Here is a 134,274-nt window from a genome sequence, read left to right as displayed (position 1 = left end):
CACAGGTCAGATTAACAATTTAGCAATTTAACAACTGCTACATGTCTCTTGTTCAAAAAATAGAGTTCAAAATTAAATATTAATTCAAGCCATGACAAATTAAATATAGATAATAGCAGTGCCCAAAACCTAGAAATCAAAAATAGAGAAATGCGGAAATGTTAAAACTTGGGAGAATTTGAGAATACAAATTTACAAGTTGAAGGTTTGCACTGTGCATCATAGGTTGGATTAGCAATAATGATTGTTGGCTTTTTCCTGTTCATAAAACAAAGTTATTTCAAGCGATGCCAAATTCCAAACATAAAAAAAACATAAAACCTTGAAATTAAGAGTAAAAGCAAAAAATTGTGCAATACATACTATGATTATTGAGATTTCTATGCCAGTTTTTGTAGGGTGCTCCACTCTTCGTCTGATGGAAGGTCGATATTCTTTAAACTATGGAAAGTCAACTACAACTTCGTCAACAATCTATATTTAGAAGAGTGACTTGACATCATTGTTTCACCCAATACTGCATTGAAAGTTGTAAATGGTTTGATGAATTCTAGAAAGCTCTGGACAGTTGTGTCCTTAGGAAGCAAGTCTAAATCAGACTTCATTTTTTCCTCCATGCTTTTTTTGTAAGCTTCTTTTCCAATGAATTTATTAAATGGGTTAATGGACTTCAACAAACCAAGTTTAATCAAAGTAGTTGTCTTTTCTTGCAGCTTCAATATCTTTTTGCCATTTTTATCCATAACTTTTGATGTTTCCCTTAGTTTCTAGCATTTTTTAAGGATAGATGATGTCTTAATTGTGGCATCAATGCGGTTGTTAATTCCCTTGGATGCCAAATAATTGTCACTGGTATTGTAGACTACTTGCAAAATCTATTTTTCCATATCCTCTTTTGAATAAGCATGTATGCTCTTCTCAATGTGCCCTTTGTTTTTGCAATAAATTAATCTCAGACTTTCATTCAATTCAAACCATTCACACAACTTGTCACTCCTCTGCATTATTTGCCCCCAAATATTTTCTTGTGTATACTTCGTTGTATTTTTCATATTATCTTTCAATCTATCCTCTGAAGTTTTAATTTTATTATTTGCATTGTGCAGGTCTTCTTTCATTTGTGCAATTTTTTTCTTTCTTCCTCTATTTCCTCTTCCAAATGTTTTTCTTTTTCCTTCTCATGATCCAATAGGTCCTATATTTTTTTATTTCAGCAGCAACAGACTCATAACTTTTGTAGAATTTTTGTAAACTGGCTCTTTCATCATCAAATTTTTTACTGTTTTTAGCCAGTTTTCCCCCAGTTCCTTCAATTCCACCTCCATCTTTTCCTACTTTGCAATTTCTATTGCAGAGCGCGAACTTTTAATCCTTTTCTGTAAATCTTTGCACTTGTTATCTACTGCTTTCCTCTTTGATTTTTCATTTGCCAGGTCTGCCTGTAACTTTTCTATTTGTTTCTCTAACTTATTTTTTTCTCTCTCCAACTTTAGCACTGAAGTGTAGACCAGTTCGTTAGTCTTTTTTAACACACTAATTTTGTCCACATTTTGTACTTTGGAAAAATCCATTTGGAGGGTGCTAACTTGAAATTCAAAGGGATCTATCTGACTATGTGGTGGATTTTTATCTTTATTTGGGGGCATAACAACCATTAACTCCATCATATCTTTGTGTGGGTCATATGTTGGAAATACCCCGTTCCTTGTAGGTTGTTCCTCTAAAACTTTAGTCAGGGCAAACCTCTGCAATGCTCTTTTTTTTTCTTTATTTGCATTTGTTGTGTGTTCAAATTTTTCATAGTAATCATGAAATTGAAAATATGGGCTTGCTGAAGTAATTGAAAATTTGAAAGGTGAAATAGAAGAGGCTCCAATTCCACTTATGCCCATGGTTTTAACTAATGCATTATGGGGAGTACCAATAACCATTCCTGATCATGTCCCACTGCTTCTTGCATGTGTAGTTTTTATAGTCTTTTAAGGGGTCTATTTTGAAGCTGCAAATGACAGTTATGTAGCGGCAGTGGCACTTTGATATAGGATTCTAAATAGTATGAGTATCTACCACTAGTGGCCTCTTGTGAGAGATATTTTGTTGTTACACTTGTCCAACACCAAGACAACTAGTATCAGTAGTAGTACCCATGCCAACCCCACCAATCGCAGTGGCACTTGACTAAACACTAATAGGAATACTATCCTTAGATTCCCCACCAGTGGCAATGACACTTGATTCACCACCAATAGGATTACCATGATCTGGTGGTGGTTGTGAATTTGAACCTCTAACAAATGCAAGTGGAGCTGGAGGGTAATGAGTAGTACCTTTCTGTGATGAATCTGACGAATCAAGTCCAATGACTGGTTTAATAGGAGCTTTTGATTTTGAATCTGATGGAAGTTGTACCTCAAGTGGAAACCAAATGCCTTCTCCTCTGGGACCTAGACCGCCACCTTCAAAACTCATTTTTTCCATAATGTTTGCCCCTTTGCTATATTTTTCTTTGATGGACTCATTGACTCCACCAAATTTTGCAGGAACTGTAGTAGTTGTTGGAATGGCCTCAACCTCATACTCATTTTCATCACCACTCATGTCATATGTTGTTGTGTGATGCTCCATATTCCACAATTTGCTAAACTCTTCATCCTTGTTGATGGACTCAAATTCTGCACTGGTCTTTGGTTCACCAAGATTCTTCCTCATAGTCCAAAAATCATTTATTTTGGTTTTTGTCCAAAATCTGTCTTTACATTCTTGCATAATTATTTTGGGAATAGATTTGTTAGATGTATTAGCAGATTTATGGTAGAAATTGTAGGACCTCCTATTTTGGATCCCCTGCTCTGTTGTCCTCTGCGTGTGCAATGCCATAATTTGTGATGACAATTCTTCAATTGAAATGTTATTGTCAGCGACAATTTTCTCCATCTCTTTTTTTACCTCATCCCAGGAGTCCATGTTTCTAATATTTTCTAGCAATGGTTTACTTTCATGTTGACATGACGCTGAAGAGTTCCCATTTTTCTTAAACCTTGCTTGAACTACACCGATTGGATCATATTGCCAGAGACCCTCATCACCAAAGCTAAAAACTGTCAAAAAATCATGTGCCACATTGAATGCTTTTCTCTCAAATGTGAACCCTCAACATGAGAAAGGCAAGGAAGGAAATATGCGCTTCTTTTGCTGACCATGAAAGTGCATATCCGTTCTCTCCAACTGTCATACGTATTCCAATGCAAATACCCTCTCTGTCACATGTATTGGAAGTATGTAGAGTTTTACTGTTGATCCGTAGAACCTTAACACAATGTATTCTTCCATGAAGAACCAGTTAGCCAATTGTATTTGACTTCCGAGTTGAATGCAATCTCTACAAGACACAGTCAATCTAGGCATTGGAGTGCTTGTAATTTCTTTATACATTGGTGCCAAAAATAAGTCTACAAAATGGTTATAGTTATTTCTGTTATCATGCATCCTTATCTTAGGTGTCCATTCATATATTGGACACTCTGTTCTGTTCCAAGTCTTCTCATCAATCTTATAGTTCACAATGTGAAGATTGTTGGTCTCGAATATTGCACGATAGTTGGATAGAAGGATATATAACAAGTAGGATGAGAACCTAAATGTCTTACATGAACCCTTTTTGATCATTAGTAATTGTTTTTGCATGGATTGAACAATGTGCTCAACAAAAGTATATCTTACTGGTTGACTTGCACAATGGGTATTAAAAATAATTTCAAGAAGGCTAGCACCCACTTCCCTATCATTTTCCAATCCTAGGCAAAATGTCAGCAAGGAAATAGTATCCTGAATCAATGGAACAAAAATGTTATAACCATAAGGAGGCTTATGATTTCGATCCAACGAAGTACCACACATTATTAGAGCTCTGATAAATGAATCTCTATGATTTGGATTGAGACTCTTATATTTATCTGCCAATGTTCCTAGGTCAATGTGGACATTTGAGTTTTGTGCTTCAAACCCTAGGTTCAACAAACGAGCAAATTCTCCCTTGGTTATGGATAGAATTTCCTCTTTTGTATTTTTATTGACAATTGCTTTTTTATCTTCATCATAATTTTCGGCACAGACCATGACAAATTCAGGGCAAGGGAATACTTCAGGTAACACCATGCTTCCCAATCTAGCATCCCACGATACAATTTTATTTGTTCTTTGTTTTAACATTGTGTTGAAAATAGTAAATTTTGCACTGTTTGGATCTCCCGCCTTATCAGACAATGCATATCTAATTTCTAGGATACACTTTTTACTATGGATAACAGGGTCATAAATATCATGGTATTCATCAGTGAAACCTGGTGTTTTAACCAATTCGGTTAGGTATATTTTTTTATTCACTTGGATTTTTGTTGAACTACTGCTTTCCGATTTCCCCATCGTTGTTACTATTAATAATTCAAATATAAGCTTGAAAATGCTAACCCTCAAATTGAACCACGAGATTCAAAAAAAAAAAAAAAAAGGGATGTAGGTGTTTTTGATTTAACTCGAAATTTCTATTTCACTAGATTAGCACATATAGACTCTGTTGCATTCCTCAATCTAGTAGCCGTTTTTGAATCTCCTTGGATTTACTGGTTTGTCCATGAAATGAAATATGATTATGAGTCACTTATTTTGAAAACACTGAAAAGTTCAAAAGTAATACCTAAAGGGCAAAATTTCTAGAATGTTGTTGTAATTTTATAAATTATTATTAATATCTATTCGTCGCTGAAGGACAAAACATTCATTGCTTCAGTCTAAATTCTAAGGACAATGGACACCTCACCAGACTCAAGTCACTTTTCTGGACTGTTTTTGAAGTCTTTTAATCCTTTTCAACTTCTGCCCAAAATAGAGCTTAATTATAGTTAATTAAATGTAAAATGTTCAATTCTGGGTCAAGATTCTCAAAAATGTGTTTACTTCCCACATTTGGGCCGAAATCCACCCTAAGCTATTGATCTGTGCTCATCCCATAGACGATGGTATATGTTGTCAGTTGTTGTGGGTCCCAAGACTTTTGCCATTTTTCGGCCAAGTCACCAGACTCGAGTCACTTTTCTAGACTGTTTTTGAAGTCCTTTTAATCCTTTTCAACTTCTACCCGAAATAGAGCTTTTTAGACTTAATTATAGTTAATTAAATTTAAAACGTTCAATTCCGGGCGAAGTTCTCACAAATGTGTTTACTTCCCACATTTGGGCCGAGATCCACCCTAAGTTGTTGATTTGTGCTCATCCAACGGACGATGTTATATGCTGTTAGTTGTCGTGGGTCCCAGGACTTTTGCCATTTTTCAGCCACGTCAACAGACACGAGTCACTTTTCAGGAATGGTTTTGAAGACTTTTTAATCCTTTACAACTTATGCTCGAAATAGAGCTTATTACAGTTAATTAAGTATACAATTACAAACTTAGAATTTAATTATAGTTAATTAAATGTTTATCATTTATGGAAGTCTTCCGTTAGAAGTTTGCAAAAAATGCTTATCGTTCCCACATTCGGCCCAAAATACACCTCACAACGTTGATCTGTGGTCATCCAACGGATGACAGTATCCTTTGTCAGTTGCCGTGGGTCCCATTATACATAGGATTTCTACCACCCAAACGCCACGTCACCTAACACTTCATCGTCCCATGGGCCATAACATTTATTTCCTGCCGGTGTTCAATGACACGTGTTTCCGGTGAAAGTTTGCAAAAAAATTTAGAGATCCCACATTCAGCCCAGAATACACCTTAAGTTGTTGATTCGTGCTCATACAACGAATGACAGTATGCGTTGTCAGTTGCCATTCGTCCCATTATCAATAGGATTTGAATATGAATTAAATGAAAATAATATATAATTTAAATATGTAATTTCAAAACTTGCATGATATTTATTTATTTTTATCGATGATTTTTGTATTGTATTGCTTGGAAATAAAACATTATAAATATGCAAGTATAGGTGGTATAGTAAAACCACTAGATTTCTGTCACCGTAAAAACACCCCAAGGGCCAAAACCACCATTCCCAACAAAAAATAAAACCCTACTGCATGCAAAACCCCCAAAATTCCAATTTGGCATACCAAAATTTGTAGCAAACATCCCCTCATACATACAAAGTTGGGGAGAAAACGGACATGGAACAAAAAGATACAAACAAACAATACTAAACACCACCGACCATAACAGGATTAACCCAGAAACAACCTGCACTCCGGGTCATCATAGAATTCTGAGAGTCGTTTCATTGCTGGGGTAGTCTTGGGTCTCGACCGCAACTCTCGACCCACCTCTGCACGTGCCACTTCATGAAGGACCGTTAAAACCTCATCACATTGCATCAACCTTGCGAACATTTTGAAGGCCTTCCACCTGTGCCAAGCAAGAGCTTTGCATCTTGCTTTCAAATCATCATCAACCCATCGAATGAGTGGTAGTGATGCCACCAAACTAGCCACCCCTACCTTAGAAATAATGTTTACCTTCGGGACCACACAAGCACACACACTATCCAGATTTAACAGGTAGTTTGAATCAATTACAACTCTTGGGGCATTTTTTACCTTGTCCACCTCATCCTCAAATTGGAAACCCCAAGCGAAAATCAATGAATATGCCTCCATGTTTGTGTTGTAGCGATGACCTACATGGACAATTTCCTCTCCCAACAATATTTTCACACTCTCGTACAACCGCTCATCCTTAAACAAGAACAAACCTTTCAACCTCCTGTCCGTAAATCATCTGAGAAATGGGACTAATTTCTTATCAGTATGGAAGGAGAAATTGGCTTCCATACTGCTTAAGAAACCCAATATAATGTTACAAGTGCAGACAATATGATACCAAGACTTCCAATCCACCCAGGCTTTAAACACCTCTCACTCAATTCTAATTTCTAACATCCAACGTCGGTGACCGTCAACATTAATCACAAACTCTACCATCATTCCTCTGCATGTACTAGTTCAACTGCATAATTCGTCCGCACAAGCCAACATTAAAGCCACCTAAAGGCTAAATGTTAACCATTGACTTTCAATGATGTGCGTACCATAAGGACTGCATATCTGTTGTCAGTTCCTGTGGGTCCCAATATACATAGGATTTCTACCACCCAAACGCCACATCACTTGACACTACATCGTCCCATGGGCCATAGCCTTTATTTCGTGTCGGTGTTCAATGACACGTATTTTCGGTGTTCAATGTACATGTACCTAGTTAGTTGGACTTCTTTTTTTATATTGAAATTATGTAGAAAAAATTACAAGTTGGACTTTTAATTCACTTCTTTTTCGCGAGATAAACATCTTTTTTTATATATTTATAATCAATGATGATCAATGTACAAATAATTAATGAAACAAACTCTTATTTTTTATATATATTAAATATAGAGGAAGAAACATTACATAAAAAAGATCACAATATTATATTTATTTTCATTGTTTAACAAAATATTGAAATAACGTAGCTCATAGACAAAAAAATCCGTATGAGCTAAGACATTGCGATCCTTATTGGATGCTATCACTTGCTGCCAATCCCTGACATTATGCTTTTTCAAATACTTCTTTGCCAAACACTTCAAATATCTTTTAGAAAAGGTTATCTCAAAAGTGACACTGAGTATGTTCTTTAACTTTAGAGAAGAAATTAGAATAGACTTGCAATTTTTTATGGTGAAAATTAAATCTTATACCAACACAAATTAATAATTATTTAAACTATTTCAAAACATAATGATTATGCTAAGTATCCTGCCATGGCATGATGACAACAACAAATAATAAAATGAAATAGAAAGCATTTTTATATCCATAAGAGGCAAACTGAAACAAACTGGAATTTGCAAAATTATCATTAACATATATGTTTCACAAAGTTACAATTTTTACATGTCGGAGTCCCTAAAAAACTTTAAAGCCAAAATGAGTGAGGTTACAAGGAAATAGCCAAAAAAATAAAACAACTAAGGGGTCGGGGCTAGGGCACAAGTAGTGGACACATTCATGGTTTACCCTAAGAATCTTGCCCTCCCTTTATGTAGAATTCTTCTGACATTATAAGCTGTGAGAATTATTCAAGCCAGATGTAGTCTAGAAAGTTATCTAGGAGAAACCATTTCTGGAGAAAGTCCCTACCAATCCGTGCCCATTTCCTATGATGCGTCAACTGCTCCGCATTCAGGGTTCAAAAGAAATGGTTGCCTAGCCACTATTTGGTTAGGGAGGAGAAGCTTGGTTAATTCATTCGCCCAAGGGATCCCCACCCCTACTTTTGCAAAGACGACAATAGTAACGTCGTCTCCAAGGAAGTCTTCTTTAAACAACTTCCTTAACAACAACAACATATCCACCTTGTCTCCTCCGAGGTCCAGAAGAGACACTAAGAACTGAGATGTAACACCCGTGTTAACACGGTACCTATTTTCAATTTGCAGAAATGCTTTGCCCAACACCATCCTCACAACCTCATTAGTGAACATCCCAACCTCCTTATAGACTGATTGGAGGGTTGGGTCTCTAATGGAGCCCAAAAAGGCCCTCTGGTTCTTCGCATAAATTCTTCTCAAGCGGATAGGAGTGTCCATCTTGAGAAATCAGAATACCAAATTATACAACTTGAGCCTATAGACCTAAACTAGAGGCAGAATTTAACTACCGTGAGCTCCGACGATTTATCTACCAAAGGCTAATTGAAGATGAAAGAAGTAGAGATCATCTATAAATAGTTGAAGCTCTTGATTGTAATAATTATTTCTCTAACCATATTGATTCCTTTATTTTATTTTTAAATCTTTCGTATATTTCTATAAATCTTTCCCATAATTGCACTAGTGTGAGAAATTGGAAACAACTATAAGGGCAAGTGCAAGGTAATGAGTCACAAATTCGCGGAAGTCCACGCATTGGAAAATGCGCTCTTATAAACGGGGGCCCGTTTTCAAAAAATGGGGGCCCGTTTGTGCTTCGGGCTCCCGAGCCGAAAGGTAATGGGGGCCCGTTTTGTTTAAAAACGGGCCCCCGTTTTGTTCTGAAACGGGGGCTCGCTTTTAAACAAAACGGGCCCCCGTTTTTTAGAAACGGGGGCCCGTTTTTACAAACGGGGGCCCGTTTCTAAAAACGGGCCCCCGTTTTGTTTAAAAGCGGGCCCCCGTTTCTAAATGGCATTTTTCCTTTTTTTCCACAATCCGCCCTTGTTTGAAAACGGGGGCCCGTTTTGTGGAAGTTGATTCCACAACCCGCCACTTGGCTCGAGATTAGGGCCGGGATAGGCCTGGGATGGCCACACCTGAGACATGGACCTGCAAATGCAAATCTCCATGAATGAAAGCACAAATATGAACTTCAGAAATAGTTTACGCACCTCTAATTATAGAATTTTTATACGAAATTAAAACCCATTTCAGATTATACTGTCTAGATTCTAAATATGTAAATTTATTTAAAAATTGATTATTTTAACTATTTTTCATTTAATTTATATTAAATCGGGTCCATAAATTTGAAATATTAACTAATTTTGTTAATTTAATAACTTTTTTATTTTAAAGAATTTTGGAAAAAAAATTATATGTCATCAATCTACACAAAATTCTTTTGTATTTAAAAAAAAAAAAAATCAAAAAATGTTAAGTTTACATCAAATTATGTGGGTCGTACACGTCAAATTTTTAAAAAGATAATTACGGCCATTAAAAAATTAATTAAAAAAAAAATATTAGAAAAAAAAAAACAAAAAAATATGCTCATCAATCTTCAGTGTGTTACAAACCATTTCCCAAAACGGTTTGAGAAAATAATTTTAATTGTGTCAAAAAGTGTGGGTCGTACACATGCATGGTATGGTCCTGAAACAGGCATTTTTAAAACATAGTTTTCAGAACTCCATTTAAAAAGTTATTTTTTATTATGTGGGTATTAAAATAAATTATATATTTGGAAACTACACTCAGAGGGCTATCTTTTATATTACTGACTTTTTCCAAGATTCAATCTCTAAGTGTTTCAAAATTTAAGCTCAAATGAGACAAAATCTGAAAATCAGGGAAAACACTTCCACTTTTTGGCCAAAAAGTGGACTCATCTTCTTGCACTGACCCATAAACTAATACCAAATACCATATTGAAAGTTGTGGGGTAGAGTGGATTGCAGTTAGTGACAAGACATATATTAAATGACCAACATTATCGACCGTGACATTTGATACGTGTCTATTGAATCCAATTCCATTATGAGCACTTTCTGGAGAACTACGTTCTCTTCAAAAATTCGGGCTGAAATAAAACTTCAGCCACTGATTTACGATCATTGAACGGTTTAAAATCATTGATGGATTTTAGGTATGTGTGACGTGTCAATGAGGTCGCGCTTATCGATACATCATGCAGAGTCCAGACTCAATGTGATGTGATGTGATGTGCCTTGTCTATTAATGGCAATGAATTCATGAAATCGCCAATAAAATATATATTTTTCCATAAATAACGAAATATTAGCCAAACAAATTAAATAGTTTTCAAACAGTGGATAAAAATCGCCAATACACTTAAATAATTTTTCCTTTAGAGTAAAATTTTTTGCCCATACACTTATATATTTGTTCCTTTAAACGAAAAACATTCGCCTCCTACAATATATATTTTCCCCACAGAACAAGGTATTATTCGCCAGAATTTTATGGAATTTTTCGTACCCTAGAAAAAAATCAGCAATACAAATTAATTTTTTTTCCTACTTTGAAAAAAATTTTCACCATCAATATGAACCCCCCCCGCCAAATAACGCCTGATTCGGCAAGGTTTTACACTTTTGCTCGAGGGGTGTTTTCTTAAAGTTATCCCTGATGTGTATATACATACATACACGTACATATGTATATATATGATGTTATGACGATATGATTATATGATGGTTATATGTCTATGCAATCATCTTGTGTGTGTGTGTGTGTGTGTACACATTTATATACATCTATATACACACTATACACATACACATACACATACACATACACATACACATACATACATATATGTGTGTGTGTGTGTACACACACACACACACAAACATATTTATATGGACATATACACATGTATGCACATATATATGTATATATACATATATGTATATATACACATGTATGCACATATATATGTATATATACACATATATGTATATACATGTATATATATACACATATATGTATATACATGTATATATATACACATATATGTATATACATGTATATATATACACATATATAATACACATATGTGTATATATGTATATACATGTATATATATACACATATGTGTATATATGTATATACATGTATATATATACACATATATAAATACACATATGTGTATATATATGTATATATATACTCATATATATGCACGTACATAATCATCACTCAATCTACATGTATAACCATCTATAAACATCAACAATGATATCTACATGATCAAAATAATATAACTATAATTAGGATGTACCACATGAATGCTAATACAAAAGAATAATCATACACATAGTCTAAATGTACCATATATAGTAATGATATCAAATCAAAATAAAGCAATGACAAATTTCAAAGATAAGAGGCATTATAGAAAGTACTCATGGAGCCCAACATTTCTTCTTTTGCATGATGTTTTGCATACTAGGGCCTTCCTATTACCATCCATTTGATATATCTTGACTTATCTAATATAAGATGTCTATTTTGTGGGTGACCAAAAATCCTTCTACATCTTTTTTGGTTTGGTATTCATTTACAAAATACGGAGCCATGGATCAATGATTTTTTTGGCTTTTAATGCCTAAACCCTTTGCTTAGCACAATGCCTTTTCTTGGTAATGGGGCCAAGTTTTTCATACACTTCTCTTAGCTATGACATGCTTCAATATTTGAAATTGTTTTTTGTATTTGATAAGATTTAGATTATGCTATTTTAACTCACTTTGTTGTGGATATTAACCTTGCTATTTACTATAAATCAAAGGTGATTTCTAATGTCCTCATGTAGATTCAATTCCAAGCTAGTAAAGTAGCACTAGAGGGCCAACATCTCCAAACCTTTCTTGATCATTTGAGGAATGCCACTTGAACTATCACAAGGGTTCTACCTTCTCCATTGCCCTACCTTAGATCCCCTTGCTATGACCTACGATGTAGTTGGTCCAAGTCATCTTAATGTTACCCTAATATATGTCAAAGAGCCTCCACTCCTTTGCTATAACCACAAAGTAGCATTCTAGTTTGAGCTTCTGACCACCTTTGTTGTTTGACCACCAGTGTGGCTCATTTCTACTTACGTATCACTGTCTTGCATCCTCTCAATAGCATGGGTGGGGGTCCCTTGTCATATCTTTGCTGAGGAATATATGTAACCAATTACAAGCAGATTCTAAGGATAGAGAAAATGTTGTTCTTACTAGTTGGGAACTCTTGGATGATGGTAGAGATCCACTAGACACAGGATGGGATAAAACATGATGGGCAAGACCTCCTTGCTCACCTGTTCCTTCTTCCTAGATCCAACATTAGAGCGACCCTTGTTTAATTCTATTGATTTCTTTTAATTTTATTAAATTCGTGACTTCAAATCTATTTCCTTAATAGAGTTATATTATTCCTCATTTTGCGACATTATTTCCTATTTAAGATAATACATTTTACTAATGTAATAATGTAATTGTAAGAAGTATTTCCATTCTACCTATATCTTTAAAAAATTATAATTAAATATTTCAACTAATATTTTTAATAAAAAAATATTAAAAATATTTATTGAAACCTCAACATTATCTTAACTCCTTCAACTATGCCTATTTGATTTATTTGTTGCTATGTTTTTTAGAAGGCATTTATTTGATGACGTGACTTAAACCGTGACAACTCAGCAAATAGATAAGAGTTCGTAAACATGGCAGGCTTTGTTGGATTTCGATATTGTTTCCAGCCACACGTTCATTCTTTGCCACCCTTATCTCATCTTCTCTCTTAATTCCTTAGACAAGATAATGTGGGTACTTTTTGCCCGCTCCAGACTATCTCATCTACCTACCAATACTGCACAAACTCAAGAACAATTCCTCTTATTACTGCGTTTCAAATCGTACAAGTAAGTTGAAGTTGATTTCAGAAGCCTCAATACTCACCACTACTAAACTCCATTAATAACAGGGCAGCTGTAACTAAGTCATTGAAAGTGTAGATATATTTATAGGATTTTTTATTAGTGTTCAGAGGTCTGTGTGGACTGTACGTGGTTGTTTTGAGCTGGGTTTGAGCTATTCATGTTTGTTTTGAGTTGGGTATGAATTGTTTATGATGATTCCAATAGCAAAAGATCATGGGTGCCTTGTGCACCTGTGGGGAGGATTCACTCATAGATATCATTATAGGGAACAGGGGATGGGTCTCTTGCCTCTAGGGGGATGTCATCACTTGCACAATTACCAGACTTCATTGTTTCTCCAGGCTAACAAAATGGTGGTTACAAAGGCAGTGAACCAGGCTCATTCTCCACTGGACTCTTCTTTATCTTTGCCTCTGCATATCCAACCACTTCCTCAGCTGGTTCTCTCCTCACCCATTTGCTATGGATGGAAAAATGCTAACAAAACTGGTGGAGGTAAAAATCTCCTTCAATCTCAATTTCAAGTATTACAAAAGTGTTTTTCTCTCAAGGAGAAGAAACCCTTAAATGCCAACACTGCAAGGGTTGAAAACAGCTCCATTGCTATTGAAGAACCCAACTCTGAAGAAAGAGGGAGGATGAAGGAGGAAAGTGAAACAGAACATGAAAGGAATGACAGGAACAGATTTATACACATTCATGAAGAGTTGACTGATTTTCAAATTTTTGAAGGAATGGACATGTCCTTAGCAGCATATAGAAGATGCTTGAAATATGCATCGGAAACAAACACCGCAAATGTAACAGGTGTCATAAGTATTCTTACCAATACAGGTTTGAGCAAGCCTGAGATTGGGTTTATTTTAAGCAAAATTCCCTCTGTGTTGAAAATTAAACCCATTGAGCTTTCTAAGATATTCAATGTGCTATCACAACTAGGCTATCCAAAGAAATCACTACCTGGTATTTGCCTCCAGTTTCCAGGATTCCTTGAATATGATGCTGATGAACTCAGCAAGGTTTTTGAGTTCTTGCAATCAGTTGGGATGACAAAGGAGGAACTTGTGAAAGTTTTGCACAATAAGCCACAGGTGTTTAGATACCCAGCGGAAAAGGTTAGTTTCAGTGTCAACTGCTTGCTTCAGGCTGGTGTCCCAAATGATTGCCTTTGTAAGATTCTATTGAGAGTGAGTAGGCTGTTCTCCCCTGTGATACAACATAACCTCAAGGCCCGTTTGGAATTTCTAGTGAGAATTGGCTTAAAACCCGACATCCTTGGAAAAGCCATTCTAAGGCGGCCCAATATTCTGGGTATCGACTCGGAGGCCAGTAGCAGTTCTTATACATACTTAAAGCAATATGTGACTGATGATGATATTGTAAAAATAGTATCACGGTATCCTGATGCACTGCTTATAAATCCAGTGAGAATGGGACAAATATTTGGATATCTTATTAAACGTGGTGTGAAGCCAAGGAACCTAGGAAAGGTCATAGCAAGGGGACCTTGCTTGTTGGCACACACAATAGCAACAATGGAGTCAAATATTGACTACCTAAGGAGTTTAGGAGCAAAAGACGATATTATTAGCAAAGCAATCACACGGGGTCCTCAGGTGATGCTCTTTTTAAACAAAAAAGTTCAGTATATGTTCATATATGTTTGATGATTGGACACATGAATCTAATACATTGCCCATACTGTTTATGTTTTTTACTCTAATCTGATGATTGTAGGTTAATCTTCTAAATGTTATTATTTGCAGGAGGTAATGAACTTGTTTTTGAAACCATATTTCTACATAGAGAGGAGTTTTTGCTCTGTTATTTCAATGTCTTCCTGACCTCTGGCTGTTTTTGAGACAGAGCAAAATCTAGAGCTATATTAGATAGGTATATTGTTAGAATATAATATTATTAGGGGTGATCATACTTTCATAACATTTAAATATTGTTTTAATATAATATTATAAAATTTTATATTTATTATATGTTTTATAAAATATACGAGATTTAAATAATTAATAATTTTATAAATTCATTATATTATTAATTATTCATATTTTGAATAAATGTGACTACTACCTTTTATATATTTTGCCACCCTTTCTTCTATATCTAAGGATCTTTCCTCTCATTAGAATTCATGGGGCATTATTTACCAGGAGAAAGTGAGGAAGTTCAATTATATTTTTTTAGAATAAATGAACTTTTTAAGATGAAAAGATTTTTCCATATATATTTATATTTTGTGATGTGTTGAATATATGCATTTCATATGATCCTAATTTCCAACACATATGTATAGCATTTGTCTTCATTTTCAGATGAAAAATGGAGCTTAGACATCCGAGTAAAACCTCTGAAATACTCTCGTATACAATACTATAAGCTGTCGAACCAAATACCTTCTGCCTGGGATCTCCTAATCCATTTAAATGGTTACAGTGTGGTTAACATCAAATACCATCATATAGTATGAGCCGCACCATAATAAGAGGAAGTATAGATTGTGTGTCCACAGGATACGATTCCAAACTCTAATCTTACTGTCCCGGAAATACATGTTGGATATCACGACAAGGAGCACCATAAGAAGGCACTATTAACAATCTGGTTCACAAAAAAAATTGTTCCTTTTCAAGTTAAGTGGACCTCCCGATTCAGGTTTGAGCAAAATTTTCCACATCTAAATTAGAAATTCTGGTAATATCCACCTAAGCAAGGATGAGATTTTGAACACTTATATTTATGTTTGTGTGCGTATAATCTGTTATTTGTATGCTGCGCAGTATTTTGTGTCCATTCATATTTCAATATGTCACATTTAGGTTTTGATTACGCAACTACTTAGTATTAGATTTCTTTCAGGTTGGAAAGGTTGCAACAGGAAATGAGATGATATTTTATTATAAAGACCTTAGCTTTTTATGTGCCATATCTTGATAGGAGTAGATACACTGCTTAGTATTTTGAGACAATTTATGTCCTCCTTACACTCTGTGGGTCCTGGTTAGATTTTATCATCTTGTTCCAGTCAAGTTCGTATTACCGTAGAAGGCATTTTCGTAAGTTCAAGAGAAACTGATGCAGGGGCATCCACGTGGAGGGACGCCAAGTGCAAATTTCAAATTTCGCTTGACTCAGGCGTTAGATTTTTAACTGTTTATGCTGGAAGACTGGAGTCCCGTAAAGACTCCAATTTTAGCAAATCTGTAATCGGTTCTGAATGTAACGTATGAGAGAGGGGTTGGCATTTAATGACTTTTTTTTGAGTGCCTCCTTTAGTCTGGGCGTAGCATTTTTGGTTTTGGTTTTTGGGGCAGGGTTTTCTGGAAGAAGAGAGGAAGAAATTCCATTTTTTTGGAAAGAGAGAAAGCTGGGAAATTGCCGTTTTTTTTTTCAAGGGTGGGAAATGATGCATTATTATTGCAGGTCTAAGGACAGCCATAGATCAGATTGAATGCTGCTATGAGAAGCCAATAGGTTAGTCTCTTGTTATATAAACTTGTTTCTTATTGCATTAACAAATTCTCTGGTTTTGTTGCATCAGTTTGGTGTTCAAACAAACTTATTTTTCTGATTTAGGAATCAGATTTGCGTAAGTGTTGAAGTGTGTTGCAGGTGTTTGTTAAAGGGTGTTGCAGGCTGTTACATCAGAAACTATATTTGATCAAGTGGGAATGGGTTCCAGTTGATTTAAAAATGGAAAAACGTGGAATTCCATTGCACTTTGGAGATCAAAACATATATTCTTATACTGGCCCAAAATGGGTGAAGACATTACAACATATGTCAAGGTGCGCATCCGGTGCAGCATCTCAAAAGCAGAAGTTGGAAAATACCAACTGTCGTATGTACTGGAAAAACCAGAGATGTCAATTTCCATGGATTTTTTTATGGAGTCCTGATTTACCTAGGAAAACACGACTATCTCACAGTGATAGGCTAAACGAAATAGCAGGATGTCATGACAAGCATCGACTAATTTTTCATTTTCTTCTGTCACTGAAAAAATTCTAGGAATAGAGCATAAAAACTCGATTGATCCAGTATGGTCCACAGACCATCTTGGAGAAAACTTGCCTCGACAATTTCAAATTCAACGTCAACAGATTCAACCATTTAAAATCCCTCATTCTAGACAGAAAAGAAAAGGAAGATACAGCATTACTTTATCATTTAAAGAGCCGATCTTGATGAATGTTACAGAGTGTAAATATGTAAAGCAAAGAACAAAATGTACGTTTGACTTATGTGGGGTTGGAAAAGTAGGGAAAATGCCTCAGGGCAATAAGTGACGTACTTAGAAGCTAATGCAAAAGAGTATCTTTCCAAGACTTGAAATAAGATGTTCTTGCCCAATCAAAGAGGCCTGGTTCATGGACAGAAACTACTTTTATAGTGAATGCTATGTCAGATTTCTTTGAGAATGTCTTAGCATATTGACAAATTCATAGTTTGAGGACTTGGCGAGTTTTGGTAAAGACTCGTGGGACTCGCAAGTCCTAAGGCTCGCTTAGTTGACTCGCCACGGACTTGCGAGCTGAGTCATGGAGAGTCTCGGCCAAAACTCGCCGAGTCTTGGCATGAGGCTTGCGCAAGTCCTAGACTCAGACTTGCGAGTCTTGACGCGAGACTCTTGCGTCTGGCTGGGACGCCCAACAATTTTAAAAATTGGGTTTTTTAATTTTTTTTTCACTTCTTTTTTTCACTTTCTTGTCCAAAACAGGTCTGCTGCAACTCAAACTTGTCCATTTTCAATCATCCCAAAATATAATAATTTTGGGGGCATAGCCCTCGGACCCCCACTTCCAACCCGTTGGAAAATGAAAGTTTGTTTCCCCACACCCCTTCTATCGTTGGGTTTTTCTCATATCTAACACCTTGTGCAGCTTATCATTGCTGCCCCTCCAATCCATTAGGGTCTCCACTCCCAATCCCCCACTAGTTATTGAGTATGAATTATGAAATTTCAAATATTAAGTGTTTAAAGATCATATCACATGTGTAATGTTTGAATTATGACAAATTGATAGTCAAATTAGGCTTTTATGTTTTCCAAATGCATTAATTTCTTTTTGCTTTTTGTAAAACTATGTTTTTTTTTGCCGAGTCTCAAGTCCAAATCCTTTTTTGGACTGCCGAGTCCACGCCGAGTTCAAGTCCTAAAACTATGGACAAACTAATTACCTTTAACCATGTTGAAGCTAAACTTATTGTCAATATTTTCATCAACATCCTTGCAATGGGTTTTGTACCCATTGTCAATCAAATAATCCCATAAGATGCTAGTTAGCTATTTTTTCCCAACAGGTAATCCAAAACCAGATGCAAATGTCCCAACAGGTAACCCAAAACCAGATGCAAATGTCCATTTCCTTGGAACCCAAAAAAGCATATTGATGGGTGAAGAAGCTTGTTGAAGCCTACAAGCTGGTGTATATGTACCTGCTTAATTACCCACTTTCTATTCAATGCTTGAATTATAAAATGGAACTATCTCAAAGGCATAAATAAAAGACATTCACTCAAACCAAATATCATTTAAAAAATAGTGCTTCGAGTACTTATGTATAATGTTAAAAAACTGTATTTTTGGGGGTGAGGATGATAAATAATTTATCCCAAAATCATTGCATTATCTTTAAATTAAAATGCCTAAAGCTACTAAAGAAATTTGAAAGGAAGAACTTTAAAGCATAAAAATTATTCTAAACAAAGCTTAAGTAAAAGTTAACTAAAAGAAACCTAATAATAGGATTAAAAAATCCTTAAGATGGAATGACTGGAGTGACATTTGGTAAAAACCAAATTGGAGTTTCATCAAAGAACTGTGGCGTATTGGAAGGAAAATGCTCAAAGGAATGATTAGGAGAGTAGTAAATCTAGATCTGAACTCGAGCAAAATGTGGTGGTACATCAATGTTGTGGAAAAGAAAGGAGGGAACCTATAGAGGGTTTCAAAAGGGGTAATCAACAATATGATGCTCCTCGGCTACCTATCTAGGAAAGATACAATGGTGGGCATAGATGCTTGCGGCTGGCTCTTGGAAGACAACCATCGTATACAAGCCCTTTTTGTGAAAGGATCTCCACAATCACACTCATTCAAGCTCCCACAAAAGTGACAAGACACATAGAAGCTATGTGGAAGCTGTTCGTGAAGATTGGGCATGACTTGAGCCTAGGGCACAAACTTTTGATCCTTGACCTCTTGATGGGAGAGATAGAAGAATGGATAGGCTTGATGATGTCCATGATGATGCTTTGGCAAGTTTTATCAATCTTGTCTCACCCAGAAAGTGAGATGAAAAGGTGGGGTATGAAGGGCATAGAATTGTCAGATCAAGCCCTCTATCCATGGAAAAGAATCTTTACAAGTTAGCTTTGGAACCTAAAGAAATCAAAAGTACAATCCCCCTTATTCTTTGGAGAGGCAATTGGTGGATTTGGAAAACAAAGCTATATAATCAGTAAATTCTCTGGCACCTAGCTTGCCATGGAAAGGATTGAAAAATGGATTCTTTCTTTGTGGGGATCCTTGGTTCGACTTAAGTTCTTGCCCAAGGGACTTTTTATTGTACAACGCTCGAATGAAGAGGAATGGAAAAGTATTTTTGGTAGGAGCGCATGGTTTATAGAAGGTTTTAAGATTTTTTTATCATGAAATGCTCTCCAAAAATTTTTCCCATGAGATTTTGTATTCCTAAGCGTCTAACCTTGTAACGTTGGGACCAGTCATCATCCCATTGCTTCAATTACATCTTGGCATGATCAGAATTGGTTTTCGATGCCTTGCTAGTGCTTTTCGCAACTTGGGTGGAGTATTCAAAATATACACTTAAGTTTCAAATGTTTACTGTTAAATTATTTACTTAAGTAATATTTTATTAAAGTTTCTTTATGTCCCCTCAAAAGTGGATGCCTTGGGAAAAATGAAAGTGCGACTTGCACATGAAATTCATTTTAATAATTCTAAAAGGCCTTTGGTGGGAAAAAGAATTATTTAATATTTTCAAATTGGTTTTTTCCCAACAAAGCTCTAAAAGGAGGTGAAGGGGTCTCAGTTGCATATGCTGAATATTTGAAATGATATGCTTTCAGATTGAACCTACGAGTTCTTCCATGATCTTTATCTTAGGTTTTTGGTAGCACCTTGGCCATATCTTCCAGCTTTAGGAGGATTTATGTTGGACAAAGGGTGTAATGAAGGGTTCTAAGTGTACATGTTGATGCTGCTCTAGTTTAACCCCTTGTTATCAGACATGTACCTGATTGCTCCTCATTTCTGACTTGTCAAGTTAAATTTATCATTCTGGGGTGAGTGATCAGGTGTGTTGAAGTGGTTACTCAGATTAGTCATTGTTTGAGGTGTTATGGTGAACATCTGTAGCGCTAGGTTTTGCTGTTCCAGAACATATCAGATTTCTTTGTCTGGTTCATGCCATTTTCAGCTACCTGTTGGTTATGATAGTTCAGTTTTGGGACTGTTTGTGTTGTTTATTTGGCTAAGGCATCATTCGCTGGGATTATGGAATGAGTTTGATGAAGTTTGTTGTAGATTTCCTGTCTATTTCATATTGGGGAGTGTGAAATATGTATTGGAAAGCTCACTGGAATGTTATTTCGCTATTCAGCCTTGTAGAAGTTGTTTAACATGCATTTACAGACCTGTTCACCATATCAGCAAGTAACCAAGTGTTGCAGACCTGCAATACTTATTAATGCATTACCCAAGTTCTAGGTGTTTGTGGAATTGAGTTGGTGAAGAAATTTCCGAGAATTGCTCGCTGCCTAGATCAGTTGTAGCACTTATCCCAGTGTTTTTCTTGACCTGTACCAGCATATGACTATCATTCTTTGAGGTATTTTATTGTTTTTTACAAACTGGGATGTTATTTCATAATGTGGGGATCTTTGGGATGTGATTTAGCAATTTACATTCCATATCAGCTTGTTCCAGGACTGTTATCTTGTATCAGCATTTTATGACAGCTATAAATCACTGTTGGCATGATTATGTTGATGCTTTCATATTGGCAAATTTTAAAAATTGAGGGTGGTTGCTACAGACCTAGTGTTGATTTACAATTTACTAGAGGAGCATTGTGATCCGTCCATCCTTGAACAAATTGGAGCTTCCATGAGAAATTTTTTGAAATGTGATGAAGAAATTTTTAAGTGGAGTCTAGAGTTTATGCAAGAATATGCATCGTAAGAAACCCTTCAAAGATCATTCCGAGGTAAATATTTTTAATTTCAGGCATGCCAATTTGGCATCAATCTATTGAAGTTGAGATTCGTCCTCCTTTTTGTAGATTCTGCAAGTCTAGAGATCAGTTTTTTACAAGATACAAAGCAAGCCTTTCAAAGGTGAAAGATTTCTGAAAACCCTTTGAGAATCCTCACTTTGCTTTGGTTCCCTCTTTGAAGCTTGACCCTTCATCCTTTGGGTTGATAGTGTCACTTTCTCATCTCCACCTATCATCTAAGGGTGATTTGGTTCCAAAACCCCCTTCCCTACCTTGGAATGAGAACGCTCCTTGAATTAGATCAAATGAGCAGGCCACTTTAAACTAAGATGTGGTAGAAGAAGAAAAGATTGAATGAGGGGAGGATAAGGATATGTTTATTTCCAATTCCATGTACAATATCTCACAACAAGAGATAAAAAGTAAAGGCTGATTGTGGCTTGGTAACAAGGCTTGGTAGGAATGTGGTGGAGAAAGTCACCCTAGAGGAGATAAAAGTTGGTTTCCAATCTATTCTTAGTGTTGGCAAGAAAAACCAAAGCAAGGGGGAAGGGCCCCTCACAAGTGCCATGAAAATCCTATCATGGAATATTAGGGCCTAAATGACCTGACCAAAGATAATCAAGTGTCAACTAGAATTGCAAAAACCAGACATTATACTTTTGCAAGACTTTAACTTTAGTATTGGAGAAATAGGAAAGCTTATGCTAAAATGGCATAAATTGAAGGGAATTTTCACCTCTGCCTCATGTTCTTTCCAGGTGTCTTGGAATCTTATCATATGACATCCATTAGTGTGATGCTAATCAGCCAAGGATCAAATTGGCAATTATGCTTTTCCTCACCTTCTTCCTCTAATCTTAACTTTTATCTTTTCAATATATGGGTTGAATCCTCAAAAAAAAATTCCTTGGGACATCATTAATGCTCTAGTTGCATTGAATAAGAAATTAGTAGTTTTGGGCAGGGATTTCAATGTGGTTTTAAATATCACTGATAAATAGTGTGGCTTGTGTAGAATTACTCAATCTTAACATGATTTCACCTCCTTTGTGCAACAAAATTCATTACTTGTTCTAGACATCAAGCCAAGAAATGAAACTTTTACTTGGAATAATTGGAGGGTTGCAGTTGGAAACATATTTGAAAGATTAGACCATTTCCTTGGCTCCCTTGAATGGATGAGTCAAAGAAATCGTTGGTTCCCAAAATACAAGCATAAGCTTCGCCTCACACTCATTTATTCAAAAGGAACACTCCCAGCAATCTAACCCAAAACCCAAACCGAAAGCAAAAGAGGGGTCCCCATTTGTGATTGGGCGATGTGTGAAATGGTCACAATGGATACCTCATGATCCATACCATTGTAGGGGGGATGAGGATGACAAGGAATTCATTTCTTTTGATGTGCACATAAGAATAGGTTTGAACTCACGACCCTAATGAGATATTGTAGTTGAAAGTATTGGGGATTAGGATTTGGGGATACTTCATACCTTGTACCACATTACGAGTTTTCTTCCATCGTCAACTTCGAAAAGTATATAGAAGAAAATGTATGAAGTCAAGGATCGAAGATTCCAAGGAAAAGGTACCTGGGGGATGGCCAAAATTGTGACTCCAAAAGGTAACTTAGTGTGAAGGATCAGGGAGTTGAGGTTTGGATGAAAGGTATCTTGCTAATAGGAATTTAAAAACTCTGATAAAGGCAAGGAAAAGAGTGGAGGTCAAAGGAAACATGGATGTCAAAGGGAGAGCTTTGAAGTTTTGATAGGGAAAAGGGACAAAGGCATGTAATGGATGAAAAGCATGCCAAGATGGGAAAGTTTGGTATCTTGATAGGGACAAAGGAACAAGGTAGAGTTTCTCGGAAAGGCATACCAGAAAGGGAAACTTTGACATAAGCAGAGTCCTTAGAAATTTTAACACCAAAATCTCCACACTTGGAACTTTCCAAGATTCTTTTTAACTGAACATGAGTAGGCACATGGGTGATCTGGAGAACAACACATATGGAAAGTTTTATTAGGGGAAACCCAATAGAAAACATCTCAAATTGGTTATCAATGATGGAGATAAGAAGGCCAAAATGCATAACAGGGGGTAGGATTCAAGCACAATTTGGACACAATCAAATTGGGTGTTGTTGTGACCTAATCACACATCACCCCATTCCAAATGGGGACCTCCTACATTTTTGGTCCACTTGGTCTTTTGGGTCTTTTAGCAGTTTCTTCAATCTCCCCAGGTTTGCAAGTGTTTTTGTAAATTTTTGGTCAAGTCTACAAGTGTTTTGAGTAAATTTGACTAAGTCTGGAGTTTGTTTTGTCTATTTTAGGGTTTTTAGTTTTACCCTTCAGATTTAGATTTGAGGTCAATAGCTTAGGGTTTTGGGAATCTGAATGAAGCAATGTATTTAGAAACCTTCATGGAAGTTACCAGTGAAATTTGAGCGAATTTTGGGCACTTAATATTTTTAGTAAGTTTCACTACATGTCGGGTTGGCCTAATTTTACATTTAAACAAACTTACTATTTTTAGTAAGTGTCACCCTGTCTTGGTTTGCCCTAATTTGATGTTTGGAATTACTTACTATTTTTAGTAAGTCTATTTTTGGCAAGCAGTTGGCAAGACACTGGTGGCAGAGCATTCCTGAAAATCCAAGTTCCAAATCCATAAAGTTGAAAAAGCATATAGTTGATAAAAAATATGGCTGTCTAGAATTCTTTCCTAAAGTGGCAAATAGCATAGAAATTTATTCTAAGGTGTGGAAAGTTTTCCTTCACCTGAGAAATCCCCCTCAATCCAAAAATGGCATTCAAGTCCAGGTGATGAGCTCAAAATCCAAGGCAAAGGGGAAAGTTCAAAACTTAACAAAAGTCCTTCACACTTTCCAAAAAGCACTCCAAGGCAAGGATGGGCGCTAAAATCAAGACATGGAGGAAATTTCCATCACCTAAGAGTGGCGCTCAAGGAGGGTAGTAGGGCGCAAATATCAAGAGAGGAATTTTCTAAATTTCCAAGATTCCTCCTTCCCATGTGAAATGCACTCAAGATGAGGTTGGAGCGCCAAAACCAATGCATGGAGGAATTTCGCTCCACACCAAAAATTCCATCTCCAACTAGAAAATGCACTCTAGGAGGAAGTAGGCGCCAAAATGAGGTCATGAGGAAAAATGCAAACTTCTAAAAATTCCTCTACTTCCAAGGAAATGCACTCAAGGTCAAGTCAGAGCGCCAAAAGCATGAAGAGGAGGATTTTCCTTCTTCCAAATTCCTTCACCATGGTCAAATTGCACCCAAGGATAGATAGGGGATGCCAAACACAAGTCAAGGAGAAATTTTCCAAATTTTCCAAACTCCTAGTCTATAAGCAAATTGCACCCAAGGATAGAAATAGAACGTCAAAATCATGACATGTACGATTATTTTTTCATCCTCACAAAAAATTCCTTCCTCTCCTGAGGAATGCGCTCAAGGTTGAATAATTGCAAGGTACAAGGAAAATTTGGCTAAGTGTTGAAAATTTTCTCTCTCCAGGACTTGGGACAAGACAAAATTTCTCAGACGTGGAAAAATGGTCACTTGATAAAAAATCTTCCTTCAGGACGAGGTGTGTGCAAGAACACATACATTTTCCTTTAGGACGAGGTGTGCACAAGAACACATAAATTTTCCTTTAGGACAAAAGTCTCTCTAGAAAGATTTTCTCTCTCCTAGAATTCCAAATGTACAAGATTCCTTCAAAAGTGGACAAAATTGTTAAAATTCTTCCAAAGTAGGAAAATCATTCAAAAATATCTTTATGCCCCCGAAATGGAAAGATTTTCGTAATAAATGAGTTGGCGACATGCGAAGGAAATATTCCATATTTATGACACAACTCGAAAGTTTATAGAAGTTTCCATTTTTGAACTCAAAATGATGGCGAGGTCCACTTACATGGTGAGTTGTTGAAGGAATCATGATGCATGATTGAAGAAAATCAATGCAACTGCCAATTTTAACCCCTTGCCAACTTAGCAGCTTAGTGGGAGACTCTATTTAAACGACAATTTGGAATTTATTTCTCACAACGGTTTTTGGAGAAATTGGAAGCTAGAGAGAAGTGAAGAAAAGTCAGAAGTGAAGTTTTATTATTTTCTAGAACTTCTCATTCTTGGAGGTTTTTATTCATTCCAATTTTGGAATTGTCAGCCTGGATTTCCTTCCTCAATGGATTTATAGAATTATTTTGTCACAAATTAAATGTTAATTATTTTTATTTTGTAGGAATGGTGGAATCTAGCAAGGCGACAAGTACCTCTCGACAAGCACAAATCAAGAACGACCATTGATGATTTCTCCGGAGTCAAAAATCATTTCAAAATGGAGAGAAGTCAGTGACACCGACTTGGGAACTTTCAAGCTGGGAGAGTTCGAAAAAAGAGTATATGGAACAGCTAGACGTCTTCCATTAGCCATTGCCAGTAAAATAGTCAAAGCTGTCGGCTTCCCTCCTACCATCCAATGCCGTAGTTGATTATAGAATGTATGAAGCATTACAACGCTGAAAGAAGGGTGATTTTGGCACCTGATGGCAATCTCTTGGCCAATAGTATATCTGAAGCAATTGGAGAAACTTTTGGGATTCCTGCATACCAGTCCATGACATACAAGACCAAGGGAAGAACAACATTCATTTATGATTCTAGCTTTGAGAGATGCACTAGAATAATCAATAAGGTGTGTATACAGAAGGCGAAGCCTCATATTTCAAAGTGACCCAAGCAGATCACTAGCATGGATTTCAAAGAAGAATACGCTGATCTTGTACTGATGATGAGCAGTGTCATGGGGTGTCCATAGGCCTTCATGCTTGAATCTTAGATGTTTTACTTCATTAGTGAAGTAATGGGAGGCAATAGGGTAATAGATTGAGCAAAAGTAATCAGCAACAACTTGGACGAGCAACTGAGAAATTTAAAGTAATCTCAATCTTTCTATATGAGCTCATATGTTATTTACTTATTGGCTAGAATGGGCAAGTTAACGGATTGCCAGGCAAAGGACCCATGGGATGCAGACCAGGATAGCTAAAAGTTCATGAGTGCTATCTACAATTGCACTTATATGATCATACTTTCAAAAAGGCAAGCAAAACTTTCACTATGCATATTACTAGATTGTTGCAAGGAGGACTTCATACAATGTTGTCGCAGGAAGCAAGGAAGCTAGTAAAAAAGTATGGAGTCGGGTACATTCAATTTCCGAAGTTCATGTTAGCACATAATTTTTCAAATTATTTATGCTAATACTATTTGCTTATGTTTTAAACAAGTATTTTTTATCATGAGAATAGTTATTGCTGAAATTTTATGTGCATGAGTAATCCTACAACATCAATTCCCATCCATCTGTGATCTATCTCTAGAGAGTCAACCATCAGCCAAGCAATTAGGGGGTGGCACTGAGTAAAGATAAGGTTTTCACTTTGACAAATTTAGCGAAAGAAGCAAGATCTATGTAATATCTTAGAGGTTGAGCTTGTGTAAGGTTTTGTTCAGTTTATATATAAGAAATCATAAACATGTGTATTTCATTAAGGGGAGCACATTTTATAAGCATATCAAACCATCGGTGTAGCTTACCCCGAAGAAAGCACCTTAGCAAAGCCAAAGGTCATCGGGAAGTGATTAATTATCGCAAGAAGGAGATAGGAGTTATCCCGATACCCGATAGACACATCGAGAGGATATACACCGACTTAGTAATTACTAAAGTATCATTAGTGTAGCTTTCACTATCGGAACATGCAAATTACTGTTTTGTCGATAGCCAATAAGGCTATTTGTAAAACTTACACCGATAGGAAGAGAGACATTAGTCATCGGCATAACTTAAAGAGATCGGGATGTATCATTTCAAGCTATCCCGATACCCAATAGAAATAATAAAGCAGGAGGTTCATCGCAGAAAAAATAACTATCGGCATAAGCTATTCAAGGTTATGCCGATACCCGATGGAGGCATCAGGAAGACACACGCCGATAAACAACAAAGTAACTTAAGGAATGAAACATTGCTAATGGCACCAAGGGAGTAATTCATCGGGAAAGCATATACCGATGAGCCGTTACAGATGCAATTCAAAACTGAAACCAAAGCAACCTGTATTTAATGCTTACAATTGAGTAGATTGATGGCTCACACGAGGCGAATTAAGAACCAAATGCAGACTATGTCTTAGTAAAAAACACCCAAGGTAAGAATTATTGCTTACAGTTCTTCACGCATCATGGAAGCTTCAAGTTCATCAGTTTGGGAAGCTTCAAGGAAGAAAGAGTTGCTAAAAAGAGGACAACCTGTGCCACAGATCCATGATGGGTCCCAATGGAAAAAGAAATGTGAAGAAGTACAATTGGAAAACAAAAGGTTAAAAAAGCAAATGCAGAGTGTGAGGGCTGATGCAGCCTCTGTTTTACTGACCAAAAGATTTGAAAAGTTGCAGGGTTTCCTTGAAGATTTTTGGGTTGTTTATCAGAAGAATATGGATAATGCAATATCCCACAACTGGATTTATAACAAACTAGGAACTCTAATGCATGATAAGACAATGGCCAATGCAGATGCTAAAGTTATTGAAGGAATACAAAGGTTGTTAAAAAGGCATGAAGACTTTGACACAAAATTGCAAAATGAATTTGATGAATGTAAGGAAATAGTACAACATGGTTTTCCAGAGATTGAAGATTAGAATGGACAGATTAAGGATAAGGATAACTGGATTGTGGAATGCCAAAGTCTTCTCAGTGCTTCCCTTAACATTGCCCGGTTTGATGGACTTGACATGACAAAGACAATCGAGCACATGGAAAACTTCGTCACTCTGGAGATTGTGGTCAGAGATATTATCTACGATGCAAATACCTACAAATTAGAGGGATACTTGAAGCACATTCAGAAGTGCGATCAGATGCTTGGAGACCAGCCATAGATATCAAAAGATGTGACTTTGTATTTTATAGTTTCTAGTTTGTTAGGGCAGTTTCTAGGTGGTTAGTGTCTAGGTAGTTTTTGTTAGTTTTAGTTTTAATGAAAGGGTATGCCCTTTCATTTTCAAAGTGAATCCCCATCTATATATAGAGGACCTTTTAGGAAAGACATATAGCAGAAGTTTTTTAGTTTTTATAGTTTTACATCAAGACAATCTTCTATGCATTTCTTATGAACTCGTTGTTTGGAAGTACCAAGTTGATGGAGGATATGCACTGAAATCAACTGGTTTAAGTATTTTATTTTCAATATAAAGATTCAAGTGTTTTTCATTCATGATGGTATTTATCTTTTCAATGGATTGATCAATTCCTTAGATAAATCTATTTACATAGATTGTTTCATTGTGCAATCTTATGTTGTTGTAAATAAGATTGATTTGTAGTTTGAATATCAGTTTGAAGGATTGGTTGGCAAACTTTGAATTGTCTTATTGGTCTTTCAAAGTAAAGTTAAATTCGGTAAGACTAACTGGATGTTACATTTTAATTGCAATTCATATGGAAGCCTTTGAGATGATGGTCTTGTTTCATTAACAAGTTATTAAAACTATCTCTAAGGTTAAACGTAGGATTTTTCATTTGAAATGATATGAAACCAGTAAGGAATCAAGGTATGGTCTTTTATTGATTTTATATATTTGAATCAAGTATTTGCAAAGCAAGTTTCATCAAGGAATCATATTTCTAATTCATACAATCACTACTTTATAAACATTCATTTACAAACGAACAGTCACAGTTTTCAGATAATAAAATTGGGTTCAAGAACAATTGCCATCTTGAAGTCACTAAATTTCTTAAATTCACTATAGAAAAGTATTTTAACCTGCAGATTTAGGTTTCAGGTATAGGTTCACCCGCCTTGGTTTAGCGAAGCCTGAAGTGCAGGGGAATTTGATCTGTTGATCATTCCTGTTTGTTGACCAGGACTGATTTGGAAGTCATTAAGAGAAGTGGCAAATCTCTTTGATTACTAGATCGCCTCTCAAGTTGGTAAGAATCTGTGAGGTTATGCAAGTGCCAGATCAAGTTGAAGAAGATGAGAATACTGTTCAGCCAAAGTATGAAAAGGAGAAGGATAGACCTATTCAGGTGCCAAATTGGTCAGAACCAGAAGTTGATGATTTAGATGTCTTAAGTAGGCTAGTTCTGAAATTCACTAGGCATTGGGTTGAACGACACATAGCAAAATTGAAAGCAAAGAATACTCGCCTAGCCTACAATCTGATAGGAGACTTGGAATCCCATAATGAGGCAATTGAAGGGTCATCAGGAGCCTAGGCCAGGGAAGAGGAAATTTTGCAAGAATGAGTAGAACGTGGGAAGGAGAAAAGTGTTCCTTTGAATTCACAGCCAAGGAAGAGGAAGGAAGCTCAGTAGGAAGAGCTGCAGCAGCAGAGGCCAAGGATAGAAGAAGCACATTCACCTGCTAGCTCTTCTAGCGTGCACGAAGTTGAAATGTTCTCAGAAGGAATTGCAAGAAACTAGCCACATGAGGATGATGTTGACATGGCGCAAGCACATGACATTCTTAGTGTTAGTGCCCTCCCATAGGCCTGTTCAACAGAGAAGTCAAAGACAATAACTTCCTTTGATCCCAGAACAATAGGATTAGGATTGTTTAATGGAAACAAATCTTGGAGACTTAGGAACTTTTGAGGAAGTTTCACAGGAACAGATGCAATTGGAAGTTAGGTAGTCACTCCAGATTGGTTGAGAGAAAGAATTGAGAAAGAAGTCGGAGCAAGAGATTGACTGTGCACAAGAACTTGAAGAATTGTTGAATGAGATAGATAAACTAGCAGAAAAGAAGGCAGCAAAGTTCTCCAAGATCACAAGGTATGAGTCAAGATCTAGGACATTACACCTAGCGGTGCCCAAAGTTGACAAAGACAAGAATGAGATTTCACCTGATGAATATAAGATCACATAGGTGAACTTAGGGCTAGCCTCCAAGGCATAGGTGGTGGAAGATTTTGATGAATCTTCCTTAGCACTGAAGGAGTAGATGAAAAAAATGGAAGAGAAGAATAAGAAGTTGAAGAGAGAGAACAAAACCTTGTGTGAATATGTGCAACACTTAAAGTGTCCATTTAGAGAGGAAGATTCGTCCTTTATTCCTCCCTCTTCTCTTCCCAAAGAATCTATTGATGGCATTGAAGAAATAAGGAGAAGAGCTCAATGTTCCAAAGAATGGGTGGAGGACTTCTTCACTTCAGTTGGTAAATTTATTGAAGACTTGGCCCGCTTTTTCTCCCAAATCCTAGCAATCTTGAACAAGCTTGAGACTTTGGACAATTCAAGGGAAGGTGCGCATATCTACCAGGACTTGACAATTTCGTGCTTGAAGGCACTAATGGGAATTCCCAGGAAGACTTTGATTGATGGGAAGGTCCTCTAGGAAAATTAAATATATGACTTCCCTGGGTGGTTTTATGCAGTTTGCATTGGGAAGGAATTCTTTGAAAGATTTAGTAAGGAGTCAGCATCACTGAAGGAATCAATCAGAAAGGTTTAGGAAGAAATTCTCAACTCAGTAGAGGCATTGTTTGCAAGAAAGTTGACTGATGAAGAGTTGACAGTTGACCATCTTGAGGATAGGTTGCACAAATTCTTCTTTGTAGAATCCTTCTTGAAGGAACATTTGGAAAATGTTTTCTTATTCTCCAACACAATGCATAGGACTCAAGGAGCGACATCAAGATGGGAGAAGTTTTTTTCCAAGTGTGAAGAGGACATTATATTGCTGGAATTCAAATTGGAGACTGTGCCAAGTGTCTCCATAGGAGAGTTGGAAACCGTCATGGCTAAATTTTTCGCATTCACCATCAATGAATGAGATAATGGTCATCCAATTTTGGATGAGAATCTATTGATTGCATGAGGGCATGTTGGCGCATTTGTTGCTAGTGGACATTTTGACCAAGTGGTGGTATATTCAATGCATGGAAGCTGCCATATTCAAGGAGATAGTGGCTCATTTAATGCATGATGGGCGATTTGAGAAGTGATGGGCATTTATTGCATTATGGATGCCCTTTTTGGGAGCAAGGAGAAATTAATGTGTAATGGGCGAGATTCCTCATTAATGGCTCTCCCCACTACTTGGCGTCATATTTGGGAATCTTTGGTCAAACCCTAATTAGGTTTTGCATGTTGAATCTTAGCCATTGATTGGATTGTATTCTAGGTCATCCATTTTCCTCTTGGAGGCCTATAAAAAGGGGTCACCCTTTCATTTGTAACAGGGGGAGATTTGTATGAAATTGTTGCTATAAGTTTATGAGAAAATAAAAGTGATACATTGGCTTTTGGTGTTCACTTCAGTTATTTTTAAACATGCCTGGTTTCATCTTTCTCACTTAGTTTAGATTTGCTTCAAGTACTTAGATGAATGAAATAGATTGCATTGCTTTATGGTGAGATCACTTGCTCATAACTTTTGTTGATAGATGATTTCTATCTGCAATGTTAGGTTGGACTAAGCTTTTACATGTGCGTTTTAACTTAGATTATTGGATGAACATTGTTCTCTGATGGTTTAAAATCCTACAAGCACAACCTTTGAAGATTGCACCCTTGTTATGTAGTTTTCTGAAAGTGGCGAAGTAAAGTGTGGTTGATCTGGCCTAAGTCTTTGCTATCTGTTGTGTTCTTAGATTTAGATTAGAATTTATCAACCCTTTCCTATTCACTTTCTGCATTATTCATCGACAAAAGCCCCAAAATGAGTTATATACTGCTAGATCATTCGCGAAAATCTCCTTGAAGTTTTAGAACTTGTTAAGTCTTCTTCAAGTGTGCGTAAGTCCCCATGGATTACCAACAACATCAACCAAACGAGTCTATATCCATCGTAAAGTCGCTAGTATGCAGTTGGAACCTTGGAATCAATGTATGATCTTCCTGCAATCTTAGCATACATGAGATTTTGATCAAGAGAGGATAGAGTGACCGTTGGGAACTTTATTTTGTGCTGGTGTGGTCACAAAACACCTGTCAACAGGTGCCGACATGTTACATGATTTTTTCAAGCCTTTTAGATCCAAACTCTTTTCTTGGAACATGATTCTTCTTGTTTATTGGCCATGGATTTCACTAAATTCAACCAAATTTGGCATGCTTTTAGAATGGAGATTTTGTTTAGTATTTGGAAAGATAGAAACTCAACTCTATTTTTAGGAGCTTTTATTAACTTAAAGTTTTCCTTGTATACTAAATCTATGATTTGTTCTAATGTTCTTTTGCAGACTTAGGTGCAAGCTAAAGTTCCATTGGAAGTTTCCCATTTGTGGAATCTTATTGGACCATTGGGCTAATGTGCCTTATATTGTTGCATGTGTCACCTTGCCCCTCTAGCAGGGGTTCTCCCCTCGAGGGTGTACTGGTGTAGACGTGGCTTTAGCCTTAATGATCATACTAGACATAATTCACATGGGTTTCATGACTCTCCTAGCATTGAGCACATTGATGGTCTCAATAGATGCGTGTTCCTTTTGCTACTTCTTAGCCTCATGATATGGGTAATTCTTATTGGCATGATAGTGGCAAGGTTCTCAACTAAGTTCGACTATTTCTCAAATGAGATTTGTTCCTTAACTGGAAGAAGAAAATGAAGAAGGTACCATTATAGGTTGGGAGCTAACCTAATGGCTAGGAATTCTTGGTGAAACCCTCTGTTCATGACCCACCTCTTACTCTTCTCGGTTCTATAGCTCTTGTAGCTTAGTGTCAATTGTACTTGTGTCTTTTTGTTTTTGTTTAAGGCTTTTCCTTGCTTGTACATTTGAGGTGCGATTCACTCACTTTTTTTTGTGAACTAGTGTAATATATCTTTTTAAAGTAATATGATACAACTATTCATCAAACTTGTTTTTCAACATAATATGACCAATAGGATTATTTTTAGGGTTAGATTAGAAATTCCATAAACCAAAGCTTCCTCCCTCACATGAGTTGTGGAATAAGGGAATGAAAATAGCAGTGTTTCATGAGCGTTGGGGATGGGGGGACGTGTTTCTGGGACGGGGGGACCAAGGGCCTAAGTTTGGGGACGACGGGGGACGGCGGCGGGGTGGTGGTGCTGATATAGTTATACATATACATATAGTACTTGAAAAACTAGTTTTGAAAAGATGTATGACAGTATTACAGTATAAGAATTACATTTCAAATGAGACTATAGGAAATTTGAAATACTAAATCTAAATACCAAGATTTTAGATTTCTAAGTTGTGTTGTTATATGGAGCCTAATCAGACTCGGAGGTTAGATTTTCCCTACTTCTATTGGCGCGGTTTCCCCCTATATTTTTCAACAGGGGTTTGGGGGTAGTGCCCCCAAGTTGGGGTCAAGGGGCAGCGCCCCTTGCAAGTTCCCCCTTGGCCAAAAATACTTTAATTATTTTCTAAAGGCGTCGTGTGTTATTTTTCCCCCTTAACCCCCCCAAAAGTCATTTTAAATTTTTTTTTAATTTTAAACATTGCATATACGTGGGGGTGACAGGAGATGTCTGGGCGTCTCCCCTTGCCTTGAGAGACGTCTGGACGTCTCTCGAAGGACGGGGAGATGCCCAAACATCTCCCAAGGAGACGTGGAGGTGTCTCCTTGTCTCTTTGGGAGACGCGGAGACGTCTCCCTGTCCCCGGTGATGCTTGGGTGGCGGTGGCGGGACGGTGGGGGACATCGCGTCCCCGTCCCCTCGTCCCGGAGACGTCCCTGTCTCGGAGACGTAGTGAAAAGGGGGGGGGGGGACGCGTCCCCGTGGAACACTGGAAAATAGGAATAGGAGAAATAAGTACTTCATTAGAGAAGCATATTAGTGATGACTCTAGTATTTGTTTCATGCTCATTTGTAACTTTTGAATTCAAATTGCAATATTTTGTTTGTGTTTATGGTAAACTCTTGCATAAGATAAACTTTGGCTATTTTTTAAAGGTGGTTATAAGTGATTCTCCTACACTTCTCACATGATATATGAGTCCATGTGCCCTTTCTAATATGGTTTTAAACCTTTTCTAACATGGTACTAGAACAAGTGTAATCCCCTTCTCAATCATAATCACTTTGTGAACAATTAGCCTATATTTCAAGTTTTCCCATAGGCTAATTGGTGGATAGATGAGAACTCCAACTTTCTTGGAGAGCACAAGGTTAATCAAGTAGTGGTTTTGTTCATGGAAATGAGTTCAAATAATCTTGGTGAGCTTCAGGATGCTTTCATATTGCAATTTCGTCCTTTTGGGAGCTATCCAAACTTCGTGGAGAAGCATGCTATTTTTAGACAGACACCAAGTTGCTTCAATTCTGTAGCGTCCTAAATTGTACTCCCTTACAATTTAGTCCACATTTTGAGCCCTCACCTTAGTGTTCATCTCCCAATGCTTAATTAAGACCTGATTATGCTTGCATCATGCAAAAATGGCCTTATTTTCACTTCATACACCACATGGCCCCCTTGTCCTGGCCCTAAAATGGGGTAGGACCAAGTCTTGGCGCTTTGGTCCCCATTAGGATCATAGCACCACGCTATGGTCCTCCTTATTTGGGCCCCATTTTAATCCCTCTCGCATTTCCAAATTTGGGTGGGAAACCCATCCCCGTGTCAGCCTATGTCGGAAAATTAACATATTTTTTGACGGGCAAGCATATAAGGGGTTTTTCCTCTCTCATTTTGATATACAACAATAAGGAGATAAGGATACAAGGGTGAAATTATGGTCATCGAGCATTCAAGCTTTGAAGCATTAATCATCAAGCATTTCTAGATGTCTTCAAGGCTGCATTCTTCATTCATCAATTGTGGAGCAACATTACATCATTCATATGCAAGCATGTGTGTGATTAGGGTTTTGTCATGTTAATGGCATTTCATATAACATATGTGATTACATTCAAGAAGAAAAGCATCATTATCAGCCATTGCAGATCTAAGGTATATCTTTCCATTATTTATTTCAGTATTTGCAATATTTCATTCAAGGTTGATTCCTCAACCGGGGTTTGACTTGGGCAAAACCCTATTCCCAACTTATTTCCCTTTCGTTCTGTGTGCAGGAAATAGGTACGGAGCTGTGATCTTCAGAATCGACATTATTTGCAGAGACAAATCAACCCCCTTTGGTGTGCGAAAAATTCGGAGGACCAGGGAGAATCTGGCTATGGTCCTGAGATTTTTGGAGCTTTTTTTGGGGATCAGGTCTAAATCTGCTTATATTTCTCAAATCCAGGTGGATGCCTCAATCCAAGGACTGTAACTTGTTGTTTCCATGTTTTTACCTTCATTTTTAGCACTCTACCCTAATTTCAGCAATTCAACTCGCTAAAGAGGGTAAACAAATCCACCCCTTTCATCCAATCAGTATTCTGTCCTTATCCTTGCTGGATTGTGACTGAATCTATTGGATCTCATCCCTCTTTTGAATGTAATGGTCCCTAAGTAAAATATTAGCGGTTTTCATTCTTCTTGTGGTGGAAACCCTAATATTTTTCACCATTACAAGTTCATCTTGTTATTTCCTTAGAGACTTTATGGTATGCTCAAAATTTCATATCTATTACATTTTGATGCTTTCTACAACTTGGGTAAACCAATGTTACCCCAAGTTGGGGAAATGGGTTTTCGGGATGTTTTTTTTCTCAGAACAGGGGATGGTAGGGAAATCTGAAATTTATATAACATTGTAACACAATAAACATTCATCATAGCAACATAATAACATTTATAAATTAGAATCTGGATTCTAATTCTAAAATCATTGTATATATATATGTGTGTGTGTGTGGAAATCTGAAATTTATATAACATTGTAACACAATAAACATTCATCATAGCAACATAATAACATTTATAAATTAGAATCTAATTCTAAAATCATTGAATTAGACACTTCATAGTCTTCTTTTTCCTTGCTCAAACCAAAATCAAAATGAAAATTAAAAAAACCCTTTCGCCATTCACACTTCATGTCTTCACCAATTCTCTATTTCTCCCTTTGTTGAACGCTGCCATGAAAGCTCTGCCAATGTTTTTTTCATTTTCTTTAAAATTGGATATGACTTTTATCGATATTATATGATATCGATGTAATATTATATCGATATCAATAATATGGTATCGATAGCCAAGTAAAAATAAAAAAATTCAATCGCTCAGTTTCTTTTGATATTAATAATTATTAAAAATAAAAAAAATTTAATCACTTTCTATCAGCGATTTTCATTAAAAAAAAACTTAATTGCTTTCGTTAATAATTTTTATAGAAAAAAATAACGAAAAATAATTTTTATAAAAAAAATTGTTTTTTAATTATGCCTACTGTCGGAAACAGCCATCTGTCCCCGGGACGGTCAGGGGACAACTTGGGCGTCCCTTGCTATCTCAGGGACGGTCAATGGTCCCCGAAAAAGAGGTTGTCTGTTTCCGAGTTTTTGGGAGGGTTTCTAAATTTTTTTCGAGGATGGGGGATGGCCTGGAAACGTTTCTGGCCATCCCCAAGTCCCCAAAATGGTTTCCATTTCCGAAACGTGTGCCTTTAGGCCGAAAACGCATTTCCAAGTAACATTGGGGTGAACAATTAAATTATTAAATAATTATATTTTAAGTTGGCCTAAGGAGGAGTTATTAGAAAGAAAACTAAGGTATAATTCTTTTGAAAGAGTTTTAAGTTGTTTCTACAAGGGAATGCCTAGGCACATGTGGGACTTTGTTCTCATAAGAGGTTTATTATTTAATTTGAAAAAAAAGGCTTTTGGAGGAAAATGAAAATTATTATTTTATTGCTCCTAGAATGTTATAAAAGGAGTTTGAGAGATCACTGTTGAGATTAGACATGATATGATATTTTCTTATGCATTTAAGAGAACATATGTTCATCTATTATTTTCTCAAGAACGAAAACCCTCTTAAAAATACTTGTTTTGCGGATGAAAACCCCATTGACTTGGTGGTCAGCACCTCCTTGGGGACTGGTGACATGGCTTAATTGCCTCCCGTGGGTCAGGTTAAATCTGGCGTTTGTATCGGGCGTTGATAGTTCGAGCTTTTGGCGCAACGGCAAACGATTCCAACTAAAGTTCAAAAACTCGGACTCGCCACAGACTCGGCAAACCAAAAATTTGGACTCGGATTCGGACTCGTGAAAGACTCGCGAAAGACTCTGCAAGGACTTGGCAAAAAAGAAAACCATAGTTTTACAAAAAAACATAAAGAAATTAATGCATTTAGAGAACATAGGAGCCATAATTGAAACATTACACATGTCATGATCTACAAACGCGCAATATTTGAAATTTGAAATACTAAATCTAAATACCCAGGTTTCTTCAATGCTAATTATGTTGTTATATGGAGCCTAATCAGACTCAAAGGTTAAATTTTCACTACTTCCATCAGCACAATTTCCCCCTATATTTTTCGACGGGGGTTTGGGGGCAACGCCCCTTGCGCGCTCCCTGTCACGATACAGGCAGGGTCGAGGGGCAGCGCCCCGCAAGGCCAAAAATACTTTTATTATTTTATATAGGCGTTGGGTGTTATTTCTCTATTGGCAAAAAAACCCTTCATGAGATATTTCACTCCCTCAATTACGCCAAATGAAGGCAAAAAAAAAAAAAAAAAACTCACTTTTAAAGGTTGCATGACGTTTTTTTTGGGTCGTGCGAGTCCATCTGAAAGACTCGCGAGTCCGTGCAAAATACTCGCGCGAGTCCTTGCCAAAGACTCGCGAGTCTTTCAGATGGACTCGCCTCGCGAGTCCTTGGCGAGTCGACTTGCGGCTCCCAAGGACTTGCGAGTTTGTGGCGAGTCCACGATTTTTTGAACTATGATTCCAACAATCGGTATCAGAGCCTTGGGTCACGGGTTCAAGTTTCCCTTCAGTGGGTGTTGAAGGCTCAGGCAGTGCTGAGGGGGAGATTGTTGACTTGGTGGTCAACACCTCCTTGGGGACTCGTGACTTGGCTTAACCCCCTCCCATGGGTCGGGTTAAATCTAGCATTTGTATCGGGTGTTGATAGTTTTAGCTTTTGGCGCAACAACAAACAATTGCAACAAAGCCCCCTAGCTGGTTATAGTGATTTCATCGAGGAGTAACATGTGAGCTGCAAGTGAAATTTTAGTTTTTGATGCTACAAGAATGGAGGTATTTGATGTCTTTTGATGAGTTTTTAGTTTACAAATCATTTGATGCTATTTGTGTGATTTTATTTGCATTTTTGGAGACAAATGGAAGTTTTGAAGCGAGCTGTACCATCCTTCTTGGAGGCCGTACCAGCAGGAGTCTTTGATATTGTTTGAAGTATTGCAAACAAACCCTCATCTTCCCTAGCCGTGCGGACCTGTTTTGTTTGGCCATGCTACTGGAAGTGAAGAGTGAAGTTTGGGAAGCCGTACCAATGCATTTGCTGGCCTTACAAGCTGAAAAAGGGCATGGAAATGGTGCATAAACAATGCCTCTTTGGAGTGTTTTTCGATCTGATTGGTGGCATCTAGACTCTTGGGTTAAGTCCAATTCACTTTAAGGTGAACTTGTATGATTTGCTAGAGGTTTCACAACTATAAATTCATTTTCAGACCTGCAACAGATCTGCGTTATTAATCTCTTTATGGTAACTAGTGTTTAGGTGTGATTTGGGTGTGGTTTGGAGTGTTTATTCCTTGGTTATGTCGATGTTGGGTGTGTCTCCTTCATTTCCAAAGTATTGCATCAACATTTAGTAGTATTGACGTTGTGTTTCAGTTTGCATCAGACATGCTTGATAGAATGCTAGTAGTTGCACAGTGATATCAGTTCTACACAAGCCTTGGTTCCATCTATCAGAGGTATATTTGTTTGGGTACTTGAGTGCATTGTTGATCCATGTTATTTTGTTCATTTTGGGTTGATTGCAATAGTTTACATTTGTGATTAGAATATTATATCAACATATATCAACAATTTATAATCCCTGATGATTTTGCAATACATATGATATAATCTTGTAGTACCTGTTGAAGTGGCTAAAATCGTATTGCTACAACTCCATCCGGCCAACGCAGGATAGAATTTACTCATTGAGTACCCTATCCTCTCTTGTGTAAAGAATCCCTAATGCTATTTTAGTTGATCAATGGGGACAACCTCAAGGTTCCAAATGTCAGTTCATGACTGTGGGATAGCTCATCGGTTGATGTGTTTTGTTGGGAGCACAAGGGGACTTACGTTTTGCAACAAGCTGGTCTGCATTTGATTCTCGAACTAGGAAATAAAAGCAAAGGAGAAGGGTTTAGGAGACCTAAAATTAACAAGATTGGTATGCGAGTAGACGGATTCAACATAACCAATCCTTGCTTGGCTAGAATAACTCACAACCTCACAAGAACGGTGCAATCTTCAAGGGGACTTAGAAGATTTTTAGACTGCAGGTGCATGCCTAAGCACCCAATTCTGGCGCAGCTCAAATGGACACCTGCAATTGAACTAAACACAATTTTTATGGCTCAGACTAACCATACACAGGGATACACAATCAACATATCCCCAATGGTATGAACCCGAATCCGTCAAATACCTGCACACCAAAAGGATCTATCTAAACCCGCTGAAGGAAACCATGCAAACAGAAGAAAACCAAGATGATAAACACCATACTTCAATGTTCATATATTGATTTTGGCTGTCATTACAACAATTTCTGCAGCAGTTCTACTCTATTCCTAACTACTAAAATCTAACTAGGATCTAACAACCTAACCCTTTACAAGAGAAAGGCCTCTGCCTTTTATAGATTTTACAATTTGAATCGATGGCCAGGATTGACTGCATCCAAGGTCCCTGATCTGCCTTCTAGAAGCCTGGCAGCTCTTGTTAAATCCTCAGTTATCCCCCCAACCATATTCTCAACTACCTACCACTATTTGGCATTAATCTGGTCAATCCGGTAGTTGAACATAACTGATTTGTGTCCCTTTGTTTTGAAATATCTTCAACGGGGCCCACAGGCAGTTGTTTACATTAAACAAGTTCTGTTTTTAAATTGATTTTTCTGGAATTTCTTCCAGCAGTGTATTTCCAAGAATGCACTTTTGTAGCACCCTGCGTGTTCTTTGTCTTTGGTCTAGCTGGTGGACTTCAACTCTGTGGTCCATGGTGCGCTTCCCTGTGCTTTGTTTTGCGCTCTGTGGTGCGGCCCTGCATTTCCTCTTTTGGCGTTGATCGCGATCAAGGCTTCACTTTGCGCCTTAGGTTGTCGTCAATCTGCAAACAGTGAATTCCACTTTAATAATCATTTTGAAAAATTAAATAAAATAATTTAACAATCATATCTTTTAAATGCTCTACATGAAATTCAGACCCCTTTGGTTAAAATGCACGACCTTTTCTTTCTTTGGGAATTCGGGCATTCAACTCTCTCTCGCGCGATTTTAACTCTTTTATGATTTTTGGCCTATTGAGCCTTAATGCGTGACTTTGTTCCTGTTTTGCCTTAAGCCTCCAAATTTCGGGCCAAATTGCCGAATTGCGATATTTTACTTGACTTAAGTTTTATGCCCTAAGTCCTCAAGTTTCGGGCTTATGAGCTAAAATGCACGACTTTCTTCTTTGTTTAAATGCCCCTTTAGAACTTCGGGCCATTTGGGCGAAATGGGCAATTTTATTCTTCTAAGTTATTATGCCCTCTTATGGCAATTTTGGGCTCTATAGACCACTTTGAAAGTTTGCGTTGCTTTCTAACTTTGGGTTGAATGCATGATATTTCTTTTGGAATTTTCAGCCTACATGCCGATTTTGAAAGTTTAAACTTCATTATTCTTTTTTGGCTTGAAAGACACTTTGGCGAACTTTTTCTCTATTGTGATTTGGGCCTTGTGTTTGAAATGCGTGACGTCAATGGCTTTAGTCACCATCTTTGGCTAAATGAAGTAGATTGCGCAAATATGAATCCTTTTCATTTTCGTCTTAAATAGCCTCAATGCGTGATTTGGAACTTTAGAGCATTTTCAGCCTTCAAGAAAGAAAGAAAAAAAGTGAACTTATCCCCCTTTTTACCTTTTCGGGCAAATAAGGTGAATTGCATGATTTTGCTTTTGGTTTTGAGCAAAAAGAATCAGGCTATCAAGCCCTTTTTTGCACGATTTTGACATTTTCGGCCAACGTAGAAGGTTTTGTGAGAAATATTTTAAATGGTGCCTTTAACTTGCAAACTTGACTCTTTAGCTTGCAATTCAAACTCTTAGACAAAACACATGACCTAGGGTTTATCTTTCATTCAAATGCCCCTCTCATGGTAATTTTGGGCTACCAAGCCTAAATGTGCGATTTCTCTCATCTTGGCACTTTCGGCCTATGGGAGGATTTTGCGAGCTTACTTTCCTTCTCTCCATCCTTCGGTCTATGAGGATACTGTGCGTGATTTGGTTTTTTCTTTTTGGCTTACAAGCCAATTTTGGGAGCTTTGGCTTGCAAAACGTCGAACCTTTGTTGGATGAATTTTGGGATTTACATGGCGCTTGGAAGGTCCTTCATTCTCTTACGGGCAGACCAAAGGAAAAATTGGGGGTCTTGTTGATGTGTTTTTCATGCACATGCAGACACAGAATAAAATACCATAAGTATCTTATCCTCTCTTGAACAAAGTTATTTGAATGTTGAAGATTTGCCTAAGGATCAATCGAAATAACTCCAAGGTTCTTATATGTAGGGTCTCTACGTGTGGATAAGCTTTGTTGGTGTGATGTGATTTTGCTGGATTCACAAGGGGACTTACATTTGATTGCCTGAATGCTTTGATAAGTTGGAACTTGAGTCCTATCTACTAGTTGGGAGATAAAAAAGAGCAAAAGATTGAGGGTTTAGGAAGTCTATTCTAAGACCTAGAATGCAAGAAGATAGATGAATGACTAGGTGGAGTCCTACTGGGCTAGGTCTCACCATCAAACTGAACAATTCGACACCAGCTCAGTGCAGTCTTCTAAGGGACGTTTTAGATATGCTCAAATCATTTCCATCAAATACTGATCACCATCCAAGTTAATGCATGAACAAGGGACGTATAACAATTTGAAATTAAGCTCTTTAATGCCAGTTGACCACACAGGGCGCACTTACAATCAGTAAGAGGCTAGTGGTATGGATTAGGCAGATTCCACACGAGTGCATTCAACAATTTCCTTCATTCAATCTAATCATCTACCATCTAATATGAAGATCCAACAAGAAACCATGCATATTGCAAGAAACAACACATTTCACCATAACTTCAATGAAAAATGAAGTTTATTTACAATTTTGGGCAACAATCTCTTGCCTTCTCCTACTCTACACTAATTGCTATTCTATTCACTATTTCTTTTCTACTAGCTATTCATCGCCTATCAACTATTGACTATTAACCTTTACAAATGAAGAGCTAGAGCTTTATATAGAGAGCTCATTACAATTCAATGGCTCAGATTGATTTACAATCAATGGCTAGGATTACAAGATGGAAACCCTAATTAGGGTTTGTTGCAACAAACTCTCTTAGCCAATGAGAAAATTACATTCAATGTTTGTGAACCAATAGGAAACCGGGGTAGGTACATCGGAGTTTGTGCCTTCATGTATAAGCATGATTCACTGAATCTGGACATGCTGATGTGGACCTTTCTGACTAGAGGAACAGTGACTGGGATGCCACCTTGTTTTGCATTTGTGATTGGTCAAGGAACGTTGAGCAATATCTCTTGATACCCAATGTGATGATGATGAGAAGAGGACTTTGATTAACTCTTTTGAAACTATTTGCCTCTTCGATCATGTTCAACGTACCCTTGCGATGACCTTGGTTAATCCTCCTTCGTCCTTGGTATACTTGATGAATGGTGTACCTTTCCTTGACTCCCTTGTGTTTGCCTATGAGATCCTCTTGAAGAGGTCTTCCTTTAACCTTAATGTTGAAATATTCTTCTTGAGGTCCTCGTTCCGATCTCCCTCCAACCTGGTCCTTCTGATCTCTTTCTTTTCCTGCTGCAAAACAAACAAATGAACATCAAACACATATGATATATAGCTTATACAATCTCTTAATTCGATATAATCTCTGATTTTATGCGATTTGCAGGTCTGATAGGTGCAGGTTTAGGGGAGATTGTCCTTTGCTTGAGCAAATTTGCTCTTGCTATGATGAATTCAGTCCTTCCTTTGTTGAATTTTGCTGCTGTTAGGATGTACTCCACCCCTTAAAGTGACTGATCTGCTTTAAAATTTCCCTTTTTTGAGACTAAACTTTGGATTATTTTGGTGCCAAATTGCTTACAATTTGATGAATTCGCTTTGTCTTGAGGGCAATGTACACGCCTTTAGCATGAATTCGCTCTTGTACCTTCAGAAGGTACATCGTTTCTCATTGATTCGCTCCTGTACCCTTGAGAGGTACACGAGCGATTTTCAATAATGCACATAATTTGAACACAAATTGATGAAAACTAACTCGTGTAGAATGATTTTTAGGAGGCTTATAATGTTTGAATGTTTGAATCATGTCCAAGAAAGTTTTCAAAACGTTTTCGTTTGCAAGGTACCCACTTCTAAGATAATTCGCTCCTGTCCCTTTGAGAGGTACATGAGCGAATGAGCCTTTTGGTCAATTCATGCCTTCATTTTGCTTAGAACTTTATCTCTCAATCCTCCTTTCATGAAAGTCATGTCACTCTGCCTTCAAAATTGCTCAAGGCCTTAGGCGAAGTACAAGGTCTCCTTAAGAAGTTCGCTCCTGTCCCTTTGGAAGGGTCATGAGCGAATTTGGCTTTTTAGCTCACTTCATGCTTCTTTTCTCATCATGACCATGTTAATTTGTCTTCAATTTTGCTCAGGATGAGATCCATTCAACGCCTTAGGTGAAAAATGAAGCCCTTTCAAGAATTTCGCTCCTGTACCTTTGGAAGGGTCAGGAGCGAATTAGGAACATGAGGCTTAGATGCTGATCAAAAACTCACTCTTCTCCTTTATCCACGTTGCTATGGTCTTGAGGCATACTAAGAAGTCACCTTTAAGGCTTGCTCAAAATGTTGGATCAAAAACATGTCTTAACTTTTTCGCTTGTGAACCTTAGAGAGGTACGGGACCTCTTAGTTAATTCGCTCTTGTCCCTGTGGAAGGGTCAGGAGCGAATTTGACAATATTGCTCAAACTTTTAACATTTCTTCATTCAACTTAATTTCAATGTTCTTCAAAGGCATGAATGAATCATCTCCCCTTCACTCAAGGTGTAGAATCATAAATTTGATCCAAATGAGGAGGGGAAGTCTAGTAAAATTCGCTCCTGTACCTTTGGAAGGGTCAGGAGCGAATTTGGCTCTTAAGCTCAAATTCTCAACTTTTCTTCCAAATTTCCAAGTCCAATCTTTTTTCAAATTCATCTTTAAGGGCAAGTTCAAGCTAATTTCCTTCCAATCCATGCCTTAGAGTGAGGATTTTGTCCAAAATAAGAGCCAAGAGGGAGCCTTGGAAGAATTCGCTCCTGTACCTTTGAAAGGGTTAGGAGTGAATTTGGTGTTCTCACTCAAATTCCTCATTGTTCATGATCAAAAGTTAATTTAAATTCATCTCCAAGTCATCACTTAAGTCAACTCCTCCTTGGATGAGGGTTCAAAACAAGATTTTGACTTGATTTAGAGCAATAGAGAGGCTCCTAAGGATTTCGCTCTTGTACCCTTGGAAGGGACATGAGCGAATTTGACTTTTCAATCCAATTGCCTTCATTTGCCTTCATCCTTTGTGAATGTACTCAATCTTTTCTTTATCTTATCGACTCAAACTCTAAAGGAGGTCCTTGATAACGCTTGTTCTCCCATCTTCATTCAAATCTTTGACTCTCTCTGACTCGATGGCATAGGTCTCATAGGCAAAGCCACACTAAGACTTACACCAAGGCCCCTGGCATAATGACTCCTTCATTCCCTAATCAAGACTTAACCTTGATACTAGTCCTAGGCCTGACCTAGAGGAAGCTTTCAAAAGAGACCTTGACCTAGGACACTCACCGACTTACTCAAAACACAAGGGGACCATCCTATCCTAATGAGCCTCCTGGAAACTCCTCAATGCAAGGATTAATAGCAAAGACACTACGCTATGAAAACCAACCGCAAAAAGCAAAAAGTAGGGGTCCCCATTTGCAATGGGGTGATGTGTGAATACCTCACAACAGGTCCCCTGTCAAGGATGGGGATGTGGTGCAATACGCACAACAATACCTTGAAATTTGAATAGTAGTTTTGTCAATGGTTTCATCTTTGCATCTTAATGTTTTCACTCCGCTGAATAAGCAAGAAGTGTCCGTGTTTGTTGCATTTTGTTGAATAAGCGAGAAGTGGCTGTGTTTGTTGCACTCTTTTGAATAAGTGAGAAGTGATTGTGCCTATTGTAATTGCACACTCCGTTCAATAAGTGTAGAAGTGCTTCTTTTCAGTTCACTCCATTGAAGAAGTGTAGACTTTGGCTAGCTATACCACTTGGTGTTCTTAGTTGATAATCTTATTTCACATTGCTGCATTAGATAATTGGATGTAGTCCTAGACTCTGTATGCTCTTATCTTGCCCATCTTGAGAACTAGGTGATCAGAAAGTGATAAGGACAATTGCATTGTAGCTTGATTTCAGTTGAAATTGGGTGGTTATTAACTTATTACACTGTAAGGTTTATTTTGTTGTGAAAAATCGGATCATATAGAATGAAGAGATCTATGCATGAAGCACCTTATTAATTTCTCCATCTCTTTTTTTTTTTAACACACCCTAATTTTTTCTTAAGATTCTTCAAGTTCTGTCAAAATTTCCTTGTAAGGAAAAAAATTGGTTTTGGGTTTCTGAAAATTCATTAGGGGCATCTTGTTTAAGGTTTTCACAAAAAATGAAAAAAACAATTGTGAGTTGAAATTTTTTCAGTTTTTTATATTTTTATTTTTTGCTAGTCTTGAGTATAATAGGGTAAGTTTTCAGCTTTAATATTTTTTCATGCTCCCTTACATCCATTTATAGTTAAAAAAAATTGCAAATAGCCCTCTTTTTGAAAAACATGCCTTTGCATCTTCGGCTGACCCAATCATGCTTAGGGCTTCAGACTAGACCATGGCCAACATTGATTGATCCATTTAGTTTGTGGCAAATACTGACTGGACCTGACGAGCAATTTTAGTGTCTGGCATTGGTCAACCAACCATTTTAGGACCATTGACCTGCCTTGTTTGACCAAAATGTCTTCTTTAGGCTACCGTCTTAGAAGATACGCAAAACTGATATAAATTGTTAATAGAGATTTAAAAAAATAAATTCAGCAATAAATTATTGAAATTTTCTGTTTTTGCTGGAGCTTAAGTTGAAGAATGTTTGTGTTGCCAACTGAACTGTAACTTCAACATGAGTATTTTCTAGCAACAAATATGCATTTCAATACACAATTTTGTGTCTGTTTATGAAGATATTTTAGATATTGTCAGATTTGAAATATGAGTTTGTGTCTATTTGTGAAAGGCCTATTGATATTGCCTATTCTGAAGTTTCCATCTATGCATTATGTCAATATTGTGGCAGATTATTCTTTGCTGTAACTATGAAAAGAATCTACATCCTAAATTTCGGTTCTTCTACAAAAAGGGATTCTCGAAACAACAGGTAGCACAAATGTTTCTAGTTTTCCCCTCTATGTTTGGTCAGAGCATTGAAAAATCCTTGCAGCCAAAATTCGATTTTCTTGCTAATGAAATGGCATACACTATTGATGAGGTTGCTGGATTCCCTCAGGTATGTGACACTTGTTTTTCTTTTCCAATTCTATTTCATGATTGCAGCTTTAGGTATTTTCAAGTGTCATGTTCATTCATGAAGTGCTCTTTCTTTTTCTGACCGAAAGTCCTTTATCATTATTGAAGATAGTTGACTACTTGAAACAATTCAATCTTTGTGTAGGTGACTTTAGAGAATTAGTTGAGTTTAATAATGAGTATCAACCAAACAGTTATACAGTATTTACTTAATGGAAATAATCTATTATATTGTTTATAAAGACTTTCTGTACTTTGCACATAACTACAGATATAGATAATATCTACCATTATATTTTTGTGAACTGTTATGCTCTGTCTTCCTATTTAATGGATGAATTGAAGTTAGCAGAAATGAGACACAGAAATTAAAACATTTATGTGACGAGAAATGGTGTTGTGGAGGTTGCAGATAAGAAAGATTTTTTGTGTACGCACACACACATGCATGTCTTTATTAAAAGTGGCCAAGTTTTTACCATGCAAGCATAATTAAAGATGTTAAATATATACAAAACAATGAACGGACATAGAAGAAACAGAATTTAAAATAACTAATTTTGATGACCCAAATTCAAATTGACAAATTCGCTCAATTCAAAAGGATGTTCTATAAGTCTGGATCCATGACAAGATTGTGGTGTAACATTTAGGCCTGACACATGTGGAAAAGGTGATGCATAGTCCCACCTGATTTTTCTTATCTTTTAATATCACTTGCAAAATCACCACCTGACCCAAAACTTTTTAGTTTTTTATTGTCAATGGAGAACATCATAATCTTCCCCAATTTTTTTTTCCTTAAACAGCAGTGGAGAAATCATAACTCATCCAAGATTATTTTCTTATTAAAGTGAAATTTTTCTCAAATTGTAAAATCTTTGAGCAATATTTTACATGTTTACTTCAACTAACAGATAAATAGGCTGACACTAATTCTATTTATATGTCTTTGAAGTATCTACACTATTTAAGAAACTGGTTTTTTTGATAGGTAAAAGATTTATTTAATTATTAAAATTAACAGCATCAAATGTACAACAAAATTCCATTGAAAGTATACAACAACACTGACCCAAAGGATCACTACCACCCACGGGCGGAAATCAAACACATAGCAGTACCACCCCTGATCCACAAGAACAAAACCAAGAAAGATGATTATGAAATATCCTGAACTAGGATATTGTTTCAAATCTCATTTGGGTTTTTTTATTTTTGCCATGTTTTGCTTCATTTCATTGCAAAGTAACAACATGCAAACATGCAAGAAAACTATATAGATTTCCAAGGAAATAAGCATGTTACAAAGACAAATCTATTGATAATGATTCTGATATAAAACATGCATGATCATTTGAAACATATAGAAGAAGATTGAATGACATGCAAGAAGAGAGACCTATGCAATGTGTAGCTATTGCTGAAGAGATGCGCCAATACCAACATGCAAGGAGGAATCAATATCAACCAAGCCTACAAATAATCGCTGCAATATGAAGAATGATTACTGTCCAAAATTGGAGAAGCTGCTACTACACAATTGCCCTAGCCAGAAAATCTCCTTCTAAACCTGATCAAAATGATGCTAATCTGCTCAATGATGAACCTTGAGTGAGCCCACCTCTCAAGTAGTGTTGAGTTTTTGTCTAAGTTACCAGGTTTGCCTGTTTGAAGGCCCTAACCCAAACTGGGTCTGCGTGGGCCCTGATTTGTGTTGGGTTCGTGACGGGTTCAGACTGGGGTGAACCTTGTCTGAACCTAGGCGAACCCAAGCGTGAACCGGGGTGAACCTGGACATGTAACTCGAAAAAATTCGTTAACTTGGACGTATATGAATCTATGATACATTGATATATATTATATGGCATGAGTATGTGACATAATGATAATATGATATTATTGAAATTCTGAACTATCAATTGGTATTTGGCATTGATCAATGATGTAGCAGCATACTATTAAATGTATTTAGATTTGTAATTACTAATTTTGTATATTTCTTTAAATTTTTGCATTAATATATATAAAGTACGGATGAACCCAACCCACGAACCCTAAAGGCAAAAGATACTTGCCTGAACCTATGAACCGGGTTCGCGTCCTCGAACTTGATCCTGAACCCAAACCGGTAACTTAGGTTTTCGTGCAACCTACGAATATCCAAGGGTTTCCGTCCTCAAATATGGCTGCTACTGTCAAACCAGCAACAATGGAGAGATTATCAAGTATCAAATCAACATATCATAATCCTTGGAGAAGGAAGGAAACCCCTTAAATAGATTTTCTAAACCACTTTTGGACCTCAAAATCACAATGTCTGATTTTTAATAAACTTTTCCCTCCTCCATGAAGTTTGTCCCACTTCTAGAAGGCTTAGTAAATGTTATAAATTCATTTCATAACTTTGCTTTCATGATAAAGTCACTTTATGACTTTATTTCATAACTTAAGTCACTTTATTTCTATAATTTAATTTTATAACCAAAAGTGACTTTTCCCTTAAAATATTACTTTATGGGCTCAAAATAATATTATTTTTTTCCCCATCAATAAATAATTGACAATGCCAGCCTCTCATCCCTTATATCTCTGAATTAGCCTACTGGAATGACAGAAGAATAGGCTAATCAACACCTGAATGATCACTGGGGAGAAGGGGACATTACAGTCCTCCCTTCCCGGAGATTGCTTGCCCTCAAGCAATCTGCATTGACATGCTGAAACCAAATACCAGGATTCCATATCAACATCATGAACACTACTCCCCCAATCCGCTGCGCTACTCTGATATAAACTAAAAAATCCTCGTAGAGACTCTCTCTAGACACCATGGAAGCATGTGAATCATGACAAACACTATGTGACAAACCGCTGTCCAAAAGAAACCGGCTGTTCCATTCACCCTTATACCAAGAGTGGGGTGAATGAACATCATCATATAGACTGCCAACGAAGGGATAAATGTCCCTCATCAAATCTCCATTAGAGAATATCACTCTAGACTGATGGGTCTCATGAAATCTGAAAGGTATCCATTATGTGTTCAAAATCAGACATGTATATCCTTTCCATATTGCTGGTGCAAAAGGCAACAGCACTACTGGAATGAAAAATCAGACCTAGAATCATCTTGGGAGTGCCTCCACTATCACCAACAAACAAGGATGCATTACCATTCGACCCCCTCAGGAAGAAGTCACATGTTCTCCTAGCTGCCTTAGCTATCATAAAACTGATCCATACCTGCACCTCCTTAGCTGTTATGTTTTTTGCCTCCAACCAACTCCATGGTGAAGTATTGTTGTGACCATTTCACACATCGCCCCATTGCAAATGGGGTCCCTGTTTTTTGCTTTCTAGGGTTTGTTTTCTAGGTCTTTTAGGGTTTTGTCTGTTAGCCTTTAGCTTTCGAGTGTCGCCAAGGGGATCACCTGGATAGCAGGTTCTGCTTGAGTTAGGTTAAGTTGGTGAGAAATGAAGTTTGAAATGTCATCCTGATCTTCAAATGCCCTGAAATTTGGCTAAGTCTGGAATGTCCTGATCCTGAAATTTGGCTAAGTCTGGAATGTCCTGATCCTGAAATTTTCTGAGCCAAATTTTTTCGTTTTTTCAATTGCAAGTTACAAACAAAATGCACCCGTTAAGGTTAGCTCTAAACCAAAACGATGCTGAAGCAACTCGAACTAGAATGTACACCAGGATCCCGATGTGGGCAAGGTGTGAGCATTGGTCAGAGGATCTGAAAGAAATGCTGATACAAAGAACTCTAACCAAGGATGCGCCGGCGAACGACGAGCATGTGGTCAGAGGATCCCTACCAACTAATAAACTGAAATAACTCGATGTCAAGAATGTGCTTTCCAAACCGAGATGGAATGGGAGCTACCATATGACGGAGATACTAAGAATTACAATGCAATTACAGAAAATAAGCGAGAATGCTGAAAGTAACTCAACACCCAGAATGTGCTTTCTGACCCGGAGTGGGAAAGGAGCTACCATAGGGCGGAGATGTAAGATATTACAAAGCAATTACGGAATGTAGCGATGAGCATTACAAAATGATAAAGCAAGATTATGAACTGCTGTCAGTACTATTGCCAGCTTACAATATGATAGATAATGCCTTGCTATTAATGTGAATCAAGAGATGAATAGAGCTGCAACAATATATATTGAGTTTCCTTCACTGAGTAAATAAGCTTAAATCAAAACTCTATTATTTAAGCCAACCTGACAATCTGATTTGTGACAGTCCTGTTTTTAGCATGCATGAACAGCAGCCCTGTAACTCACAGATTCATTCACAACTCACTCCAAACTCAACCAAATTCCACCAGACGAAATGCAATATGATCCTATGAAGATGGCGGCCAAGATAGGACACTGAAAGCTGATCAAAAGTCTCTATTTAATTTATGCACGAAAACCAAGACAAGCAAAAACGTACGGCCCAGCAAGAGGGGCGATTTTACTTTAAAAATCCCATGCTTCTCTAAAAAATCTGAAACTTAAGACAAAGGTGCGCCCTTCCCAGACAAAAGGATCTAAACAATACCCAGAACGATCTTTTTGGTATTTTTTGACTTATGAATGAAAAGACAACCTGCTGTAATGAAAATGCAATTTCCAGAATTTCTCTAATATGCATAAATCTGAACTAGAAAGCCATAAGCTGATTACAATGCACAAATCCCAATACAAACTCTCAAAACTACACTATCTCACCACTAGTCGCTATCTTTCAAGCGAGAAGCAATGCCAAGCTAGGAGGCGTACATTCCTCGAAGCAATCCCAAAGCCAATCCGGTAGCATAACATTCCTGTAGACAAAAAAGATATGAAAAGAGAACCAAAGGCTTCCTTTTATAATTTTCCGTTGACCTTCTCAAAACCCTAATCTTCCTTTTAGAGCCAAACCCTAATCCTCCAATAGATGGCGTCCCTTTCTTCAAAGCTTCAATTTTGACTTTTTAATTAAATTCATCACTTAAGTATTGGCGTCCAACTTAAGGCTTTAATTCAACCTTAATAATTATAAAATAATCTCAATGATGGCGCCACCCCTTAAAGACCCCTTTTTAAAACAACATTAAGTTAAGAGATTAGGCCAAGGGGGGAAATATAACATTAAAATATAATGTTATTTAAGTGAAATGAACTTATCTCTCCGAAACTGCATTCCCAAGGCCAAAATTGAATAAACCAATTGAGTCGACTGAAGAGGAAAGTCAACTGTGCCGAGACCAATAGGATCACTGCCAGAAATAGAAGTTACTAAAAATAGTAAATTCCAGAAAGTGCTCAGAATGCCAAGAGAAACATATCACTGCGAAGCCCACAGAAAACCCAGAAGGAATCCGTAGTTCAAACACCAATTCACGAGCAACTGCAACCTCCACGCAAGAAACCCTAATCAAACCGTCCGAGTAGCCTACGGGTCTCCAGAATAGGCCAACGGTCATCTGAGAAGATCATGCTCGAGAAGGGGACATTACACTGATCTTGAAATTTGACTAAGTCTGGAAAACTGATGAATCCTCCAAAAACTAGATTTTGCAATATAACTCCTGGAGGTTTGAAACCACTCTCAAACATCCTGAAAGTATATATGGAATATAACTTAAAGTATAAGCTTATACTTAAATGTTATATTCCATAAAATGATCCTGACAGAGAGTTCAATAAGTCAAATTTCGCTCCTGACCCTTCCAGAGGGTCCAGAGTGAAAATCAACCTAGGATTCATTTCTTGCCTTATTGGACCAAATTTTGATTTGCAAGACATTTTGAAGGGAAAAGTGGACATGTTTGGACTTTGGAATTGTTTGAAAACCTTGAAAAATGATGGATTCAAGCCTGGAAGAGGAATTTCGCTCCTGACCCTTCTAGAGGGTCTAGAGCGAAATTTATCATAAACTTCATTTGCCACCTTGTTTGAGCTTGAAACCTTGTTCCTAACTTGGAAAATGATCTAACCTTGCCTTGTGAAATGGTTTGAAACGAAAAATTTGAGCAGTTTAGCCTGGAATGAAGATTTCGCTCTTGACCCTTCTAGAGGGTCCAGAGCAAAAATCTTATTTGAGCTTATTTGTCACTAATTTTGGCTAACTTTTTATGTGCAGGGTCTCTGGGAATGAAGATTGGACGTCGTTTGATACATTTGAAGACTTGGAAGCATGAAAATTGATGAATTTTGGGCAACAAAGGCAAATTCGCTCCTGACCCTTGCTGAGGGCCTAGGGCGAAATTTTGAACTTTCCTTATTTTGCAGTGAAAAAAGATCAAGTTTTGAACATGAGTGAAATAAAGGCATCTCCCTTTACCCGCCTGAGAGAGTTTCAACTCGAAAAGATGAAGGACTTTGTTGAAAACCTAAAATTCGCTCCTGACCCTTGCTGAGGGTCCAGGGCGAAAATCTTGTGGGAGATGGTTTTTTCCTCAGTTTTGGTTGAATTGAAATGCCAAAGGTATGATGAATAGTGAGATGAACTTAATAGGTCCCCTAATTTGCTTGAAGATGAAGGAATTTTGCCCAGGAAAGGCAAATTCGCTCCTGACCCTTGTTGAGGGTCCAGGGCGAAATTCCTTTCAAGAGCATTTTTTTGAGTTTTCTTGGACATGAAATCCTATTCATAGCATAGTACAAGATGAAATCTTACTTGGCAAAGAGGTTTCAAGGTGAAAAGTGATACATTTCGGTCAAAATTGCAAAATTCGCTCCTGACCCTCTCAGGAGGTCCAAAGCGAAATTCTCAAAAATATCTTTTTCTTGCAAGGTCAAAATGATTTTTATGGTTGGAGTGGATGTGAAAAGGCATGTTTTACCCTTTGAAGATAATTTGGATGGCCAACAAGAAGCAACCAAGCCCAAAAGGGAAAAATCGCTCCTGACCCTTCCTGAGGGTCCAGAGCGAAAATTCTAAAACCTATTTTTTCCTCCAAAGTTTGAGCAAAGCGAAGCCTAGGCATGAGTTTGAAATGATGTTTGAATTGCCTTGAAGTGAAGAAGGATTGTTGAGAATGAAAGTTTTGAAGGCAATTATCAAAATCGCTCCTGACCCTTCCAGAGGGTCCAGAGCGAATTTCCAAGGTTCTCTCCTTTTTTTGTAGAATTAAGACAAAATATTGCTATATCTTCCTTGGATAGGAGAAGGACGCGATGTGTTATGCCTTAGAGGTGATTTGAAGTCAAAAGAATGAAGGAATATGCTTAAAATTCAAAAGTCGCTCCTGACCCTTGCAGAAGGCCCAGGGCGAAAATCACAAAAACTACCTATTTCTTTGAAGATTTTGCTAAGGCAAGGATGCACTAAGGTAAAGATGCCCTTTAAGATCATGATGAGTAGTGGTTTGCTTCAAAACTTGATGATTCTAGGCCAGGAGAAGAAAAGTCGCTCCTGACCCTTGCAGAAGGCCCAGGGCGAAAATTTGAAAAACCTCCACTTTGCCTTGTAGAAACAAAACAAGCTTGAATGAGTGGATGAGGAAGGACATTACCTAGCGATGAATGAAAGATTTGAGAGAAGTTGATGAAGGGGTAAGCCTAAGGAGAAAAGGTCGCTCCTGACCCTTGGAGAGGGTCCAGGGCGAAAAACACCAAAATCACACTTTTTCTCCTAAGTTGGATAGAACTAAGTCTGGAATTCAGTGAGAAGACCTATTTGAGATGCCTTGAAGAGATTTTGAACTTTGAAAAATGTCAATTTTGAGCCAAATTATGAAAGTCGCTCCTGACCCTTCCAGAGGGTCCAAGGCGAAATCCACATTTCCACCTAAATTCCTCATGCAGAATACCAAAATTTGAAATGCAAGACCTTAACTGGATATGAATTCACCCTCCAGGAGATTTTAGAGTCAAAGTATGAAATATTCAAGGCGAAATTTGGAAAATCGCTCCTGACCCTTGGAGAGGGTCTAGGGCGAAATCATTAGCAAGCTTCATTGAAACCTTGATAAAAAAATTGATATTCTCCAGTTTGCACTAAATCACCAAAATTGCTAAATTTGAGACATTTGGAAAATTATATTTAAATTCGCATTAATTTAAAAGCATTTTGCATTTAATAAATTAATTTTAAGCCTTGAAATAATCAAAATTTTACCTTGGAGGATTAAAATTAATTTTTTAAAATTTAAAATGAGCGCTCAAGGGAATTGTTTTGCCTTTATAGGCAAGTCAGCCACCCTTTTTTTAGAAATTTTATTAATTTTTTACCCCTTTTTTGCCAAGTCGGCCTTGAAGGGAGTAGGGTGAGCACTCTATAAAATGGAGGAGTGTTGCTTCACATTTCAAATCATTCATTCATTCCTTCTAAGTGCGAAATTGAAGGGCAAATTGAGGAGCGAAATCCAGCAGATTGGAGGCGAAATTTTGCTAAGTGTTGAAGGCTAAGTGGGGTGAAGCTCTTTTGGAGGCTAATGGAGGCATAATTCATCCAAAGGAAGACCATAATTCAACCCTTGTCCAGCAAAATCCGGTCTTCTTTCTTCATTTTCCAAGGTTTTATAGTTAAGCATTCAAGGGAAGGTATGAAGAATCAAATTGTTTGGAGTTCTTATTCAAGATTTGTTTTAATTTTCATAGGTCTAAGTCTTGAAAATCCAATTTTCATTCATAATTAATTTGGAAATTTAGAATTTCTGGATTTATCATGTCATTTTCAAATTAATGTTTTGAACTATTCCTTTGAAAGGTCTGGAATTCTATGCTTTAAGGTTTGATGCTTAAAGACTAACTTTAATCTTTTGTGTAGGTATCAAATGGCGACCCCGGAGTCGGAAGATCAACTACTTGGCAGACCCTCATCAAAGAAGATTGGGCAAGGACAAGGGTGACCTCCTCTCGTCTAGCATTGACAAGGATGGCCTTCTTCGATCGAGCATCATCAGGAATAACCTCTTCCAATCCAGCATTCCAAGGCGAGGTACATCATCATCCTGCACATCAAAGACAAAAGAAGTCCAAGCAAGGGTTCGTTGAAGAAGCAAATAGTTTCAGATGAATTAATTAAAGCTAGCTTCTCAACATCATCGGATTGGATATCTACCAAGTTACAAGTATCAGACAAGGTGGCATCCTAGTCATCACTCCTCCAGTCGGGTTGGTCCACCTCAGCATGTCCAGATTCAATGTAGCTGACTCATTAAAGGTGGCACAAAGTTCGATGTACCTACCCCAGCTATCCATTGGTCGAATATTCCAGAGAAGACATGTGTCCAATTAATACAATTATTTCATTGGTCAGAATTGAGTTTGTTGTAACAAACCCTAATTAGGGTTTTCATTGTAGAATCTTGGCCATTGATCTCAAATTGATCTTAGCCATTGAATTGTATTAAGGGCACTATATAAGCCCCGACTCGTCATTTGTAAAGGCTAATAGAAAATAGTTAGTCAGTAGTTAGAGGGAGAATAGTTAGAAATAGTGAATAGTCAGTTGATAGAATAGCAATTAAAGTAGAATAGAGAGAGAAGGCAAAGATTGTTGCCAAGATGTTGTTGCAATAGGCTTGTAAAACTTCATTGAAGAAATGGTGAAATCTATGGGTCGATTCAACAATTTGCATGGTCTTTATACTTCTCAATTTTGATTTCATGTTATTAGATGAGTGGAAGAAATGTGTTTGATTGATGGTGAAATTTGTATGTCCATACTACTAGCAGTTTGTTGATTGTAGACTTGCCTTGTGTAGTCAACTGGAATCATTCAACTTAAGCTTAACTTCAATTGTCGCTTCTTCATTGACATGCATCAGCTTGATGGTGTCTATGCTTGTAGTGATGATCTGAACATCATAAAGCTTTCCTTCGAAGATCGCACTAACCTTGTGGAGATGGTCCTGGGATGTCAAAACAAGACTTAGTTAGAATTTCACCAAAGATTATTCATTGCTCCTACATTCTTAGTGTCAGAATTAGATCCTTTCCTCGACCTCGTCCTTTTTCCTTTTTTTAAAATCTAAGCTAGTAAAATCTCGTGATTCCAGCAAATCAGATGTTTAGGTCATCAAGTGTAAGTCCCCTTGTGATTCTAGCAAAATCACATCATACCACAAAGAGCTTATCCACACGTAGAGATCCTACAGTAAAGAACCTTGAAGTCATCCCGATTGATCCTTTTCGTGACATCTTCAGCATTCAGAGACTTTATTCAAGAGAGGATAAGGTACCTTTAGGTATTTTATTCTGTGTTTGGTCGTGTACAAAATACACATCAACAAGTATCCATGACAAACCAAACATTATCAAATTGTAGGATCTTCTTGTTAGGCAATCTCTTTGTCTCTATAATCATCTCTCTAAGACAATATGCCTCATATGGTCTAAACAAGTATTCCTCCAATGTAATCATGTGTACAAAACAAGGAATATCAAACTTACTAAGGGCTGTCATTCCTTGCAAGTAGCTTAGATCTATGAGCTCCTTCTTATGCACATCATTGTTGATTGATCCAAAAGTTGTAGCACCTATCTCATGACTGAAATTTGCATCTTCATGTGAAAGTTGCCCCACAGGTGTGGCTGTCGTAGATAATTGTTTTTCTGATTCGTATTCAAAATCTGCTACCTCGTTGACCTTTTCTTCACAAAATTCCTCTTTTGAAGCGTTATGTCCCACCCAAGAGTCATGATGGTGTGATGCTGAAACATAGGTGGATTCCTTGAGTTCTTCGTGATGGGTTAAGTCTTTCCAATATGAGATAATGTTCTTTTCCACATATTCTTCCTCAATCATAGATTGATCATTCAAATCATACCATGCTAGAAGTCTTTGATCCTCAAAGCCTTCATATGTATTATGAACAATGTCTCTTTCAACATTGCTTAAATCTGAATCTGTACCCATGGCTACTATTTTGTCATCCTTATTAGTCACAATATCCATATTTGTAGATGCATGTTCAAGTAATGGATCATGCAAACTGAATGAACTGCTGTTATCACGCAAAACAAAATCATAATTAACCTCATACCTTTTAGCTGTGTCACCATGGCTGCCACAAGTCTCATGTGCCTCTCCTTCAAGTGAATTTTTTGAATAAGCATCATTGGAATGATCTATATGCTCATCATTAGTGACTTCAATGTGCTTATTATTGGTATGCCTCTTATCCATCTTCTCAGCTTCTTCCTCCAAAAGCAATTTCTCTAACAATAGTAACATATCCGATTGGTATTTTTGAAATGCTTGAAAAAAGTCATTCATACCATTCATAAGCTCGTCCATATGTCGATCAATTCTTTGTGGACTTGTGCTATCCCTTCTATCCTTCCTTGATGAACTTGTACCGCCTTTTTTCATTGTTGTAACCTTTTTTACACTGTTGTAGGTGACGTTGATTTCGGAAGGAAATTAGGTAGCAATCTTCCATCTATAATTCTACCCATTGTTGTGACCTTTTATAAACTTGTCGTATGTGGCTGAATCAACTGATTTCAAATTGAATTTGTACCCAAAAGTTGACAAGATACTATGCTGCATTACTCATTCCCAGTGACATGCAACAAAACTTATAAACATTCAACACTCAAAATCAACATGCAACTATCTAGGTAGTTGCCAAAGTAACATGCAACTATCTGGGTAGTCGCCAAAACTGACATGCAAGATTTGGGTAGTTTCCAAATTGACATGCAAGTTCACTAAAGTTCCAAACTGACATGCAATTATCTAGATATTCACCAAATTGACATGCAATAACATTTGACACATGCAATTGCTAAATCTGACATGCTGTGCTGAAACCTTAGCAGGATGGCAAGATCACCAACGCTAATACCACTGAAATATCCCAAACTAGGATATTGTTTCAAATCTGATTTGGGTTTTTTTATTTTTGCCATGTTTTGCTTCATTTCATTGCAAAGTAACAACATGCAAACATGCAAACTAAACATGCAAGGAAACTATATAGATTTCCAAGGAAATAAACATGTTACAAAGACAAATCTATTGATAATGATTTTGATATAAAACAAGCATGATCTTTTGAAACATATAGAAGAAGATTGAGTGACATGCAATAAGAGAGACCTATGCAATGTGAAGCTACTACTGTAGAGATGCGCCAATACCAACATGCAAGGAGGAATCAATATCAACCAAGCCTACAAATAATTGCTGCAATATGAAGAACGATTACCGTTCAAAATCGGAGAAGTTGCTACTACACAAGCGGCCTAGCCGGAAAATCTCCTTCTAAACCTGATTAAAATAATGCCAATTTGCTCAATGATGAACCCTGAGTGAGCCCACCTCTCAAGTAGTGCTAGGTTTCCGTCTTGTTGACGTGGCTAAAATTGCATTGCTACGACTCCATCCGGCCAATGCAGAATAGAATGTACTCGTTGAGTATCCTATCCTCTCTTGAGATAAGGAAATCCCTAATGCTATTTTTAATTGATCAATGGGGACGACCTCAAGGTTTAGATTGTCAGGTCTTGACTGCAGGATAGCTCAACGGTCGATGTGATTTGCTGGGACCACAAGGGGTCTTACGATTTTGCAACAAGATGGTCTGCTGCGATTCTCGAGCTGGGAAATAAAAGCAAAAGAGAAGGGTTCAGGAAGCTTAAGGACAAGGATGATAACAGTTGATGTAGTGGGTAGACAGATTTCGATAAACCAGTTCTTGTTTTGCTAGAGACACCCTCACAACTAGACAAAAACGGTGCAAGCTCCAAGGGATGAAGGATTTTCAGACCGGAGACACTCGTTTTAGGCACCCAATTCTGGTGCAGCCTAAGACGAACACCTGCAGTTGAACTAAGAACAACTTGGGTTCAGACTAACCATGCACGGTGACCTACAATCAACAGACCCCCAATGGTATGAACCAAAAATGCATCAAATACCCCTCCACACTTCACCATTAAAATCCCTGCACTCTAAAATTAACTAGCTGAAAGAAACCATGCAAACAGACTAAAACAAAGACAACAAACACCATATTTCAACGTTCATATATTTGCTTTAGTTGCCATTACAACAATTTCTGCAGCATCTCTATGCTATGCCTAAATCTAACCTATTCTAACTCTAAAATCTAACTATAAAATTCTAACCCTTTACAATGAGAGGCATCCTGCCTTTTATAGATTTTACATGTCGAACTGGAGGCTAGGATTGACTGCATCCAAGGGTTGCAATCTGCCTTCTAGAAGTCGACAACTTTAACCCATGCCCATTAAACTCTTAGTCATCCATCCAACAACTCCCGTCAACTGCCTACAACTGTTTGGATTCAATTTGGGTCTATCCGGTGGTTGGACATAACTGAGCTGTGTCCCATCTGTTTTAAAATATCTTGACTGGGACCCACAGGCAGTTTTACATTAAAACAATTTTAGTTCTTAAAACTGAATTCTTGGAATTAGATCCAGCTGTGTATTTCTCAGGAATGCATACTTTGCAGCATTCGGAGTGTCCCTTGGTCTTTGGTCCCGGTGGTGGACTTTAGCTTCTTGTTCAACGACACGCTTCCCAATGCTCGGTTTTGATCTCATGCTCTTGCAGCGCATTCTTGCATCTTCTTCTCTAGCTTTCAACGCCTGGCTTTGATCATCAATTTAGCTCCTCCTTGTTTGCCCTCTCGGGTGAATAACTTAAGACATAAAGAACATAACGCAGAATAATGCCGTAAATATCAGACAAAGTATATCAGATGCTCTATTCATAATAAGTGTGTTTTACAAGTTACATTTCGAAGTATAAAAGGGTACTGAGGGGGTGCGAGCGCCAACCGTCGCACCGCAACTTCCACCCCTCGGTTGCCAACTAACCAAAACAATTACACTTAACTAATATTATTCCCGTGTACAATAATACCGCCAACATCATCCCCCCAAAAAAGAAAAGTCGTCTCCAGGCGACTTACAAAAATGGAGATAATGCAACCTATACAATATATCTGAAAGACTAGGGAGGGGGCTGAGAAAGCGTCCTTGAAGCAGACGGGTGAGATGTCGGTGTCTGGGCCGCCAAGCGGGCGCGGAGCTCGTACACCTGCTGAGTGCGTGCAGCCACATCCCGTTCCGCCACCAGTACCTTCTCTAAAGCTGTCTTCACCGTGTGTGCGGCTTCCAGCAACTCCTTCTCTTTCGTATCCATTGCCTCCGTCGCGCAGACCAACCGAGTCTGCTCGGCTGCCAGATGAGTCTCTACCTCAGCCTTCGCTGCCCGGGTCTTAGCCGTCTCTGTGTGGGCCATCTCTAGCTGTGCCAACAACTGCGCCCTCTCGGCTGCCCAAGAGGCTTGCTGACTGGCCACCTCCTCCTCCAACGCTATGCGGGCAGCCTCCCTGGCTGCAGACTCCTGCTGTGTACGCCTCAATGTATAATAGGCATCCTGGTAGACCTGCTCGATCTTGTGGACAACTGCCGTCACCCGACTCTCCACAACGGGCTGACGTAGTCTCCAAGCCTGGAGCATCTCCTCCGTCTCTACAGTCGGCCACCCCTGAGACTCAAAGCAGGTAGCAAAGGCTGTCGGGCAGCCCACCCTCATAAACTGTAAGACCTGCTCTAGCTCCACCACCACCTGCTGCAATGCTTGCGTCTGGGCAGTGGCCACTACCCGCCTACCTCTCGTCACCATATCAGCCATGTCAGCGAGATAGGTCTCAACATCCTCCCCCGTCTGTGCCGAAGGCTGTGAAGTCCCTGGAGGAACGGTCAGTACTGTATCCTGCTGTGAAGGTGCCGCCTCCGCCACCGAAGGTGCACCACCTCCTGGTGCCTGCCCAACAGAGGCGACCTCCCCCGCCTCGTGCCCAACTGTGAGTCCATGTGCCTCCCCTGACGAGTCATCCAAGTTGACTACCTCTGCTCGAGTCTCTCGACACGGTGAGAATTCAACAGCTCCCTTCGGCTGTGCCAGTGTCATCTGAACCCTCTGTGTAAGCCAGCTTTGCATAGCCTCAAGGTCAGCACGCATCTCTGTGACCGGGGGATGGTTCGCTGTCGTTGGCTCCTCCAACAACGAAGCAGAAATAGTCACCACTGCGTCACTACCCACGACGTCCAGCCGCACGTGAGGCTCAGTATCCTCCACCTTCGTCGGCCCCTGCTCCTCCACGACCACTGCCCGATGCGGTGACTCCTCCGTCCCTGACTCTGCCATGTCCTCGGTAAGTGCTGCTGTGGTTGGGCCGGACGGTGCTCCCTGGTGCTCATGCTGGAGGGGACCCAGTGTAACAGGCGTATGGCTCTGCCCGAAGGCCGGAATATAGGTGCCGCCTACTCTAGATGCTGGCACAGGCGTGCCCATCGGTAACAGAGGTGGGGCAAACAGGACTTGTACAGGCTCCTCCGTTGCCTGACTGCTATCGTCCTCCTCATCTTCCGCCTTCGATTCCTCCTTCGTGCTGCTGGAATCCCTCCCGCTGTCGGGCTCCCCTAAAGCCAAGGCTCTATCTACCGCTCGTTTCCGCTTAGCGGAAGGGTGCCCACTGTCCAATGTATTGGAGGCTCCCCTGCTGTTAACGGTCCCTGCGGCTGTACCTCCAACTCGTCCTCCGGCACTGCTTCCCGCGTGGGCTCTAGGAATAACCCTATAGCGTAATGAGGCATGTAGAATGTGCGGTGCTGGAGCGTCAAAAACTCATACATACGCTCTGCCAGTAATGCAGCCCAGTCATACACGATGCCATTCATTAGCCCATTCATCAGCATAATTTGAGGGAGGGCAATGTCCGACGCCCTACCCGACCTTGTCAATCTGCTCTTGATGACATCCATAATGCATCTCCAGTGGCCCTCTGCAACAAAAGTCTTAAGGATTCCGCGACTCTTCGTGGCTTTAGCCACGCTGTCCAACTCCGCTGTTGTCAAGTTCCGGGAGACTAATTTAATCCACCGCTCCTTTTCCTCCCGTGTCATCTTTTTGGCCTTCAAGTCTATTTTCTTGCCTTGGCTGCTCGGAATGCCGAATACCCTCGTGAAATCGCCCGCTTTGAAGGATATAGTGACATCCCTCCGGAGGTATTCAAACGTGCTGGTGCATGTATGCCCGTCGAAGGTGTCCACCATGAAACGTAGGGCACCCTCGTACTCCCGGATAGGGAACACTGGCATCCGAATAGCCCACTCTACTTGTGCCTTACGGAGGTTTTGCTTTACCAGGTCATTATCGGGGGTGTCCTGCCACCATTTTCGGCATTCCAATCCATTCAGGCCTTCAAAAGTAACATTCTGTGGCGTCACTGTGTTTTTCGCACTTGCGGCAGCCTGTGGTGCTTTCTGTTTTTGTTTTTGCCGGCTGCTGGCATCCATGGTGCCGCCTGCAACACGTACTCCTGAAGCTAAAATCTTGATATTGCTACCCCTATCCCTCTGGCTGCTACTGGAAGAAGCGTGCAGCTGTTTCTTCCAACTCCTTTTCCCTGCTGAATCCATCGATCTCCTTGTAACTGATTTGTTTAGAAAAAATCTATACCTTCGTAACGGCCCTCTTTTTTGGCTACCGCCGTGCGGCTGCTTCTTCTCTTTCTCCCCTGTGCGTGGCTTGTGTGGTGTCTTTTGGCGTGGCTGCGTGGGGTTGTGCGGGCTTGGTCTGGCCGTGCGGTGCTTGGTGGTCGGCCCATGCGGTGCGCGGCGTCCTCTTCCTTTCCTTTCGCTTCGCATCGTGGCATGGTGGTCTTCGCTGTGCGGTGTTCGGCGTCTACCTCCTTTACCCTTCGCTTCGCGTGGTGGCGTGCTATTGTGCGGGGGTGTTTTATCCTTTGACGGCGATGTTTTATAGTCTTCCGCGGCTGCTTGGTGACCGCCTTCGGTGGCCCCCACCGCACGGTGTGACCACCGCACGGTGGTGTCACCGTCGGTGATTCCACCGCACGGTGGTGTCACTGTCGGTGGTGCCACCGCACGGTGGTGTCACCGTTGGTGTTTCCACTGTACGGTGGCCATTTCCCTTTTCTTTCTTTCTTTATTATTTATTTTTTTTTTTGTTTTTAATTTTATTTTTTATTTATTTATTTTTTCCTCCAATTTTTCAATTTTTAGCGGGCTGACTGACTGGAGGGTCCCGGTTCCCTCCGTCCGTGATAGGTCTTTAACTTCGACCCGTTGACTGCATCTGGTATCTCCTTCCCGTCCAGTGTCCACAATTTTATCGCCCCGTTTGTATTGACCTCACGTATCCGGAAGGGCCCTAACCATCGGACTTTGAATTTCCCGGGTTTAATTTCATTCCTCCCGTTGAATTTTAACACCAGCTGTTCGGGAGTAAACTTCATTCGCCAGAGGTGCTTGTCGTGCCACACCTTCCTTCTTTGCTGGGTTGTTTCTGTCGCCCACTGAGCCATCATCCTTCGTTCATCTAATTTGTTCAAAGCGTACAGCCTCTCCCTCAGGCTTTCCATGTCGCCAAGGCGATTATCGATGGTGATCCGTAGACTCGGCACCATGAATTCAACTGGCACTACGGCTTCTTGTCCATACATTAGCTGGAAGGGAGTCTGTCCAGTAGTTACCTCGTAAGTTGTTCGGTATGCCCAAAGTACTGATGGTAGACGCTCCTCCTAGTCATCCTTCTCCACTCCGCAAGACTTATATATCACCGACATTATTATTTTATTTGTGGCCTCCGCCTGGCCATTGGCACGTGGATAGTACGGGCTTGAAAATGAGTGAAAAATCTTGAAGTCTGATGTCAACCGCCGTATGACATGGTTCACGAAGTGGCCTCCCCGGTCACTGGTCAATTGAATGGGTATACCATATCGCGTAATGATTTGTTCATAAATAAATTTTGCTGTGCTTACTGTCGAATTATCCTGGAGAGCCCTTGCCTCCACCCACTTTGTCAAGTATTCTATCGCAACTATAATGTACTGGCATCGTCGTGTGCGGCTGGCCTTAAGAGGACCCACAAAGTCGAGTCCCCATCGTTCAAAGAGTTCTTGTGCATGCGACGGATTGAGGGGCATGAAGTCCCGCTTCAGAGGTTTGCCCGCCCGTTGGCAAGTGTCGCACCCCACGACCCAGTCCCTGGCATCGTGATGTACTGTTGGCCACCATAGTCCTGCGAGAAGCCCCTTTCGGGCTGTGGTGTCTGGGCCCATATGTCCACCTGCGGGCCCTTCATGTGCCTCCCTTAATACACTCGAGACTTCTTCCTCCATGACACAACGCCTTAATATCTGGTCCGGCCCCATCTTGTAGAGTAACCCGTTGATGAGCGAAAAAGTCCTGCTCCTTAATGCGAGCTTCCTTCGTTCCCCTGGAGGCATACCCTCCGGAAATCGCGACGTCGATAGGTACTCTCCAATCTTCTTGTACCACGAAGGGAGTACGGCTATATGGAACAAGTGTGCATCCACAAAATCGTCATTTACTCCCTCTGGAGGTTCCCTCGACTTAATCCGGGACAGCTGGTCGGCTATGACATGGCTTCGCCCTGGTTTTACCACAATTAAAAATGTGAACTCCTGTAGTAGCAATAGCCAACGACTTATCCTCCCCTGGATAATGGGCTTGTTTACTAAATACATGAGTGCTTGGTGGTCTATGTAAAATGTGAATGGTGTGGCCAGGAGGTAATGACGGAATTTCTGTACGACATAGACCATACCGAGTGCTTCACGTTCTGTGGTACTGTAGTTCTTTTTTGCCTTCGAGAGCAACCTGTTGGCAAAATAAACGGGGTGGTCCAGCCCGTGTCCTCCTACTTGGGCTAACGTAGCCCCGATGGCATAGTTTGAGGCATCCACGTGAACGTGGAATTCCTTGTCCCAATTCGGGTATGCCGGTATGGGCGCTCCCATCAACCTTGTCTTCAACTCTTCAAAGGCCTTGCTCTGTGGCTCTGGCCAAATGTATGGTTCCCCTTTCCTTGTCAACTTATCCAACGGGTGGGACACCGCAGCGAAGTTCTTGATGAACCTCCTGTAGTACCCCACATGACCAAGGAAGGACTTTACCCCCGTGACGTCCGTAGGAGGTTCCATTTCTACTATTACCCGAATCTTGTCGGGGTCCGTTTTCAATCCTTCTTTACACACAATGTGTCCCAGCAATCTCCCCTGTGGTACCATGAATCTACGTTTCTTCGGGTTGAGGGCCAACCGTGCCCTTCGACACCTCTCTAGGCACTCCTCGAGAGTTTTTAAGTGGCTGTCCTGTTCGCTGTAAATAGACCAATCATCCAGGAATGCTTTGAAGTTCCCCACCGACATCTTGTCGAAGATGTGCAAGATGATGCGCTGAAAGGTGGCAGGCGCATTGCATAGACCGAAGGGCATTCGGTTGTATGCTTACACACTGTCCTCCACCACGAAGGTTGTTTTCAGCTTATCTTCCTCCGTGATGGATATCTGGTTGTAACCAGAGAACCCATCCATGAAGGAATAGATTTCATGTCCAGCTACTTCCTCCAAGATGCTGTCGGTGAAGGGTATGGGAAACGGGTCTTTAATAGTGACAACGTTCAGGCATCGGAAGTCTACACAAATCCTGATCTGATTGGCCTCTTTCTTGAGGGAAATCACAATGGGAGACACCCATTCGCTTGTATGTACTCTGAAGATTATACCCGCTTCCAACATCCGCTCAATCTCGTCGTTCACCCGTACAGCATAATTTTTGTTCATTCGGTACGGCCGCTTGCTCACTGGCTGGGCTCTCGGTACCAATGTGATTCGGTGCACACATAACTCTGGGGGCACGCCCTTCAAGTCCTTGTATGTCCATGCAAAGACATCCTTGTATTCAAGGAAAATTTTGAAGGCTGCGACCTTCAACACTGGATTCCAGTCATCCCCGACAAGGATGATCTTGGGGTCACTTGTCTCCTCGAGATTCGTTTCCTTTAACTTGGCTTCCTGATACTTAATGGGCTCCCCTTCCAGGAATTGGTGTGCCGGCGTCTCATTCACTGCTGCCTCCCCTTCCTTATACTCGCCATATTCTGGGGGAAATATATCTGGTGCTTCTTCGATGCTCAATACGTTGCATGAGGGTGTAAATAGTTCATAATCTCCCATTTGCCAATGGAAGAGGCCATTCAAGGAGTCTCCATCGTCCCCTGAGCATGCCTCCAGTTCTAACACCCCTTCGTCACTAGGCTCCATGTGGCATCCATTTCCACCCTTCGCTAACTGGTCCCCCTCAGATTCCGAGTCGGAGGAGGAGGCTAACTCCTCACTCACCATCTGTGTACGGAGATCGATTACGTACCTCCTCCCGACGTTTTCCAAAGAAAGGGTATTCCGCTTCCAGTTATGGTTCGCTTTTGCTGTGATGAGCCACCCTCGCCCCAGGATGGCGTCATATCCTTTTTGCTTCAGTGGGATTACCACAAAATCCAGCACGAATGGCTGCGTGTCGACCATCACCTACTGGCCCATGAGGGTACCAAGGGGTTTAATCCCGTGCTGGTCTGCCCCTAGTAGGTTGAACGTAGGAGGCCACAACATAGGCTTTCCCAATTTTTTCCATGTCGCTTCTGGGAGTACATTTACTCCTGACCCTCCGTCCACAATAGTGTCGGTTAAGGTTGTCCCTAGTATACCCATTTCTACCACCGTCGGGTGGCGTCCGCTGTTGACTACCAACAACATGGGGTTGATAGCGGGGCTCACGACCTCCCTAAAACTGGGGTTGGTTGTGGGGCTCACGACCTCCCTCGTTTTTACTTGTGGGGGTACAGAGTTTAAAATAGCCGTTTTTAGCTGCGGCATAGTCTCCAGGAGGTCTTGAATTCTCATGGGTACCTGTACCGGCAATATTTGCCGTAAGATTTCCTCTTCTCCCTTCGTCTGTGGTGGACTTGCTGTCTGGTGACTGTTCTGTCCTTGTGTGGCCATTTCCTTTGTGATCTCGTCCCTGGCCTCCCGTACTCTCTCAGTCTCCGTGTGGGGATTTGGGTAGGCATTCTTTTTAGCCTGTGCCCTTGTGATTGCCAACACTTCTGCCTTTGTAGGTTCTATGTTTAGAAGGTTTACACCAGGCTTCGGGCAATTTGCGTCCTCATGGTCGCCTGGCCCGCACCATCAGTAGAGGTGTTGAGGGTTGGCTTCCTTCGTGCAATCGCGGGCGAAGTGTCCCCACTGATTGCAGGCCCTACATTGAATCATCGGCCGGCCCTTGGCATCGTACTGGATCCGGTTTTTGTTGTTGTTATTGTTATTATTTCTTCCAGCCGTTGCGTCTATTATCCCGGTATCCTCCAGATGATGCCGTTGTGTTAGTCTGCTGGCCCGTACCCGCTGGTGCAGATGTTGTGGCCTGCTCCGTGAACAACACCTGGTTCGTGCTTCGGGTTTTCATATTGTATGGGCACTCCTTGGTGGAGTGTCCCATCATTTGGCAAATCTCATAGAATGCCTTCTTCGGGCAAGTACCCTTTGTGTGTCCGTCACTCCTACAGTCTGTACACCACACTTCATTTTCTTCTGTCTTACTTGTACTCTCTTTCATGGCTTTGAATTCTCTCAGCATTCGTTCCATGTCCTTCTGGAGCGCGTGTACCTTTTTACTCGATTCACCACTGCTACTGCTCTCTCCGTTAGAATCTTCATCATCATCGGATGAATATTTATTACTTTTCTTCTTCCTTGATGTTTTGTATTCGCTTTCTAGATCCATCGCCCTGTTATAGGCGTCATCATATGACGTCGGGGGTACAATCTTCATTTTTTTCCGTAGGGAGGATTTCAATCCTTCCACAAATCATCATTTTTTTAAGCCCTCAGCCGGTTGGCTCTCCATTTTACCCAACAATTCCTTTAGTCTCCTGCTGTATGCCCGTATTGTCTCCTTAGTACCTTGCTTGGTACTGTATATTTCTGTTACAATTTCGTTGTCATCACGGAGCAACCGAAACTCCTCCGTGAATTCCTTCTGTAGGTTGGCCCATGTGGCCACTTTTTGCTTATCTACATCGGTGTACCAATCTATGGCGACTCCATGTAACGTGGCTGGGAACTGCTGTACCCAGTCATCCTGGTCTGTCACTCCATTGGCAGACCAAATGGTTTCACATGTATGGTAGTGCCGTAAGGGGTCTTCCTTGCCGTCCCCTATGAACTTTGGTAATTTTTGTTTGCTCGCCATCCCTGGTCGTCTTCCTGGAGGCGGTTGTGTCTGTGTCTGTGGCCTTGCGTTGCTTCCTTCGGTGGCGTTGGTGGTGTGTCCTGGAGGTACGGTGTTTTGCCTGTCGTGTGTGGCACCTACACCCGTACTGTTGCCCTCCCCTTCGCTCTGACACGCTCCTACTCCTGCTTCTCGTTGGTGATCTTCACTCCGTGGCGTAAGGGATAAGTTCCTAAACTGATCCCGAGTCTCCTCGACTAGATTTCGCCGTAACCTTGTTTCTTCTAGAAATTCTTCGTGGCTCCGTGTCCTACGATGATCTGGCGACGCGTAGAAATTTCTGTCGGCCTCTGCACCTTCCGTGACACCTCCTTGGTTCCCCTCGGGCCCCCCTTCGGCAGGTTGTCCTTCGGCAAGTTGCCTCAGCCTCCGTCTACGTTCTACTTGCTGCTCCAGAATCAAAGCCCTCTGCGCGGCCTCCCACTCGTTCGTTTCTAGTTTCTTATTTCTATCTTTATTCAATAGGTTTGGCATTAATTGTCGCACATTTCCATAACTCTCAATTCATAAATCAAAACATGTCTTTATTAATTCATCTGCTCAAGTACAACTCGTGTCAATGACATTTTTATTTGAAAATAAGAAGTTCACGGTTCAATTCCCTCTTGGCCTGGCGCCATCTCTTTCCATTTCCCGTTGGCTGTTCTCTTCGTAGCGTTGCAGGATTTGCTGTCGTCGCTCTTCCTGGGCAATCTCCTCCAGGCGGGCTTGTTGTGCCAACGATGCTTGTGCAAGCAACCGGGGGAGGTGGTTCATCAACCGGTTTACTATTGGGCTAACCTCCAGCGCTGTCCACACGACACTTGGTGGGATTTCTGCCTCCGTCGCTTCTCGTCGAACGTATGTCTGAATGGCTACCTGGAGCAAAATTGAAAATTCTCGTGTTGCCGTGTCTTCTCCTGTGTACAGTTCTGTTCGGGCGTCGTCGGCCTCCGGGTTTACTTCACCAATGAGTAGGCCCATTGTGTCTGTGCGCCATTCGTGTCTTCCGTTCCCGAGTTTGTCTAGGCAACGGCGCCAAATGTTTGCCCTCTCGGGTGAATAACTTAAGACATAAAGAACATAACGCAGAATAATGCCGTAAATATCAGACAAAGTATATCAGATGCTCTATTCATAATAAGTGTGTTTTACAAGTTACATTCCGAAGTATAAAAGGGTATCGAGGGGGTGCGAGCGCCAACCGTCGGACCGCAACTTCCACCTCTCGGTTGCCAACTAACCAAAACAATTACACTTAACTAATATTATTCCCATGTACAATAATACCGCCAACACTCCTGATGTCGTTTTCCTACGAACAATCAATTTCACCTTTAATAAATCAATTTGAAAAACTAATTAAATTAATTTGACAAATATTAAGTTTTCTAACGTCCGGCTTGAGAAGCTATTTGTGAGATGTATCTTTTGAATGTCTCTCACTTCTTACATGAAGTTCGATCTGTCTTCTTGACTCGTTCTTCTATTTAGACAAAATTCGAGCTTTTAGGCGTCAGTGCAAACTTTAAGTTAAACTCGGCAATTTTACCTAAAATGTGCGATTTGATGACTTCTTTTTCGTTTATTTTCGGCAAATTTGATAAGTTTGTGAGCTTTGGGAATTTTTGGCGCAAAAAGGAAATTCGCGATGTTTACCTTATAAGACATTTTCGGGCCTATGAGGAATTCTGAGAGGTTTGACCTTTGAAATCATATTCGGGCATTTTGGGTAAAATTCGCGATTTTGACTCATTCTTGAGTTTTTCGGGTCTATAATGGTTTCTACGCGATTATTGCTCTATAGCCAATTTTGTGAGAATGAGGTCCTTTGCAAGCTGATTGCGTGATGTTCTGTATGAAGCTTTTGGAGTCTTTTCGGCTCAGAAAGGAAATTCGCGAGTTTTAAGAGTCTTCTGTTATTTTCGGCATTGGGATATTGGGCGATTTGCTAACTTTGTTTCAAATTTCGGCCATGCCTATTGGAAATGCGTGACTTTTTGCCCTAGCTCTCCATTTTCGGCTCACTCGGCATTTTTGCGCAATTTTCGTTCTATAAGCTATTTGACTTGCGATTCTCACAGATTTTCGGCCTTTTGATTTTCGGCCTAGGAGCTTCTTTCGCGAGACTTTGTTTATTTTGGCACTTTCGGCTCATTAGTCGATTTGGCGAAATTCTCATTTTCTCCTCTTCTACGTGATTTTATTCCTTTACTTCATCCTGCGGCTAATGAACCAATATTGTGAACTTGATTTCTCGGCTCATGAAAGGTTTTCGGCTTGCAACCATGTTTGGCGCGATTTGAAATTTTCCTCTTCATGCCCGATTTTATTCCTTAAGTGGTTTTTCGGGTGTAGAGATAACTTTGTGCGATTTTGGAATACTTTAGAAGATTCTTGGTTTAGATCATACATTGCGCGATTTAATCTTTTTTCATGATTCTCGGCTTGGATCATTATTTGCGTGGACTTTGCTCCTACTTCATTTTCGGCTTCAAAGAGGATTTTGAGAGGTTGTGGTGATTCTATCATTCTCGGCCTAGAAGATGTATTTGTGCAATTTGACTTAGCATTAGCATTTTACTTGTGCTTTTTCAGCTTGTTGAACCAAAATGAGAGTTTAAGTGGTTTTCGGCCCGAATGGCCAAGATGCATGACTTCTCCTTTTAATGCTTTAAGACTACAAATTTTGGGCTCTGAGATGGTTTCGCGATTTTACCTTTGCTTCTGCGACCTTATTTGGACTTTCTCTCATTCATTGGGCAGACTCAGACCCAAAATGGGGGTCCTTGTCCAGGACGGGGATGGGTGTGCAATACGCACAACACGTCCAACCTACGAATATCCAAGGGTTTCCAATGCCCATCCTTAGATATGGCTGCTACTGCCAAACCAACAACAATGGAGAAATTATCAAGTATCAAATCAACATATCATAATCCTTGGAGAAGGAAGGAAACCCCTTAAATAGAATTTCTAAACCGCTTTTGGACCTCAAAATCACAATGTGTGATTTTTAATAAACTTTTCCCCCCTCCAAGAAGTTCGTCCCACTTCGAGAAGGCTTAGTAAATGTTATAAATTAATTTATAACTTTGCCTTCATGATAAAGTCACTTTATATTTTATTACCGTCTTAATAAAGTCACTTGATGACTTTATTTCATAACTTAAGTCACTTTATTTTTATAATTTAATTCTATAACCAAAAGTGACTTTTCCCTTATAATATTACTTTATGGGCTCAAAATAATATTATTTATTTCTCCATCAATAAATAATTGACAATGCCACCCTCTCATCCCTTATATCTCCAGATTAGCCCGCCGGAATGACAAAAGAATAGGCTAATCAATACCTGAATGATCACTGAGGAGAAGGGGACATTACAGATTACAAACACTAACTCATTCACCTTGACTCAAACAACTAGTTACAACAGAGAAGTACAAGTTGGGATACCTGACAAAAATGACGAGCTGCAAATGCCCACCTGGACCACTATGCAAATAAAACTTCCAAAAGAAAAATTATGCCATTTGCACTGAGGATGTATTGTCACCACCCTTTTCCCACAACTAGAAGAAGCCCCCACCACCTCTGACATCTTCAACCTCTTAGCACTCTTCAAACCCAAAGGACGTCCCTTCTTTTGCTTTGGTTCTTCCCGCCGCCCTTCCGCACTCCGTGAAGCTGCCTCCAATTCCTCACAGCAAGCACGATTTTCTATGGTGCGCATACAATTCTTAATTTCTCCCAGGCCAATTTGGGCTGCAGCATGGCTAACTTCCTTATCCTGGTCAACACCCCAAATGAAGAAGGGGTGCAGAGGGGGAGTAACTTCACCAACATGCAACCAATCTCTGCCTGGCGCAACAAAGCCTTCTCCTGGTAAGACTCCAATACATTAGGCATTGGCATTGCATATGAATTTTGATCTTTTCTATCATGAAATGGCTTGTTGTGATCTTGTTTCCTGCAACTATGGGATGAATAACAATGAGGTTAGTGGTTGTCTTCCCAACTAACCCCATCCTAGTTTGATCATACAAACATCTGGCATCAGAGGCACTTGGTTAGGCAGTAGTGGTGAATTTTTCATGCAGAAAAGAATCCAAATAGGAGGAATCCATCAACAGGGAACAATGTAGGCAGTAGACTACTTATGAAAGTAATATCGATTCAATTGGAAAAATCATGAAAGACTATAGAGGATTTGACGGAAGGTTGATTGATAGAAGAAATTCAACAAGGAATTGAAAATCAAGATGTTTCCAAGGAAAATTTTAGTTTGGTGATGAACTTGAGTTAGGTACTGGGTGAGAGGTGTAGATGCTTAGATTGTGAAATAAGAAAAATCCCTTTCCACAAAAAAGTGTCAAATCTGATGGAACCACAAAATGACGACTTGCTTAAAATCTACTTAAATTTATGCCACTTGAAGATCATCATGAATGGCACATTAGACAAAGTTGGTACACAGTTTTCTCCAAAAAGATCTACAAACTCACTAATATGGACTGTGAAAATCAATTTCTTTTAATCAACAATAGACAATGTTAGTATGTTTAGGATGTCACTTGTGTAACTTACCCAGAAAAAAGGCTACTGCTAGGTCTACCACCTTGAAAGAAATTTCTTGGAATTGTCATGCTAGTCTGACTAAACTGAAGAAGTCTTGTAAAAACATCTTTCCATGAAGAATTTAAGATTAAAGATAGTGATCAAGAGATTTATTCTGAACTGCACATAATTAGGCAAAGAAAAATTAACTGAATAGAGACTTTTCAATGTGATTGTTCAATCTAACCAGAATTTCAAAATCTTATTTGGTAAATGAAATTTTATGACATTGGTTTGTAGACGGTTCACCACAGAATCAAGGAAAATAAAGACTGACTTATCAAAAGAAAGAAATAAAATATATTAACATCCACAAGGGAAAAAAATAGGTCAATGGAACTTGGATACAACTGGAGATAATAACAAGAGGGCTAAATAAAGGCTCCAAAAAAGCTACAGACTAAAAGATAACTGAAAGATGACTAAAAATATAACAAATACAGAAAGACATCATAATAAACAAAAAATAGGGGTTAACTCAGAGTAAGGAAGACTTAATAGAAGGGGAATCCTGTGAGGCCTCCAAGATGACAATAAATGGTTCAGAAGAATAGAGTAGAGAATGCTGGAAAGCCAGAATGCTGGAAAGCCAGAATGGTCCAATTATCCAATAGAGAGGACTCGTGGTCAATGAAGATAGAGTAGAGAATGCTGGAAAGCCAGAATGGGTGAATTGGGTCTAGTTTGTAGACTAGATGAGGAGACAACATCCTTTCAAATAATCATGAATGTGTCGGTACAAGATCCAATGATGTTCCCTTAGATTGCTTTGTGCTAAGATGCTCTGGTTGGATGACCTAGGGTGGAATGAAGAGCCTTCCCAACGGAGCTCTCCAAATATCCAAGGCCAAAGAACCCCCACAATTCAAAGACGTTATTGGAGATGGTAAAGAAATTGGTGATGCAGACCTGAATATGAATATGAGATCCCAATAGGGATTTAGACATGGTAGGGTGTAGTGCCAAAGGTAAGAGAGGTAGGCTGTGTTGTGGTCTGAGTGTGTGTAGAAGTATGTTGTCTCACCGATTCTGTGTTTTGTTCTCAATTGTGTGAAGATCTATGGTACTTTGAGGGCACCAAATGACTCCAATACCGGCAATGGGCTGAAAGAATGAGATGATTAACTTTGTGGTTCTACGGGTCCTTTGTAAGGTCTTGTGTTAGGTGACAACCTCTCTCAAGAAAAATGCTCCGCACCATTGATCCTGATAGTAGAAGAAAGTAGATAGAGACTTTGTACAAACTATTGTATCTCCCATGTATCTTGCAGTAAAGAAAGACATAAAAACCTAAAGAAATAGCCTTAACCCTAAGTGTAAATGGGGCACACCGACACCTCACACCCCCAAAGAACTATAAATAATCTAGACTACCCTCAATTGAAATCACCATCATGTTTCAGCACTTTTCCATTTTTATTGAGTAAGAGGAACAGGGGGAATTCATCAATCAATCATTCATATCAGTCATCAAGCCTTTAAGTTCACAGTAAGACTTCACAAGTTCACACCCAAATATTTGTTTGAGTTTTGTTTTAGTTTTTTTATTTTCTTTCCAATATTCAAATAAACAAAATCTAAATGTCAAATATTTCATTGTAGTGTTGAAAAAAAGTCTAATTTGAGAGTTTAAGAATTCTTTTTTTTTGTTTTATTTCAAAATTACAAATTCAATGTTTATATATGCAAGATCTTAGTATAAGTTACTATATGCTGTTTGTGAGGCCTTTATTACGGCTGTTATAGGGGTTTGAAAAAAATAAAAATTATTTGCATAATGAATCAATCACTAACTAACTATTTTTAGTGTTTTATTATTTCGTTTTACAACTGTTATTTTTAGGTTTTAGAACTACTATTTTAGGGTTTGAAAATTCTAATTTTAAGATTTTAAATTTACATTTTTTCAAATGTCTAATCACACAATAATTAACTAAATAATAGTTGATTTTCAATGTTCATTTGACTTTTGTTATCCTTTGCTTCTATGTCTTGTGCGATCTAAAGATAATTAGACATAGTTAGAATGAATATTTGAAATCCTCATATAGTCAAATTAGGATTGTGTCTTGTTTATCCTTTACTTCTACATTTAATGTGACTTGAAGTAAGAAAAAAAGAAGTGAAATCCCTATTTGGTGAACTAGTTGAATAGAATTTCAATTTATCATTAATTATTGTTAGTTTCACTATTGAGCTAATCAATTATCACGTAACGAACTCAAGATTTAAAGAAAAAGGATTACAACATTTGTATATTCTTTGCTTCTTGTGACTCGAAGTAAGAAAATCAAAAGGAAAATCCTAATTTCTTGAGCCCTTGCATTATGTTTTTATGGCTACTTTAAACTATAAATTTCATATCTTGTAGTGTCACTATAAGTTATCAAAACATAAGTGATGATGAGGAGTTTGGGAATCCAAAACATGCAATTGAAACTATGAATATAGATGTGGGAGGGTAGGGAAGAAGTTTGATATATTGGGAGTGCTTCTTTTTTAAGTTTCCCTTCAAGTTGTTGGAGGATTTTGCCAAGGGTTCTTCAAATCAATTTTGTTTGAAAGGTATAATCAAACAAATCTAGCAATTCATAGAGAATTAGCCTATGGTAATGCCATTTTGTGGCCTTGAATTATAAGTAATGTTACTGGAGTTAATGGGCATCTTCTTCACATTGTAGGAAAAGGTGTTGGGCTGTGTAGTAAGTAGTTATTTAAATAGAGGGCAGAGATGTAGAGATTGTTTGGTAGTGGTGATGAGCATGTCACACCACTTGCTACTATGACAATAAGGGCTGTTAGCAATTACTGACAACCACAAGCTCCTTTTTTTGTCAAGTGCGTAAGAACCTAAGGAGAAATGTAGGGTTACAAGTTCTTCTTAAAATATGGTTTCAAATATGTTTAATGTGTCAGTGTTTTAATTTGTCTATTTTAAGACAACTTAAGCTGGAATAGAACGTAAGATAAAAGTTGAAACCTCTTTTTGAATTATAAGGGCAAACCCCTTGAGATGAAAAGTAACCTTAGACACTAAGCTATAGACAAAACATATAGTTGTTCACATTGTAAAATGCCCATTGGAGGTTTTGCAACAATGAAATAACTATCTACATGTCCTTTTGCCTTAGGTTTGAGCATAAGATTCACACAACTCTTGTTTTGCAAATGAGATTTTAAGATTTATGAATGGAAGCATCTACCTCCAAACATATGAACAACACCTTTATACTAGCTAAAGAAAAGACCAACAATTTAATGAACCCAATATTTGAAAAGGATTAACTACATGGACAAATAACAACTCACAATTCTAGGAATTGAATAGCTATGTTGCATGAAAATATACATCCTAGATAGACATATATCATCAATACAAATCGTGACACTATAATCTACTCTTATTTCAATTAATGAAATTACAAACACGATAATATAGATACCAAGGATAATAATATTTCAATAGCATAAGCATGACATCAACTATTATTCAAAATCTCTTGTGCTCAAAGCACTTATTTATAAGGTTGCAAAACACCCAATCTATGGGATCTAAGATATAATCAATTTATCTCCAAAATGAAAGTTTTAGTAAATTTCTCAAAGCTCTTGAAAAGAAGGAAAGACAAAATTATAAAGAAAGGATAAACAAAATCTTTCAAATCATATGGTCCCCATGTTCCGTATCGTCCCAATGTTTGATCTCCATTGTATGCCTGATACTTACCTTATATAGTTCAAACTAATGGATTTGTCACCATTGTATGTTGTAGGTCCATTTCTGCTTTCTCCTTGCCACACACCATATGCCTTGAACTTACTTTTTCTTCACTATGTGCCTTCCAATCATTGACCATCGTATTTCCTAACCAAATTGTTGTTTACTGGGGTAAAGTCATCTGATTGTGTTTCTTCTCAAGCCATTGTATTGTTACCCTACTCAGACCTCTTCTGTTGTTTGCTAAAACACACTCCTACTACCATACAATTTCATTATCATCAAGTTTGGAGTATTGAGGAGTGCTTCAAAAAGAAGCCTAAAGTACATCGTCTATAGTCAATTCTAGTTTCATGACATCAATAGACGTATAAATCTGACCACTTTCTTAAAATAGATATTTAATATTTATTTTAACCCCATTCCTCCTATTAATTAAATTCTATTTAATTAATTTCTTCATATTCATCTATTTGATTAAATAAATTACTCAATTTATTTAATTAAGTTCACCTAAACCTTTTCTAGCCTTTAATTAAATAAATCACTCTATATAATTAATTCCCCTTTCTCCTTTTTTAATTAAATTTACATTTAATCAAATTGATCCTTGCAAATATTTAAAATTCCTTAACTAAGAACTGATTACAATTAAATACAAGTCCAGGTCATACAGAAACATATTTTTCAACACAGCCAATGAGTTATTGGCATACCAAAGAATAACGTTAAACAGTATTATTATTCATCTGCGCAATCTCAGTTTTACTTCCAACTTGCTGGTAAACATGTCATCTATTAACAGAGAACAGGGCATTCATTATTCAAGAAGTGTATTTCGTAGTGCACCTGATAATTACGCGATATCTGTTGATGCCAATCTCGTGGGGTCTTCATATTTTCACCGAAGGCAATGTAGAAAGAGATGTCTACAGCAGCAATGATTCACCCGAACTGTATACCACCGGAAATCGATTTACACATACTGGCTTGTATTCGATATCCCTTGGCAAGCTACGCATTCATTATTCCTTCCTTTTCCGCTGTGCGGAACTACGAACTTCCGTTACGGCAGTAACGGACCTTGCTTTCCATCCCGATATCAGGTCATTGGGCTACGGTAGGTAATACATGTTGTCGCCGTGTTTAGGTTTCAATAGCACGGTATACGTGGTGAAAGTCGTTGCTAAACCATGCCCATATCGCACGCGACTTGCATGTAGGAATGCGCTCCCCGCAACACACAATAAGGATCCGCCGATAGTACTACACTCTGCGTATTCAACAATGATTCTTTTCCATACTTGAGGAACCAATAGGCCAGTTCAGTGACTGACGAAAGGCTAGTAAACTTCATGAGGTGCGATAACACACACATAGGAATTCAATTCTTTTCTTCCAGGCATGCCTCCCACCTTCCGACGCTATCCTTTTATTCACCAAAAGTTGGTTTTATTTCCCGTAATAGTTAAGTAGATAGTTACGGTATTAATAAAATGCTTTGATAATAGGGGCATGTAATATTAATTATTTATATTAATGAATGGGATATTAATATAAAATAATTAATATTTTTTTTGATGTCTAACCATATTTACTAGGGGACATTACAAAATAAATAAATCTAATTTATTTATTTAAATCCCCCACTTGTATTTATGCAAGTTGCATCTATTTTGTGGAAATAAAGCAATTTATTTTAATTAAAATCCTTTTTCCTCCACTTGCATTTTCCTACATCTACCACTTGCCTCCTAAAACCCTTCTAAATTCTTCTAATCAATTCCAATTTAGCCTAATTCATCTCTTAATTATTGTCACATTCCTAAGCAAAGAGAAGTCACTTCTCAAAACCTCCAAAGTCTTTGAAATGCATTAAAGGCTTTATGTCCTCAACAAGTTAACCCTCAAAGTCTTCCAAACCATTTAAGGCTCTTACATAACCATTAATGGTTAACTCAACCTTCTTGCATGATTAGAGACTTTATCTCTAACTCAACCCTCATCTAACCCAAGGGTCTCATCAACCATTCATGGCTTTAACCTTGGTTATCCCTTTAACCCTTGCACAAGAGTTTACCCCTTGGATAAAAGCTTTATCCAATGGATAACCCTAATCTAACCTTAACCCTTATCTCCTCGGGTAACCTTCATGTCTTCTCAAGCATTTAGTGCTTCTTTCATCTCCTCTCAAGCAACCTCTTGTTGACAATTGTCACCATTTCATTGGTGAGAATTGTGAACATGGATTGATTAACTTTCAATCCTGGCCCTTGTTAAGATTATTCAATCTTGACCATCCATTGCCCTATTTTCCCTATAAATAGAGGTCTCATTCTTCATTTTCACAATGAATAATATTTCATGCATCTACATTATAGTCTAATTAGTAAGCATTTTAGCCTCTCTTTGTTAAATCATCATAATAGCATTTAGAAGCATTTGTATATCATAGAATATCCATGCTAGACTAGTATATCATGTTATGATAAATTTGCTAATCCTTTATCATAGCATTATCTTTATGCTAGCTTAATCATCATAGATTCAATATCATACATCTTAGAATGCATTCATGCATATAAATCAAACATCACTCGTTCTTGGAGTTGTCATTCCTAAGTCACTTTGCTCAATGATTTGAGAGAAAAAACATTGACTTTAGGGATCCTGTGAGATAGAGAACAATGGGACACCCCTTGGGAAGTTGAACTATTTCAAATAGTTCCTATACTTGCACCAAGAGTCTCATTGGTGTGTGGGTCTTTTGAATCCGACTTTTTCGTTTTGTCGCCCAATTTCCCCGCATACAACATCAAAGGGAAAAATTTCAAATCAATTACAATAATTTTTTGAGCAATCCAGGTACAATCAAAATTAATTGTGAGTGGAGCACATATTTTTTTGATGCACCATAGTTTAGGAAAGTCAATATTCATTTATAATAGCTGGGAAAGGAAGAACGAAAGCTGCAAAAAGTATACCATATATAGCTTGATGTATAGACCAAATATTTTGACATCGACAAAAACGAAAGGGAAGGGAAGTCATTGGGAGCAACCAAACAAGGAAACCATAATAGTGGAATTACTCACATGAGAGAGTCTAACAATAACGAAATATTGATTGTGGTTGGCAAATAGTCTTGAAGATCATCATCCATTGAAGGATATATTGGGAGATGCACATGTAGATAAAATCATACAAATTCCTTATTTCAATTTTCGAGAATTTGAACAGTATTTAACAAGCATGGTTGCCAATTATGATAGAAAAGAACAAAAATCTGTCATGTATCATATGGACTCCACTGTCATTATTACATATACTCTAGAGGACTTTCATCGAGTATTGGTTATTCCATGCTTAGAAAGTTTAGTATCTAGACACTCCACAAATTAGAGTGCATACAACTGATCACAGAATCAGAGTGCATACAACTGATCACAGATCGTGATTGTGCCATCAAATCTGCAAAGAAGATCCTTAGTGCTTTCCAAGGAAAAGAGAGGAAAGTAGAAGAGCTTACTCATGAGCTTGAGTCAACAAAGGGCATGTTAGAAAATACTCAATTGGCTCTAATGGATGTAGAAGATCAGTTTGCTGATTTCAACCTTTTCAAGGAGAAAGAGAATGCACAAAGAGCTGAAGAAATCGAGCAAGTAATTGGTGAGCTTGATAGCCTTTGAGAAGAGTTTGATCTTGAGAACTTCACCAGAAAAACAAAAGTTGCATGTGCAGATTCGGATCAGCAAGATGGAAGTGAGCAAGAGAAAAGGGATGGCTTCCAGGTTCTTGATAACCCTCTCTTCGTGATGGATGATAAGACATGTGGTGAAGTGATTGAACATGAGACTGGGCATGGTTTCCAGTGTATGGATGATGTGGTGTCAGACCATGAGGATGTGTCACATTTTGTGAGTAGTAATCTTTCGAGGTTGCTTGATATTGAATGAATAAGTGGGGTTGAGGATGAAGACTCCACTTGGGAAGTGTTGAATCAAGATGATTTCAACATCTTTGGCATCAAGGTGTTGTCTAAACACAGTTTAGTATCCGTCCAAGGTTTTATTGCAGCAGCAAGAGTGAAGATTTCAGACTTGTTAATCATGAAGTAGGGGAGAAAGAAAGACCAGAACGAGGTGATTGCATGCTTGATAACCTATTCCTTGTGTTGAATAATAATAAGGCTCATACTAGTCCATTTTGGGAGTTGGATTTGAGGACAACATTTGTTCCATACTCCAATGTTGTTGAAGCTTTCATGGTTAGGCTTCAAGGGTTCACTAGAGGAGACATCAATTTTTTAAGTATGCACTTGGTACTTACTAGCACTTGGGGATGTGTTGAGTTTTCTTTTCAGTGTGTTGAAAATCACTTTCGGTTGGGTATCCAAGCTTGAGATCGTCAACATGGTCTGATGGAGCTTATTACATGTGAAAAGAAGGATCTTTGGAGGGATAAGGAACAAATTTTCACTCTTGATGGTGCTGCTTCCTTCTTTACCAGCCATTTGATGGTTCCTTTTGCTCATCAATTAGTGGATTGGGAAGATATTTTGAGCAAAGGATGGTTCTATGTTGAGTTGGAGTCACTAGAGAGGATATTTCCAGCCTTGGATGTAAGTAGATGTGTTGTTTTGGATGACAATTTCCTGTGTTGCAGCAGTTGTACATCTTCTTGGATGCTGATTTTCCTAAGATCAGATTTCAAGTCAATCATTTCAGACTTGGTGGGCTGCTGGTGTACTCTTTTTCAAACTTTACAGTCTCCTGGCAAGACGGGTTTATGGTCTCGGATGAGAGGTATGGCGAGTTGGGGCAATCGGTACCCATGTATGGGAAGTGTTCAAGTTCTAACTAGTGGTTATCCTTATGCCCTCTCGTCTACTTATGATTGGGACAACAAACCTTTGCTTTCTTTGGATTATCATTCTGAGGTGCTTGGAGTGGGAACTATAAGAGTTTTTTGAAGTCTCCATGGTTGTATCAGAATAACTCAATTGAGGCCTAGTAGATTCATGCGGAGTTATGGGGATGAGTTTGTTGAGCTCTTGCAAAGGATTGTTCTCCTCCTTGAAGGGAGATTTGGAGAAGTCACATTTACAGTCATGGCTTTACTTGACGCCTTTGGGAGATATGTCGAGGAGTTTGATTGTGAGTTGAGTAGACTTTATTTCATATTGCCCAGGCTTGTGATAGACAGTGGCATTGTTGATATTGATTACTCAGAGCTTTATGGGCATGAGATGCTTTATGATATTGATTTTAGTCCTTCAAGATTTTTCAGTTTGAGTATCATGGATGGTAACATTTTGGAGTTACAAGGGAGGTTAGTGCAGTTTTTGCGTGGTGTTTTCACTAATGTGATTAGAGTGACGTAACATCGATATGGTGGGTTCTTCCCAAGACGGACATGGGACCTTGGGATTGTACTTGCTTTGGTGTGGATCAATTTAAATTTTCTGGAGTTGTGGTGGCATTGCTTGAGGACAAGCAATTTTGGGAAGGGTGGACTGTAATGTCCCCTTCTCAGCAGTGATCAGTTCAGTTGGCCGTTAGCCTATCTCAGAGACCCGCAGGCTAGTCGAGAGCAGTAATTAGGGTTTTCTATTTTCTAGGAGGATGTTTTGGCAATTTTGGTGGCTTTCATGTTGGAGTTTTACAGTTTTGATTTTGGATTCCTTCTGGGTTTTCAAAAATCTTCGCAATGATGCTACATGTGTAGCAATCAGTGGAGTTTGGTATACTTACTATTTTTAGTAAGTGGGGGTGAGGACAACTTATTTTTATGGGTTTTTCTGGGTTTTCAGAGAGCTACGCGATGGTGTGACATGCAACTGAATCTGAAGACTTTTTTGGACTTACTATTTTTAGTAAGTTGCAATGGCTACTCAGAATGTGGCTAAAATGCATTTGGACACTATTTTTAGCAGTATGCTATTTTTAGTAAGTACTATTTTTGGTAGGTTTCAATGGTCCAGTTCAGAGGCTATTTCTGGCAGTGCATTTTTTCAGTACTTTTGGCCTTCCATTCAATATGGCAGTTATTTAGCATATGGGAAACAAGTATTTTTAATATATTTTAATGCCCCCCTTGGCCTAGGCATGTGACTTATGTATTTATGGTTATGACTTAGGGGGACCACTTGAGGTGATAAAGTATTATTTTAAGTCATAAGTTAATTTTGTAATGTATTTCACTCATTCATCTTGGATGCCACCTTATAAAGGTCGACTTGGGAAGAAAGGGGAAATGAAATGCAAATTTCAAATTAATGCAAAATGATCTTGCATTTGGGTTTGGCGTCCATTTGGGGGGAATGTGAATTTGAATTTGGAGGCACAAAGGTTATAAATAAGAGTGTTGGGCTCTTGTTTTGGCATCCATGAATATTTTATAACAAAGTGCTGCCGAATTTGTGCTAGACTTGTGCTTCAAAGTTGAGAGCTTCCTAGCCTTGTGTCAGTTTCGTGTTTGAGAGATAACACCTAGCCGATCGGAGAGACTATTTCTCATTTAGAGGGATAGATTGAGCTATTTGGAGATGGATTTCATTGATGCATTTTCAGTTTTCTGAGTTGGAGTGTTTTCATGTTGCTGGTTGGTTCATGGTTGTAGCAGTTAATCATTCATATCTCATTGCTTGTTTTTCTGATTGTTCTGGGTAATGGCTCGTTGGATTCCTATGTGCTATGCGCCCCTCCTTGCTGAGTTTCGTATTTTTTTGTGGAGAACCTGATTTTAAAGCAGATCACCCCTCTCTAGACAAGCCATATCAAGCTGTAGTGACATTGGGAAACGTGCAAAAAATATTTAAGGTTGTTCAACATAGTTAGTTGTTTGGTACTTGGTCGCCCCTTTCCTAACTCCCATTCGCCACTGATTTGGAGCCATTCAGAGGTGTTTTAATGGAGATATGGACTTCACAATGCTGCTGGTCTGATTTTTGGTGAGCTGATAGGCTATATCAAATTTGGTAAACTATTCATTTTGGCTTGTGTTTTTCGGTTTCATGTTTTGTAGCTTCTTGGAGTACCTTCTTTATCTATTGGAGATTGGAGCTTTATTGTACTGACAGTATCTTGTAGAGTTGCTCATTGTAAGGCTATATTCAGTTGTATTCAGTAGTACTGAAACAATCCATTTCATTTTGCACTTTACTTTCTTGTATTGCCCACTGCATAAGTGGAAGAGGCTCGCCTTGCCGCCTATCTCTATTTCATATTGTACTCCTGTCCTCCCACTGCATAAGTGGAAGAGGCTGGCTTTGCCGCCTATCTCAATTTCATATTGTACTCCTGTCCTCCTGCTAAACAAGCGATTGAGTGATAGTTTTGTTATTTCTAGTCCTCCTGCTGAAAAGTGGTTGAGTGATTGTCATTTGCTTAATTCAGTCCTCTCGCTGAACAAGTGGTTGAGTGATTGTTTTACTTTCAGAATTTCCTTTAGTGCAAGTTTTGATTATCCTAACCTTAATGGGTGTTTATTGTTGTGTTGAAAATTGAAAAAAAAAATTAAGGGGGATATTTCAAGGAGAGCTGACCCATTCATTTAGAGTTGAAGTTTACCTTCCATGTTTTGTTGATGAGTTGATTTCACTTGCATGACGACAACTTTGGCCTTGTGAGTGAGATTTTGTTCTAGGAAGTGGAGTAGTAGTTTTGGGACCCAACAAGATCTTTGTCAATACTCACTTTGAGGAAAGGGACATTAAACTTGCTAATGAAAAGGCCAAATCTCAACTCCTAGAAGTTGTTCAAATGGTCAAGCTTTCAAGGGAATGAGAACTCTTAGTAACTCATCAATTGAAGCAATGATTGGAAGAGGTTAACAAATTGTGTCATACTACTTCTCAACACTCAACTCCTTCCTCTTCCATGTTTAAACAACCAAGGACATCTTCTCACCCAACTCCTCAGTCCTAATCATGTTTTGTCTACTTCATATAGTCTGGGAAATGACTTTTCTTAAGGGGGATGATGTAGATAGTTAAAACAAATATTATTTTACTTTAGTGATATTGTACAATCGGTAAGTGTTGTTGTGACTCATCGGTTGATTATAGTAGTTTTAGGTAGTTGCTGGCAGTTGGGAATACCTTAGTAAACATTGACAAGTTTAAATACTTCTCTTGTAGTCAAGACAAGGGACTGCATTGTGCGAGAAGTTTCGATCCCAATTTTATATGAAGAGTATTGATAAATGAAAGACACTTGTTATACTCTCTCAATCAGTATGCTGTTCATTATATTCTCATGTAATCCAATCCTAAATGTACAATTCTGTTTACTTTACGTTCTTACTTGGACATGCATAGGAGAAGTAAAAAGTGACCTACATAGATAAGAAAACTTTTAAGCTAGTGGGAAAATTTTAGCCCCACACCCCATAGTCAACTGCTGAAAATTGAATGCTAAAAGGTGGCTATGTTTTTAGGATAAGATTTATCTTGAAGCACTTTTTTTACAGCTCATGGGTCCTATCATTCCATGATTTTAGATCCTTGAGCCCCTGCTTGGGACTGCATCTTAGGTTGTCTATGTTTTATCTAACCTGATCCAGCATAGGCTAAATTTAAGTATCCCGGGAATAAATAATTTATAAGGTGTGTAACTTAAATGAAGAGACATGCTGACGACAATAATTTGCGTTGGCAGCTTACAAGGGAGGAGCTTTCCTAGCAAACCTGAACAGGTATTATAATTGCATCCAATTTACCATGGAAGTTGAGAAAAATGCCCCACCTACACTTCATTGATGTACTTCTGAGTTTTCATAAGGAAGGAAGTTATTTTGCTAAGGAAAGTATATAGAAAAAAGAAACGCGCGGATGATAAATTCTTGGTGAGTCTTTTCCTCGTCAAGCATGGTTGCAAGATTTTCTCATAACCTTAGCCACAAGAGCCAAGAGGGTGGTCGATGCGATTAGTGTAAACCAAGATTTAGAACTTTTAAACAAGGTGTTTGTTTTGAATGGATACAAGAGTAAACATATCTAGAATAATGAATAAAGTAAAAGAAAGAAGGGTTTTTGCAGGTTCATTGAGAGGGGAAGAATTTCATGCCTTATCTGGGAGGGGTTTCTCAAAGATTGGAAAGAGTTCTCAGGAATTTTGCCTTTTCTGTGCAGAACTACCACGAGTAATCTTCCAAGGATAAGGTGGACCCAAGGCCTTGGAGTGGGATTCTCCTCATAGAATATAAGGTTTGTGATAAAGATTACATAGGAGAAATGATTAGGATTAATAGAGATGGAGTGGGAAGCCTAGGACAGACTCAAGGAGGATTTTCACTACTAATCAGCTTTGGCAGAGCAGTTGGAGAAAACCCAAGTACTGTATCTGTTTGGAAAATGTCAAGGTAATCTCCCATGATAAAAACTACACGAGAAAGAAAGTTTGTCACTAGAGATTACTTGTCTGTGCAACAAATTGAACAGGGACGAGGAATTTAATTTTGAGTGAAAAATGGTCCCCCCTGATTAACAGGCTCTCCATTTAGCTTCTATGGACAGTCAAATAATCAATTCACATCAATTAATTAATAATTATGAAAGATACCTATAGATTTTGGATCATTTTGATTTTGTGGGTTCATTTGATTTTCTAGAAATTCTGTCCGTATGTTTAACTTTAGCTCATAGGTATTTGCATAATTTGTATTGAGATAAGGATCTCCAATGGTTAAATTATCGATTTTGTCTACAAAGAGCCCATGGTTGTTCTCCTGCCCATATACATTGTATCTCCTAATGATGTGTTGTGTGTCATGACATGAAACGTTGAGGAATATTGTTTCTTTGCAATTTTCACAGGTCTCTCTGAAAGCTGCTTATTATTATTATTATAACCTAGTAGATGAAATCTTATGTCAATATAATCAAAATCCTGGGGAATTTATATTGAAACTAAATAATCATTAAAAAAATTAAAGCCTTCTGCAAAAATAAAAATACTTACAATCTATCCCACAGTTGACAGACCTCTTTGACCTGAAGGATGTTAGAAGTTATCCGATTGTTAAATACATATACATAAAATACAACTGCGCCCCTGTATCTACATCGTTTCATTTTGGAAAATGGCATATCCACACCCTCACTCACATACCCTTGAAAATGTATGAATTATATTCTTTACAGTAGCCAAGATCTCCTTGATATGATTCATTTTTTGGTGAAGTGAGAAAAATATTTTCTCTGGCAAGAGTGTGCTTTCTAATGATTACTTTGACTGATTGCAGTACATACATCAAGACGTTGTCATGTGTGTTACCTTGTTTGTGTGTTTAGAATTTAATTGCTATGAACCATCAAACAAGCAGGATTATCTAAATTTCAATTCTTAAAAAGGATGCTTGATTGCTAGACATGCTTAGTTTTGAGGTTTTGAATTTTATAGATAAAATCTTATTCATTAAATTTTCTGGAAAGAATTTGGTACTTGCTAGCTGCCTCTGATCTGCATTGTGACCATCTTTTTCAGTTCATAGTATGAACTTTAAAACATCATTTACAGGCTATATTAAATATGAAAATCTCAACTTGATATCTGTTTGACAGTGATGTCATTATAAGCGCAATTACTGGCTTGCAAACAGAAATGTAGTTTACATTTTACTTTTCCAACTATTTCTGGATTTAATATTATGTACAACTAAAATTAATTAATGTAATCGGTCTGAATATTGTTTCTAAATTAGTGATGAACCTATCTGTAATTTTGACCTTGAATTTGTAAGCCTCAAGTTTTTGCTTACTTCCACAAAGTTTTGTTGATGTGTGATATGGGGATTTTTAGGATGTGAAACTAAGGAACAAATTTGGGGATAATGGGGAGACAATATAGTACTTGAAAAATTAGTTATGAATTTTTTTATAACAAATAACAATTGAAACTGTAATTTACTAAACACAATGAGAGAAATGTTGAATATCAATATATTATTATATTCAAAATGTCAATATTATGATTACTTTGAAAATTGAAAAACAATTAGCCAATGTCTCTAATCATCATCCCCAAAGGTTGTGGCAAACTCCTTATAGCTGGAACTGCTAGTGCTAGTCCCATCTAGCTCAAGCTCCTCCAAACAAACACCAACCAACCTTGTCTCTGTTGTATCATCGTCAATCTATGTTAGCTCTTGTTTCACTACATTCCATTGTGCTGCCAGACTCTTCTTGGACATAAGTGTCTATGTACAACTACAAGTTTCTCCCCACTTCCAAAGTAAGTCTGTTCCTCTGAATAGGGTGGATGAAGCTGTATGTAGACTGGTTCCTCTTAGTAACAAAAGAATTAGAAACTTGGGACAAGTGAGTGGCTAGTGTAATTTTTAATGAATGAGGACCATGCATAGTCTAGCATAGTATTGGGTCCTCTTGTGCCATTGATGCAATAAGAAAAACTCCCACAGCTCTGCAACTCAGAAACTCAAGAACACATAACATTAAAACAGAGACTAGATTGCAACAATCAATATAAAAATATCTCCATTAATTCTGCAAACACACATGTATGTCTACATTGGCCTTCTATTGGCCTTCTATGAGCTGCTCTCCCTCTCTGCATAACATCTCATTTGTTTAATTTCAACCTAGCACAAATCTCAGCTGTCATTCCCCTGCAGTTGCACTTTTGCTTTCACTCTATTCTCAAGCCAAAAGCCCACACTCTAATGGTCCATGTCTACACACTCTTCTCTGCACTCACTTCAACTCCCTTACACCTCAAGATACTTCTCTCACTGGATGCGCAGCCCCACACGTTTTACTTCCATGGCCGATAAACCAACTTGGCCGGTGCCTTTCCTTAGGCCTTCTCCCTACTTTCCTACAGTCTCCCTCCTCTTATTTCTACTCTACACCCAAAGTTTTTTCTGTTGCTTTCTTCAATCTGTTTTCATCGCAGCTTTCTCTCTGTTTTTACAGCCACTACGCAGCCCACACTTCCCTCCGTTCCATTGGTGCATATCCTGCCATTATTTAATTGTTTAGCCTCTCTTCGTTTCTCTGGATGCCTCTGCATGTTCTATGCAGTCTTTCCAAAAATAAATTTTCTCCCAGCCGTTCCCCCTGCCTAGTTGCCCACTCTTCCTCTTTCCTTTATGAACCATTACTCATCACAGACCTCACAGGTTCTTTCTTTAGCCGTTTAATTTTCCATGTCAGAATTCTCCACCCATGCCTTGAAGGCAATCTCAATGCCTCCATCAATGTGTGCTATTATCTCCTTTGCAGCCCCACACACTTCGAGCCATTTTGGGGGTTTTCAATGAGACAGTCAAAGACATAACACCCACAATCAAACACCTAAAAGAGCAAAATTAGAAATTTCAAAATTGAAGTTCTCCTCTGGTGGATGCCCCTGCATCAGCCATGATCTCTCCATCCAACTTTGCCTCCGTTGGATAAGTGAGGAAAATTTGGTCCACTTAATACAAACAGTGGCGGCATCCTTAGCGTTGTACATTTTCAAAATTCCCTTGATGAATCCTATGTTTACCTCACTATCTACCATACAAGAAACTTTGCTAGGCCTTTGCATGTACCACATTGGGTTCAATGAATAGATAATATGGAAAAGGGAGTGTTGAGTTTTGACCACCTTTGTTGAATGATAGGCTGAATGTGTTCATTATAGAATTGCAAGGCAGGGTCTTTCACTTGTAGAATGACCTTCATTTGGCTAAGCATGCTCTCAATGCACTCATGCATCTCTCCAAGGTTTAAAGCATTAGAATCCCTACATTCGTTAGCCCAAAAAAGTGTTGCTCTTCCTCACTTTCTTCATCTTCTTCCCTTGCTTTGACTTATAATCTGGTTGTGGATTTCACTCTTGTGTCAAGACAATTAGTTGCAATGGCTCTTGCAACTTAGGTATCCTTTCTAGGAGAATGAAGTATGAGGCATATTAGAAATTTCTTCCTACAAAGGGTCTAGAATAGTGCACATGATGCATGGTGCTTGCAGATAAATATCTGCACATCTCTTGCATCAATAACTACTTGTTTGATCCAATCTATTTTCCCCATGTCCTTGAGTGCATTGTTCATGGATTGCACAACAAATAGTCCACCATATATGTTTGTAGTCTGCCTCAATCAGCTTCCACATTGCTTTGTATGCAAAGGTCACATCATGTGCCACATTAACAGGGCAAACATATCTGAGAATGTGAAATCGATACTCTGTATCCTTGCAGTGCACCGAAAAATCAACCCCACTAATGAAGTAAGGGTCCTTTATACATTTCACCATGATGTTGGTGAATGGTTGGTGGTCTGTCCACCCATCCATGACAATGCCACATTGACTTGTGACCCATGTAGCCTTCATTTTCTCCGTAAAGAATGTTAATTTGGGATGGTCCTCAGTTTTGTCTTCCTCGGTGGCACATATTGGCCTTGCTCTTATAATTTTAGGTATAGCCTCCTTATATTAAGGCGACTGAACAACGTGTAATGGAATACCATTGGTTGATCGATGTAGTTAATTGAAATCTTCCTTTTCCTCTTTTTCAATATAATGACAAAGTGTTGATGGTGATTTGCATGAGGCTGGGTCTGTCTGTTTGTAGTTTTTTTGAGGTTGTGGGGGTGGGTAGGGCCCATTAACATTTTAGGATTAGGTTTATTGAATTATATTTTAAAAAAAAATGTATTTATTAAATATACATTTTTTTTGGTTTGTGCAGGTCATAGGAATGTCCCAAAGTTTCTGAAATGTTCAAGGGACTTATTGAGTTTCCACATCATCTTGAGAACTTCCTGCTGTCCCCTCATTGTTTCCAATAGTGGGGGAAATCTTGGAAATTCTCTGTGTGTAAGGGGAGTATCCTCAAGATGTTTCCCCTTTGGTGGTGGTGGTTTTTTGTGAGGTGGGGTGAAGGGGATCTCTTATTCTCATTCCTGGAATGTTGCCGTTTCAGAGATAGCTTTTCTTGGTTTTAGGGGGGGGGGGGGCGCAGAATAGGTCCCTGTGGAATATTGAGTTTTTGTGTTACACCACAATTGTCTGGACTCTGGAGATGCCATTTACCTAGTAATTACAACTTCTCACAAATTTACAAATTCGTTTGCAAGGCATCTATTTAATTTGAAAAACTCTCTTTAAATTTCGTTTGTATTTATTTTACTAGAATTTCACCCTGCTTTATGATATGCATGCTGCTACACGTATCCCTATGCACATGTGCAAGTAATCTCTGAGGATGAATGAGAGTTCATTCAAAAATTCAGATTAAAAACAAGCACAATAATCAAGAAATTGTGCAGAAAAGTTTCTTCTCTAGGGAAATTTTAAATTTAAGTTTTCAAAGAATTCAAGTCAAACATTTGACATATCTGATAGCTGCAAAACAATTATAGTTATTGACAGTCCTTGTGGATAATTTATGGCATATCTTTATAGGCAATACTCAGAGGCTCTAACATTACTGCATATGTAGTATTAGGTGTACCTGCTGACATACTCTTATTTGTTTTCATTGCGACAGTACTTTGGTTTCAGTTTGGAGCACCGTATAAAGCCTCGTTACAGACAAATAGAAGAAACGGGAATATTTTCGAGTCTCTCTGGGATTTTTGGACCCACAGAGGAGGATTTTGAGTTAAAAATGTTGCGACTGCAAAAAAAAAGACGTCTACCATTCAGAAAAAATGAGGATTTCTGAAATTCCGTGTCTGTGTAATGACTTAAATGCTTGTAATTGGTATACAAACATTCATCTGAATGTGAAAATTAATGCGTTGAATCTTGTACAGATGAATTTGATGACTAAACAGGCATCTTGGAGAACACGGGCAAACTTCCAGAAAGGCACATGGCTGTTTCACTGAGTTCATTTTCTTTTCTCATTCTTTTGCAAGGCTTTTATTTTAAGCAGGAACATTATTGGGCAATTTCTGAGAATCCTTCTAGGATAATGTTGATACTTCAAACATCAATATATGTTCAGTACAAATGTGTTAAAATCTTTGTTTGTTCCCCAGAAGTTGATGATCTTCTGCCCAGCGCACTATGTTTTCTTCTCTAGAAATATAAAACACAGATTTACATTGCAAGTGATTTCATAAATTCATATCATTCCATAGTTTGAAAAGTGGTTTAGCACGTTGTTATCTACTATATTGTAGCTCTCTTCAATGAAAAATCGAAGATCATGTTTGATTACTTGCTCATTGTGTATGAAAATTTAAATTGATGTGGGCCAATTTCTATCTGCTCTCGTAGAAGCCCAGGTAAACAAAAAAGCTCTTTTGGTTGGAATAGTTTAACTACAAGAAATATTTGTACACAGAATTTTAAAATTTAGCACATTCTTTAAGGGGACTGTAGGTATGTTTGGTCATTTAGTTATATTGGTTTGTAATTTGAATATTGTTGAAAATATATTTGGACATCCAACCAAATTTAGTTGTCGTTTGATTAGTTTTTGCCTTTGTTAGCCATTTAATTCCCATTTTTAGGTGTCTATTTAGTTTAAATTTGTAGGAAAGAAATATACACGTTTGGTAATAAAATTGAATTTGTGTGCTTCTCATTTGGTCTCTTATATGAGCTGCTGTAAATTTCTTCCTTTTGCAAATTATTGTTTTCCCTTACTGCAAAATAATTTTATTGAATTAATTTAATATATGCATACGCTGCATTGCTAAGAAGTCGTACATAATGCAAATCAGGTGGCTTTGATTAATTGCAGGAAATACAGTTTCTGCTCTGTTCTATCATTTCTTTAAGGTGGTATTGGGCTATAGTAAAGATCATGCAGACTTAGCATTTATAAGTGCAGTAAGCTTTTTCAATTCAATTTAATTGAGAAAGGGGTATGGAATGTGGTAAAGGTTATATACTCGAAGTTCACAGGTCATCCAACAGCAATCAGTTCAGAGAATGCAGATATGTTGAAACGACATCAACCAATTTTCTAAGAGAACTTTTAGATGGAACTTATTACAGTGACCTCTCTTGGAGATATTTATGAGCATGAGCTGCAAGAAATGTTGAAGATGGACCCAAAGATTCTTCATCAAACCAAACTCTCAAGTCTCAAATCTGAAAGCATCAGCTTCTTTAAATCCCACAGGTTCTCATGCTCTCTTTTTGTCTTGTTTATGACGGTTTCAGCAGATGTAAAAACTGTCCGATAACTTTGCTGCCTAGTGACAAATTCAACAGTGATTGAAAATGATTGTGAATTTATCATTGTGAGTGTCCAACTCGCTTAGACCACCTCTATCATCGTTCTTATCTGACAACTTGTCTTCTACAACTTATTCAGGTGTCTTCTTGCAGAATAAGTCTTCTAGTGTCTAGTACAAGGAAGAACCTTCATGAGTACATCTTAGTGACTAAGTTAGCTGATACCACTAATTTGATCTATCCATTTCAGATCATTGAGGGTGTGTGCTTAGGTAGCTTTGCAATCTTGAGCAAACTGCAAACCGTTGGTTCCACCATAAAAAAAAGAGATGACAAGGTTCTTGCCAGCATTATCTGATGACTAGAAGTGCTGTTTTTCATGGTATAATTGGTTTTATACTGTTGTAGGTCTTTACTAGTTGATGTACAATCAGTTTTAGTGCATTCATTGTGGAGGAGCAATTGTTGGTTGGATATTACCTATAGTGGAAATGGCTATCTTTCCAACTAAAATGCAACCCATACGAAGGAGAACACTTCAAATTTTTTTTTTGAACTCTCCTTCATATGGGGTTGTGTTTCAATTGGCTGGATAGTCACTTGCTTAACTATAGAGGAGTGTTGGAAATATCATTGCATGCATATCCAAACAAATGTAATAATGATTACATATGTTCTTGTCTTTAGAGTTTATTCAATTCACAATTGTAAATGACCGTTTGGTATGCATTTGTGACAAAATAAAATGCCAAAGATCTAGTCTTAAGTCATATTATCTAGGAAAATTGAAATACGTGCTTCCCAATTGCCCACTTGTTACTTGAGCTTCTGTAAATTTCTCCTTTTTGAAAATGCTGTTTTTCTCTTACTGCAAAATAACCTTGTTTCTATAAATCTATTTGTTGTGAATGCTTTCTTTATATATATAATGTTGTAGTGAACATGAATAGTGCTTAAATAATATTTCAAGAGTAAAAACACTTCTGAATAACAACGAGATGTGAAACCTCCCCCTATAGGAATTCCCTTTTACAAAGCCATCTCTACGTGTGCTGATTGTATCTTCATCACACAAGAACTAGTCCTACTATAAACTGATTCACACAAATTGATGAACATATTTTTGTTTTGGCTGATCCTTATGGATCATGTCTCCCTCTTCAAAGACTTTTGGTCCTACAAAAGCTTGGTGGATTAGGAGACATAAGAACATCTCCAATACTTTCTCCTTGAAATAGTATTTTGCTTGCCTTTAGAGTGCTTTGTTTGAGGCCAACTACCAAGATTTTTGTGGCCCTATCTTAATCTCTTAAACTTTTTGCTACAATACTACATCATCACAACTCTCCTTGAAAATCGTCTTGGATAGTGTAGCAATTGCTCTTCATCTTCCTTATTGAAAAACGGATAGCTCATTAAGGTTCAACTTTTCATAATTTACCATTAAGGACAATTGCATGAATAGAGGTAAATCAATCATAAAATTAAATTCTCCTTCTTGCTCCAAGATGGCAATTAGCCCATACCTTATATGTTTGAGATTTTTAGTTTTCCCTTGAAACCTCTTATACCTTGTCCAACATAGTATTTGGTTTGAGACTTCTCCAATTGTTCTACACTTCAAGATTATCTTTTCTATCTACTCAACAAAATAGATGTTTATTTCTGTAATAACCCACTCCACTTAACCCAAAATTTCAATTGATTTTTTTTTTTTTCGATATAAAAATATTGATTTTTTATTCTTACTTATTCTTAATTGTGTTTGATTCAATCACATACTTAGGTACATCTATACAAATGGGATAGACATCCATCCAATCGGAATGGGCATCTAACCATACGGGTTAGGCATCTAATCATACGGGTTAGGCATCTGTCCATACGGGACAAGAGGTTTCATCTATCCAATTCGGGATAGGCATCTACCCAAACAGGGTAGGCATTTATTCATAAGAATAGGATATGCTCTGGCCAAATACTTTAGACTCATTGGGACCATCCGGGTCCTGAGCCACTCTCTAAAGACTACACTCCCTTGCTAGGAGTGCACCGAGGTCGCCGTCCTTAGGAGTGTAAAAATAATTACATAAACAAGCTTGAGTTCCGCCTCGGAATTTGGCCTAAGGCCTTGAGAAGTCGAGCGAATCCATGTGGGATTCCTTCTGAGTATGCATTGAATTAATTTTAACCTTTCAATTAGTATTTGCACCATTTGATTAAAATACCAATGAGCTTCGAGAACCAACTACTCACCCAAAACCAAATTCTAATACCCATCCCCGAACGCCTGAGTACAAGGGACAACTCCGTCCCTAGATTGCCTACATACCCGTTTCGACACGAGATCAAGGTGTAAAGTATGTAGTTCTGGTTTCTAACTATGGTTTAATGTAAACTGTTCGGTGGGTACGCAACCCTTAAACTGTTATCATCCTCTAAAAATCATCAAGATACATAAATTCCAAATCATCACACCACCAATCCCTAATGGGGTTTTCTAAGGTTTAACTAAGCGGATGTAAATTTGTTTTAAAAATTATCTTTTTAGATTATCGATCCAAGGGGGATTACCCGCCCCTTGGATTTTTTTAAAACTTTCATATGACCCTTATTTCTCCCCAGCGATTTATAGGGACGATGCCACAGACGACGTTGTTGCAGCTTTATTAGGCGTTAAGTGCAGAAGTTCAACACGATGACATTACTCGTGAGCGTGACCCAGAGGCACCATAGATACCAAACGTTGCTAAGATTTTTGGTTTCAACTTCTCTTGTATAGTTTTCTAACTAGGAATTTATCTTTGAATTTAAGTAAAGCAATATATTAGTATAGCTGTAAGAATGAGACTATTATATGCAAGGAACTATTTCTTGAAAATAAAGGTTAAGGTATTAATTCTACGTAATTGAAAGAAACATAAACAAATCATCTACTTTGGAGTAGTATTATCTTGAAAGAAACTATGATAATAATTAAAATTCCGAAATTTGAACTAATTTACATGAATGTATTAATTGCTTAGAACTATTCAATACTTGTAAAAGATAACTTATGAAAAATGATTTTGAATTACTTGAAAGATACTATTTTCTTGACAAAACAATTAAACTCTTAAATATAGATCCTATTACTTGAAGGACATTAAATTGCTTGAAAGAAAAACTAAATTATTAAATAGCAAAACTTGAAAATGAATTTAATACTTATATGTTTGAAAGGGGGAAAAAAACTTTTTAATAATAAACTTGAGAATAGCCACATTATCTATAAACCAACTAATTCTTCCATTTGAAGTAACCTAACTTATAATTTGAATCATAATACTTGAAAGGTACTAAATTGTTTGAAAGAACTGAAATGGAATAAATTGTTAAATAACAAGACTTTTGGAAATGAATCTATTAACAATGAGTTTGATAACCACATTACTTTTTAATTACCAAAGTTTGGAAATAAGATTAGAAGAGAGTCTAAATTATTTGCTAATTATCCAATATAAATAAAGCTTCTGAATAATTCTAATCAATCTTCTTCTAGTTGCTTTTGAACTAATGTAAAATCCCTTGCAAGATTATAATGAGATAACGAACTAGTCCTCCCACTTGAAGCAATGTTAACCTTATCCTTGGATATTTTCTACAAATAATAACTTTATCTATATCCTTTATTATGAAAGACAACAACGATACTAGATTTGAAAATTAATATTTGGATGACTCTTTGACAATATCTATGATTACATATTTTATGAAATTTGATAAATTATAATGACTCCCAAATCTTAAATATATAAACTTAGGTACATAATCCACACCATATAAATGTATATATTATTTTTTCTTTTACATATATTTTACTTCTAATATTTATTTATTTATTATATTTATAAAGTTATTATATTTATTTAAATGATATATTCCCTTGCCCACAAACTTTATTCTTTTTTTTTTTTAATTTCCTTTTTATATCTTTAATGAGGAAATAAAGTAATAATAATATTCAATTCTATATATCAATATATCAATTTCATAATCCCCACCCAATCATCATGATTTTTATTTTTTATTTATATTTTTAATGCAACACTACATTACTTTTTCTTTATAAAAAGGGGAAACATTATAAAAGAGGAAAGTTTAAAAGAAAAGATAATTTATTAATTAAAAAGACAACTTTATTCTAACATGCCATGTGAGAAAGGATGTTTTTTCCTAATCTTGAAATTTATTTTGAAATTATCTCCACTTCACTCCCCTTAATTTTATAAGATGAAAATAAATAAAGCCTTTCATCATTTAGTAAAAACGCATTAAAAAAATAAAAATAAAAATAAAAATAAAAAAAGAATGTCATTCATGTGACATACAAGGAAAGTCCAAGAAAATATTTAAAAAAGAAAAATAGTATTTCCTTAAAAGCCATAAAATTCCTTAAGGATTTCCTTTACTTCTCCCTTTATTTTTCTTGTGAGAATTAGACAGGGAGGCGGCAGCTAGGGTTCTACTGGTATTGATCACCATGATAGGAAGAATTTAGCTATGAAGAGGAAGCTATTACCACAAGAGGGGTGCAAGGGAAAAAAAGTATTGCTGTTTTCTTTTATTTGTTTTCGTTATGAGATTTTTTTTTTTAATTCCATTTACCTTAACATTGTCTCTCTGTTTTTTTTTTTTTTTAAATGCTCACTCAATGTAGATCTATAGCTTGCAAATCTAAAGATTGCACCTTTTAGAGGCCTAGGGAAGGGCAACAGAAAGGAGGAGGGATGGTGCCGCTACATGAATGACATCAATAGTAGGGTCCGAATGAAGGAAAAGAAAGAAAAATGAATTGGGTTTATTCCTGCATCTTCCTGTGGGTGATCAAAGAGGGGTGAGATCCGAATGACCTTGTTCCCAAAACCTATTTTATTTAATCAAACTATGCCTACCTATAGGGTAGTATGTAAATTTACTGAGCAAAATTCCTAAAAATAAAAGTATGCTTTATTTTTCAAGTAATATACAAATACCCACTTCATTCTTTCACCAATTACTGTGTTCATACTAGGAACATATATATATATATATGTGTGTGTGTGTGTGTGTGAGTGTGCGTGTGTGTTTATTTATCTAATGTCTGTACTACCAGATGATCAATGCACTTTAGCATCTATAATTACAGTTTTCATTATTGAATGTCACTATGAAATCTTATCCACTAAGATATAAGCATATGTATGTAGGGAACTACTAATGGAAATGTAACTTATTTTATCTTTTTTTAAAAAAAATTTCAGTGAACAACTTAAAAGACTTTTCTCTTCATTCAAATTCCTTTCTGATATAGAAAAGCAAGTGAAAAAGTTGCAGTTCAGAACATGGGATTTTCTCACATAGAATAAGTTCATAACTATTACATTAAGAAGCAATTTTTCAAACCCATCTCATTCTATATTTTCTATTAGCAATTGTCCATCTTACTATGGTCTTGCATCCCTCTTATGAGATACATAGCAGAATACTCTATATGTTTTTTTGTTTTTACCATAGTTACATAACATAGTATTTTTTGTTTGACAAAGATATAAACATAACTTTCTATTTCCTTCCATATACAGGAGACCTCTGCCTTACTTTGTTTTCAACATGGCTTTCTCACAACATTTCATAAGGGCTTCTATTGAACTATAGTTTTAATGTAAGCTTTAACATGTCACTTATATATATATATATATATATATATATATATATATATATATATATATATATATATATAATGACAATTAATATTTTATGTTTTTATTATTTTATTTTATTCTACTATATATATTTTATCAATCTATATTTTGTTTTGGAAACATAAAATAATTGGATTAAATCAAGGGATGAGTTTTCAATTGATATTCTCATTTCTATACATATTTTTTTTGGAAGGAACTCTACTAACTTATTAATTCAACATGAAGACAAAATATACATATTTATTTCATACGAGCATGTAGATTTACTCTATCAAAAGTTGGAACAAGGAAAGATACATGCATATGTTTTTTTCTCTATAGAAATCCGAGAACATGCAATGTATTTCCTTTATCAAAATCTGAAAACAATGAAGGAGAGAGATGAGAATGCAATATTACTTAACCCTCCCTCTTTCCAATTTAAGTAAAATATCAAAACCTACATAAAGTTATTTCAAATAATATGCTTGCAAATAAAAAGTAATCCCCCCCTTCTTTTTGTCATAACCCTCTTTTTGGACCTTGTTATGACTTCTTCTTGTTGTTGTTGTTGTTATTATTATTATTATTACTACTACTACTACTATTATTATATTAATTTTATGAGTAATGTTAGAAAGAAAAGATAAATTGAAATGAGGTTGAAATTTTTAAATAAAAAAGAATTTAAGTGGTGACACACACATGAGGTCATAATTTATTTGAAAATTGCTTATTTTCTCAATATCTTAATTGAGCAAATGGTGTAGGAGAAATAAGAAGATTCTAGAAAAGAAATTTAAAATTTAAAATATTAAAGAATAAATATTATATTTAGCAAATATACGAGGGAATTACAAAATTATTCTATGACAAGAATAATTCTATTCATGACATTTTTATGACAAAGGAGTTACAAAATGCATTTTTGAGGGAGAATTCAAATTTTAATTTTGAATGCATGGTCAAATGTAACCCCCATTATGACAACAATCATTTTTGCATGAAATTAATTTAGAAATTGTTTGTTTTCTCAATATGCCATTTAACACATGTTGTAGGAGAAAATGAGAAGGTTCTAGAAGAAGATTTCAAATTCAATTTTTGCATGTAACCCCCACTATAACAATTAATCATTTTGCATGAAATTATTTGGGAAAAGAATATGGAAATCAATTTTCTTTTGTAGTTAGAAAATGACTCTCTTTTCTATATATTGAGTTCTAAATTTTCGAAAAAGGGGATTCCATTGTTTTTGTGATAAAATAGTCTTTGAAATTCTTATAAGTTTAACTTCAATATCATGTTACTGGTAGGAGAAATTTCATAAAAGTATTGCAGGATCTTTAGAGGTTTTGGAGAAGATCATTACTAGGCTACAAGACAAGGATTGAAGGAGAATAGCAGGGAAAACAAGGAGCGAAATCAACAACAAGGGTTTTTCATTCATCTTGCAGAAATCAGGTTCCCCTCTTCCTTGCATGTTTTTTTTATCAAAAAAAAAAAAGAAAAGAAAAGAGGGGAGGTTTTTTTTTTAATTTTCATGCATACTATAATTTCTTGGGGAAAAATCAAGAGGATTAAAGTATTTTAAAAGATTTAGTTATTTCGTTTAATTTGGAAGAAGATGAGTTGAGTAGAATAGTCATTTCATTTCTCAAAAAAATAGAGAGTAATCTTATTTTGTTTTAGATTTTTGATAGAAAAATAGATGTGCATATGTTTATGCCTTATCAATGCATGCATATACCTTCCTTCTTTCAAATTAATAAATTAGTATTTAACTCTTTAAAAAAAAAGGGTATAATCAAATATACACTTATTAATTAAATTCATATTTGTGAGAAAACCCCCTTTTCCTTCATTAACCAATTATTTTCTATTTAAAGGTTTTAAAAATATGAATATATATAAATACATATTTATGTTGGTTAAGAATATATGAATAAAAGTAAATAAAAACCAAAAAAAATTTATTTTGTTAAATTAAATTTATATTCTAAAACTGGTTTGTAGATTCAAGTTTATTTAATTTATATTTAAGAATGTTCTGAATATTAAGATATTTAGATATAAAAATTACCAAAAACAGAGACTCCATATTAAGCTGGTATCAGAGCGTACAGTGATATATTAACGGTGCATCTTTATTCCAATCTTGAAATGTTTTGGTTATTTTCTTTTCTGGAGACCATATGTCTTGGAACAACCTATCATGGAATTTACCAGCTGCTAGATGTTTCCACTTTTGCATACATAGGATGACCGCACCCCGATTTGTAGCTCCCATTTTGGCTTAGGTAGTGGGGCGATTGGCAAAGAAAGCGGTTTTATATCTTTAAAACGTATGTTTGAAAGTTTCAAAAGACTTTTCAATTAATCCTTTTTCACGAAATTGCAATCAACGAGTCAATATGAGATGATATTCCTATCGACATTTTGTCAAATAGTTATGGTGCTTCATTCCCCATTGCTATGTTTTAATGGACATCGATTTATTATTGTTGATTATCTAAAACCCTGCACATTACAGTAGCACAAGCCTAATTTTCAGAATCGCTTCATTCAGCATCACCAGTAATTTTCATAATGTCTTCCCAAAACTGAGTGTTATTTAATCGCTAAGAAAAGAATGTATCATAGTGAATAAGTTTCCTTATGTCTTTATGATTAGTAAGTAATAAAATTATTTCAATTAAAAGAACTAGATTTCCAATTTAATGTTGATAGTAGCCAGACCTCGACTTTTAAATCATCCCTATCTGCTAATAAAATTAGACTGTAGGATCATCGTGGGAGGTGGAGCACTTTGCTAATTATGGGAAAGGCTAAGAAATCATGCCACGTTTTCCTTTTACCTTTCATATTAATTTTAAGACTAGACTTTAAGTTTGATTCCTTGGATCAGAAGGAAAGGTACATCTTATATATATATATATATATATATATATATATATATATATATATATATATATATATATATATATATATATATATATATATATATAAACAAAGATTGCCAACTTAGGTATTCCTTTAAGGGAAAAGAAAAGCAACATAGTAAGCAAATAAATATAGCAGTCTAAATCTTAAGTTGAGGGGAGTAGGACCCACCCAAAATTCAGTAAGAAGAATTCTAATTTACTAAAACTTAACCCTTTTCTTATGAGAGTAAAGGTAATAATGTATTAAATGGGGATAAGGGCTTAATAATAATTTTCTTTGAAAATTAGTATTTTTAAGTATCAAATAGATAATTTTCAAATTATCTTAGATTTTTATTTTTTTTGTTTGAAAAGTAGTGTATTTATTTTATAGAGGTTTTGTTATTAATAGAAGTGGAAGAAATTAAATTTTGTTTTCTTAAATTTTTGAATATGCATATAGATAGATAGATATCTAGAAACATATATTTAATGTTATTAATATGTATCAATGATTTATAAATTTTGAAAAGTAAATTTGAAATGACAGAAATATGTTTTCTTTTTTAATTATTAGAAAATTAAAAAAAAAAATGAATTGTAAAGTGTGGACCATCTTATTTTACCTCATCTTCTCTGTTTGTAAAAATGTGGACATCAATTAATGATAATCTTGATGGACATCGATAACTAAGGTCTTGAAGCTGGTAACAATCGTAGAAAATATATAAGGATTGGGTTAACGTTACTTCAAGTGAAAGGAATAGTAAGTTATCTCTTTATAATCTTTCAAAGGATTTGTATTTAGTTCAAGAGAGCAACTACAAGTAGATTGTTTAGAACTATTTAGGATCCTTATTTATATTGGATAATCAGCAAGTAAATAGACTCCCTTCTAATCTTATTTTCAACATTGGTAATCAAGATTATTGTTAAATAGTTTCCCTTCAAATAAGAAGTATTAAATAATTTATTTCACTCTATTTCTTTCAAGCAATTTAGTGACCTTCAAGTATTAGGATTCATATTTAAAGTAAGGTTATCATTGTAGAAAATAATTAAAGATAAAATTTATGTTACTTCAAATGGAAGAATTAGTTGGTTTAACAATAATGTGGTTATTTTCAAGGTTAATATTAAATAGATTTTCTCTTCAAACTAGTAAGTGTTAAATTCATTCCAAGTCTTGTTGTTTAATTGCTTAATTTTCTTTCAAGAAATTTAGTAGCTTTCGAGCATCATAGTTTACAAGTGATTAGTAATTTCATGTATTTAGATCGAGTGTTAGAATTTTAATTATTATCATAAGTTTTCTTTTAAGAAAACACTATTTCCAAAGTGGATGATTTGTTTAGCATGTATTACTTATATCTTAGTTTTTATTTTCAAGCAGTAATTCCTCGCATATAATAGGTACTTTTCATAGTTGTTTTAGAATAATGTTTATTTATGATTTCATGAATTCGTAGTTAAATTATTAGATAGACAACTAAACAAGAGGAGTCGAAACCAAAACCTTAGCAATATTCGGTATCTATGGTGCCTTTGGGTCACGCTTACGGGTAATGTCATCGTGTTGAACTACTGCACTTAATGCCTAATAAAGCTGCAACAACAACGTCTGTGGCATCACCCCTATAAATTGTCGGGGAGAAATAAGGATCATTTGGAAGTTAAAATACAAGGGGTGGGTAATCCCCCTTGGATCGATAATCTAAAAGGATAATTTTAAAATGAATAATTTACATCCTCTCAGTTAAACCTTAGAAAACCCCATTAGGGCTTGGTGGTGTGTGGTGATTTAGAATTTATCTATCTTGATGATTTTTAGAGGATCATGATAATGGTTCAAGGGTGATGTTTTTAATAGGAAATAGGACTTATTTATTTTTAGGACACAAGTGGAAGGGTACCTTGAGCCTTTTTTCTATAGAGCTACCATCGTGGGCAGCAACCACAGAGAAATTGTCTGGGACATTGACCTTAGAAAGGGTTGCGTACCCACAAAACAATTTACATTAAACCATAGTTAGAAACCAGAACTACATACTTTACGCCTTGATCCCATGCCGAAACGGGTATGTAGGCAGTCTAGGGATGAAGTTGTCCCTTGTACTCAGGCGTTCGGGATGGGGATGTTAGGATTGATGATAGTTCCAAAGATACTGAGAGGGGGGGGGGGGGGGCGGGGGTGAATCAGTATCTAACCGGTTAACAGATTTTCTAACCTTATTAAGTATTTTGCATTCCAAAACAATGTATCGGTAAACAAAAATTAATGCAGTAAATATGAACAATAAAGACAACATAGAAAGCACACCATAACACAAGATTTTGGAGAGGAAACCCGGTGTGGGAAAAACCTCGGTGGGATCTGTGACCCACAATATTCACTCACTGGCCAATGAATGGATATTACTTACAATAATGTGCTTGCACATGCAGGAAGACCAACTACCTAGAGCTCACTACTCAAATACAAAAGGAAGTCTCACTGACTTACAAAAATGGATTATGAGAATCCAATATAATATACTACTACAAAAAGCATCTGCTATGCTAGGTTCAGTACCAGTTTAAGCTCATACAATAACCATAAACCCTTATGCAAAATCTGCCTTACTATTCACTCTACATATCCATCATGTCTATCCTCTATCATGTATATCCAAAATGATCTACAAGATCTCATACTTATATATGAGTCTTATTACAATATGCCATGTTGGCTTATAAAAAGAAATTACAATTACATACAAAATACAATAATCAAAATCCTGTCGGCTAGGGTGTCGGTAAACATTATTGTCACTGTCGGTGAACTATCTATCGGTGTAGAGTCTGCCGGTGCCGGTGCCATAAGATTGCAAGGTTTCCATCAATGACAACACCTTCAATCACCTTTAACTACCATTAGAGTGTGCATTGCCAATAGGGGATTAGGTTATGGGTGAGTAGTTGGCTCTTGAAGCTCCTCGGTCTTTTAATCAAATGGTGCAAATACTAATTGAAAGGTTAAAATTAATTCAATGCATACTCAGAAGGAATCTCATATGGATTTGCTTGACTTCCTGAGGCTTTAGGCCGAATTCCGAGGCAGAACTCAAGCTTGTTTATGTAATTATTTTAATACTCCTAAGGACGGCGACCTCGGTGCACTCCTAGTAGGGGAGTGTAGTCTTTAGAGAGTGGCTCAGGACCTGGATGGTCCCGATGAGTCTAAAGTCTCTAGCCAGAGCATATCCTATTCTTATGAATAGATGCCTACCCCATTTGGGTAGATGCCTATCCTGGATTGGATAGATGAAACCTCCTGTCCCGTATGGACAGATGCCTAACCTATATGGTTAGATGCCTAACTCGTATGGTTAGATGCCCAGTCCCGTATGGATAGATGCCTAACCCGTATGGTTAGATGCCCATCCCGGTTGGATGGATGCCTATCTCATTTGGATAGATGTACCTAAGTATGTGATTGAATAATAAATAAATAAGAATAAGAAATCAATATTTTTTATATATTAAAAAAAAAATCAGTTGATTTTTTGGATTAAGTTAAGTGGGTTATTACACTTTTCTCTACTTAAAAAAAAAGAACATGTAAGTAAGTAGGGAAGGAGGAACTTGAATCTGTAGTCAAATGAAGACTTTGTTGTTGATCACCTTCTATTTTCCCAGCTATCCTTCTTCAATCCTTTCCTTGTAGCCTAGTAAGGATTCTCCAAAACCTCTAAATTCTACAATACTTCTATGAAATTTCTCCTACAACTATCATGATATTGAAACCAATTTCTTAAGAAATCAAAGACTATTTTATCACAAAAAGAAAAGAATGAACTCCTTGCTTTCAAAAATCTAGTAGTCAATATATAGAAAAAGAGAAGCATTTCCCACTACCAAAGAATTAATTCATTTCCATATTCTTTTTCCCAAAATAATTCCATGCAAAAGTGAGGGTTACATGCATATTAAATTTGAATTTTCAATTCTTTAATACAAGACACATTCCTTACAACTTGTCATAGTGGCGGTTACATTCGACCATGCATTTGAAATTTGAATTTGACATTCGTTTCTAGAATCTTCTTAGTTATCCTACACCATGTGCTCAATTAGAATATTGAGTAAATAAATAATTTCCAAATAAGTTTATGACCTCAAATTCTTCTTTTTAAAATAAGTCCATCCTTATTCAATTTTTCATCTCTAACTAACATTACTCATAAGATTAATCATAACAATGATAATAGTAGTAGTAGTAGTAGTAGTAGTAATAATAATAATAATAATAATAATAATAATAATAGCTAGTCCTATCAAGAGGGTTATGACAATTTCCTCTAATATTTTCTACCTTTCATTTTTGTTCTATTGCAACATCAAGTGGGTTGGAGAATAACACTCAAACATGCTACCAACGTACTATACGAGTGTTGGATACATGCTAAATATTTGTCTCAATAGTTATACTTGTTATAACCTTTTATTGGTTTGTACCAAAGTATTGTTACACCTTTGTTTTATCCACTGGTTTGAGGATGGAAAGATGTTCTTTAAAGTTGTAAGAGTTGTTAATCAATCCCATAGGAGTCAAGGATCATTCCCAACCCCAACCTTTTAAAAAAGCAAGAAATAATAGAAATAGTATGAAACTAGATAATTCATTACGTGCCTAAATGAAATTGATACAATATACAATGATAAACCCTTATTACAAAGACAATCATAAAAGCTTGTGAAAAACTAAGATCATGACAAGTGTCTTAATCTTATGATACAAGACACAACAATCAGATGGTCTACATAAGTTTAAGTATGCAAGTGTGAATAGGGCCTAACATGAAACCGTATAGGTAATAAACCATATTTACACCACCAAGTGTTTTAATTTTAAGATATGAGACAAAAAATAAATGTGCTAAATAATATTAAGTATGTAAGTGTGTATAGGACATAATATGAAACTAGTTAGGTAATATATCACATTCACACCAACACCCCTCTTAGGTGTAACTTGGGAAGAATGATAAAACATTTAAAGATGCAAGTATATGTCTTGACTTCAAGACCATGTTAGGTACTCTTGTGTAAATATTTTTAATCACAAATAGAGAAATGTAGAAAGAAGAAATCCCCCTTCAAAAGAGAGAAAAGATGTTAAAAAACATGTATAAGTGAAGGAAGGAGGGCTCAACACAATTATCCAATTAGTACTTTTGTCATCAATGTACAATAGATATTCCCCACACATGAGAGAAAAAGAGAGACTATGTATCCCCTTTCAAAGTAAAAACTTTCACAATGACATTGAATGCTCAATAAAGGGTTATGGAGATCCAAGAACACCAAACAATGTGTCTCCCCTTGGGAAGAAACAAAACGGAAGAAACAAAACCACATATAGATGGAGTAAGTCTTCCCATGAAGAAAGAAAAATCATGATGTATGATGATGTTTTTTAACTCAACTCAAGTGTCATCTTGTTGGTATGAAAGTATTCCACAATCAAATCGAGTACAAGACCAATCAATGAAGGATGCAAAAAGCTAGGACCATGTGCAAATGAATGAAGAACAAGATCCAAAGACATAGGGTTTGACAACAACAATGAAGGAATTACTATCAAAGAGAAGATGAATATCATCAATTGTGTCCTCGAAGTTTACAAGATGGGATTCACAAAACCAACATAATATATTTGTCAAGTAATCCTCCCAATGCACCAATTAGAAGATTATGATGTATTTTCTATAAAGAATCACTCAAATCAACAAGTGGATATGATGTGATCTCAATGTATGTCATGCAACTATACTATTCATCCCACAATGGTGTGTCTACAAAAGATGTTTGGATATGAACACCTAGAGATGAACTTGTGAATGTTATAAAGTAAGAGTCCTCAGTCACAAGACAATGACTAAAAAATAGAAAATGAGTCCTTTGAATCTAGATTAGGAGTCATAGAAGCAAAATAATCATTTTATATTTATGTGGGTTAAGGTGAATCAAGACAAGCCTCAATGTTACCACAATTGTTAAGACCTACCAAATAATCAAGCTACTTTTTGTATCATCATCATATGATAGGTGATCACAATCATCAAGTGGCACAAGATTGTCCACAACAAGATCATCTAAGAATGGACAGTAATGTGAGTCTTCAAAGATCTACCAAACTTCGATCTAGAAAATGTGTGGGCACTCAATATGTGAGATAGAATATGGTGTCAACATCAACATTGCTACTAAGCAATTTTAAAACATGATTATTCTTGATATCCTATTCTTGTTTTTGGTTAGGTATACATAGTTCAAGGACAAGTCCATAAAGATGGGGTAGGAGTTGAAGCCACTTAAGATATTTTAGAATATTGTCTTGCCAAGCTTTATACTTTATTTTATTAAGGTGATTACAAAAGGAATTGAAAGATCATGATTTTATGATTGTAGACTCCTCAAATATAGACTAAAGATCAAAAAATGGGAAATTGGAACCCTTACAACAAAAAAAGGGCCCCATATTTTGTAAAATTCCCTATGTACAAGTAGAACAAATTGACTTTAAAAATTGAAATAACGTGTCCATGGGGCAAAATTAGCAAAAACCAAGTAGATAGCTATGAAGCATATGAAACTAGCTTTTTGATGTCTATTTAAAAAAAATAGTAGTATATGCCCAAGTTATGCCCTTTAAAGAAAATTTCCCCTTTAAGCAATAAAAGAAGGGTCATTGGCACTATTTTAGTAACCAAAGGGTAGTGCTACTAGGTTGGGTTAAGTGGTGGTGGTTGGAGGGTGGCTCCAAGGTCAAGTGAAGGCAACAATGGTTGCACCACCTAATAAGGTGTAGGTTTGGGAGGGCTTCCCATGGGACTTGGAGCCCTAATTGTTGATATGACTAAGGGTTAAGCCCTTTAATCTACTTATGCCAATGCCATCCCTATATTATTTATTTAACATGATTGATTTTTTTGGCTGCTAACATGAATAAGTGTAGGAATGATGTAGGGTGAATATTTCCCTACAAAAAAATCGTGTGTAGTAACCGTAGATATATTGTATGATGAATACACGTGTATGGATCTCGACAACTGTACATATTTTTTATAATAAATTTTGTAAATAAAAGAAAGTTCATTTTTTTTTTTGCATTGAACCCTATTAATTTTTATTTCAATTTATGAGTTTTTGGGCCTTTTGGCTCAACCACAAGGTTTGTTTTGCACCATGATGTTCTATATGAAAGTTCCTTGTCAAAAAGTCTTCAAAAAAGGAAAGGAAATTGAAAATCTAGAGCTTTAATATCATGTAAGAGTTGTTAATCATTTCCACAAGAGCCAATGATCATTTGCAACCAAAACACCATTTCGCACAAGAGAGAAACAATGTAAATGCTATGAAGCTAGAGCATTTATTAGATGCATAAATAAATTGGTACATGAAGCCCTTGAATAAGGATGAAATTCTAGGACAAACTAAGATAATGGAAAATGTCTTAATCTTATAATATGAGACACAAAAGTTAAATGAATTAAGTAATCTTAAGTATGTAAGTGTGAATATGACCTAATATGAAACTAATTAGGTAATAAGCATCAAAGGCATGCACACTCTTTCTTTTCTAATATTAAACGCCTATTTACAATATAATATTCATCCTTTAAAGGAATTTCTTATTTTCTTTAACACTTGTAAAAATTAGAGATGAGAAAATAAACTATTTAAGTAAAATAAAATATATATTTTTTAAAAGCTCTCACAAAATCCATAGAAATGCTTTATAGAGTCTACTAGGCACTTGAAGAAACATTTGTAATTCTTCTTTCCTAATATTATGCTTTGCTTCTATCACAAAATTTTAGGCCATTTAATGAAATTTGCTACTTATTATATAATGACGAGTACACATGTCTTTGCAATAAGTCATGGTCTTACTAGCATCAAATTATCCTCAAAATTTGAAAGTATGTGCTTAAATCATTAATATACATTTTTGTTCTCTTGGCACATATAGCATATTGATTATTGATTTTGTAAGATCACAATCCATTAATCACAATAAATAAAGACCTGAGAATTTGAAGATCATGTAACAAATGAATTGTGACATTTTGGATGTAGATTCTATTCACAATCTCTTTTATACTACCATTTTCAAGTTATTTGATTATTTTTTATTAAAATATTTGTTATACCTGCACCAAGAGAAATTTTATGTGCTCGTTGGCTTCTTAAGACATTATTTGAATTGTCAATCCACAAATATCATCAATATAATTTGGGCTACAAATAAAATGTCTTTTATTCTTTTTTAAAACTACAATACATAGTGTGTTTTTTTTTTCTGAATAAAGGGGTAAAAACTTTATTGATAATCAGAATCAAGAATCACAAAAGAAAACCAGAGCCTCAAAGCCCCAGAAAAGAACCATAAGTCCAACCAAAGATCAACCAGCTTCATAACTATCCATATCCTCAACAAAGATCTTATGCAAGTCCTGACAGTAATCCAGGGAGAGATGCTCCCAACCCTCAACTTTCTAATCATCACCATGTTCCGAGGCCCACTTAGCCAAACAATCAGCTACTCTATTCCATTCACGAGGAATATGGATGAAAGACACCTTCTTCATCATAGCACTAATTTGTAGAATCCAGTGAACTATCCCTGCCAACTGCCAATTAATCCCACTCACCTTCTGTTCAATCAATAGGTTAACAATAATTTGTGAATCTGATTCATAGATCACCTTCCACCACCCCAACTCAAAAGCATAGTCTAGGGTACAGAAAATTGTTAATCCCTCCAAAAAATTATTAGACTGTTTCCCTTTATGCACCAAAAAGAAGAAAACCACCTCCCCCATACTATCCCTACCAACACCACCAATCCCAGCAGGACCCAGATTACCCCTAGAGGAGCAATCGGTGTTAATCTTGATGGACTCATCCTGAGGGGGCATCCACCTTCCCACCCTTTGAACCTTCTTCATAGCATGCTTACCTCTCTTGACACAAGATGAGACGAGAGACATCTCCTGCAAACCCAACCTACTCACAATAACAACCTCTCCCCTATCTAGAGGAAAATTCACCTCACATTTAGCTTCCACCGTCTCTCGAATCATTTCAATGATTCTATTCCATACTTGTTGAACTAATAGTCTGACCTCCCTAAAGATCCCCCTATTCCTCTCTAGCCAGATCTTCCAAAGTATGAAAATGGGCCCAATGTGCCAGACAGTCTAGAGAAAAGAGGACAAAATAGGAGGCTTGCCCAAACTACTCCAAAACTCCACCAAAGAATCCGTGTGAACACAAGGGTGCTTCCACATACCCCTTTCTTGAGAGTACTCCAAATCACTGAGCCTTTTCCCGCAAGCGGATATCTTGAAATTCCCTCCTTCAAGATCCTCTCCATATACTTGTAAGACAAAATCCTAGCCCAGCCTCGATCCTGTTCAACACACCACCTCCAGTACAATTTAGCTACCAAAGCCTCCCCAAATAAAGTAGATTGCCTTAAGCCAAGCCCACTCGACTGTTTCGAGCTACACACCAGGTCCCAATTGACAATACACCATTTATAGGAGGACGGGTTTCCAGCCCATAAGAATTGCCTTGCCAGAGAATCCAATCCCTTCACAAACCACTTGGGGGCCACTTGGGGCATACACCGATAAATCGAAAGATCCTGAACCACCGAATGGATTAGTTGAACCCGCCCAGTAAAGGATAACCATATGTGTGTCCAATGTTCAACCTTGATGCAAAATTTATCCATGATACCCTACCACGTGTCCCTGGGAGGATTACTAGTAGAGATAGGAATACCCAGGTAAGTCAAGGGAAAAGAACTGACCTAGAATCTCAAGATATGAACAATCCTCCTTTGAATAGTTCTAGGTGTTTTGAAGAAGATGATAGAAGATTTATCCTCATTGATCAACTGGCCCAAAGCAGCAAGATAAACATCCAAAACTTTACTCAGATTTATAGCTTCTTTGATCCGAGCTAGTCCCATCAGGGTCATGTCATCAACAAACTACAAATGGGACTGAGGAGGCATGTCATTAACCCAAATACAACCTTGAATAATACCTAGACCCACATTATGCTTAATCAACCTCCCCAGACCCTCAGCCAAAATAATGAATAAGTACAGGGAGAGAGGGTCCCCCTGGTGAAGACCCCTAGATGCACCAAACAACTTAGTATGATCTCCATTAATTAGAACTGAGAAAGAGGTAGATGAAAAACAACTCATTATCCATTGGATCCATTCATGAGTGAATCCAAAATCCCTAAGAATCTTCTGGAGAAAGGACCAATGAACTCTATCATAAGCCTTTGCCATATCCAGCTTAATAAACATAGCTTTTTCCTTGGAGGCTGCCATAAAATGAATGGTCTCAATAGCAATGACCACACCATCCAGGATTTGGCGACCCTCCACGAACCCACCTTGCTCCTCAGAAATGACATCCCCAAGCCAATTCATCAATCTTTCTGCTATCAACTTAGAAATGATCTTATAAATCACATTACAAAGAGAGATAGGGCAAAACTGGCCTAACCAGTCAGCCCCATCACACTTGGGGATGAGTGCAATGAAAGTCACATTCAAAGCCCAAAGAATCTGCTTATTCCTCTGGGACTCTTGAACCACCTCCAATAAGTCCAATCTGATAATATCCTAGAAATCTTGATAGAACTCAATCGAAAACCCATCCAGTCGAAGAGCTTTCCCCTTCATCATGTGAAAAATAATCCTCTCAAGTTCTTCCAACAAAATAGGACCCATAAGCTGCTCATTCATTTCCCTAGTTACTAGAGAAGTAAAACAAGAAAGAACCCGATTCTCCTCTTCCGATTCTCCCTGAGTATCCTCACTAAAGAGGGACCGAAAATACTGCAAAGACTCCCTAGAAATCTCTTGCAAGGATAAACACTTTTCACCTCTATCGTTGACCAAAACAGGAATGGAATTTCCATATCTTCTTGCTTTCACTGAATTGAAGAAGAACGTAGTATTCTTATCCCCCGCTTGAAGCCAATCAATACAAGCTCTCTGTTTCCAGTAGATTTCCTCCCTAAGCTCCCACTCCTCTAAAGCCTTGACTGCCCTGTCTTCCTCCCTAAGCAAGGCTTCAGACAAACCATGCTTTCTTATTTCTCTAGCAATGCCATTCAACTCTAATTGAGCAGCTATCTTAGCATGAAAATATTCCTAAAACACTGACGATTCCACGGTTTAAGCTGAAACTTAACAAATTGCAGCTACTTGGCAAAAGTGTACATAGCAGTGCCAAAGGTAGGCCTCCCTTTCCTCCACCACTCCGCAACATGATCCTGCAAAGAAGGATCCCATAACAACATAAGCTGAAATTTGAATGAAGGAGTACGAGTGACACGAGCAAAATAAGACACCAACTTTATGGGCCAGTGGTCGGAACCTCTCCAGTTTAAAATCTTAGAACATGTGGACCACCCCCCACCAACCCCAAAACTAGAAACCAGAAAGTGATCCAGCCTCTCCGCAATCCAATACTCCCCTACCCTCTTGTTGTTCCAAGTGAACAGACCATTACCAGGCTTAATGTCAACAAGATGCAATGTTGATATACTATCCCGAAGAAGGAAGGAAGAAGGTTCCAATCGCATAACACCACCCTTCTTCTCACTCAACTCTAAGATGGCATTGAGATCACCCGCCATAATCCACAGATGAAAAGGGAACAAACCTCACATAAAAGAAATATGAGACCACAAATTATGCTTGCCCTGAAGATTAGTGGGGGCATAAATGTTAGTAAACAAGATATATTCCCCAGTCTCAAGACTAGAAGCAACCCCAGATAAAGAAGATCTGGAAGCACCCCACAAAATAGGACGAATCCTCAAGGGGTTTCAAAAATAGGCCACCCCTCAAGAGGAGCCAAATTCCCCAATACACTGACACTCATCTCTCCCCCATAGCTTCGACATTAGACCCAACATACTTTCCACAGATAATTTAGTTTCCTGCAAAAAAAGGACATTAGGAGAATGACTCCTTATCAACTCGCGAACAACTTTTTGTCTAGGGCCACTGTTCAAGCTCTCATATTCCATGATAGCACAATCATTTCAGGGGATTGGAAAAATGAGAATCTAGAGTCTTTACTAATCATGAATCAACCAAATTCTCCCCCATCAATTTGATCTTATCCAAGTCCTTCTTTCTACCAGCCTTCAAAATCTTATCTATTGCTCCTTTTTTAATGTCTTTCTGACGAAGACCTAGATGTAAGGAGATATTATTACTTTTGACTCCAACAGAATCCAATTTCTATGTTGTAGGTGAAACATCCCCCCAGCCAACTTCACTTCAGCACCAGAAATGGGTCCCAACTAAGCCACTACTAGCTGATCCATCTCCATTTGCTGACTCCCAACCACCTGCTGAACCTGGGTAGAATCTCAATTCACACTATCAGGGACCAACTCTGATGCACCTTGATCCAAAGGAATTAACCCCAGATTCACCTCCTGCTGGCTAAGGTCATCCAAGGCTTCAAATCTGTTAAAGGTATCCTCCTCTTGTCTCTCCTGCAAAGACCTCTTTTGTACCCAATTCTTGTTCTTTGTGTTAACTAGGACAAAACCATCAACACCCACCACCTCATCAGACATGGAAGCTTTTCCTTTATCAACCCCATCTAGGTTACGGGAAGGTTGTTGAGGTTGACGCACAACCAGGTTATACCTAGGGCACTTGTGCAGTAAATGACCATACTCATGACATAGACGACACCAAAATGGTAAAGTCTCATAATCCAAATGCCAGACCCAAGCATAAGAGCCCGCACACATATCTATAGCATATGGAAAAGGCCTAATAAGATCAATTTCAACACAGATAAGAGCGAAAGTCATTACCTTTCTCCCCAAGGTTTGCATTGAAGATCCTACCAGATTACCAAGCAATGAAGCGAGCATCCGCAACACATCCTCTTAGAAACATTCCACCAGAAAAAACTATAAATGAACCCACACTGGGACCCTATTTGGGACCTCCTCTGAAGGGTTAAACCCTGCATGCCAAGGTTTGATGAACAACCCCACCTGGTTATAAAAATATGAGCCTCCTTCAAAAACCGTTTTGTGATCCTCCATGCAATTGAATGTATCTATGAAGTAGTTGTTTACCAGCAACATAATCTCCATTTCCCCTTCCGACACCCAAATCCTTTGAGCCCTATTCTCCAAAAATTGCAGAGAAACCCTCATCCCCAAAAATTTGCAGTAAAGTGAATGCTGTGAAAAACATTCCACATCCTCGACAATCATCTCTGACGGAATTACCAATTTTGGCCTCTCTTTGCATCTCTCAAGGCAACTGTTAAACTTCAAAATTTGGGATCCATTGGACACACCAACACCAACAGCCTCCGAGTCAGGAGCAAAGAGATTATTATCAAAAGTCTTAACCCCATGATACAGAGAATGTGATCCCATGACTACTCGAAAATCCAGGCCGGGTGAAACCCCCGAGGCTTCCCCTCGAAAACTAGCCATCCTGCCCAGCCTTAAAAACCACCCAACAAGAAAAAGAGGAAGAGCAAGCACAACTTCCCGAAAAAAACCGCTACACTCACCACTCAACAACCACCAAGACCAGATCGTGAGATAAACCCCACCTCTCCCCACAAAGACCACACAAAGCAACTGAAAAAACCCGAGCCAACACACCCCCACTCAACCCCCATTGTTGAGTTGCCACTAACCCCAAACACACCAACACCAATCGTCGCCCCTCCCTACAAAACTAGAAGCATCCCTCCCCATAGCACACAACCAACACACCCGCTCATGAGCTAGGGCACAAATGCCCTAGTTCGTCTCCTACTACTCTCGCAAACGCCATCCCAAGATTAGATATTGATGATGGAGATAGAAACATGTAGCAATACATAGTGTTAAGAATATTATTATGAATATATTTTTATTTGTTAATAAATTAATTGATAATATATGAATCTTAGACATACAAATTCTTTGTGAGTTGAGCTCTTTCTCTTTGTAATTTTATCCATTTAAAAAAATATTCATTGAAACAAGGACATTGAAACTTATGTATTTAAAATGTTTGTTATTTTTTCCAGTTTCTCAAATATTCATTGAATCAAAGACATTGAGAGAGTTCAATTTTTTTTTAAAAATAATTGTTATTTTTTCTAGTTTCTCATATATTCATTGAAACAAGGACATTGAGAGAGATTTTTTTTTTAAAATAAATGTTTCTCAAATAGATGACACGTTTTCTATGGAAAACTTATATTAATTAAAAAAGGGGAAAAATAAATATTGAGATTAAATATTTCAAAATTATATATATATATATATATATATATGTATGTATGTATGTATGTATGTATGTATGCATGCATGCATGCATGTATGTATGTATATATGAATATTACATTTCCATTAATAAAGTATAAGATTTACTCTTTTCACAAAAAAGGGGTGGGAGGAAAAAGTCACTCCCCAAGAGTCACACGGGCCCAACCCGGAAACAACAAAAAACTACAATGCCATAAACATAAAAAAATCATAAGCCGCTAATATAGTAACATCAAATGGAGGTGGAGGATCCAAATCATCTTTTTTACCCCATACATCAATGGGATTGGGAGGGGGGTCTAGGAGAGTCCACCCCTCCTCAACAACCTCATCATCATCATCCTTGTCCTTCTGAGAGGGAGAAATTGCTAGGGCAAGTCAAGCAAATGCCTTGGTAGCACTAGGCCAACTATAGTTCGGCCAACCGGAACCGCTAGGAGCTGAGGAGGTGCCACCACCCATAGGCCACCTAGATGCAGGGCCACCTCGAGCTAGAGAAATAGAACAGTGACATGGGAAATATCTCCTCCTGCTAGAGTAGTGACAAGGAGCTTGGGAAAGAGGCGTGCAAGAACCATTAGCCGAAGAGTTGCGGCTGCGTCGACGACCATGGGCCAAAGAATGGTCACTGGAGGCAGCAGGATCCGATGAAATTTTGGCAACCATACATGGGGCATTGCCCCAATGATAAAGTAAAACATGTAAGTGGGCCACCTCCAAAGCCACTTTATTGGCTTGCACCTGGATCTATAACATCACATTATTGCATACACATGCTTTAACAAGGAAACATGAATATCAAGAGAGTTATGAGAAAACAAAACAACATTCTATCTTTCCATAAATTGAAGAGGATTTCCATCTTGAAAGCATTCCAAATCTAAATTCGAAGGGAAGCCGCGGGGAATCTCCCAATAGAACCATATGCCAAGAAAAGGATTTAGGCCAAAAAGGCATAAAAAATCATGAATACAAACCCATAGTTGCTTGGATCTTCTACAGAACCAGAAGAGATGCATCAAGGTCTTAAGCAACCCACAAAAGGGACAATGAGGGTCAGGCACCCCCAGATGCCTGAGATGAGAACCTGCTGGCAAGCCTTGGAAAAGAATACACCAGGCAAAATGAGCCACCTTACCACCTTAGGCTTAGCAATGGAAGACCAAAAAATCTAAAATATGCGATGCTAAGTATGTTGCGAGGACTACAAGTGCCATTTGAGATTCAACATGGGAACCATAGGCAAGTGAGGTACAAACCATTGATAACCCATCTTGGGTTTGTAATTACAAAAAGAAGTGTTGGGAAACCAATGCCAATCTTTCCACCAAGGCCTCACAAAATGAATACCAATTTTGTGTAGCATATTAAGAGGTAGAGCAGAGAGAACCAACTCAAATGTCTGTCAATATGGTTGAATGAGGTGAAACTGAGTCCGTAAATCTTCCCGAGAGCGAAGACTCATAGTGGCAAGAGAAAAAATGTCACGAGGAGTGCATATGACACATTTGTGAAAACACAAAGCACAGACTCTAGGGACACAAGCCAACGGGAGCCCTTGGACCTGAATGAGAGACGACCACCAAATATTATGTTGGTTAAAAAATAGGCCATCAAAAAATCCCGAACCATCCCAGTGAAGCCAGGGCTCATAGCTTCCCAGGAACTCCAAATACTTTTAGCAACAAAAGTGCCTTGAATGTGCACAATATCTTTCATGATAAGAAGGGTTTGAAAGCCAATCCCCTTCCAGGTCGGTCTATTAACCAGATGTCTTGAAGAAATACAATTTTGAAGCAACACCTTCCAAACCTTGTTTCCATAATTAGCCCAAAGAACCCATTTGGCATATAGGGCTAAACCTTGTTTCTAAGTGGACAAGAGGCCAAGCCCTCCAGAGTCATGAGGGAGACAACAAAAATTCCAAGAAAATCTATGAAAGCCATGATTATTTGTGCCATTGGCCCATAAAAAAATCTCAAGAGCTTCTCCAGCTTACAATAAGAAGCTCTAGAAGGATCCCAACATGAAGACTAGTAGACATGAGTAGCTGTAAGGATTTTAGAAAATAAATCTGGAGTTTAACAACAAGAGAGAGAGACTTGGTAATCCAATAAGCAAGTTGCTTCTCAATTCTTGCAAGAACCACATTCCAAAGAGCAACAATAGACCCTTGAAAGGCAAAGGGAATGCCCTGAAAGCGAAAGATCTCCCCATGTTGGATCCATTTCCAACCAAACTAGAGCATCCAAGGTAGAGCTGAAAGGAAAGAGTGCCTGTAACACTGGGTTTTGTGCCATTGAATAACTGACCCAAAAGCTAAACAAAAAATGTCTAGACAATGAAGAGCTTCCTTGACATTATCCTCCTCTTCGATGAGAGTGAGAAAAGAATCATCAACAAAATGACCATTAACAAGCTGAGAAGGTGACTCTGGTAGGGAAATCCCCCCGACATGCCTAGCAGAAATGGCTAAGTCGAGCAAATATCCAAATCCTTTGGCAAGAAGCACGTATAGAGAAGGTGCAAGAGATCAACCTTGGTGAATGGATCTGAAAAGACCAAAATTCAAAGATTGGTGACCATTAATGGTAATGCAAGTAGAAGCATCCCCAAAAAGCATTTGCATAGACTGAATGAAATGGGGACCAAACCCTAAAGCTTTAAGCATAGAAAGAATAAAAGGCCATTCTATGTGATCATAAACTTTAGCAAAATCAATTTTAAGGAAGAGTGCTTTCTGCGAAGAGCGTCGAGCTCATTCCATGCCTTCCCAAACTGCAATGATATTATCCAAAATAAACCTGGATTTGATAAAACCAGTCTTCTCTGGGTGCACAATTTATGAAAGAAGATGTCTAATTTTAAGTGATAAGGATTTTGCAATTATCTTGTAGGAGATGTTCAACAAGGTAATTGGCTGCCAATTACAAATGTCCTCAGGATCACCAGCTTTGGGAATGAACTTTATATTCCCCTTGTTAATAATTGGCCCCAAAGAATGGGAATGAAAGGACTCCAAGTAGACCTTATGCAGATTTGCGCCAACACATGGCTGCAAAGCCTTGTAAAACTCATAGGGGAAGCCATCACAACCAGGAGATTTATCATCTACCATAGAAAAACAACCTCCTTAAGATCCTCAAGAGTGAGAATTTGATCACAAAACACTCTTTGAGCATTAGAGAGTGAAGAGAGAACCACTACCAAGCACTTTTGCAAAGCACTATTGCAGTCAGGGGAATTTTCCTGTACAATGAACACCTTCTCATAATGTGTAACAAAGGCTTGAAGAATATCCAGCAACTCAGAAAGCACCGATTGACCTTCTTTAATTCTTTTGATCCCTGGAGAGGAATGGCGTGCTCTGAGAGCCATAAAGAACTATTTAGAAGAACGATCACCAACCTTAAGCCAATGTAATTTGGCCTTGATCTGAGCTCCTCTAGCAACATGAAAATCAACTATTTGCTTCTGGTGCCTGAGTTGAGCCACCTGAACTTGATGTTCAAGGCTGAAGGGGTTAGCCATCAAAGCTTCAGTAGTGGACTTCAATGCCTGGGTTGTGGCCTCATAAGACCGTCTGTGGTATATGGCCAACTGTCAACCATAGATGCAGAGAAAATGGGTGGTGTGTTGGGTAGCATCATTCCAACATGTAATCCAACCAGTGAGCTGAGTAGGATGGATCTCAAGATTCTAGACCGACTAGATGTGGGCTAGCATGGGAGGATGACTCAACAAAGAAGTATTGAGAAAAAATTGCATTTTTTGGACCATGCCTACAACCTGGCAGCCATTCAATGCTAAATTTGATGGGAAAGTGATTTGACAAGGTGACTTCAACAAGAGGAAAAACCGACAAAGATTGGTTTTCCCCAAAAGAAAAAAAGGATTGTGTCGAGATCATGGCATGATCAAGACATTTAAAGACTCTATCAGGACTAGCTCTATAATTACATCAAGTGTGTCAGAATCCTTGAGAAGTGCGATGAGAAATATTGGGATAAAAAAGCCCCAATTTATTGCATTTGTGAAACCACGCTTCCCGTTCACTAGCTGTCTACTAGAAAGGAAAAATGATGTCTTTATCGGAAGCCACTTCAATCATATTAAAGTCCCCACACATCACCCAAGTGGCAGGTGGCAATTTATATGCAATCCATCACCACAAGCAAGATCACTCCATGGTGTCATTGGAAGCATAAGTATTAATGATCCCGAAAGAATGATTGTCGACTCACATGAGGACCCACATCGCTCACTGAGTGGGATCTGACCCATGATCAACAATAGCAGATTGCCAACATGCTGGGAGAAGAGTGACAACACTTCCTCTACCAACTTCATGTTCTAAAGAAAAAACTAGGCTATCTGGACATATTACACAACATGCAATAGCCAACAAAAAAGTAGAAACTTTAACTTCTTGAAGGCAAAGAAAATCAATACTAGGATGAGCTTGTCTAATATTTCGCACAAAATATTTTCTGGTAGGGTCAGTAAGGCCTCAAACATTCCATGAGAGGAAATTCATCATTCAAAATCTTTCATACCTTATTCATCCTCAAGAGAGGAGAAACTATTCTACAAAAAATCTGAAGTAGGTTAAAAACTGGGGAAATAATCCCCTAAAAGAACCCTGCGTTTATCATGACCTTCATTTTTTTGCCATCCTTCCCAGAAGGGCTATGAGAGCAGCACAAGGAATAGGTATGTTGAGCTGCAATAGTTGAAGTCGCATGGGGAGTAAACACCCATGTAGAGTGAGAACTACTCTCAATAGAACCCTTCCCCTTGTCAGCAAGGTTTGAAACCTTCGATTGCACATTAGCTTGCGTCGTAGTAGGAGTTGGATTCACAGAAGTCATGGGTTAGGAAGAGGGCGACGCCACAAACGAATCATCATGTTTAGGTTTATTCTTTCGATCCACAGTGGTCCAACCTTCTTCTGACTTGGGCTCCAAAGAACATTAGGAGAAACTATGACCGCCAACCTGAATGTCAATGGTTTCCTTGAGATCCCAGGATAAATCCACTTCAATGTAGACCCTCTTTTGAGGGCGAGCATGAAAAAAATAGTCTGACTCCATGCAAACAATCTTGCCAAGAGATTTGGCAATCATTTGCAAAAATGACTAACAAGGAAGAGGGAGACCGGAAAATTCAACCCAGATAGGGACCTTGAGCTTTTTTTCATCGGAGAGAGTAAAGTCCCAAGACCACAGTTGAAAAACCAACAAGGATGACCGTACAAATCAGAGACCATGATTGAGGACACCCTCAACATAAGTAGGGTTTGAAAAGAAAAATAGAAGAAAACCTTTGGTGAGATTATAGATGCCATCAAGTTCGACGCCATGAGGGGCCCAAGCTTTGATAACCCAGTCATGAAGCATGCTTTCAGGTGGAACCCTCCCCACAAAATAACCAATTAAAGTATACTTTTCAAGCTAGTTGCATGCATTATCAAAATCTTGCAATGGTAAAATAGCATCAGGGGTACCAGAAATAGTACCTCATGAAACACTTTCAGAATGAACTTGTGAGGGCGCTTGGTTGAGGGAGCCATGGTCTCCAGATGCCAAAACACCAGCACTAACATCAACTTTTGGACTAGGAATGGCCGAATCCATAATAATGATAACTCAATGATGAACCAATAGTACCAAACTAGTATTGAGATGGGGGGTTGAATCAGTACAAACAAAAATACAATCCAAAACCAGTTTGACAACAAATACTCTAAATGACTGGCAAGCAGTGATACTGGTTGAAACAAAGTGCAACTGGTAAGACCTAGAACAACTAAAACAATCATAAACCAGTCACTCACTAAGCTTTCCTCTTAGCTCAATACTATAGTACCATTACACCCTCATGCATGAACAAGTAAACTATCATCAGACCTTCATAATAGTTGGTTCAATATGTTTTATAGACAGGCATAAAACATAAAACCATCATATGCTCAACAGGTAATAACAAAGCATCACACATGACACACATATTTTTCACGTGGAAACCCAACTGGGAAAAACCACGGTGGGGATGAATACCCACAAGCTACTTTTGAACTCTTTAGAAGTCCGCTCTGTTAGGAGCCTTGTCCGGTTAAAGACATTACAATAGGTTCTGCTAGGAACCGATCCTGTTAGGGATCACCCGGTTAAGGGATGGCTACAATACCCGGTTAAGGGTTAAACCCAGTTAGGATTACCTTGTTAGAGGATTTCAAGAACTCAATAGCTAAAGGATCTCTAGAGCTCTATAGCTTCCCAGAACTCATTAACTTCGAGTTACCCTGTTAGGGGATTTGAATCAAGCCGGTTAAAGCTACCTTGTTAAGGGATTTGTATCAAGCCAGTTAAGGCTACCTTGTTAAGGGATTTCACAATTGTTGAAGTGGTTAAAGATCAAAAACAATTACAATGATCTGGTAACAACACTCAATGCTAGTGCAGATCCGTTTTGGCTCCTCTTCACCTTCTGCACATTCACTTTGCAGGTTTCTCTTCTCTCCTTTGGTCTAGCAAGAATCACGTATCACTTACCTTGGATACACACTCACAAATTTTGCCAACAACCTTAGAAAGAAACACAACATCGACCTTATAGGAAACAGACAGGTTGGTAGCAAACACCCTAAACGCTAAACCTGTTAGGTTAAGCAATTCAAGCGGTTCAATCCTGACCGTTGAATCATACTGCATTAAATGCAACAATCTTGAATCAATCTCAAGACATTCTCCATCGTCCATTATCCACTGATTTCATGGCGGTTGATAACCCATCACGCGTTATCACCGTTTGACAAACTTTGTACATTCTCGAGGTAGATAGGAATAGTCTTCTTCATGCAAGATCCTTCACGTGCATAGAGCTTACGTGGAAAAATGACCTATTCTCCGTTATACTGTTAACTCATCACACAAAGATCGCCGATTGAGTCACACAGGCTTAAGGTACTCCAACCGAAAATATTGAAATGAAAACTACCTACCAACCGGTAGTCATACAGTGCTTCCATGTGCCGGTTCCCATAACTGCATGCTGGTTCATCTTGAACAAATATACTGCTTCACTTTGGCATATATACCGATTTACACATATGCTGGTTCTCTCTTCTCACATATCACATATGCCGGTTCACTTTGTATCACATATTGACATCAATGACAACATACATTATCATTATGTCCTTATACCGGTTCACATAACGTTAACAATCTCCCCCTTTGGCATTGATGGCAATATACAAAGATATCTCTCCGCTTCACAGCTTCTCCCCCATTTTCTGCAGATATCTTTTCCACTTCACTTCTTCTCCCCCTTTGACAACAATGCCAAAGTGGAGGCACAAGCATCTCTGTTCCATTATGCTGCTCCCCCTAAAGAGTAGCATCCTTCAACACATCAATCAATAAAAAAAATTTCACTATGCAATACCTGATTGATGTGGAACCAATACTTTTAGTTCACCTCCTGAAGGGGTAGTACCCCCAATTCATCTCTTAAATGCACAAATGTAGTCTTTGGGAGAGGCTTGGTGAATATTTCTGCTAACTGCTCCTTACTGGAAACATGTTCCAGTGCAATCTCTTTATTTTGAACCTTTTCCCTCAAGAAATGATACTTGAGCTCAAAATGCTTGGTTCTAGAATGTAAAACCGGATTCTTAGAAATATTGATAGCACTTGTGTTATCACAGAATATACTTACCGGTTCAGATACAGGGATTTTGAAGCCATTTAAAACATGCTTCATCTAGATTGTCTGAGTGCAGTTCATGAAAGCTGCAACATACTCCGCTTTCACTGTAGACTAAGAGATACAACTCTGCTTTTTACTCATCCAAGAGACCAGTCTACCGGCGAGAAAGAATGCACCACTAGTTGTGCTTTTCCAGTCATCTACATTTCCTGCCCAATCAGCATTTGTGAATACTTTCAAAATGAAATCATTGTTGTATGGGTACCACAATCCATAGTCAATTGTTCCCTTCAGATGCCTAAGAATCCACTTGATTGCAGCCAGGTGGGATTCTCTTGGACTTTTCTGGAACCTTGCAGTAATGCCAACTTGTTACTGCGTCATTTATTCCTCATGATAAGAGTGAGTCATCATTTAATATTTTCAGTTGGAGTCCTAATCTTTCTTGTGATACCTCGGTTCAAGTCCTTAGTACGTCTGTAAATCCTTTTTCAATCATAAAAGTCAAGTTTAGATAATTGGTTGAACTCTGTGAACACGTTGAACCATCTTGAACCGGGTTCAATAGGTTCATTTAGGTTCCATAGGTTCCAAGGTGTTCAGGGAGGTTTTTCATACTAATGTTTTCTCTAAGTGTCTTGCAGCGACTCTCTAAAAGTTTCTTGTTTGGTGATATGTTACTTTATTTCTCTCCAGGTTTTGAACTCATTGAACTAAGCTCATGAGGTTCAAACATGTTCAACATGTTCAATATAGCACAAGTGGTCAGCAGCTTGATATTATTTGTTTTCTTGGCAAAATTCTCTTTGAGCGCGGTGTACATCTTGAACTACTTGAACGCCCATGAAGTCTGTTCAGGATGTTCATATGTGTTTGAAGTTGGTGGGTCCCACGGGTTTTAATGATTTGATGGTGCATTCATTGCCAAATATGAGGAGGCAGAACCATGTCTTAACTGACATCAATCCTTGGTTTTTCGAAGTAAGTAATCATTTCGGGAACTGACGGTTACTTCAAAAATGCCGCCATGCATTCAATGCATGCGTGCGATGTCTAATCCACAAACTCAACACACTCAGACTGAAAATTGGAATTATTGCATTCAATGTTTTCATATCATTGCCTTCACTAATAAGGTATGAAGGATTGTTAGTACTCCGTATTTGTTCCTCGCTGTTGTGTCTTTGTTTTTCTTGGATAGGAGTCTTGTTTGCTGCTAGCCGTCGTCCAGTTGTTCAACTGTGAAGGTGAGTCTTTTTCTTGTCCTCTCCAGTGGTTTTTGCTTGCATTTTCTCTCTTACAGAAATTTTTTCTGTAACCAATTTAGGCTTATTGTTTAAAATTATGAAGTCCACACTACATTTGTTTGGGAACGTTTTTAGCCTGGCATCCACTGAACCCATAGTTAGCGATACTGACCTAAAAGGGGAAATCCTTGAGGTGTTGAAAGAGAGGGTGTTGAAGGGAATCGACAAGTCTTTTGGTGTGGAGATTTTGAGTAGTGGTCTTGTAGAAGCCGCAGCTTTTCCCCCAGCCATTCCTTGCCCAGAATTGATTCAGGAATGTATTGCTAGATATGACCCAGTGTCTGAAACCATTAGGAGAGAAAATGGTGAAACCCTTCTTGACATAAATCGTGAAGTAATTTCCTCAATCTTCAAGATACCTAATTACCAGTTCTCCAACTTTTCTCCTGCTCAGTCAATCATCGAGTTCAATGCAGATAGAACCAGACACCGTAACAATGTAGCAAAATTCTGGTTGAAGGTTCCTCAAAGAGGTGGTTCCAGGTTACCCAAGAATCCTAATAAGAATCACATGTTGCCTCACATTCATGACATAATGCTTTTGTTGCACCAAGCCAAAGGATCCGCTGAAGCTTATAGCTTCGATGACTGGATTTATTGCTACGTGCAGCTGGTTTTAGAAGGGAAGCAATATTTGGATTGGGCTGAATTGATTGCAGATTCAATGAGAGAACAACTGAGTTTGGCTAAACAGTTCAAACAGAACTTCTTTATGTCTTCATATCTCTTGTATTGTTTGGCTTGTGTTAAGGAGTTGGTTGGAATACTGAAACAACTCACTGAAGAGGATGTTCTCGTATATGAGTTCTATCCCATGCTGCAAAAGGATAAAGCTTTACAGTATTTCAGAAGGGTGCACAATGCTTTTCTGGGTGATTTGTGTCATGAATTGAAGAATATGAAAGCCAAAAGAATCTCCGAAGATGCACAGACTTTGATAAAGAGGTTTGGTAGTTTTTATATCCAGTTTCCACGCTTCTGTTACATACGGGTAGGCAGCTTTGAAGAGGAGCCCTTCAAGCTCCCTCACTTCTGTTCAGATTGCTTTGTTCTAGCGGAGATATGCAGGCAACTAACTTCTGTAATTAAAAAGGCACAACCTAGGGACAAATGGGAAGGTCATTTTCCCATCCAATTGGGCGTGTTGTCCTGCAGTTCAATGTCTGACGCTTTGAGTATAGGAGCAGACCTCAGGAATTTCAATTTTTCCCTGTATCCTGAAAGGAAAGGTTTTGATAATAAGGGATTTTCCCAAAGTCTTGGTCTAATGCCATACCTTCCCATGCCACAGTTAGAGGATTTCTAGGAAGATTGTACACATGAACTTGAAATATTCAAAAGAGGAAACATGGGATTGGTGTTAGAACAAGTTGTTTCATTGCAAATAAAGTTGCATACTAAGGGGCTCGAAGAGGATTATCTAGAGCTATTCGAACCAGGGTATTTAGCCCGTGCAGAAGCTGAAATGCCTCCAATTAACCGAGATGAGGAAGAGAATGATGATATACAATTAAGGACCAAAGGAGTTTTGGAAAGGACTGTGACGTGGGTGGCCAATAAGAAAGCAATGAAATTAGGCGTTAATTCTAATTCTGCAAGAAGCAATAAGGATCCTCTACCTTCACCAAAGCGTCTTTCTAACAAAGCTTCTATGCCTGTTCATGCAGGTAAGGATAACAAGTCACCCTAGCTTAGACATAGGTCTAATTAAACTTTGGATTTTTGTACTCCTTGGCATACTCGGTCACGAAGTGCCGCTCAAAGAAAGATGGATCAGGCAAAGGATATAGGGGTGAAAGATACCATTCTCAATGCCCAAATATTTGAAATTGAAGACTTGGATGACGATGTTGCTAGTGCCCTAGATTCTCATATGGTGACTGTGGCTATGACGCCACCTTCCAAGATGATCGAAGGAACCACTCATTCCAGTGCAACTCCTAAGTGGTTGACCACCTCGGTGAACAAAAAATGGAGTTTTCTTCCCGTGACTATTTCGATTCAGGAAATGGTCATTAAATACACAGAGAAGAATCCAAAGCCAAAAAGGTTCAAGACTGCTGCTCGCCTAGACAATGATGAGGGAACTAGAAAATGGGTTGCTGAAATCGCCTCGTATAAACCCAAGGATGAAAACAAGGAGGCTAGCCCCAATGATTTCAAGATCACAAAGGTGGAATTGGGAAATATGAGTAGAGACACAGACAATCATTTCTTCCAAGTATCGGCAAAGAAAATGCTCACTAGGTCGAAGAAGGATGGGCGAGAAAAGAGATAACTAAAGTGACACATAAACATTCTAGCCCAGTTTATCGATAGTATTGGTTGCCTTGGGGCACTCCCAATATCTCATGCTACAGAGAACTTCGACCCAACTTCGCTGAAAAATGAAAAGCTAATGAGTCAAGTTCAACGGGCCAAAAGTATTGCTGAAGCTGTGGAGAAATGGATTGAGGGAATAATCAAGGACAACAAGAAGTACATTACCAACTCTCGGAGGCTATGCGATGAAATACAAGAACTTATTGCCGAAGTTCAAAATCAGCTTGTGCCGTGGGAGAAGGAGGAGCACAAATGGTAGAATATCTTGCCTTTGTTTGCCAAAATAGAAGAATATGGAGTTACCAGGTTTTTGACAGAACACTCAATCAAGCTGGTGGCGGATGAATGTCAACTTTTTGTGCTAAAGAAAACCATAATGTGGCGAGTGCTTACCTTCAAGTCTATGATCACTGATGCAAAGACCTCTGTTTACGAACTCCAGGATCTCCAATGCAGCATAGTTAATGATAACAAGGTGGTTAACCCTGACCATGATTGGTAGTTGGGAATTTGCGAGTTGAGCACATAGGATGCAATCAGGTCTTTTCGGATGAACATGGAGAAGATTAGGGCCAAGGGTAATTTCACTCCAGAAGATATAACCAGGGTGGCTAGGATTGAGTCTATGACTTTCATTGGAAATGATCAACTGCCAAAACATTCTAAAAAAATGGTGCAGCACCGGTGGAATAAGGAGGTGGCAAAGGCGAAGCTCAACGCAATGAAAGTTCTGAACCAATCCATTGTTCAAGAACTCACAACCGCTCATGACACCCACAAAAGTGGAGAGGATGATGATGATGGAAAAGTGGCATAATGCATTGATTTAGGTCCGATTTCCTTTATTCTTGTAATTTCTCATGGTTATGCAAAGACTTCGGAACATCTATCCCAAAATACTTCTTGTTGGTTTCATAACTGTTTATGGGGGAGGTTGAGTTTTCAGGGAGACCTCCCCTGTTCTAAAACTATAAATTAAGGAAAGATAGATAGTATGGGGGTTAGATTTTGTGACCAATTTTTGGTTTTTCCCTCTGTTTTATGTATTTTCTATTTTGTCGAAGGAAGAATCAGACTACTAAATCTGGAATGGAAAAGATTTATACATGTATTTTCGTGCCTTTTTTGCATAAGAATATATATATAGAATGATCATACTATTCTTGGGAGAAGGAAAATCTGTGTGTTTTGAATCTGTGTAGATACATGTCTTTGCATATGTTTATCTGATCAAATAACAGTAAGGATCTTTCCATTACAGAAAATTATTATTCTTCTGATATTCTTTCCTTTGAGTGTTTGTTTACTTCTAGAGAAGATTCATGTTTGAGGACAGATTTAGTTTCTTAAATCTGTTCATTCTTTATTAAACCTATGGAAATGGTGTACTGAACTTTGTTTCAGTTGCTGTCATCTCATATATTGAAAAGATAGGAAAAATTGTTTTCTTCTTGTAGGAAACATGTGTGAAATATCGGCCTCTCATCCAAGAATGAAGTAGGCAGCCTTACATGCTTTTGGGTTAAAAGCTACTATTCAAATTAAATAGTTTAAAGCATTCCTTGAAAAACTAATATAGGGAGCTATACCTATTCAAAATTCAGAGGGAAGTGATTTATACAACACTTACCCTACTGTTTAGTGAAACACTTGTCCTTAAAATAAGGTGACAGAGTTCAAGATTGATCATTTTAAAAAAGGGACAAATCTGTTCACTAACACAACTGCATGTGCAATATCCGGTCTGTTATGTACTACATAATGAAACTTACCAATCATTAATTGGCACTCTTTCTCATCGACCAGTGCGGAATCATCTTCTTTTGACAATTTGCAACCAGTCACCATTGGTGTACCAACTGGTTTGCTATCTTCCATGCCAAAGGTCTTCAACACCTCTTTGACATATTTGGACTGAGTGATAAAGATTCCATCTTTCATCTGCTGGATTTGCAGTCCAATGAAGAACTTAATCTCCCCTATGAGTGAAATCTCAAACTCTTTCTTCATCTCATCAGCAAACTCATGACTCATCTTGTCATCTCCACCAAAGATAATGTCATCAACAAAAACCTCACAGATCAGGATCTGATCTCCTTCAGACTTCAAGTAGATATTGCTATCTTCACTTGTTCTCTCAAATCCAATCTTCACAAGATGGGAATTTAGGCGCTTATACCATGCCCTAGGTGCTTGCTTTAGACCATATAAGGCTTTATGTAGCTTGCACACCATATCACTGTCTTCATATAGGAAAAACCCATTTGGTTGCTCTATATACACCTCCTCTTCAAGTATACCATTTAGGAATGCAGATTTTACATCCATTTGATATACTTTGAACCCTTTACAAGCTGCATATGCAAGAAGCATACAAACTCCTTCCAATCTGGCTATAGGAGCAAAGGTTTCTCCATAATATTCTCCTCCTTCTTGAGCATATCCTTTGCAGACCAATCTGGCTTTATTCCTAATCACTGTGCCATCCTCATTCAGCTTGTTTCTGAACACCCATTTGGTGCCAATGACATTTTTATGCTCTGGTCTGGGTACCAAGGACCATGTACCAATTTTCTCTATCTGGTCAAGTTCCTCTTCCATTGCCTTGATCCAGTCTTCATCTTTATGAGCCTCTTTGAATGATTTAGGCTCAAATTCAGAGATCATACATGAGTTTTCTCTGATCTTTCTTCTTGTAAGGATTCCTGCATCCTTATCTCCTATGATCTGCTTGGGATCATGATTCAGCTTGACATACTGAGGAATGGTCTTGACTAGTTCTTCTTGCTTTTCCTCTTCATCCTCATGTTCATCAGTATCAACATTCACCAGTTCAGGAACACTGTTACTGGTACTTGGTTGACTGACAACCGGTTCCTAGAAGGTTGCAACCGGTTCATTTACAACTTGCTCATTGCCAGTTCCCTCAATTTTCTCAGAGGATTTATCAACTCTTACATTGATACTTTCCATAATTCTCTGAGTCCTATTGTTGTAACACTTGAGAGATTTACTCTTGGTGGAATATCCTAGGAATATTCCCTCATCGCATTTAGCTTCAAATTTTCCCTGATGTTCACTCCTCTTGATGTAACATTTGCTACCAAATACCCTAAAGTAGCTCACCACAGGTGTCTTACCGGTCCAATACTCATAAGGAGTTTTGGCCTTACCTTTCTTGATGAGTACTTGGTTCATAGTGTAGACTGTAGTGCTCACTGCTTCTCTCCAAAAGGTGTGAGCTACCTTTCCTTGAATCAACATGGTTCTAGCTACTTCAACCACAGTCCGGTTACTCCTCTCTGCTAGGCCATTCTACTATGGAGTCCGGGGGGTAGACAATTGCCTTTTGATACCAAATTCTTCACAATACTTGTTGAATTCACCGGAAGTGAATTTCCCTCTTTGATCAGTTCTGAGACACTTGATCCTTTTACCACTTTCCTTCTCCACTAATGCTCTGAAAGCTTTGAACTTCATAAAGGCTTCAGACTTGTCTTTCAAGAATGTGACCCACATCATTCTTGAGCAGTCATCAGTGAGAATCATGAAGTACCTATCACCCTGCACACTTCTAGTTTTCATAGCACCACACAAATCAGTATGCACAAGATCAAGCAAGTTGTCAGCAGTGAAAGATTTACCTTTAAAGGTTGAGGAAAACATTTTCTCCAATTGACACTCTCTGCACAAGGTATTATCCGGTTTTCTTAGCACCGACAACCCTCTAACTACCTTGATCTTACTAGCCTTCACAATGTTATTAAAGTTTACATGGTAGAGTCTCCTATGCCATATCCAACTATCATCAAGCTTAGCCATAAGACATGTACTTATATTTGAATTCAGAAGAAATAGGTTACCTTTGGTCTGCATGCCGGTGGCCACCAATTCACCATCTTTTCCTTTGATTTTGCACACTCCTTTCTTGAATTCCAGAGTGAGGCCACTGCCATTTAGCTGGGCAACACTTAGAAGGTTGTGTCTGAGACCATCAACCTAGTACACATTGTCAGCACTGCTCTTTCCATTTAGAGAGATGGACCCTCTGCCTTTGACCATGCATGGTGCATCATTGCCAAAGCGAACCACACCACCATCATACTCCTCCAAGGATAGAAACTTGCTCCGGTCACCTATCATATGGTGAGAACATCCACTGTCAATGATCCACTCATTGGAATTATCAAACCAGGAGACAAGAGCATTCTTGTTTGACACATCTTCTTTCACAACAACAAACACAATGTCTTCATTCTCTTCATCTTCTAATTCCTCATCTGTGACACATTCATCAACTGCCACAAAATAGTTTCTCCGGTTTCCTCCTTTGAATTTCCTAAACCTTTCTGGTTTGTCCTTGTTATCGCCATTAGGACAGTTTATAGCAATATGTCCTATCCGGTTACAAGAAAAGCATTTCAATGGTAGCTTACCTTTGTATTTACTAGTTCCTTTAGGAAGCTTCTTGGTGAGGAGAGCTTCAAATGCCATCAGAATCTCCTCATCATTCATTTCTCTGCTCTGACTAGGTTCCCCACTAGTGCTAGCCTCTTTTCCTTTTCTGGATGGTATAGCAGAGGCTTTAAATGCTGATTCAGTCTTTTGAACACTGCCATCAAAACTATTCAGCTCATAGGCTGTCAAGTTGGCTATGATGAAGTCCAAGGACACCTTAGACTTGTCTATTGATCTTAGCTCCTGAATAGCAACAACCCTAATTGCATAGACCGGCAACAAGGATCTCAAGACTTTGCTTACCACGGTGGAATCTTCTATTTTCCCACCTGCACTCTTGATTTCTCCAACAACTATTTTGATCCTTATTCCATACTGCTGAATGGTCTCACCTTCAACCATTCGCATGTCTTTGAACTTCCCTCTCAGGCTTTCTTCCTTAGCCCGTTTTACATGTTCATCACCACCATAGATATTTTCAAGAGCATCCCATATCTCTTTGGGATTTACCTTGTCCTGAACATCAATAAACTCAATATCAGATAGACTACTAATGAGGGCTTCCATGACTTGCCCATTTTATTGTATTTCTCTCTTTTGGTCATCAGTGAGAATACCGGTAGGGACAACATAGAAATTCTCAACATAACTCCAGTGTTGAGCACACATGCTTCTGATGAATATCTTCATCCTATCTTTCCATATACCAAAATTTTCCCTGTTAAACTTTGGACCTTCCCTCTTCATCATTTGACTGGGATCTTTACCTCAAGCGGTTAAGCTTACAACACAGAGGACCTAGAGTGCTCTGATACCAATTGATAACTCAATGATGAACCAATAGTACCAAACCGGTACTGAGAGGGGGGGGGTGAATCAGTACAAACAAAAATACAGTCCAAAACCGGTTTGACAACAAATGCTCTAAATGACTGGCAAGCAGTGATACTGGTTGAAACAGAGTGCAACCGGTAAGACCCAGAACAACTAAAACAATCATAAACCGGTCACTCACTAAGCTTTCCTCTTAGCTTAATACTATAGTACCATTACACCCTCATGCATGAACAAGTAAACTATCATCAGACCTTCATAACAGTTGGTTCAATATGTTTTATAGACAAGCATAAAACATAAAACCATCATATGCTCAACAGGTAATAAGAAAGCATCACACATGACACACATATTTTTCACATGGAAACCCAACTGGGAAAAACCACGGTGGGGATGAATACCCACAAGCTACTTTTGAACTCTTTAGAAGTCTGCTCTTTTAGGAACCTTGTCCGGTTAAAGACATTACAATAGGTTCTGCTAGGAACCGATCCTATTAGGGATCACCCGGTTAAGGGACGGCTACAATACCCGGTTAAGGGTTAAACCTGATTAGGGTTACCTTGTTAGAGGATTTCAAGAACTCAATAGCTAAAGGATCTCCAAAGATCTGTAGCTTCCCATAACTCATTAACTTCGAGTTACCTTGTTAGGGGATTTGAATCAAGCTGGTTAAAGCTACCCTATTAAGGGATTTGTATCAAGCCAGTTAAGGCTACCCTGTTAAGGGATTTCACAACTGTTAAAGTGGTTAAAGATCAACAGGAATTACAATGATCTGGTAACAACACTCA

The 134,274-nt window shown here is 38.0% G+C and overlaps 1 protein-coding gene across 2 annotated transcripts; it reads left to right on the top strand.

The window, feature by feature from the left end:
* Positions 1–13,012: 13,012 nt before the first annotated feature.
* LOC131026679 (transcription termination factor MTERF6, chloroplastic/mitochondrial) lies at positions 13,013–92,749 on the top strand. Of its 2 annotated transcripts, none has more exons than XM_057956606.1 (3): positions 13,013–14,801; positions 47,030–47,110; positions 92,178–92,749. In XM_057956606.1, the coding sequence occupies exons 1-3, from the start codon at positions 13,374–13,376 to the stop codon at positions 92,352–92,354; spliced, it is 1,686 nt and encodes a 561-aa protein (XP_057812589.1). In that variant the 5' UTR covers positions 13,013–13,373; the 3' UTR covers positions 92,355–92,749. The 2 variants fall into 2 exon arrangements, with proteins under 2 accessions (XP_057812589.1, XP_057812588.1); XM_057956605.2 differs by having other exon boundaries at positions 13,017–14,801; positions 47,030–47,239.
* The last annotated feature ends 41,525 nt before the right edge of the window (positions 92,750–134,274 follow it).

Source organism: Cryptomeria japonica, chromosome 1 (genome assembly GCF_030272615.1).
Source record: "Cryptomeria japonica chromosome 1, Sugi_1.0, whole genome shotgun sequence".
In the NCBI taxonomy this organism is placed as follows: Eukaryota; Viridiplantae; Streptophyta; class Pinopsida; order Cupressales; family Cupressaceae; genus Cryptomeria; species Cryptomeria japonica.
This window is presented reverse-complemented; position numbering and strand designations above follow the sequence as displayed.

Excerpts from the sequence above, each read along its gene's own strand:
- LOC131026679 (XM_057956605.2), top strand. The coding sequence starts at position 13,374 with ATGATGATTCCAATAGCAAAAGATCATGGGTGCCTTGTGCACCTGTGG. Across the intron at positions 14,802-47,029 it reads CAATCACACGGGGTCCTCAG|ATTATTCTTTGCTGTAACTA; the intron begins GTGATGCTCTTT and ends ATATTGTGGCAG. Across the intron at positions 47,240-92,177 it reads AGGTTGCTGGATTCCCTCAG|TACTTTGGTTTCAGTTTGGA; the intron begins GTATGTGACACT and ends TCATTGCGACAG.